Genomic DNA, 144179 nt, shown 5'->3' with positions numbered 1-144179 from the left:
TTGAAAATTTGAAGGATTAACCCTTTTGTTTCCGTTGTAATAATGAGCTTGCTGAAACATTTTCGAAAACCAACACAAAGGACAAAAAAAAAGGGGGAAATTAGCCAAATTGGTCCCTAACATTTCAAAAAGAAATTTTTTAATCCCTAACATTTAAAATCAGTCAGAATAGTCCCCAACATATAAATTATGAGCCAGTTTGGTCCTAATACTAGTATTTGCTCATTTTTTTGACTAAAAACAGCACACCTCTCTCACGTGGGCATAATTTCAAGGGTAAAATTGAAAAACATTTGTCAATCCATGGTTTTACAGGCAAAACCCCCATTGGGTTCCTATTACTTTTTTCCCTTTCCCTCGACACCATTTTGCAAACTAGCCGGAAACTATCAACAAATTTCACCTTCTCAGCAAAAGCAGCTTTTGCACTTTCCTCATTCTCATACAAAAGATAAACAAACCCTCTTGATTTCCCTGTCCCCATATCAAACCCCCAAGGCCCTTCTTGAATTTCACCATACCTCTCAAAATAACTCAACAAAGTCTCAGAACTCATCTCAGTTGTTTGGCGCATTCTCCACCAATTTTATTGCTGACAAACCCATCAATTTTATTGCTGGGGTTTTCTAGGGCAAGAAAAAAAGACTCAACATTCTTGAAAGTAACAAAACCATAGACTTTTGATAAAGATCTTGCGGTAAGATGGGATGTCATCAACGATGGAAAGAAAGGTATGGAGAATGCTGGGATGGACAATGGCAGCTTCTGAAGGATTTCAACAAGTTGGGATGTCGTGAAGGACTGCAAAATGTTGCGAATGATTTGTTTTTCTTGGTTTTCAACATTCAATGAAGCTTCAAGTTTTCTAGTTCTCTTGAGATCATCAGGCTTTGGGTTAGTGGTGATGGTGGAATGCATCTGATGGAGTAGGTGCAAGGAAGATGACTCAAGATTGACTCCAGGAGGAATGGGTGGAGTTATGGAAGAATAGCCATTAAGAGCTTGAACTTTGAAGAGAATATTCTCTTTCCTTCAGAGTCTAAAACCATGGATTAATGAATGTTTTCCGATTTTGCCCTTAAAATTATACTCACGTGAGAGAGGTGTGTCGGAAAAATGAGTAAATATGAGCATTAGGACCAAATTGGTTCATAATTTATATGTTAGGAACTATTTTGACTGATTTTAAATGTTAGGGACTAAAAAAGTTTTGTAAAAAAATATTAGGGACCAATTTGGCAAATTTTCCAAAAAAAATGATAGTAACTGGAAAAATTATGACTAGATGAGACTGGCTCAGCAATACACAGCCGCAACCCACTGAAGCAGCACCTTATTAGCATGCATAGGCTAAATAAGAGTGCAAGGATAATTTTATCAATTTGCAACCTTTGAGAGAGACATGATAAGTAAGATTTTAGAAACTTTGGTGCAAATTATCGCAATTTTCAGTGTTATTATAAGCTTCATAAATAGAATAACATAAGAGTCTTATTTGAACCAAAATATTATTTCTTGATTTTTCTCCCAGAGGGACTGACATGTTACAAAAAAATGTCAACTCAAGCAAGGACTTCGAGGTACATAAGATTTTGGTAACCTCGAACGTGCTAAGTGGCATGATGAAAAATTTTAAGAGAGGTTTCTGAAATTATCCCTAAATATTGTGGATTGTGTGATTTTTAGATGAGAAGTTTTAATGATTTCATAAATTGTAACGAGGGGCTTTTACAATTTTCTATCATTTTTACTCTTTAGTAAATTTATTTTATTTTGGTATGGCATTGTAGTTTCTTTGTTCTTCTTAGGATTTGTTTCCTCTATAACTACTTTTGTACCAAAGCAATCAAAGGAATAATATTGAGATTTATTTTGGTCTTGGTATTGCTTATCTTTTTCACGGTTTCTTCAGAGAAGGTTGTTTTGTTTTTCCTTTCATAGCTTCAATTCGGTTCAATTTTTACTTTACAAAAGATGTTTAAAACAAAAGATGCACGTAATAAAAAGTACCACCTTCAATCATGTTGCACAAGTCATGGCATGTTATTAATTTGTACCTATGTAAAAAAAGTTTTTGCATTGACAGTATAGAAAAAATTAATTTATATATATTCAATTAAATACCTTATGTTACTTGGACTTGGGTATGGGTGTTGGATTGAGTACGTGTCTAAGAGTTAATTAGGATACGGAGATACTTCTAAAGACTCGGACACGAGTACGTGGGTATGGCAAAATTTCTAGTAAATAAAAGAATTATACAATACAGCCAACATACAAGTCATACCTCACTAAGGATTGGAGAATTCTAAAGTAGCCACCGAGTCATAGCTAAAAGGATTCTAGTGCAATAAGGATACCAATGCGACAACTTTTCTACATCTAATAGTTTTCTCAGCCAGGTCTTCTCCTCTTCCTTGGACATTAGACCTCACAAAAGTCAAAATGTCCACAAATTTTTCAAAGTGTAGAACACATATCCCAATCTAGCACAAGTGTCGTGTGGACATGGGTACTATGAGTTTGGGATCAAAACCAAATGAAGAGTCCGAATAATATAGCAAACACCTATCTTGATCGCAGGTGCACGTGAAACACGCACAACCGTGAGTTTTTCTTTTCTTTTGGCTTTTGTTTATTCTTTTCTAGGGCCAATATGTTCTTTTTTTTTTTGGTAAAAAGAGGAATGCATTAATAAAGTACAGAACAAAAGCAATTTCACTCATGGTTCGCAATATCGGCCGATACCGATACGTATCGACCGGCTCGTAATCGAAACAGAGGGGACCGGCACGATACCGATTCCCGAATCACGGATATTACCATATCCTTGAGGACTCGTTCTGACTCGATCGCTATTGGCCGATTTGAATCCGTGATACATGATATCAGCCGATATACCCGAATCAATTTAGAATTGACTCGGATATTTTTTTAAATTGTGTCTTTTTTGGTATTTTCTAATTTTAGTAAATTTTTCAAAATTTTTGAAAACTTTCATGTGTTATAATGTGCGTATCACCCGATATGCCGCAACGAATATGGAACAACCGAGATCGCAACGCAACCCACAATGGCGAACCATGGTTTCACTAGCCAATACAAGCCGTAGGAATACCACAAGAAGACGGGCTCCTTTGATATTCTCATCATAAACAAAAACCAACTTCTGAGGACATCTATCAAAAGTGGTGAAGTGTCTATTCTGCTTGCTTCTCATCTTAGCTAGTTGATATGCACATCTATAAGCCTCACGATAGACATGGGAGATTCTAACTTTCCGAAGCTGCGAGAAGAAGAATCTGCAATAATGCAATCCATAATGGATAGATGTAAATAGTGATAAACATTTTCAGTAGATTTAATCATAGATATAATATCCACATAGTCTATTTCAACTTCAAGATGAGATATATTGAGTGAGCAGGCCAATTCCAACCCATCTCAAATACCCCAAAGTTCAGCGAGGATATTGGTTGCATTTCCAATGTTTCTGCAATAGCCTTTTGTGAGAGGCGGAAAATTCATTCATACATTTTACATTTTCTTCTAAAGATCGAAAGCATTGCATATACCATATCATTGATTGATTTATGTGTTTACTTGTCTCCTTTATAATTTAAAGTGCATAGGGATACTTTAAATTATTGTATGAATACCTTTATAGAAATTATACTACTCAAAACAAATTAATGGGGCAATAATGTGATTATTAGAATTACTTTGGCCATAATTGAATAATGTTTGGAGACAAATCATGCAAATGACAAACGTCTAGTTTTTTTTTTTTTTTTGCCAAATGTTCAAGAGTTTGTTAATGACCATATGGCCCTAGGAATATGCTAGAATTACCATGCAACCAACTAGCTTTTCCTTTTTCTTCTTGACTTGAAACCGAAAGGAAACCATTTGTCTTTCTTTTGTTTAAACCGAGAGAGAGGGAAAAGCATTTCTGGTTCCTCTTTGCTTCCAACTGAAACCGAGAGAAAGTGAGGTAGCGAGAGAACCATATTCTCACCCTATTCCCACGCACAAAAGAGAGTTGAAAGTGAGGAGGAAGTTGTCGCCTCTTGGTGTTTATGCTAGCCGAATTGAGGGGAGAAGGAAGAGAAGCCTAGTGCGGTTTTCTTGAGGAGCCAGGAGAGGATAGGCTGTCCGCATTTTCCAGCTTAGATTTTCACAGAAAGGGAGGTAAAACTTGTAATAAAACCCCTCAATCTTCCAATACTCTTAATTATGTATGTTGCATGTTGGTTTTTAGATAAGAAAAGTGAGTTTTACTGAAGAAAAACCTGTTTAATGACTGCTCATTTGCTGAAAAATTCTGTTATGGCCGAGGAAGTGAGAGCTAGATATGCAACTTGTTATTTGAAATTTTTGGAGAAATTTACTAGCAAATGCATGATATAAGTTTATCTCTTGTCTTACAAGATATTTGCCTTTGAATCTGGTAAATACATTGGTAATCTTGGCTGAAATTGTTGAAGAAAGCTTGCTGGAATCTGTTGAGATGGCCAAGAGAGGGAAAGAAAGAATTTTTGAGTTTTTCTCTTCAAATCTGTTGGGAAAGGGGTACCAGTATAGGCACAAAATATCAGAGTTAGCACAGGACAAATTTCTTTTTCCCTAAATACCAGTTAAAATAGGAACAAATCAAATCACCAAATAATAATACCAGCAGTGATAATAAAATGCAAGAAAAATAAAAGGCACAGGACACCAAGATTTTTACGTGGAAAACCCAATTAGGAAAAATCACGGGATCTAGTCCAGTCAAAAATCTCCACTATCACAATAATGGGAGTACACAGGTCTACCCGAAATATTCGAATGACAATAATATTGCCAGTATCAACCAAGCAAAATTGCTACAAAATCACCCCAAAAAACTACAATTGTCAAAGAAGTGGGTTTGAAAAGGTGTTACCAAACGAAAAGAAAATTCGAAATCTGAATCGGTAGATGAGTAGAGCTTGATGAGAGGATCCCGTGTGTAAAATTTTGTCTCAATCGGATTTCAAATCACCCTCCAATCAAGACCTTGAAGTTTCTCTCTCTCTAGCTATTTCTCTCTCTTCGTGTCTCTCAAAAGTGGCGGCTGGCACTTTTTCTCCCACGCAAGGACCGAAGCAATTATCTCCTTATGCGGCTGCTCTGTGTATTTAAGCATGAGAAGCCCTCAAGCTTTTGCATAAGTGGGTTGGCCCATAAATGGGCTGGCCCACACCCAACAATCTCCCCCTCCAACTCATTTGGGAGGCTCCACCAAACCTGCTTCTTGCCTGCAAAACAAGAGTTTCTCCTTAGGTAATGCCTTAGTAAACATGTCTGCCCCATTATCATTTGTATACACATTCTCAAGTGTCAACAGTTTGGAATCCAGTACTTCCCGAATCTAATGATACCTCACATCAATATGTTTGGACCGAGAGTGACATGTGGAGTTTTTACACAAATGAATAGCACTCTGACTGTCACAATAGAGACTATACTTCTCTTGTTTCATACCCAACTCTTAAAGGAATTTCTGCAACCAAAAAGTTTCCTTGCATGCTTCAGTGGTTGCAATGTACTCTGCCTCCGTACTAGAAAGGGCGATACATTTTTGTAACTTACTTTGTCATGACACTGCTCCTCCTGCAAAAATCATCAAGTACCCAGATGTAGACTTCCTGTTATCAAGATCACCTGCCATATCTGCATCAGTGTATCCATCTAGCATAGTTTTACCATTGGCGAAACATAGATACAATCTAGAAGTTCCCTTGAGATACCTGAGAATCCATTTGACAGAATTCCAATGCTCCTTACCGGGATTAGAGAGATACCGACTGACTACTCCAACTGAGTGAGCAATATCTGGCCTGGTGCAAATCATTGCATACATCAAGCTACCAACGGCCGAAGCATAAGGAACCTTTTTCATGTCTTCTTTATCTTTCTCACTTGTAGGACACTGTTTGATATTCAGTTTAAAGTGACCTGCAAGTGGAGTTGAGACTTCCTTAGCCTTACTCATGTTAAACCTGTTGAGTACTTTCTCAATGTATTTTTCTTGAGATAACCAGAGCTTCCCATTTTGCCTGTCACGTGAGATTTTCATCCCCAGTATCTGTCTAGCCGGACCCAAATCCTTCATTTCAAAGGATTTACTTAACTCCTTTTTCAACCTGTCAATTTTCACAGTATCACGACCAACAATCAACATGTCATCAACATATAGCAAGAGAATAACAAAATCACCATCTGAAAAGTTTTTCACATAAATATAGTGATCAGATGTAGTCTTGTGGTACCCATGGTCTGTCATGAATGAGTCAAACTTCTTATACCACTGTATCGGTGCTTGTTTCAACCCATACAAACTCTTCTTAAGACGGCATACAAGATTTTCCTTACCACTTTCTTTGAACCCCTCCGGTTGCTCCATGTAGATCTCCCCTTCCAAGTCACCATGCAGGAAGGCTGTTTTCACATCAAGTTGTTCGATCTCCAAATTCAAACTGGCTGCAATACCAAAAACAACTCAAATTGATGACATTTTTACCACAGGAGAGAAAATTGATGACACCTTTGATCCACATGCCTGAGGAATCTCTAATGATCCTGTGATGCATACGCAATTTCAATGTTCTTGTGATGCATGTGCAAAATTTTTCAGTTTAGCTATCTGCCAGATTGTGATTGGTCCCAACGTTGGCCATGTCCCGACAAATGATGCAGGTTTTGAAATGGCTGTGCAATAATTCAGAATTGGACATGGCCACAAGGAATCACGTTGCACATGTTAAAATCAAAGGGCCACTAGCCTGTCCATGAATAATTGGTCATATATATGAACAAGACAAAAGGCCAAATAAAGAAAGTGGCAAGTTAGAAAATGGTACCAGAATCAAATCTTCTCGTTCGTCCTCACTTGTAACAGAGTGAAAATCAATACAGAGAAAGACCGGTAAATAACAGCCTGCTCAAGATCAATACAGAAGTGAAGGTGTAGAAGAAACTAAGCGGAGGAGAAAGGAGATCCAGTAGACAGAGGGGATTAACAAAAGAAAAGAAAAGAGGACCCTGCCAGTCATCAGAAAGATTTACAAAAATAAAATGGTAATTAACAAGTTCTAAGGGTGAGTAATAGCCAGGTTAAAACTATAGAACAATATAACGAGCAAAAAGATGACAGCACAAAATCATTACTGGTAACCACAACAATAAATATAGAAAACAGGAAAACTCTTAAATTACACTAGTTTAATGCTATGGTTCACCATAGTTTTCTTGTCAAAATGTTTGAAATCCACTTGGCATTCTATGGTGAAAGAATCTTAGATTTTTATATACTTCCGCGGTAAGGAAATTGTTGTCGCATTTTGGGATTCGCAATATTTTGGGATTCGCAATTATTACCAACGGTGCAAGGCTTTTAAATGATTTCGGTTTAAGATCCAGTAATACCCGACTCCAGCGCCTGTCATCCTATATATATTCGTTTCCCACCCAAGAAACAAAGCCATAGAACCTGCTACTAAACCAACGAAAATGGAAGTCATGGGATTCAAATTAATAGCAATCTTGGGATTCGTAGGTTATGCCATTTACTGGCTTTATGCGATGCTTGATTTGTACTGGTTCAGACCAAAGAAGCTTGAGAAATGTCTTAGGGAACAAGGTTTGAAAGGGAACCCCTACAGGCTATTACGAGGAGACCTCTATGAAAGTGCAAAATTACTCAGGGAAGCTCATTCCAAGCCTATTCAGCTTGGAGACAATATCGTAAAACGCACGATGCCCGAAGTCTACAACTCTGTCCAATCTCATGGTACGTAACTTTTAATTTCTGAAGCACCACTTAATTGTGATTTTGCTCGCGTTCTCTTTTGATTTCTTCTCCTTCTTCTTTTTTTTTTTTTTTGGTTGGAATACTAACGCAAACCGTTTTGTGCTGAACTAAACTTAGGAAAAAATTCTTTCATGTGGATTGGAAGATTCCCCAAGATAACAGTGACAGATCCAGCACTAGCCAAAGACGCCTTGGTTAGACACGCGACATTTCACAAGAGTTTTCACGATCTTGATCCACTCATCCACATCCTTTTCGGTGGAATGGGCGCTGTAGAGGGTGAAGAATGGGCCAAGTATAGAAAGATCACTAACCCTGCTTTCACTTTGGAAAAGTTAAAGGTGTGATTTTCAACATTATTGTCTCGCATTTTCAACTCTGCATGCACCGGTTAGTAGTTGATATGACCCCTTTAACTGTTTCCTGTTTTATAGAGCATGTTACCACTGTTTCAATCGAGCTGCATCGATGCGGTTAACAAATGGACTAGTGTGATTCCTGAGGGGGGTGCAGCAGAGGTGGACGTGTGGCCTGGAGTTGAATCGATTTCAGCAACTTCAATTTCAACATCACTATTTGGGATTGGCGGCGAAGAAGGAAAAAAGATTGTCGGGCTTCTGAAAGAACTTGCCAATCATACGTGGGAAAAAGTAAACTCAGTTTACTTTCCAGGAAAGAGGTAAAGTTTACCCTTAACCAAAATTTTTTTTTCTTTATAAATATAACGTACACAAAATGCATGTCTTGTTCCTTGAGCCTCTTTTTTTTAATATTTTATTTTATTTTATTTTTTAAAAATTAATTATCAACTTCATGCAGGAAAAAAAATTTAATTAATATTATGTTCCTATTACCTTATGAAGAAACTCATTTGCTATAATGGAATTTTGTGTAGATATTATCAATTTGAAAAGTATAACTAGTAAACCTGCCTTTACGTATATAATCTTAAAAGCATGTCTATACAAAATGGGTGGTAAAGGAGAAACTGTCCAAGTCTGCCCCATGTTAATCCGATATTGGAATATGGCTATGCCAATATGCACATACATATATACTAACACGTGTTACGCATATATATGTATGTATAAACTAGATTTGCGAACTAATTAAGTTCATTTAATCAATGTTAAGAATAAATGACCAAATTAAGAATAAAAGTTAAGTAAATGAGTAACTTAACAAGCAGTAATCAATCAAACAATGGACTATAGTCAAGAATCAGAAAATCGATCCACATGTTGTACTGAACTATTATCTGATTTATTAGATAATTAGTTTTGTGTTTGAATTTGCTGCTGAAGGTTTCTGCCAACTAAGAGCAATCTCAGGATGAGAGCATTAGACAGAGAATTAAGAGTTAAGATTACAGATATCATCAATAGAAAGTTGAAGGCAATGCAGGCAGGAGAATCTGGTGGTGCTGACTTCGTGGGGCTATTGTTGGAATCCAATCTCAATGAGATCAAGCTGCAGGGCAACCAAAAAAGTGCAGGACTGAGCATTGAAGATATCTATGCTGTGTGCAAACTGTTCTATTGGGCAGGGCAGGACACCAGCTCAACTTTGGTCCTCTGGACACTCGTCCTCTTGAGTAAGCACACTGAGTGGCAGGACCGTGCAAGAGAAGAAGTTCTCCAAGTTTTTGGGGACAAAATGCCGGACTATGATGGTATAAACCACCTGAAAATTGTAAGTCTCCCTTCAAGTTCCTAAATCATGCAGAAGTTTTGGGCGCTAGATTGGGAAGATAATAGGCACCTATTAGAAAAACTTTATGAGATTTCTTGATTTTTATTTTCTTTCTTGATGTATAGTATTTTCTGGCCACTCAATTGTATTACTCGTACATAGGTATCTATGATCTTGAACGAGGTTCTACGGTTATATCCGCCACTAGCTGAGCTCTCCAAAGTGGCTTCCGAAGATACACAACTTGGGAAGTATTTGATTCCAGCTGGAGTACAGGTCATGATGCCACAAATTCTGCTCCATTATGACCCTGAATTATGGGGTGATGATGTCTTGGAATTCAAACCAGAGAGATTTTCTGAAGGGATTATGAAGGCAACAAAAATCCAGGGTACTTATTTTCCCTTCAGCTTCGGACCAAGGATGTGCATTGGGAATAACTTTGCACTGTACTCGATAAAAATGGCTATCGCAATAATCCTACGTACTCTTTCCTCAGAGCTCTCTCCATCTTATGTCCATGCCCCGATTAGACGTGTCACCGTGCAGCCTCAGTATGGCGCTCATTTAATCTTGCGCAGGCTCAAGAACCATAATTAAGATGGCCATGCAGTAATATTCCTATCGTAGCTTTGAACAAGCTACAGCATTAAGCTAGGCTGGATGAAAGCAAGCAAAGTGTTCTGTGCTTGTTAGAAAATAAATTTTATTTGCATTGTTGGACTTGGGTTTGTATGACAATAATATATATTTGTCTAAGTTTGAGTGAATGATTATATATTTCAGTTCTAAACTTAAATGCAGTTGTATTATTTGGCATGCTAGTTGTGAAATAATAATAATAAAAAAAAAAGATTAACTCTGCAAATGAGTTGTGAAATTGAGGACAAGGGCGTGCAAGCATCCAAATACGAAAACACGTGGTCCGATAGCTTCTGTGCCAGCGGAACTCTCCCTGGCATTGATGGGAATAAAAGAATGAAAATGTGAGGACAACAACGTTGGGCCAGTGGAGTGGAAGTGTAAACTTTGTAGGGAAATTTGTCAAATTGATCCTTAACATTTTTATAAAGAAAAAAATTTCAGTTTTTAACATTTAAAATCAATCAAAATAGTCTCTAACATATAAATTATGAGTCAGTTTGGTTCCAGTGTTCGTATTTGCTTATTTTTCCGACTAAAAATAGCACACCTCTCTCACATGGACATATTTTAAGGATAAAATCGGACCACCCACTTGTCCGTCAGAATTAGCAGCACCTCTGCTCTTCTTCCTATTAGTCAAATTAATTGAACAATCAATATCTTCAGTCACAATAATGGATTTTGAACTGGTTTTCATCAACAATTTCCTCAGCTCCGAATTGGTATGCGCCTCAGTCAACTCAAGATTGTAAATGTCATACCCCAAGAAATTAGCCATTGCAGCAGCAATCATGCTAGACGTACTCGTCCCGGGTGGTCGGTACAACAAATATCCCCTCTTCCAAGGCCGGCCAATCCTCTGATAAAATGCTTCCCCATTAGCAAAATCTTTAAGATCAGCCATGATTTCGGCCTTTTTGATCGGATCCATAGCTAGCGTGTCAAAAGTGCTAGGATCCTTAAAGGGTATGGACTCCCAAGGATGGCCTCGGGAATCAAGTGACCCTCCACGTGAATTGGTGTAAAGCAACCGATCTTGATTATTCCTACGTATTTCGCTGGCTTTTTCCATGACAAAAACTAGGTAAGATCCCAAAATAACCGACTTATCCTTCTTGTTCACGCGCAAAGTGAAGCCCCGCTTTTCTTCGGGCAACGGCCGCCAAGAAAATGTCTGGGCTTGTCTCTGCGTGACTGTGTTCCCACAGAACCGTCACGCCCCTGTAGTTGTCCATGAGGCGGTCATTGTTGGATAGCCTGAGGTGGAGTTGAGCCAGCGAGTGAGGCTCAGGCGGTTGCCGGTGATGGAAGCCGAGCTGCTGAGGTACAGCTGGACGGCATTGTAGAGTTCATTGGTGTTGACGCCGTCGATTTCTGTGATGTCATAGTAGCAGTAGACTGAGAAGTGAGAACCAATTGAAGAAGCGGAGGAAGAGTTTGAGGGATGCAAAACTATAGATTAACCAATATTTTCGATTTTGCTCTTGAAATTATGTCTATGTGAGACAGGTGTGTTATTTTTAGTAGGAAAATGAACAAATACGAGAACTAGGACCAAACTGACTCATAATTTATATGTTAAGGACTATTCTGGATTATTTTAAATATTAGGGACTAAAAAATTTTTTTGTGAAAATATTCGGGACCAATTTGACAAATTTCCCAACTTTATAAGTGGTGAGTCCAAAACCATTAAGGATCAGTTTGTAAATGGAAAAAAATGCACTTTTTATCCCTAATGTTTAAGGTGTCAACCAATTTTGTTCCTAAAGTTTCATGCAAAACACATTGTATCCTTGTAATTTTATAATTTTGACTAATTTCATTCTTAAAGTTCACTCAAACACATTTCATCTTCATATAGTTTCGTAAATTTGGCTGATTGAGGACAATTGATGGATTGTGAAACAATTTGAATGAAATGTCGTCACTTGACCATGACATACCTATTAGGAAAAAAAAACATTGGATCAACAAAAAGGTCAAAAATCTTTTCTTAATTCAATTTCTCATTTTAGTATAAAAATAAATCTAAAAAATTTTAGCCACAATTAATCTCTTCTTGATCATAATCGAACAAAAAGATCCAAAGAAAATGAAGTCATGGAAAAGAAACAACCTCACTGTTCAAATTTTGTTTTGTTGCATCATATACAAGTTTTTTAATTATTTATTTATCTTTCAATCTATTTGCTTTATCTTAAATACATCATATCACATTAAAAAAAGTGATAGTTTCCTATCCAAAAATACTTCTTGTTATTTCTGTAATTTAATCAATAGCTGAATTAAGTATTAATAATACAATTACGAACAGGACATGTGATGATATTATGTTCAAATTGTTAAACAACCATTTCATTATTCTCAATTGGTAGATCTTATAAAACTATGAGGATGAAATGTGTTCTACATAAATTTTAGGGACAAAATTGGTCAAAATTATAAAACTATGAGGATCAAATGTATTTCACATGAAACATAGGGACGAAATTAATTAACACCTTAAATATTAAAGATGAAAAGTGCATTTTCCCGTTTGTAAATTATTTGGTCCGGAGATGGGAAAAGGCAAATACAGGAGTAACTTCCCAATTAGTGCTAGTTTTCAAAAGAAAAGAAATCCCAAACAATGTCACTTGCCAAACTTCATCCCAGAGGGTGAAAAACATAATAGCAAAATGCAATGCTTCTCGAAAACTTGTATTTCGCAAATGCAATGTTTCTATTGTAGAATAAAACAAATAAAGTGGAGCAAAAAAAAAAGTCCACGAAATGTTGCATTTCCTAAATGCTGCTTTTGGAAAGTATGCATTTCACAAATGCAACTTTTTGAAAAATTCTTTATATTATGGAAAAACAAGCAAAATAAATTAATGCAAGAAAAGTAGGAGGGGAAAAAAGCAAAAAATACATTACTAGAATTTGGATTTGAGCAAATTGCACGAAATGTCACTAAACTATTGCAAAGTATTGATTCTGATCACTAAACTTTTTTATTAGCCAAAAATATTAATGAACTAGTAAATCTATAACGTTTTAGTCATTCCGTGTATTTATACCGAGAGACGGAAAGTCACTTTTTGAGGGACAATTTCATCTACATAACTATTAAAAATTTATGCCCTCGTTCTTCTTCACCCACAACCACCCATCACCTACATTGCCACCCACCACCATCACTTCCGCCTCCACTCTCCTTCCTCTCCCTTTTTCTTTCTTCTTCCTCCTCCTCCCTCTTTCTTCCCTCCCCTCCTCTCTCTTCCCCTACACCCTGCCTTCTCTTTTCTCCCCTCCTACTGGAACCCCCCCTTCCCTCCCATCTTTGATCCTGACCAAAGTCCAGCTGCGACCTTCAATCCAAGCTCATCGGAGAACAACACCAAACGGCACAATCCCGATGCCATTCGGACACAGAGGCACTAGTCCATGTCTTCTAAGTTTTAACTAGGCTAAATAGTAGTACAAATTCAGTACCCGTTCTTGGGAACGAGGCATACCCTGGCTTTTAGCGAACCATTTCCAAGTTTAAACCCAGGGCTCACCGGGAAGCCCACCACCTGAGGCACACCACCACCCATTCATCCACCACCAAGAACCCTCACCACACTGTCCATATACTACAGATGTAAATCAGCTCCCTTAGTAGCCTCAAAAATGACTAGGCGGTGGGTCCATCAAAAGTGCCAGAAAATGTAGCAGCCAAACTGCCTTAACAAGGCCCAAAAACTCCCCATAAATTGACTCTCGGGGTGGCTTCCGGCCAAAACTAGGCGGCGCTGCTCCAAGTCCCCCAATAACGACTCCTCTATTTTGGGATGAACAATTGCCAAATACTTCTTTGAAACAGAAGTTCCCGAAGCTGCAAGTTGGAAGTATCCCTAACAGTTCAATTGGGTCCATGGCTTTCATGTCGCGGTACTGAGTGAAGCAATCATGACGGTGCTGGTCGATCGGGATGGATCACATGAGTTGCAAACTTGATTTTTAGGGGCAAATTTGTCAGTTCAGCTTTTTGGTTGAAGTTTGTCTTCATAAACGACCCCTGAACAATATAGGTAGCTCCTTCTTCCTTTTAACTCATCAGACTCTTGTGATTTTGTGCCCAAATCTGAGATGGGTTTGCCAACTATTTTGGAATCTCAGATTTGTTGGATAGGTTGAAACTTCTCTGAGACGGGAGATTTTCTCATTGCCTAATCTTTGAAATCTTGAGGACAAAAAACCAACTCTTAAGCACCGCCAGATCCATACTTCTTTCCAAAGGCAAGCATTTGCAGTTTGTCATAGCCAGCAAGCACACCAACACCAATAACAGCACGTAAGATGTTTGCACCAGCTTCCTTAAAAGAGAGACCTTACCCTCATTCTTCAAGATCTGAGCAAATGCATCTAGGGAGCTTTTGTACTTCACTGCCTCACCAAATGTCATCATCGTCTTGACGGTGCTGCCATTCAGATCAGCCATTTCCTTTATGTCTTTGCCAGATACAGAACCATTGATTATGTAAAAGCTTCAAGGAAAAGATTGTGCCGATGAAATTGCCCCTCAAAAAGTGACTTTTCGTCTCTCCTAAAGGCATAAATACACGGAATGACTAAAACGGTACAGATTTACTAGTTTAATGACATTTTTGACTAAAAAAAAGTTTTGTAATCAGAACCGACACCTCGCAATAGTTTAGTGATAATTCGCACAATTTGCTCTTTGGATTTTAAATAGTTACTCATAAGTCATCGTTTGTTAGTTCAGTGCGCGTGCTAACCTTAATCACTTTGGTTATTCCTTTATGGCCTATTTTTGCGTTGTAGATGCTAAAAAAAAAAAAAAAAAATCTTTCTTTTCAAATTTTGTAAATGATAAAATAAAAAATTTGTGTAATAAAGGTGAAACAAATAAAAAGTAGCTAAAGATAGAAGAGTTGAAATGCATGTTTTAATATATATATTTTTTAATGTGTTCTCATACATGTCTGAACGAATATATTGGTAACTTATTAAATTAGTACGTGATGTTAAAAGGCACAGCTTAACAAGAGTTACAATAAATTGTTTCTTTACTAAAAATAATTTTATTGTAACCCTTGTTAAGTTATATCTTGTTGTTGCGTTTGCCTTTGTATTCTATATTGGGAATTTTATCAAAAGATCTCTTCTTTGAGTGGCTATAAATATAGTGGGTTTATTTGAGTTGAAATGTGTTAAAGGCACCAACTCGAGAGGTTTTGGAAACTTTAATTGACAAATTAAGAAAGGTTTTTAAATTAAATATCAAACTAAAAGAGTGAGTTAGTAGGCTATTTGAGCCTTTGGGTCTTTAAGTCCTTTTTTTTTTTAACTATCTTGCATTTTCAGCATTTAGTACTTTCAGGCTTAGGAACACTTTTCTAGATTTTTGTGCTCTCTTTCAGTAGTTAGTGCTTTTAGATGTAGATCGTTTGACCAAATCACTTAAATTTTGGTATGTCTCTGTTTGATTTATTTGCTTTGTTATTATCTTTACTACATACTAATTTAATAAGTTATCAATGAATTTGTTAAAGATATGCATAATAACATTTTTTTAAGCAAAAGTATTATTAGACTAGACATTTTATCTCATTTATTTTTAGCTACTTCATTTAGTAGTGAAAACAATCACTGAGGTATTAGTCTAAAAAGAAAAATGTGTGATATAGATACCGTAGCACCAGGAGAAAATGAAAAGACTACATGTAATGGGAGTGATAAAGAGATTAGAAAGCGTTTAAGGAGTCTATGGATCGTTTGTATTAGTTGTGCTGTTGTCGGAATAGAAATGAGAAGGAACATAGTGGACCCTAAAATAAATTATATTGTATTTGGATAATAGATTATTTAGGATAATTTTTTTAAAGAAATATAGTAATACTTTTTTAAATGATGTATGTGAGATAAAAATATGATTACAACGTATGTTAATGATGCAAGTAAATAATTTTTGACAAATAATTCACTATCCAAACAAATGTTTTGCTTTGATAAACAATCCCATGTTGAACTGACAAACTGAATGATTAACCCTTGATTTGGCACGATGACAAATTCCACATCGCTCTACAATACGTTCTGACATCCCTTCTCATATGTGGAGGCTAGAAATTGGTCAAAAATGTGCAACAACCATTATTACAATAAATTTCATTCCCTTATTTAATTTTCCGTCCCCTGGATCCAATGTTATATATTACGTTCCAAGTTCCTTGACGGGTATTTTACATACATGCAAGTTAAAAAATCGAATTACACCCGTTCACTGCAAGTATACAGATCAACTAGTAGTTTAGGGTATATATCGGGTCGATCCCACAGGGAAGAGTGAACAATTACCGGTATTACTAAAGCTTCTCTATTATTTAGACTATCAATGAATTATAACAAATTTAACCTACTGAAATTATACAAAATAACAAATAAAAGCTCCTTAGGTTGTGGTATCCCTAACTACTCATGCAAGTGCTATATTTGGATCATTTAGTACTACATCTAGGCTAGTTATAGTGTAATTTCCTTAAACATGTGAAACCTACTTTCGTAGTGAATCAACTATACTCATAACTAATCCATACCTATTTTCATGGTTATGAAATTAGCTACAAGTTCATTTCTTCAATGAAATTACATGAAATGAATCACTAAAAACCACATAAGTGCACCTCTACTTTCGTGAGTGTACTCCCTATGTTTAGCACTTCTTGAACCAGTGTTAAATCTCAATTTTCATTGCAGAAACAACACCTGAGATAATCACAATTAATGGTACCAGATTAATCATGATTTAAAGAAGCCAAAGTGCTAAATAACTTGCTCAAATCATAGCAGTCAAATAACCAAATAATAAACACTAACAATTATAGAAAGTTCAACCAAACCCAAGGCTTAAACTTTAGATACACATAATGAACACAAAATCCAGAACTTGTATATTAACTAAACTTGGAATCAAATACAAAAGATAAAGAGTTTGGAAGGAATACAACCCTTGTCACATGAGCTTTCTTCCTTGCCTTCTTCATCCTCCATCTTCATCCTAATCTAGATAATAAACAAGAATGGAAAAGCTACACTACTCTATACTAAGCTAAACTAACACTAGGGAGATGAAAGAGCTACATTTCTGCAGACTCCAAACTTCTCCCGTATGTCTCTCTATTTTTCTGCTATGGACTCCAATCCCCTCTTTTGCAATGAATTTGGCTCTTTTATGATGAAAGGTGGTCAAGAAATGAGGATTACATCTCCCTTTTACAGCTGGGAATGTTTCTCACATGTGTAGCATCACATGTGAGTTGGTGGAGGTGAAATTGAGTTTTACGCGTACAGAGCAGCCTTTTCTGACCAGTGATCCGAGCTGCTACAGTGCCTCGGATCCGTATGGATCCGAGCTCGGATCCACTAACCCAGAAACAACCGAGGGTTCGGATGAATAGTGGATCCGAGTGTGGATCACTTGCTCTGTTTTTGGCCCAACTTCAACCAATCTTTTCTTGATATTAGAGGCTGAACCAGCTCACGTCTAAAACACGAAAGTTGTAGCCTTTTGAGTTATCTTTCTAATGCATCAAGAATCACCTCATTTGGATCTGTGTAGGCTGAGATATGACTGAAATACCCTTGCCTGCTCCATGCCTTGTTCCAGTTTCGACCAATAGCAATTGACTCTGTACTTCGGCCTGGAAAACCTTCAAACTGGATTCAGATGTCTTCACCAAAGTTGTAGATCTATCTCTTATCTTCAAATGGGTTCAAGAATCATCCCAATCCGATCATTGTAGCTCAAGTTATAGCCGAAATACGAAAATGTGTCAAAACTGTCAAAATACACAAAATTCAAGTAAAAAGTGATAAAAACCTCATTTAATCATTTAAAAGCATTTTTCACCAATTATAGCCAAAATGATTCATTTTCTTCCAATAATATAACTAAAGTGACTAAAAATAATATAAAATATCATACAATTATTACGTAAATTAGTCACTTATCAAACTCCCCCACACTTAAATCATTGCTTGTCCTCAAGCAATTCACACATAATCAAATGCAATGATTCAAGAGGTGAAACAATATATGCACTATGTCCAATTTAATTCCTCAAGACTTGGAAAATAATCATTATACAATTATTCAATTTACACTAAATACTCATAATATCAAGTAAAGGAAAGATAATTATACCCTAAATTCAACAAGTTAAACTTAATCTCTTACCCTAACTTAATTTTACAAATAAGCAAATCAAATAGTCAATTTATAGCCTTCCTCCTCCTTATAATCATCTTTTTCTCAAAATTCTATAACTAAGAGGGATTTATTCACACAAATTCTACTTAAATAGTGAGAATGCCTTTTTACGCGAAAATCGACACTTTTAGGTGAAGATCCCCGATTACTCAACATTTCACTTATTCAAGTTGCTAATGCATACTCTTAATTCAAGTACCTTTTTACGCGAATGTCGACATTTGTAGATGCCAACCCCCAGTTACTCGGTACGAGAATCATTGGAGTAGAACAATTTTTATTTACTTTCTTTTCTTTTCTCTTTTTTTTTTCTTTTTCAGAAATAAAGGACAATAAATAGATATTCCCTCTTAGAAAATATATAAGAATAATCAAAGGAAAAATATAACCTTTATCGACTATATCAATCACTTACTTGCAAAATTAAGTAAAGAGAAGAAATCTCATTAAACATGTAAAATTATAGGCATAATTTTCCTCATTTTACCAAATATACTTTCTAAAATGTAAAAATTCTAATTGCATAATACTTATTTCCAAGTTAAATGAGGACTAAACCTTCCAAAATACATATAACATTTCAACAATTGGAAGAATAATGTTGGAACAATTAGCCCTTTTTGAATGAGAATGCAAGAATTTGAAGAACTTTTGGGCCATAGTGAAATATTGGAAAAGATTTTAGAAAAATTTTTAAAGAATTTCTCCTTATAAATGGATGAAAACTCCCTGCCAACAAACCCAATTTCAAGCAAATTATCCACATGGCAAACATTTCAAACACAATTCCAACATTTCTAAGCATTTAAATCCACAAAATATCATCACCTAGCAAGTAAATGCAAGTTCAAATATTTCCTCCCCCACACTTAAACTTCACATTGTCCTCAATGTGAGAAAAGGAAAATAAATAAAGAGTAAAAGAAAATACTGCTCAATTGAACTTGCGCAATCTGAATCCATGTCCAAGTGATGAATTTCCAACCGTATTTGAGAAAGAATGGAGAGTTCACTTGTTGCACCATTTGCAATTGAGATCATTTGCATGAACTCTTGCCATTGCCACCTACAAAACACAGAAACATTAATCGAAGAACTAAAACTTACTAAAAACAAGCCAACATGAAGAAAAGTGGAGTTGAAAAGTGATCCAAGCCTTCGTTTTTAACAGGATCCGAGGTCGTTTTTGAAAGGATCCGAGGTCGGATCATTGTGAGTGAACTCGGATCAAGAAGTTCGGAATTTTTTCTGATTGCAGAAGTGGATCCGAGCTCGGATCCATTGAATCTGCACTTATTGCAGAATTTTTGCAATTTTCAGTTTGACCTCAATTTTTTTAAAATACACCCTAGATCATTTCTATGTCAAAATAAACCATTCACGCACATGTAAAATGATCTAAACATGCATTCTAAACCTCTTTAATGCATCAAAAACCATAATTACTGAAATTGAGGTGTTGAGATCTTTGATCAAACTTCGTCTTTTCACCTCATTTGGTCACTTTTCCAAAACCTACAAATGAAAAACAACAAAATTACTCAAACTTATACTTTAAACATAAAATCACTCCAAAGTAACACCAACTTAAACAAGCATTGGGTTGCCTCCCAATAAGCGCTTCTTTAAAGTCAATAGCTTGACTATTTCACCTCATTTTTCAAGGAGGTTTAGTTAACGAATAATCCACCATTTTTGGCCTTAGTGGATCATTGTAAGGTGACTTAATAGAAAAAGCCACATGATCTAATGATGTGAGAAATGGAAGTGACTTACATATTCCAAATGTTTCATAGATCTTACCTTGAATATGCACCACTTGAGAACTTACCAAAGGAAATGCCATGAAAGTATCTTGGGTAGGAATATCTTTAAAACCTGTACTTTTTATACACTCCTCAAGAGGGGTGAAAAATGAGTCATTAAAACTCACCTCTTGAGGTTCAAAGTTAGTTCCAAAGATATTATCATGTGAAATGGACATTTGCTCATTGAAACACAATTGAGATTCATCATTTTCATCAAAATGCATCCCATTTTCACATACAACATTCCCACCATTCATGCTAGGATCATTTTGCACATTATTAGAGGAAATAACTTCACACAATGCACTCAATTGCTCATGTATATCACCAAAGTGAGAAGCTAATTCATCTAACCTTTCCTCAATCCTATCAAAACGGTCAGAGGTTGCATTTGCTAGCTTTTCTATTGCTGAATCAAATTGATTAGAATAATTTTCTACAGCTAGCTCCCAAGATGCATTAGAATCATTAGCTAATGGTTCACTTTCTAACTCCCAAGGTAGAGGTGTATTAGCTAACTTTTCTATTGCCAACTCCCAAGATGGTTTTGATTCATATTGGACACTTTCAGGTTGGTGATCATAAAAATATGAATTATCACTATAAGTACATTGATTATTCCAACCATAAGCAGGAGAATTGCTCCAATTAGCACTATATTGATCAAAACAAGGATTGTAATGCTCTAATTCATCATAATAATCCACATTTTGTACTTGCATACATGTATTAGTAACATGATAACCTCCACACAAGTCACAAATCACATGATAAGAATTAAAAGCATTAACATTCCTCCCTTGCTCAATTTCATGCATAATTGTGTCCATTTGAACTTGCAACATCATAACATCAAATTTAGCCTTTAAGCACCTTAAACCATCTTCAAAAGACATACATTCAGTAAATTCTTGGTTACCTCTATTGAAGGAGCTTTGCACTTGGTAACCATCCATTGCCAATCTTCCACTTCTCAAACTTTGTCCTCCAAATTGACCTACCCTTCTCATTACCTAAAATTGCTTTTAAACAACTTAAGAGCAAAATTAGTAAGAAGAATAGGTGATAAAACACATACACATATAAAACACAGAAAATAACATTCACAGTATAACTAATAATATGTCTAAACTAATAAAGTTACTCTTCACACCGATATTGCCAAATCTTCCCCGGCAACGGCGCCAAAAACTTGACGGGTATTTTACATACATGCAAGTTAAAAAACCGAATTACACCCGTTCACTGCAAGTATACAGATCAACTAGTAGTTTAGGGTATATATCGGGTCGATCCCACAGGGAAGAGTGAACAATTACCGGTATTACTAAAGCTTCTCTATTATTTAGACTATCAATGAATTATAACAAATTTAACCTACTGAAATTATACAAAATAACAAATAAAAGCTCCTTAGGTTGTGGTATCCCTAACTACTCATGCAAGTGCTATATTTGGATCATTTAGTACTACATCTAGGCTAGTTATAGTGTAATTTCCTTAAACATGTGAAACCTACTTTTGTAGTGAATCAACTATACTCATAACTAATCCATACCTATTTTCATGGTTATGAAATTAGCTACAAGTTCATTTCTTCAATGAAATTACATGAAATGAATCACTAAAAACCACATAAGTGCACCTCTACTTTCGTGAGTGTACTCCCTATGTTTAGCACTTCTTGAACCAGTGTTAAATCTCAATTTTCATTGCAGAAACAACACCTGAGATAATCACAATTAATGGTACCAGATTAATCATGATTTAAAGAAGCCAAAGTGCTAAATAACTTGCTCAAATCATAGCAGTCAAATAACCAAATAATAAACACTAACAATTATAGAAAGTTCAACCAAACCCAAGGCTTAAACTTTAGATACACATAATGAACACAAAATCCAGAACTTGTATATTAACTAAACTTGGAATCAAATACAAAAGATAAAGAGTTTGAAAGGAATACAACCCTTGTCACATGAACTTTCTTCCTTGCCTTCTTCATCCTCCATCTTCATCCTAATCTAGATAATAAACAAGAATGGAAAAGCTACACTACTCTATACTAAGCTAAACTAACACTAGGGAGATGAAAGAGCTCCATTTCTGCAGACTCCAAACTTCTCCCGTATGTCTCTCTATTTTTCTGCTATGGACTCCAATCCCCTCTTTTGCAATGAATTTGGCTCTTTTATGATGAAAGGTGGTCAAGAAATGAGGATTACATCTCCCTTTTACAGCTGGGAATGTTTCTCACATGTGTAGCATCACATGTGAGTTGGTGGAGGTGAAATTGAGTTTTACGCGTACAGAGCAGCCTTTTCTGACCAGTGATCCGAGCTGCTACAGTGCCTCGGATCCACTAACCCAGAAACAACCGAGGGTTCAGATGAATAGTGGATCCGAGTGTGGATCACTTGCTCTGTTTTTGGTCCAACTTCAACCAATCTTTTCTTGATATTAGAGGCTGAACCAGCTCACGTCTAAAACACGAAAGTTGTAGCCTTTTGAGTTATCTTTCTAATGCATCAAGAATCACCTCATTTGGATCTGTGTAGGCTGAGATATGACTGAAATACCCTTGCCTGCTCCATGCCTTGTTCCAGTTTCGACCAATAGCAATTGACTCTGTACTTCGGCCTGGAAAACCTTCAAACTGGATTCAGATGTCTTCACCAAAGTTGTAGATCTATCTCTTATCTTCAAATGGGTTCAAGAATCATCCCAATCCGATCATTGTAGCTCAAGTTATAGCCGAAATACGAAAATGTGTCAAAACTGTCAAAATACACAAAATTCAAGTAAAAAGTGATAAAAACCTCATTTAATCATTTAAAAGCATTTTTCACCAATTATAGCCAAAATGATTCATTTTCTTCCAATAATATAACTAAAGTGACTAAAAATAATATAAAATATCATACAATTATTACGTAAATTAGTCACTTATCATTCCTCACACCAAACAAAAGAATTACAATTCATAGGCAAAATTTTGCATAGATTCGATGTATGTTCCCACTTGTAGACCGGGTGGTGCAGAATTCTTCACATTGTAGACACCAAAATTTCAATTTTATTTAATTCAATTTTAAATTTATTTTTATTATTTATTCTTATTTTTATTTTATTTTATTTTAGTTGATTAAGTTTGCAAAATGATAGTTAGTGTTTATTTTTTTGCTTATTTTAGTAAATTAGGTTCATCATTTTTCTTTTTAAAACATTTTTACATTAAATTTCTGAAATAAAAAGAAAATTCTCACAAAAATTTGTTTTAATCTTTTTAAATTCAAGTGCTTGAAAATAAAATGAAAATTAGTGATGCATTTAACATTTTTTTTGTTACCCTAAACTTGTTTTGAAAAACAAAAAATAACAAAATAAAAAAAAAATAGGTGGAGGCCATGCAAACTAGTTAAGTGGGATGGGTAGGCATTAGACAAATGTCTTTATTTTTGACACCACAACACATGCTAAGCTAAATGGCAGGACACTTGTTGATTTGAGAGAAATTTGGAGAAAAACTAAAAAAAAAAGAGAGAAAGAAACAAGGGAAAAAGGCTACGGGAAAGAGCAAGGAAAAAACAAGGAGGGTTGGCTGGAGAGAAAAAAAAAAGGACGGAACAGACAAACAAGAAGGAAAAAAAAAAAAGAAAAGAGGGAGAGGAGCTGCAGGCAAGGCAGAGAGAAAAAGGAAAAAACTAAGGTAGAGAAAGACCGAGAGAGGGAGAGGTGGAGAGGAGGTGACGGCTGAGGATCAAGAGAGGAAGCAAGGAAAGGGAGGAAGTGAAAGAGATTGGGAGGAAAACTTCGGGCAAAGAAAGAAAAGAAAAAAGAAAGGGAGAAGCAGACCGAGAGGAGAGAAACTAGAGGCTTCGAGTAAGAGGAGGAAATCTGGGGAGGAAGAAAGGAGGAGCTTTGGGCAAGAGAAAGAGGAAGAAATAAGGGTTTCGGCTGGGAAGAAAAAGAAGGGAAAGGAGAAAAAAGAAAGGGAGACGAGAAAGAGCGAGGAGGGAAAAAGTGTTAGGAAATTGGTTTAATTTCTTTTAGGCAAAATTTCTGTTTTATGTGGAAGTAACTAGTTTCCTAATTGGATTTGGTTACTTGAAGTAGTAGTCAAGTAAATTTCTATTTAGCTAAGATGCTATTTCTTACTCTATATGAGTTTAGGAAATAGTATTGGTTTCCAATTGTTATTTGATTTTTTGGCAGTAATGTTCCCTATAAATAGGTGGGTTGGCATACTACACAAGACACACACAAAGGAGACACAAGGGGCATCATGTAGCCTTATACATGGGGTGTAAGAGAGGGTTCTTGGGAGATGAGAGATGGTATACAAGGATTGGGCTTGGATTCAAGTTGTATTCTTGTATAGGGTTTTCCTCTCATAATAAAGAATAGGTTTCTCTCCGTGGACGTAGGCTCAATGGTGGAGGCGAACCACGTTAAATATTGTGTGTCGTTTTTATCTTTCATGCTTGTGGCTTGTTTCTCATTAAATTGTTAAGCACTTGATATCTCAATAATTGTTTATTCCGCGCTTGGATCCTAACAAAAAGGAGGTTCCGGGGAGAGCAAGAAAGGGAAGAAAGAAAAAACAGCAAAAAAGAGAGAAATCTGAGAGGAAAAAGAGAGAAACGAGAGCAGAAAAATTGCTGGAAAATTTTGGTACCGGGTTGATGTAGCTGCCCTATTTGGATCCATATTCTTGCTTCGATTTTAACCATTTAAGCTAGTTTTTTATTTCTACATTATATACAGGTGTAGGATAACAGATTTTCTCTTGAATATTTCTCCAAAAAACACCGTTAACCCCTTCAAATTAGAGCTCCAAATCACGAGATCATCAACCCTGGGAAGCCTGCAACGGAACTTTTGGTGAATTGCATTTGGTTTTTCTCGCTTAGATTCGGCGTCTCAATCATTTATGGGTAACAATAACTTCTCTTATCAGTTGATTTAACACTTTTCATGTGATCTTGGGGCCATTTGCGTGAGCTTTCTCTTTCATAAATGGGTTTCTTGGATTTTGTTTCTTTTCGCATGGTTCCTAATGTTTTGGAGAAAGTGGCTTTTGATGACTTGAAATTGTCAAAGGATTAGGACGGTTTGACACTTGATAGTTCAATGGTTTGGCTGAAAGGTGTTAGCTTTTGACAAACCCATCTTGAATTCACCAGAAAACTGGTTTTGTTCTCGGTTGATTGCATGTTTTTCCATTTTTGTTCTTCGTTTGATCTACAATGACTTGTCTCCTGCATTTTGTGTTGTGTTAATCAAAGTGTTTTGAAGTGTTTTGAAGTTTAATGGGTTGGGTTAATGAGTTTGCTGGCTTGGTTTGAGATTGCATAAGATACCTCAGTTGAATAGGCTGCAAAATTGCAGAAGGAAAAAACGAGCGAAGAAGAAGAATAGCTTCTTTGAAGCTTTTGCATGAAAAGTTTCCGAAATTTCATTTTGACCCCCATATTTTGACTTAATTCTACTATGACCCAAAAAATTAGAAAATTAATCAATTTTATCCTTTTAAACTGCTATTTTTCTTTGGTATGCTCTAATGTGATTTTTGGGCAGATTATTTATGAATTTTAGGATGAAATTTGAGGTTTAATAATTTTTGATAGATTTACTGTTTTTATTTGGATTATACTCCCTCCGTCCCATTCATTTGGTTATGTTTGGAGAATCCAACTTTTTAAGAATAGTAATTTGATTGTGATGTTTGTGCTTCTCTTTCCAATTTTACCCATCAAATTCAAATTTTAAATTTGAATGTATGATTAAAAAAAAGGGTTATATTGGAAAGAGAGTGTAAAAGTTGCTTTGAATTTTCTAACATGACAATTATTTTGGGACATCTCAAAATGGAAAGTATAACTAAATAAATGAGACGAAGGGAGTAGTAAAATAATTAAAATTTGGGTAGTATTTTTGTTTTGGGGTTTGATGAGAGGATTTTGACTTATTTTTATGAATGTTAGCATTTTGTTTTGGTAAGCTTCATCTTAAGCCCTTAATTTTATTTTATTTTAATTTAGATCCTTAATATTTGAAATAATAATAATTTGACCCCTCAAACTTCTATAATTGTTTCAATTAGGTCCTTGTTTAAATTTCTTGAAACTACAAGAAATTTGGTCTTCAGTGACAAGCCATTTTTGTCACAAAAAAATAAAAAGTCGTCATTGATAACTTTTATTGACAACTTTCTAGTTGTCACAGAGTCGTCACTGAAGGCTCGTCGGTAAAAGTATATAGTGACGACAATAAAAGTCGTCAGTGAATGGAACTCTTTTGTGACAACTGATGTCGTCAATAATTATTGTAATTTTAGTGATGACATAGTATCTTGTCAATGATGTACAAATAAATGTCGTCACTAAAAGTGATATGTAATTGTCATTGGTATAGACTAATTACTGACGACTTTTGTTGTCACTAAGCACTTTTTAATTCTATGACCGTAGATTGTTATTAATGGAAAATTCTGATTCAATGATAACTCTTTATCACCATGAAAATTGAAAATTTTCCTACAACAATTATATCTATAAATGGAAAAAAATGACAATGATTTATAATTAGCAAATGAATGCATCCATTGCATTACGAAATGTAAAAATATCATATAAGCATTCAAATATCATAATGAAGTTCAACAACACCCTATAGATAGTTTGATAAGTGGTATTTGGCCTAAATTTCACATATAACTCGAGGTAGCTTTACAAAACAAATCCAAGTCCCAAATTTCAACACAGAGCCGCTTCAGCAACACTCAGCTCCTCCCCTCAACACTCCGCTCCTCCCCTCAGGTAAAAGATTTGTAAGGCAGTTTTCAGCAATGGCTCCTAAAGCTGACACCACAAAAAAGCTTGATACAAAGGCTCAGGCAGCCAAGGTTGCCAAATTTGTCAAATCTGGGACAACTTTTAAGAAGAAAGCCAAGAAGATCCGGACCAAAGTTACCTTCCATCGTCCTAAGACATTCAAAATCAAAATCAAAATCAGCCCCAAACTAATGCACCAAATTAGCTCAAGAAATAAGTACTGCTATTAAACTTCAGCCTCAAAGGAATAATATGACAAGTTGATAAGGCAACAAGCACTACTATAACAAGTACTGATATAAGTACTGCTATGAACAATATAACCAGTTGATAAGACGATAAGCACAACACTAAAGGAAAAGCAACTTCAGTTCACTTGCTTAGCTAAAACATTCAAATAAACTAAACTAAACTAAACCAAAACAATCCAAACTAATGCACCACAGAGGATACAAGGTGTCAAGTATGATAACCAAAGTAATGTCGATCATGATATAAGGTGTCAAGTAGGAGCAATGTGTACCAACATAACTAGAATGTTTCTTTGCCATTTAAAGCAAATAACAACTTTCTTGTTCTAGATCTCTGAAATTACTTTTGCTGTTTGTCATGGTGTATTAATTCCATAGAAAACCAGCACCCCTTAATACTGTATTCCAATCAAACTAGTGAGTTAGGCAAGTGGCGGGACATTGCAAAACATTCACAGTGAAATTTACTTCAAGAATGGCACCAAAAATTGGAACCATTCATGTGAAAAGAAAAGGTATTACCTCAAGGAATGCCTTCAAAACCCACATAAAAGTTAGTATTATTACTCCGTTAACAGAAAATCCAACCTACATCCAGCAAAAAGTTTGTGATTATACAGTATAAAATAATGCTATATGGAGAACAAACTACCATGTAAGACGTGAAACTATCAATAATTAGCAATTAACTGTGGCAAGATGTACACTTCTCAATTTAGCATTATTCCAAGTAGAAGAGGCAAAGCCATATTAATTTGAAAAGGGACATATAGATAGCTGGGGGAGATGGAAAACAGGTTTTATAGTGAATATTGGGCTAATAGATAATATGATAGCACTTAGCAGAGCTGTGGGGAGTACTCAAAAGGATAAAAATGGCTTGGAACTCTGGAGAAAGAAGAGTGATTCTGGACACGAATTGCAAGGCAGCTTTCGAACTAATACAAGGAGCAGGACAGGACTCACCACTATACAATCTAATATGTCAGATCAGGAATGTTTTAAGCAGGGATCGGGAATCCTGGCTACAACATGTTTGGAGAAAGAAGTAAGTGTGCAGACTAGCTAGCTAAAAGTAGTGTCAACAAAGAATCTGGGATGCAGATTATAACAGAACCGCCACAGGAACTTAGTGAATTGCGTGGTGCAAATATTTTAGGGGCTGCGACCCTATGTTTTGTTTCTGTTTAAGAGGATTGACCTCTCCCTTGTAAACTTAACAAAAGGAACATACTAGGCAGAGAAGTAAATGTGGTCAACACATTTGCAAGCAAAACATTTTGGCCAAAGCACCTTTGCCCTTAAAAAATAGTGAAACATGTGAAATTCAGCACAAGTAAGGCTCACAAGTATATTCTGGAGAATCATGGACTCTCAAAACATACCATAAGAAGCTGTCCATGCTGTTCTAATAACATTCCTAGTTCATGAATTTTTACGGAGGAAGATCTTTTTTCACATCAAAACTAATTGATGAGTTTTGGTCCTCTTACCAAGCTCTTCCAAAATGATACTAGTACAAGTCCTTAAGTAGACTTGAGATGCAGCCTTAGAACTCTATCACCAGATTTCTCAGTCACCAGATGCAACACTTTAGACTTGAGATGCAACCTTAGAGGTTTGTGTTCTAGAATGAATTTATAAGTTAGCAGAAAAAAAAAGTCTACAGTATCTTAACTTGCAGGACTACATCCATAGCTAATATACAGCTTTTAAGGCAAAGTACAAATGCAATGATTTGGAGCAACTTTTCCAGATTTCTAAAAAAATAAATAAATGGAAACAAAGGAAATGAGAGTCGATTTGTGAGTGCGCACATTTACACAAAGATAGAGCACTTCCAACAGGGGGGGATGTAATACATTTCATTCAGTTCTCCACAGAATCGAAATTAACTGCATTTCTGGTCATTAATTAACCACACATTGTACCAACTTTCTTTGCTAAACTTGTCATAATACCTGTTACAACAATGACGATAAAGACAGCCAACGCAATACTTCCACCATCATACCATCCTTCTTTTATACCCTGGAAAACAACATATTAGACTATGGCAAGACCAAATCAAAATTAACCAATCAAAACATGTCAGCATTTTCCATTTTCCACTCAGATTAGCTAGTAAATCACAAGTATATTAAAAAATACTTTAATCTATAAGAATTTGATAGGGACAGATACCATTCTTGTCAGAAAATCAAAAGACAAGATTTAAAATTCATAAACTAACAAAATCATGATCTCAAACATATAGTAGTACAACAAAATTATTAAACAGAAAAAACTTTATAGGGCTTACAATTCTCAATTCAAAATAAGTATTAAGAGTGAACTTATCCTTAAAATTAAAATAATAATAATAATAATTAGAGCAAACTCAAAAATTAAGCTTACCTCTGTCTTTATCCCAAGGGCCAAAGAAGCAGCCGCAGCTACCATCAAGATGATTAAAGTAGTGTCTCGACAAGCTTCCCACAGAAACCTCTATAACACAACTCACAAATAAGCAAGTTAACGAGGCACAGCTCATGATGCAAATGGTTCAATAACTCAACGATTTGCAGTAACATACCCAAATCTTCAAAATAAGAACATGCTGCTAATGTTCAATTAGACTAGTAACAATAAAGTTTATAAAAAAGGGGGGAGAATTTCCCCCAGTCACCGCCGGCTTGGTGCAGGTGTTCTTCTTGCGCTTCTTGGCGCCACCGTCGAGGTGGAGGGCTGACTCCTTCTGGATGTTGCAGTCAACTAGGGTGCGGCTGTCCTCGAGCTGCTTGCCAGTGAAGATGAGGTGCTGCTGGTCCCGGGGATGCCCTCCTTGTCCTGGGCAGAAATTTTTTTTTTTTTTAAATTAGGGCAATAAAATTTGGGGAGAAATTGAAACAATTGATCATCTAAGTAGGGTAGAAAAGGTGATTGCAAATGATGGTGATTGCTAATTAGGGTAAGAAACTTTGGGGAAACTAGACAAATGATAGAGAAGAAGAGAATTTACCCAAAAATTGAATGTTGGGAACACAAAATCGGGTCAATAAAAATTGGGGGAAATTGATTACTAAGCAAGAAGAGAGAAACTTGCCTTTTTACAGCACATGCTCTGAGGAAACATATCAAAATCAGTAGCCCAATAAGGAGGAATGCTCGAGCATTAGTGAGAAAGAAATTGAGAGGGGTCGAAGTGAGAGAGAGACCGAGAGAGACAGTGAGAAGGCCAGCGAGTGAAAATGTGAGAATTAGAAGTGTATCAGACTTAGCCCAAAAGTGGTAGACTTGTATTCTTTCATTTTGAAATTTGCTTTTTAAAGAATGCCTCCACCAATTTTCAATTCCCGCTGTTTCTTTTTCATTTGGAACGAAAAATTTGATCCAATTTTTAGTTTTATCTTTTTATTTAGATTCTCAAAGAAAGGTTATTTTCTTTGTATTAAATTAAACATTTTAATTAAGTATACTAAATCGGAAATCTACTTTCATATTATTTTAAGAAATAATTCATTATTTTTAAACATGAAAAAAGAAAAATCTTAATTATGTGTTAAGAACTTTCTATCAGTTTCTAGAAAATTTTGTTAGTTTTGTCTAATAGTACTATATTTTTTTAGATGTTTTATATTGAAGAATCATGAATGTAAACTTGCACGAAACTATAGTATACGTATTGATTTGTAAGAAAAATATGTATTCGTTTTGACTTTTAGCAAATCAACATTAAATTTGAAGGAATTGCAGTAATTAGTAGTCCTGATTTCATTAATTAACTTATATAACACAACTAATTCCGCTTTTCATCAAAATGAATTTGTACTTAATGAGTTTCAACATTCGACCAATTAGATGTCAAGGAGGCATTGACAGTACCCAAAATTAAGGTATTTGAATTTAGAGGCCTTGAGTTCTAATTGTAATAGTTTATATAGTTGTTCTAATTAAAAACTTTCATTAATTTTTTTCAGTTAAAAACTTATTGAGTAACTATGACTAGTTTAATAAATTATCAAATTTAAAAAAATTAAATTAATATTTAAGTAACTCTGACTAGTTTAATAAATCATCAAATTTTAAAAAAATTTAAATTAATATTGAGGCTCACAATTAAATAAAGTCATAGTTAATAAATCATCAAATTTTTAAAAAAATTAAATTAATATTGAGGCTCACAATTAAATAAATGCATTAGAGATGTTCAAGTTAGTGATGATACTTATGTTGTCACTAACTACACTATAGTTTTATTGACAAAAATTGGTCGTCAATAAACATAAACAGTGACAACAATGTAAAGTTGTCAAAGAAAGTGGTAGAATTACTGACAACTTTTATCAAGTCGTCACTATCGCAAAACTCGCGCCTTCCAAGTCCCATGGCGCGAAGTAGTTTTGTGACGACAATTAAAGATTGTCACTGAAAACTCAGTTGCTTTGAGTCAATTGTGACAACCTTCAAAGTCGTGACTAAACAACCTCATTTTGTGACGACTTTTTGTCATCACAAAGAAATGTTGTCACTAATGACCTTTTTTCTTGTAGTGATAATATGGGTTGTTTACTTTCATTTAAATGCTTTAATTGTTCAATTTCATGTTTATTTTCATCTCTTATTATTATTTGTTAATTAAAGCGGTACCTTAATCATTTTCTTTGTGATTAGAAGCTAAATAAGGGCAATTTTATTTCATTAGCTCACCAATTCAAGGGAGGTACACTTTACTCCTTTATTTTGGTTTTAGTTGATCCTAGGTGCTCCTATGTGACTTTTTGTATATAATGGCATGCTCTTTTGAATGTTTTTTTTATCTCATCTAGTTATTTATTCACTTTATTTGTTTTAATTTTGTATATTTATTTTAATTTAATTTTTGATTATTTGAAAGGCGATTAAATGCCAAATTGTAATAGTTAGATTATTATTTTATTTCATTTCATTCTCTCCCCTTTTAGATTAGATTGTAGTTAGGGCCTCCAAATATAATAGTTAGGTCTTTATTCACTTTTATTTTTTTGCACGCTTGTGTGCTTATGTGTTTACTCACTTTCTTAGAATCTTTGCATCTAGATATCATACTTATGTGCTATGTGTTATATGTGATTTATTTGTTTATTTGCTTTTATTATGTTTTATATGACTTATGGGATTATAATAAATGCATGACGTCACCACACTAGTCCAATGCCAGTTGTGGCCCTTTTTTACGATTTCTCACTAGTCCAACGCTAGTTGAGGCCTCTTTTTTTCGATTTCTCACTAGTCCAACACTAGTGAGAACTTATAGACATAGGTTAGTCCAACGCTTGATCCTTAGAAACCGTCCACACATTAGATCATGCTCGTGTGACAAATCACTACATTTCATGCATATTTTCCCACTTTTTAGGATTCTTATGATCACTTTTGCATGATATTCCCCTAATAAATGTCCCCTATCCCTATGTATAAAACATGACATTAGACTTGCATTTCATTTAAGGAAAGTTAGACATAGGTTAGTTCATTTGCTTGGCCAAAAATTAGGAGAATTAACCTTTTAAATATGGGATATGGATGAATATGGCCTCTTAAGCCTTAACACACTCGTATTCCCTCTATAAAATGGAAAATTGAGTCACGAATTTTAGCCCCCCCTCCCGCATTCGTTATGATGCATTCCTTTTGGTTATGTATATATGTATAATTATTATTTTCTTTTCTTTTCTATGAGTCTTATATTTTGCATACTCGTGACCTCTTCAAAGAGTCACTTTTGGGCATCGCAATTTAATGCGATTTGCACCAACTAAAATTTGAAGAGACATATTGACTCTTCCGATATAAATTAGGTCTAGATTTACATTCATATAGTGACATCCAATGTGATAAATTTTTAGGTTAAAATAAGAAAATTTTTTGACTAAATCATGCAACTAGCCTTGGCTAGGTTGCAAGGGTGCATTAGATTTTATCCTTGCCTTCCCTTTTTTCAACTGTGACTCCCGAGCTCTTTTCTCTTAATTTTCGTAGACTTGAAGTCGTTTAAAAAAGGTTTTTCTACTTTTTTTAAAAAATTCATTTTAGGTGACTTGGTACACCTTAATTCAATACCAAGTGGCGACTTCTATTTTCCTTAAAAAAACCCTTTTTCGACTATTATTATGGAGCCAAAACCGTTGCACTTTTAAGTCCCATTTAGGCCCATTTTTTATTTATATTTTAAAGATCAAAAACTCATTTTCACTCAAAATTAATCAAAAATTCATTTTATAAACCCGTAATTTTATTTTTTTTCAAAAATGGGGAGCGACACAAATCATTAAACTGAATTTTTTTTTACTTCAAAAATTAAAATACTCCCTCAAACACAACTCACGCTTTGTTCACTTCTCCAACAGATTAGTATGCTTCCTGAGACTTCTCAACTCCATCTCAGATCCGTTTGGGGTTGCGGTGTTTTTAATAAAAAAAAACACTTTTAGCTATTAAAAGCACTATTAATGCGTTTGGTAAACATTATCACATGAAATTATGAGTGGAGATTTTGGTGTTAAAATCACTTTTAGTAAAAACTCAAATTTGGTGCTTTTAGAGTAATTTTTATGATTTAAAAAATAAAACAATAAATTTAATCATTTCATCCTATATTATAAACTAAATAAATAGATAAATACGTTTAAAAATTTTCAAATAACATATTATCCAGTACAACAAATACTTATTGAACTATATGTTCAAATACTATATTTAAAAGCACTTAATAAGTACTTTTATTAAAAATTTTATTGAAAAAATATTTTTCAATAAATTATCTCAATCCCGAATGGCCCTCAATCCCCAGTAGAAGTGCTTGTACTTCCCACCATCCACCGCCCAGGCAACTCATCACCACCACCATTATCAACACTTGCTTACCTCCACCCATTGGCCCACCCATGATTTCGCTCATTTCCCTTCCCTTTTTGCCATCACCAGCACTACTGTTGAGAACCACCCACGGCCTTCATTTTCGTTCTCGTTCACAGTATCTTCTTCCCTTCTTTCTCAAAAAATATAAGATTTAGATTTCAATGTTTTGTTGTTAAGCTCGTAAGGTTTGCAGAAAACCCAGATCTGCACCCAAGATTGCAACCTACGTCTAAGCAAAGAGTTTATTTCATGTTCAAGAAACATACGCAGAGCAGAATGCTCAAGAGCTTCTAAAGATATTAAGAAAAAAAAAAAGTTTTGAAGACGTGGCAAATTTTTCATTGCTCGATCTACAAGTTGGCTCGTAGGCTTAGGCCGAGGTTACACAAGTCTTTATCCTTATCATATAATTCAAAACAATTGGTCATATGAAAATAAATTTAGCGGACCCCTTATACCATCACTCTTTTGTCTGGCCCAATGTTTTGAAACTCAGACCGTTAATTGAACCGATTGGGTGTTTGAGTCGAAATTTAATCGGTTGTACCGATTCAATTCTGGTTCAATAAATTTTCTAAAAAAATAATTTATATAAATATATATGCACAAAATAAAACATGTGATGGACTAATTTAAAACTTCATATGATGAAAAGTTTAATATTTTCAAAGAACTTGGATTTTAACAAATAATTTTTTTAAATTATAAGTTGAAACAAATAAATTTCATCTCAATTTCAATTGTATCTACCAAAAAAAATCTTAAATCCGACCCAAAAATACCACAATATTCTAAAATTATACAAAATTCATATCTGCGGGAATTAGATATTGTGAGTTTAAATTTTTATTTTTATTTTTTAGATTTAGAGATTACAATTTAAAAAAAAAAAAGAAGTTTGAAGTTTGGAGGAAGTCAAGAAAATAGAAAATAGAGATACAAACAGGATAAGAGGCAAAAAATAAGAAGAAAGTGAGTGAATATGACATTTAATAATTAGCCTTTAAGGTTAAGGAAACCTATTCTTTTTTAAATTTTTTTTCAATTTAATAGACAAACACAAAAAAAAAACCATCGATTCAACAATTCAATCCGGTTTGCATAGTTCACACAGTTCGAATGATTCAATCTAGTTTTTAAGTCCAATCAACCCAAAATATGAACCAAATCGGAGCTATGAATGGCTCGCGATCCAACTAGTCGAATTGGTGGGTGTAGTCCGGTTTTCAAAACAATGGTCTAGCCAAGCATTTGAATTTCCTACAGCTTGCCCCACACCCAAGTCAGCATTGTTGTGCTATCACAAACGTAATGATGCGACAGGTTTAGGGATGACGATTTCTGCCACGACCTGAAAACACGATACAAGAGTAATACAAATTTAATAAGTTTGGGTTGACATTTTGTGGATTCGAGTCAGAATCGGGTCAAACCCATTGAACCCGAAAAGAAAACATTTGAATTCAGGTCACCTAAGGGTTGACTTGATAACCCGTTTATGAATTAAAAATAATTTAATAAATATAAAAAATATTTTATCAAACTAAACTAAGTTATTTTTTTTTCTCCAAGGCATTAACTACTTAATCCTAAATGAATTTGTTTAGCTTGTGTGAAGTTAGAATTGTGATGTTTGGACAAATAATGTATTACATTATTTTCTACTTTTAAAGTGTTTTAATTTATTTCAAATCTGGTTAGGGATAAAACACTTTTACTGTGCTTTAATTTATTTCAAATCTGGTTTGGAATTGTTTTATTGAGGTTTTTATTACTTGATTATGTAATTAGTTTTGTGCAGAATTGGTTCAATTAGAAATTATAGCGGTAGGCTAGTAAATTGGAATTATATTTTGGGTCATAATAGGTGACCCGCCAACCTGAAAATTTCGTATTCGGGTCAAGCATGTTGACTCATCGCGGGTTGGTAGATTGTGTTCGAATCAGTGGGCCTACTGTTATACCCGTCTTGACTTGATCCGCCAATCCATTTTTGACCGGATTGCTACTTCTAGACAGCTGCATCAGGTTTTACCTACTGTAGAACACCTCGTACAGTTCCATAGAATCATCCATCTGAAAAAGATATGAAAGAGGATACGGCAGCTGCTTTGTTTGCAGTTCACAAGGAATAATTGCTGTATTTTCCTGCCAACTTCGGAAAAAAGGATGGATTAGTGAGAAAGGAAGAAAGAAAGGAATAGAAGTGGAACCCATAAAAAGGGCATATAAAAAAGTTCTATACATTGATAATGTATTAATTTTTTACATTAACAGTTTTAAATATATGTCACATGTGCATAATTTGAATTTTAAATTTGAATTTATTTTATGTGACATGATTCAGTTGGTGTAAAACAATCCTTACACTGAAGGTGTATAAAAAAATTGTTTAAAAAGTTTTCACTCCTGAAGGGTAATGTGGACAATAAAGCAAGAATTTTTGTGACATTAACATTAAAGTTGTGGCATTATCAACTCCCATTTTCAATATTTGTTGCCTGAATATTTAAACGTACCTACGCTTGACAATCTGAAAATTAATACTGATAGACATACAGCACCTAATGCTCTAGGTTAGAGTTTTTTTTTTCTTTTGGCAAAACTCTATAAATGAGGGATGTTGGCTCTAAATTTTATTTATAAGCAAAATTAAAAGCACGTGGAAAGGGACAAAAACCTAACCTCGAGCAAATGATACAATATTTAGAATAGAAAAATACAATAATTAAAAAAGAAGCACAACTGCAGCAGTAGTAACAATTAAAGATTTAAAAAAGGTTGTTATCACTTTACCCCCTTACCATTTGGTGCCATTATCAATTTCTCCTTTAACGTTATTTTTTAGTCACTTTTACCTCCAAGATTAACAGTCAAACTTAATCGAATTTGTTAATTAAAATAAAAAGACATGTTTAACCCTTAAAATTATTATCATTTTACCCTCATAAACTATAGACTCATTATCAATTTACCCCATAGAGTTATTTTTTAGATAATTTATCTTATCATTAAACCAACTTAGTAAATTAAAAAACTTTAGAAGAAAATACCTTCCTCTTTGCATAATAAAAATAATAAAAAATTTAGAGAGCTCTTCTCCTTTTTAGTATCAAGGCAAAAAGTCAAAATATTAATTTATTTCTTCTTGGCAATCTTATTAATATCAAAAAAGAATAGAAAGATGGAGAGGGGGAGGGGGAGAGGGAGAGAGTTCAATTCTTTTTTTAAAAATTACAAATAAGGAAGAATTAAATACTTTTATTATTTTAAAATTATTTCACTTTTCTGTTTATTACCAAATTCCAATCCTAATCCCGACAACCATAATGTAATACGATAATGTTAGACTTTTCTTTATTTTCTTTCTTTGCAAAATCTAATTTTCTTTCTTCTTCTTTTCTATCTTTTTTTCTTTTCCTAGTATTAATAAGTGTGAAAAAAAGAAATTTGAGAAAACCCTTTTATTTTTATGTTTTTCAATCTCTCAAAGTGAAAAAAAGAAGAATAACCATTCCAACTTTTTTATTTTTAATTATATATAAAAGGGTAAATATATTTAAAATTTTTGACCATACTAGTTAGATTAACGATAAGATAAAATGCCTAGAAAATAATGTTAGGAACTAAAGTAATTGTATCACTATAATCTAAACGAATAAATTGATAATAACATTGCAGTAATGCTATAAAATAAAAGGGTATTTTTGTCCAAAATTTCTTAACATGTTGAGTTGAATTACTTATGGGGGTAAAGTAATTAAAAGATAATATTAGGGGATAAACTGACAGTAGTGATATAATTTAAGGGAGTAAAGTGATAATAACCCATTTAAAAATTAAAACTACGCCATCTAGAGCAAATTGCGCACTGGACTTGTAATTGTACTTATTTGACCGGCACCTCAAGGGTAACTACAGGCATTAGTAGGCCACTAGGCGGCTGGTGAAAGTAATGCAGACATTTTTTTTTCGATTAAAAAAATTTTGAATGAGTTCGCCTTCAGTCAGCACCATGCGTCAAAGTATGCTTCCGGAATCACATGTCGTTTATAAAGGTTTTTACGGATCATCCATCAATACAGTTCTCACATCGACAACGAAATTCAAACAAATGAGCTTTTATAAGGGAATTATCGATCCTTACCAACTAAGCCAACTTGTGTTGATGGCACAATTTATGGGGTCAAACCAAGTGGACATTTAAGAATTACTGTTGGATATTTTAATAAAAAATATCACATGTTTATTTTTAATTCAAATTAAATAAATTACAAATTCTTTAAATAAATTTTCAGTTACAAATTGAAACATTTAAATGTGTAACTTATGGGATTTATGTCTTACATTTGTAACTTATGTAATGATTAGGTTTTATGAATTCATTTAGTAATTTTTTACCGTTATACAATGAATTTAGACTTTTCAATTTGTAACTGAAATATGAGATGTTAATTTCTATTAATGTTGGAATTCTAATATTCCTAATTTCTTAGTCTATATGTAAGGCATTTATCAACCAAACCAAATACATACTTTGCTATCTCTATACTACCTTCTATTTTTCCTCCACTACTATAAGAATTTATAGGGCAAAAGAATAGTGTTAGTGTGAGGTTTTTGTTTTGCTCCAATAGTGTAGATTGGAGTAGACTACGGTGTGCAAAAGGCTGGGCTGTTGTATCCTGGAGGCGACGTGTTGAGACCTACTACACCGGACGATACTCCGTAGGGGCACGAATCGTCTTAAAGAGAGCGATCTAGTCCGCGCCTCAACCCATGCCAAATCAACATTTTTATGGTACAATTATTTGCATTTTTAATGCAATATTGAGGTATGCAATATTAGAGAAATTATTGTTACTTATATGATTTATTTTGGTCTAGAACCAACACTTTTAAGATGATATTGCTCCTATTTAAAAGTTTATTACTTTAATGTGTACGATCTCATAGTTTTGAAGTATGCCTAAAAGACTTGTATATGAGTATTTTCATGGTTTTGGTTTTCAACGTGATTGCAAAAAAATAAAATAAAATTTTGCTGTACAAAAGTACAAGTCTTATGACATTATAGTTCAAACAATGGTAAACCAGCAGGCCATCAACTTGAATTCAATTGCAGTCGAGATACACTAAACACAATGCATGTATAACTTGGAGTTCAATTTCCAAGTCTGTTGACAGCCTCTTTTTAAACAACGATGATCTCAAAATATATGAATGACTTTGCAACTATTTAGCTGTTGAATGTATGTGTTTTTAAAAAAGTCAAGTTTCTTGTTGATGTTAATGTGTGATTTGTACCCAATAAGATGGCTCTTATGCTTATGTACTGCTTTGAGTGTATATCATTTTGAGTACCTAGAACACTATTTCTGCCCTATCTTAACATATGAACTCCATGAGTAGTCTTGAATGAATAATTGTTAGAAATAGTGGAGGTATGTAATTACATGATTGCATTCTTCAATCGAGTGCATGACTATGACAACGTTTGAAGAATAGTGGTATCAAGATGTATAAAAAAAAACTGCAATTATGAGGGTTCAAGTTATATTTAAATAGTGGGGGTTTAAAATTCTCTAGTTTTGTCTTGAATTCATATGATCTCAGTCAAGCTTGAGGAAAAGCAATAAACGTTGACAAGCAATAAACGGTATTGATAATACATGAAGAAAAGATTACACTGTCACCAAGGAAAAATTATATACATGGATAATAGCTTTAGTGGCTTGAAGTTGTGAAATATAAAGTTATTAGCCATATAATTCTCAACAACTCTATTCTCTTGACTTGTATTGTGTTAAAATTGTGAATATGAACTTTTGAGTTGAAAATGTGATGTTGTACATTGAAAAATATGTATTCGAGTCAAAGGCCATCAATTTGCAGGCAACCAACAACTTTTGGATTTATATTAAATTATTTCATGTTGTTTGCTATGTGGTTGTCTTTGTATTTAATGCAAACTGGAATACTTAATTTCCTTACCAAGCATGACTATAGTAAGACTATGCTTGGATGGAAACGCAGATAGTGGATGTTGACTAAGCGGGTAGCTATGAATTTTGAAACCCTTGAGATTTTTCATTATAAGGCTTGCATTACTTGCATGTTGAATTTTGAAATTAAAGCATAATAGTGCATTGACTATTATATTTTTTGAATTTTCTGAATCTCTAATTTGAGTTGTGCAGATTAAAAAGCGAGGCATGATTTGGATAGATTTGAATTACTTATGAAGTTTTCTTGCAAAAGAAAATTCATTGAGGACTATGAGAGTGGCAGGTTACTAGATTACCAGCCACTAAGAAGATTACAGAAATGATGGAAATGAATGTGGCTTTGCTTGATGTGAGCAAATATATGCCCATTCTATTTGCTCAATTTATGAGTATGACATAATTATTGTTTTTTGAATCTATTCTAACTTTATTTTGAGTTATGCAAACTAGCATTCACTGAAAAATATGACATGAGGTGAAGGTACTTGAAATATTTTTTGATATTTTTGCAAAAGCAAAAATAATTATGGAGTTTTTTGAGAATGGCTTCTAGTGCATCACTAGACTACTGGCCATAGAAAAAATTAAAAAATTACTTATGAGTAAATATATGCCTACATTATTTGGCAAAAATATATGGATGAGAAATTTTCTCATCGAAGATTGGTTCCATGTAATTGGACCACTAAGAGATTATTCGAAAAAATTCGAGAATATCATATTTTTGTTATTTTATTTGTGTCGAAAAAATAAATCTCAAGCTTAAGTCAAGGATATGATACACATCGAGGGGGATAAGACAAAAGTCTAATATATGTTAAAAATCACCTATGAGGATACAACCACCTAGGGACTGGAGATCCCAAGAACTAGGTCGGAGACAAACGAATCATAGAGTGATTTGGTTGATTAATATGCACTACTTTGATTATATTGTCTATCTCTATGATGTAAGTGCATTTGTGATCCTATGACGATAAGCGAGGTTGGGATTTTTATTCCCTTAATGAGTTCTATAGCCCTTATGGGTGGGATGTCTAAGTCATACGAGCATCCTTGATAGACTCACCTATATGAGTGTGGAAGTAGGGCCGCTTCCTATAAGAATTTGGGTTGGTTCTCTAGAGCACTCATGAAAACTGGGATAAAGCACAAGGCCATAAATTTGCTGGCTTATGAAACCTATTTTAGAACATTGAAAGGTTCATGTGTGTGATACGATTTCACGTGCTCTCAAGAAGTCATCGTTTAAAGGCTAAGTCCACTTTGACTCTAGCACGGGAATTGTTGAGCACTAAGTGAAGGTTTAAAGGCATTGCCACCTTAATTATGCATGAATTTTTAATCTTTGCCCTATTAAGTGTTAAGTTTTGAATATTATATTTTTTTATTAAAATAAGTGAGGGATTGTTGGATATTTTAATAAAAAATATCACATATTTATTTTGAATTCAAATTAAATAAATTACAAATTCTTTAAATAAATTTTTAGTTACAAATTGAAACATTTAAATGTGTAACTTATGGGATTTATGTCTTACATTTGTAACTTATGTAATGATTAGGTTTTATGAATTCATTTAGTAATTTTTTACCGTTATACAATGAATTTAGACTTTTCAATTTGTAACTGAAATATGAGGTGTTAATTTCTATTAATGTTGGAATTCTAATATTCCTAATTTCTTAGTCTATATATAAGGCATTTATCAACCAAACCAAATACATACTTTGCTATCTCTATACTACCTTCTATTTTTCCTCCACTACTATAAGAGTTTATAGGGCAAAAGAATAGTGTTAGTGTGAGGTTTCTGTTTTGCTCCAATAGTGTAGATTGGAGTAGACTACGGTGTGCAAAAGGTTGGGCTGTTGTATCCTGGAGGCGACGTGCTGAGACCTACTACACCGGAGGATACTCCGTAGGGGCACGAATCGTCTTAAAGAGAGCGATCTAGTCCGCGCCTCAACCCATGCCAAATCAACATTTTTATGGTACAATTATTTGCATTTTTAATGCAATATTGAGGTATGAATTTTTGTTAAATTTCATTAGAGAAATTATTGTTACTTATATGATTTATTTTGGTCTAGAACCAACAATTACTTCTGTCAACACAAGGTTCTAGGAAAGATCTTGAGAAGGACAGTCAGTTTGGAGCGTTGTCTAGAAATATTTAGAAAAGGAAAATGTTATTTACACTCCTATTTTTGTTAATCACATTTTCATTATCATTTTAATTATATAATTTTCATTTACTAGATTATATGATAAAAAAAAACAGTGAGAGTATAAATAATAAAAAATGGAGTGCAAATAATATTTCCCGTAGCAAATTCAAAATGGAAATTCAGGACAAGCTACAACTAATCAACTTTTGATGAAATGTTTCGTTTAGTTTTGAGCATACTGTCTTGGATGACTTTGACCAAATTCTGATAGCAAAAAAGAGAAATAAAAAAACGTTACCAAATACATTATTAGTAACTCTGTTTATGAAGACTGAGAAGAAAAGGAGCAAGTAAATTTCCGGAGCATAAAACAGCATAAATCATTGTCTAACGGTCAAGAAGATGCAATTTATAGTCTATACTTCACAAAGATTAGTGCAGTCAGATAACTAAGGGAAACATGCCTGACAAGTTGAATTCTGACTCGTTCAAACTGGTTGATGTAATTCTTATATAACTTCTGATATAAATTCCTATAACTTGAGTACAAATTTGAATTATCAACTCATATAACTATTTTGGTGTAAAGTTCACCATTATATCAAAACTGCATGTGTTTACACCGACGGATTAAGACTTGCACGAATCAATTTGAACTAGACATACCTACACAATCTAAAGCAACTTTCGCCCGAATGTCTCATGGTAAGTCCCTCAAGGATATATAAGAATAGCTGTCGTTCACTGTTGAGGATGAGATTGTAAAGAAGCCAAAACATCAGCTGACGAGTAGGTTTTCCTGAAAACTTGACTCGAGGAGCCATTTATTTGAGAAAACTATAATCTAGGCTTTTAGATCAAAGCATAATGGCCAAGTAGAATGAGAACCCAAATCCAGCAAAGAAAGTTGACTTGAGAAAATCTCAGCTCTACGTGAGAGTTGAATATCATGAATATGATCAAGTATGTAGACAATCAACAGTTGAGAGAAAAGAAATGTCACCATAACTTTGGTGATACTTTATGAGACAAAAATAAGTGCATATCAGTTTAGATAGTAAATCAACCAAACAACAATCCTTCAACAGACGCGTTTGAGCAGAACAAATAGGTCAGTATCTTTGCGAATTTCCTGATCAAAGATTAAGCAACTTTCTTCAAGTTTCTTAGCAAATAGATCGAACAGTTGATCGACAATGTCTATTTCGAAATGGTCTTTGATGAAGCCCTCAAAGACAGATCTGGTCTGCAAGCAAGTCATTTTTGCATCAAAAGGCAAGTGCTGCATTGGGTGATCCAATATCTTTATTCTTTCTGCTTTAAATTGACCATTCCCTTTTATAACCAGGTCTAATTCTTCAATTGATGGAAAGTACATTGGCAAGTTGAATGAATACACTTTTTCTAGACTCTTAAATCCCTGCAGCATACATAAACAAGCTGCCACAAATCCAGAAGAAATCATTTGAACTGATGAGTGTGACCCCAATAGTTGCATTACAGATCAAATTAAAATGAAGATGGAAATTGTCAGATCCTACCAAGTTGGCCATCTCAAAAAGACATGATCCTAACAGCTCTTGGAGGAAGCCTGCACCGGTATTAAAAGGAAGGGTGCTGCTCGGAACACCGGGTAATTAAATCACCAAAAGGCCGCCTATGACAAGTTCTTCTGCTCTAGCATTCAGAAACCTGTTGAGATCTTTCCGGAACTGAGCAAAATATGCCTCCGTGACTTCTTTGTTTGTGCCCGAACAATATGTCTTGCTTTTGTTCCATGCCAATGAATTATGATCTCCAACTTCTTCTGGAACCTTGAAACCAATGGCGTGCATAAGAAGAATTAGCCAAATGAAGGCTAGCTTTAGGGAATAAACGCTTGTAGAAGGAGCCAGGTACAGCTGCAGCAAATTATCTTCGGGGTGAAGGAAGGGCATTGAAGAGAGTATTGAAATCATTGTCTACAAGATCATTGAAGAAAACATGGAACTCGAGAGGTGGGCTCTGTTGCAGAGATTTGTTCTTTAGCTCCACTGCTTCAACAATGTTCTGTACTGCAAGGAATGCATTGGGTCCAGTGGAACATCCATAATCAGCAATCACAAATGTCTTTGGCCAGTCGTTTTCCAGCTTCTCCTTAATTGCTTGTACAATTTCACATTTTGCAGCTTCAATCACCCCTTTCTATAGGAAGTGTGACACAAAAATTCACATGCACAATGTCAATTGAGTGGTGCGTAATGGAATGGTTTTGTGAAAATGAAAAATGAAAAATGAAAAAAAAAATGTTTCAGGCTTAGCTCTTAGAACCATTTCCACCTTTTTTTTTATTAAAAAATGAAAAATATTTTGTGAGAATCTCTGATAGCTGGAGGTTTGAGCATAGCTCTTAGAATCATTTCCACTAGCCATGGGGTGTGATTCAGGCTTTCCTTTAGTTTTCTTGTAGTGATTTCCATTATTCACCATATATTTACTGCTCTCCACAAGTGTTTTGCATGCAAGACTTGCATGATTTCCGTTCTCCATGTGGAATCCAGATTCCAGACAAATTTCGTTGATGCCATAACAACTTAAATAAACCTTCGTTGATGCAAGGGTTGATTTTCCACGTGAAGGCCTCCATTTTGGTTGAAAAACGGTGACTAAACTATTTAAAATGATACTATTTGGCGATCAAACTTTTTTTAAAAATTTTTTTGGTCAAAACGAGTCATTCAACTCCTTAAAATAAAATATATTTTCTTTTGTCAAAAAGAGTCACTCAACTTCTTAAAACATGTTAAATAAGACGACATGATCTAAAAGACTTAAAGGAGTTAAAAGGAGTTTAATGACACTTTATACTAAAAAAAATTCGGATCCAACTGTAGTAGATAGTTTTTACCAAAGGTAAAAGCTGTTGATTTGTAAGAATAAAGGTATTGATAAAAGAATTATTGGACCCGTGAAAAAATGTATTTGGAAGAAAGAATTGGTGTGTGACGGCACCACAAATATATGTGGTCAACTTTGGTGCGTGGTTCTTACGGTGCATAAAATGGATTTAAAATGTCGGGAGACCAACGGCATCTTCTTTCGTGATTCTACGAATTTTTTCACTTATCAATGGGGCAAAGAGAACCGCCGAGCCAAATCACAGTACCTATCAAAAAGAGATTAAAGTCCCTCCTTGTATTATAAGTCAGATATTCAAACTCTTTCTATAATGAAAAAAATTTAACGGAGGTGTCAGAATACCTCTTTAATTTAATAAGTTCTTATATTTACTAGTCTCTTATACATAATTTCTTTAGACTCTCATCCCCTTAAATTAGAATATAGAAATGTTATCGTTGCTGAACAAAAAAAGAAAATAAAAAAAGGAACGGGGGCAAAGAGGGTACAAACAGCTCAAATACAAATTTGCTTCTACTTTGCTTAAAAAGTTAAGGCCTTGTTTGGAAATGGATTTTTTACCCAAAAAATCTATACGTTTTTCATGAAAATATTTCCCAATCACTTTTTTACTTCACATATATCAAATCGTTACAATACATTTTTTATAGGAACTCCAGAAAATTGCAATCTAAACACAACCTAAAATTTTGAATAGCGTCCCTTCCATTGGGACGGAGGAAGTACATAACAGCAATGTGTTAGGATCCTCTCCATTAAATTTTTCTCTATTGGTTTCTCTAATTGATTTATATTTAAATTTAGATAATATTATTGATTTATGCAATTGTGTCATTGCTTTTGTTTTGATTTTTAAATCAACATACTAAGAGATGATATTTTTTAAAATATTTTGAAATTTAATTTACACAAAACATTTGAATCGTAAAAATGGGTCAAAATCGTGACAAAATTTGTACTGATCAATCAAATGATAAAACTTGATAACTTTCATACAAAATTCTCTTTCTAATTAACACAAAGAATAAAATATATTATGAGCGGTGTTGATTTTTGAAAATAAGTTTTAAATTAATTTTAATGTTAAAAGCATTAAACGGTTCTAAAATTTACTCTCAATTATACTTTACTTTTCTCAATTCAATAAATAGGCACTTTGCCCCTTCCTTATATTTTAAAATAACACTGCCCCTTCGACAATAGAGAGGGGGTTAGTCCAGTTAGTCCAATAACACTGCTTTCAAATTTGAATTTGTGAAAGTAAAATTGAAAAAAGAAACACAAACATCACAATACAAATCACTATTTTTAAAATGTTAGATTCTCAAAACAGGACAAAATAATTAGGACAGAGAGAGTTGGAGAAATCATTTTGTTAATATAAGAAAGTAATTTGTTTGTGCAGGGCAGGGAGTGTGAACCTAATAACATAAAAGATGATGCGGGGACCAATTATTAAATATGCACCTATCCATTTTCTTTAGTTTATTATTATTACTTAAAGTTGATTTTTTTAGTGTAAATGGGAGGACTCAAACCCGAGACCTCTCACTTACACTCCCTCCCTTCGTACCACCCAACCCATCCCTCCCCTACTTAGAGTTGATTTACTACTATGCTACTAAATAAGAAGACATTCTATAAATAATTGATTTAGACATATATGACTTAATAATATTAAAATTAACTTTTTAATAACGTAAATTTGGAAAAGTCTAAGGAAAACTCATTCCCACTCCGAAGTACTTACACTGTAGTAAGAAACACAAAAATTGTAGGCGTCGAGTTTACTGTTCTATACATTTCTATTTTCTATATGCCTGTCAAATATTAAGCTATTTGTTAGTTAATAATATATGTTACATTTTAGGTATAAATAATTTTAGTTTTATTAACTAATAATATTTTTATTTTTACTAACAAATCATTTTTTATTTATAAAATTGGATTATGTGATCACATTCATCAACTCAAAGAAGTAAGTTTGGATAGTAGATTATTTGGAATAATTTTTTTAAAAAAAATACTATAACAATTTTGACAAATAATGTGTTAAAATATGTCCAAACAATTTTAGTTAATGATGTAAATTTTGACAAATAATTCAGTGTCCAAACAAAATACATTCACATGCACTCTAACAAAAAAGGGAAAAGAAAAGCAACCGAACCATTTGCTTGTAAGGTACCTATTTTTTTCTCAGTAAGGCGGTTGTTCATTAATTAATAGGAACTTTTCTAATAAAAAAAATAAGCCAATATTATTAATAAACTAGCTAAAAATCATCCAACACGATTTGTTTGATAAATAAAACTGCACAAATGGTAGAAAATACATAGAACATATCACAAATATATGTGATATAAAAAATCACTAAATTTATTAAAGTTATAAAATATAAAAGATTACACTGTGAATCACAAATTATCATATCTAATCAATTACAGAGCTGCTCCATAAATGTCTACACCCATCTATTCCCTTAGATCTTCTACCAAATTGGTTCAAATTCAAAACCAATGTTGAGATCGGACAAAAAGATTCAAGAAATCCATATCTAATATATAGATTTGAAAAAAATTCTTAGATCTAAGAGAAAAATAAAAAAAAAACTAAACAAAATTCCTACTAGAATAACCTGTGAGATATGAAAACTCTCAGTAGTAAAATATTAGAAGAGACAAAACTCTCATTAGAATATTTTAAGAAAGATTTTATTAAACCTAAAACAAAAATAGAGAAAGAGGAAGGAAGATCTTGACTTGAGGCCAAGATCTCCATTCTATGGAGGAATACCGGCGGAGAGAAGGTTGAAAGTAGAAAGAGCAAAGATAAGGGCTGGGTTCAGAGTGGAGGGAGCGCCTTTAATTAATAGGAACTGATCAGGCTTGAATTGCAACGATTCCCAAATAAACTGAATCAGGAGTCCGATCCAAAATTTGCACTTGATATGGATGACGTTAGCAGTAAAAAATGAACAATATCCGTGTTCCAATAGTTTGAGTTTGTGAGTTGTGAGAAGTATGTGTATAGTTTTTTCGATGTGAGTTTGTGAGTTTGGGTTCCAATGTCCGTATATTTTTTTTCGATGTAACGTATGTGATATAAAATAGTTATTTATAATTCTTGGTCGCGTATCCTATTGTATTATTTGTTAAACTTAGCTGTTTTCTTTTACGACTTCTGTACAGCTGGTTTGCTTCTCTACCTTTTATCAGAAAACAATAATCTTTTCCGGTAATGTTTCACTAGGAAGTTTCGAACATGATTGCTATTTTTGTGATTTAATTTGCTTTTTATTACTCTTTTTAATTTTGCCATAATTTTTCCATCATCCAAATTTAAGACAATTCGCTCTTACTATTGTCAAGAGGTTTAAAATACACTATTTTGTGATGTTTATATTAGGGCCTCAAACGAATTTTTGGGAGTTAATTAAGTAATGAACTGTTGAATTTGGTCTCAATACAATAGAGAGTGGAGTTAGAATCCAATTTTGGATAGATAGATGGAAAAGTTTGTTATTTGAATCTGCAAGAGGGGACCGATATATTTTTTTTTTTGTTGTTGTAGATTTTAGTTCAATGAGAAATTTTGAGTGGTTGAAACCAATGTTTTAAAACCTGGACCGTTAATTGAACCGGTGAAGTGAAAGAGTCGAGGTTCAATCGGTCGGACCGGTTCAACCTCGGTTCAATGAATGTTTTTAAAAATAATTTATATAAATATATATATGCACAAAATAAGACATGCAATGGACTAATTTAAAACTTTATATGATGAAAAGTTCACTATTTTTGAATAATTTGGATTTTCAAAAATAAATTAAGTTAAAACAAATAAATTTCATCTCAATTTCAATTATATCTACCAAAAAAATCTTAAATCCAACCCAAAAATATCACAATATTTTGAAATTATACAAATTCACGTCTATGAGAATTTGATATTGTGAATTTAAATTTTAATTTACGTCTTTGAGTTTTAAAGATTGTAATTTAAAAAAGAAAGTTTGAAGTTCGAAGAAGTTAAGAGAATTGAAAATAGAAATGCAAACTTGATAAGAAACAAAAAATGAGATAAAAGTGAGTGGTTGTGGCATTAAATAATTTGGGTTAAAGAAAAATAATTCTTTTTTAACTTTTTCCAATTTAATGGGCAAAAACAAAATTAAAAGATAGAAGAAAACATCAATAAATTAAAACTAATGAGGTTTGATTAAAAATGGTGTGACAAAAGAAAAGATGAGAGAGAAAAGAAAGAGTTGAAGATTAAAAAGAAAGAGTCATGAGAGGATGAGATTTTGTAAGAAAAATGGAAAACTAAAATATAGATGTTTGTTTTATATAAATAAGTTATCAAAAAAAACAAATACGATGTGATGGTGCAATGGTTACTACATTGGTCTTCTATTACAAAGGTTTTGAGTTTGAATCTTGATAGAAGCATTTTGCAAAAAGTTAAAAAAAAAAAAAAAAAAACTCAAAAACCGGTTCAATCCGGTTCAACGCGGTTCACCAGTTTTTCCGATTTTTATCAAGTTTGACAGGGTCTCTGGCAAAGTCAACCAGAGCATAGAACCGGACCGGTGCCATGGCCGATTCGCGGTTCAACCGGTCGAACCGACCGGTCCGATTTTCAAAACATTGATTGAAACTTGAAAGCTACCATCGCCTATTCTTTGGACTTTAGCCTTGTTTATATATGCACACAGAGAGACATGTCCACATTTAGTCATCGACAGCTAGACGGGAGCAATTATTGTTTTTGGATTTTAGTTCAATCAGGAATTTTTTAGTTCACCATGACTAAGGGTGCCTTTAATAAAACTAAAGTTTGAAAACTGAAATTTGAAATATGAAATCTAAAATCTGAATTCATTAAGTTATTAAATTATTAAGTATTAAATCTAATACATTTGAATGTATATCACATTTATGATAAGTGAATAATTTATCACTTAATTTTGGGAGCAGGTTTTGCCTAGAATATTTAGTACTATTTAATTAATTTAGATATTTAATTTTTGGTTATCAAACGGTTTGAATATATTAAGATCTGAATCCCTTAACTTTAAGTACTAAACTGGGTTATCAAACAAAGCCTAAATTACTGTACCCTAATCAGGGGCGGAGCTAAGACCTCACATTAAATGGGGTCAAATTTTAGAAAACTATTAACGTTACATACAAGTTAAAATTGTACCATACAAGTACTCATTTTTTTTAAATGCTGCAAAATCAATTCATTGGCAATTTTTTAAATGCATCTTTTTCAATGTAACTAAATGAATCTCTTGATTTTTTTAAAAATGATTTGTGAATCACCATCAACTTGATCTTCTACGAATTTTTTTTAAGAAATTTATATTTACCGTGTTATAAATAAAAATCATAATAATTTAATTTCGTATTATAAATAAAAAATTTACCATCCACTTAAAAAGTTCTTGATTTTAGAAATTTTGAAGTTTGAAAAATTGGTTTTCTCACTCCACTCAAAAAATTCCACCCCTTATTTTTGGAAACTTTGGATGAATTTATTCTTGAACTAACTTCCATAAATAACTTGAAATAAATTCAAAATTATTGTGATGATAAGAATTATGAAATTTCAATTGCTTGTGGTTAATGTAGATAGAAAAGAGAATTTGATAAAATTTAGTGGGGTCATATAAGATGCAACTTCAAAATTTTCTAAATTACCTAAACCTAAAAACTAATTTTCCAAAATTAAGTGGCGTCAATTAACCAAATTTGCTTGCATGTGGCCCCACCACTGACCCTAATTGAGGTTTTTGTTACAAAGAGGTGCTAAACCTCCTTCTCTTTTATAGAAATCAGTTTAAAAAATAAGAGTAGTGACTAGCGTAGCTTATGTGATGAAAATTTTGTAAATTTTATTAGCTTTCTTGACGAAGTTAAATGCAATCAAGTGCATTGCTTGACAATGCCACGTTAGGAACAAGATATGTAAAACGTAGCAAAAATATTCAAGCTACATAATTTTAAGAATCATGAAAATTGCCAAGATCTTACGTGGACGCAAAGGTTTAGCACCTCGATATCAACTCTTCTTAAGAAATGCCTTTTATTTAAAATATGTCTATGTATGCTAATATTATAGAGACACAAAATGACAAATTATTGGACTTCGTTACACATGATTCCATCAATATCCAGAGTTCCTTTTTTTTTTTTCTCACCGTTGTGTTCGAAACAAAAGAGATTAATGTTTAAAAATTTAAAATTCCAAACTCTGCAGAAACTGCAGGATTGTAGTCGCCATATATACACGTTCCTTGGGAACTACAGGACTGAATCAGAGAAAACAAATTTTGTCCCAAGTCAACATATCAGCCCTAAGTAAGTACAAATTTGTTTAGTTTCTCAAGTATTTGGGTTTTTTTTTTCCAGTCATGATTATTGGATGTACGCGTTGTTCTGTTGTGGTGATAAAGAATTTTGATTCCAATACCACAGGTTTGTTTGCTTTTATTGATACTATTATTGATAACCAACTAATTTCTCATGAACAAATCTTCATTAACCTTGGATTAATGACTTTTCAAATCTCAACAAGAAATTCAAGGATGATGATCACTAAACTGGAATGGTAAATTTTGTGAAAGATCATTGATTGCCAATTAACCAAATTCTTGATAATCAATTTGGTAGTTGTGCATTTACAATCCTTTAGCTGCATATGACTCCCACCATCGGCTTATTTAAGCAGTTTTTGCATCAACAGAACTTATCTGGATTCCCCATGGAGAATGGAAATCATGCAAGTCTTGCATGCAAAACATTTGCAAAGAGCAGTATGTTGGATCCTTAATCCAACGCTGGACTTATATGTGAATAATTATGAGTTGCAAACTGTCATATAAGGTTAAGTCCAATTAAAGTGATCAAATATGGTTTGGACTTAATGTATCTAATAGGGTATTGATCTTTAATGTGTAGAGACTTAAAGATATTGTCTATTTCTATGATGGACTGAAATAGGGATCCAAGGGGTAAGAGAATTGTTATCTATAAATAAGGTTATGATCCCCAAGTCACACATATTCTATTTGTCATATTTTCTAGTACCACAAAAAATAGCTTTTCCCTGGTATCCCATCGTCAGGAAAGATACCAAAGAGATACTAAAGAACTCTCTCAAGTATTGGCAAATACGTGTTGATCTGGAAGACCACCCCAATATCTTTGTGTCGCGCCCCATTTTTTATAAGAAAAAATAAATGTTTAAAAAACAGTGAATTTTTTATTTGAAAAAGAAAATGGAAAAATATGGGTCTAAATGAGACATGAAAATGCAACGATTTGACCCAAAATATAGTTTAAAAAGGGTTTATCGAATGAAAAATGGAGTCGCCACTTGGTATAGAGTTAAGGTGTACCAAGTCACCTAAAATGAGTTTTCAAAGGGAAAAGTGGAAAAACCCCTTTTAAACGACTGCTAGTCTACGTAAATCGAAAAAAAGGTTCGGGAGTCACATTTGACGAAGGGGAAGGCAAGGATGAAATCCAAGGCACCCCTTTGACCTAGCCAAGGCTAGTTGCGTGATTTAGTCAAAGATTTTCTTGTTTTAACCAAAGAATTTATTACATTTGGAATGTACTATATGAATGCGAACCCTAGACCTAGGAGGGTATCGGGGGGTCAAAATGTATCTTCAAATCTTATTTGGTACCAATCACATTAATTGTGACGTCCAATAAAGACTCTTCGAAGAAGTCACGAATAATGCAAGTCATGAGACTCGAAAGAAAAAGTAAAGAAAATAATAATATACAAATGTGTATGACCTAAAGGAATGCGTCATGTCGGGTACGGGGGACTAATGTTCGTTGGCTTTCAATGTTCCCTTTAATAGAGGGAATACGAGCGTGCTAAGGTTAGAAAAGCCAAACTCGTCCATATCCCATATCCAAGGGATTTTTCCTAATCTAATCAAGCAAATGTGCTACCCTAATTCTAATTCTTAAATGAAATACAAATCTAATGTTATGTACCATGCATAGGATTGATAAAAGAGAATATAAATAAGGGATATGTATATAAGAGGGAATACGGGATAGGGGATGTACATATATAAGAAAAGTGTCATGCAACATGGTAAAACCCTAAAAAAGTGAAAATATGCATGAGATGAAATGATAATCATACAAACATGATCTAGCGAGAGAGGTCCCTAAGGGTCTAGCGTTGGACTAGTCCATGTCTATGAATTCCTACTAGCATTGGACTAGCGAAAAATCGGAACAAAAGGGCCACAACTAGCATTGGACCAGTGTGGTGACGGAAAAAAGACCACAACTAGCGTTGGACTAGTGTGGTGACGTCACTCATTCATTACAATCAAATAAATCATGCAAAGTATGATAAAGCAAATAAACATATAAACCACATAAAACACATAACACGTAAGCATGATATCTAGATGCAAGACCCTAGGAAAGCGAGTAACACATAACACATAGGCATGCAAAAGCACACAAGGCAAATAAAGCAAATGAAGCCCTAACTATTACATTCAGGGAACCCTACTACAATCTAAAAGGGGGGAAATAAATAAATAATTAAAATAAATACCTAACTATTACAAATTTGGCATTCAAGTGCCTTTCAAATAACCAAACTTGAATTAAAATAAATATGCCAAATTAAAAAATAAATAAAGCGAATAAATAAGCAAATAAATAATTCAAAAGGCAAGCAATTAAGCATGTAAAGGCACATAAGGCACGTAGATTCAAATAAAGTAAGAAATGAGGGAAAGGGTGTACCTCCCTTGAATTGGGGCCCTAATGAAATGAAATCACTTATTTGCCCTCCAAAATACAAAGAAAAGGTCAAGGCATCGCTTTAATTAATAAGTAATCACAAAAGATAAAAATCAATCATGAATTTGAATAAATTAAATCACATAAACAACCCACATCCGAGAAATTAAAAGAATAAAAAACTTGATTGCAAACATTAACAAAGTTGTGGGGTCCAAATTAAAGAAAAATAAAATTTAGGGACCTATTTGCAATTAAACCTGAGACCCAATTGAAAGAAGTTGAAAGTTTTTAGGGCCACAGTATAATGAATGAAAAGTATAGGGACTGATCTGTAAATTCATTTTCTGGTTCTAGAACAAACAGGCCATTGGTCCATTTTTAACTTCTTCTTGGGCCAAGACCACTTGGCCCGATCGTAAGTCCAAGATACTGGAATGGGTTAACCCATTTTTACCAAATAAAACCCAACCAAATTAATCAACAACCCAATCCTAAAACCCAACCAAAAGCTTTGAATTTAAACCTTCCAAAGTCCAACAAGAAACCCAAACAAATATTGTTAAACCCACTTCTCAAACCCAATCAAATATTATTATCCAAAAGAAAAAAAACTCAAAACCATAAAACTAAACCCAATAAGATTAGCAAATCAACTAAAATAATCAAGCCACAATTATGATCTAAACCCCAGAATTAAATTATCCCAAAAAAGTCACATAAATTAGGGCGAACATAGGATTAAGCTCAAGAAAGACAAAAAGGATTTGATTTTCCCAAATTTTGAGGCCACGGTGAACACGGGGGAGACTTGAGGGATTAAAATGCAACAAAAGCAGGGACCTAATTGAAGGACTTGTGATGGTATTGGAGGCAACTATGAAGCTCAGAAAAATCAGGACCAAAACCACAAAACAAAAAGAAAATGGAGGGACTGAAATTGCAATTTTGGACAAGTGATCATCTTCTCCAAGCGGGCAAAATTTCAGTTGCGGTTCAACCCCTTTTCCCGAGCAGCAAAAACTAGAAATTTAGTTGCGATTTCAATCATTCTCAACGAACAATGAAATTCACAACATCCCTTCTCATAACATCAAATTCAGGAAGATTAATTCGGGTTCCTACAAAAAAAATGAATAAAGGAACGAAAAACAGAACAAGTGCAAGACACCGATACACTCAATTTCTGAAATGCAAAAAGAGGAACTCGCTGACTTAGCCTGTTTCTTCACACGGAAAAATGTAAAACAATTCATCTTCCAATAAGGATTTTCGGCTCAAGCATTTCGTCGAACAGGTTGGGGGCATTAAATTTCACCAACTTCTTTTGCTCAATTAAGATCATTATCAGTCCCAAAATTGTCAGAAACCCAAGAAATTTCAGTCCAGTTTACCCAGAAAACGTGTATGTATCAAAATCCATGAACAATCAGCATAAAAATTGAAATAACAACTTCAGGGAAAACATACTTTGGCCGAAAACTGAAGTGTAAAGGAAGAGGTTATCTTACATGGGCTTCTCACGGTGACAACTTACGAGCGGCAGCGGTGGCTTCCGATGATGTGGTGGCGAGCAGTGGCACGCCGGACTCCACTATGACCTGCAGATTCGCCAGACAAGAGCCGTCGTTGAGTTCCAGAAATGCGAAGGCACCTTCCCCTTGTTCTCGGCTGAACCCCTCCCTATTTTCTGGTTCCTCTCCAGCCAAACCTCCCCCGCTGTTTTCTTTTTATTTCCTTCTCCTCCCCTTCCTCTCTTTTGTCCGTTTTTAGCTCTATCCGCCGCCCCCCCATCTTGTTTTTATTTTTCTCAGCCCCCCAGCCTCAGCCGCCAGCCTCCCTCTTTCTATTTTACTTTTTTTTTTCCACAGCCCGTAGCTTCTTTTTTCTTTTTTCTTTTTTTTTTCAAAACCCCCGGTTGCCATTTCTTTTTAGCCCTTTTCATCATCCATCCTCCCTATCCTTTTCTTTTTTGATTTTTCTTTCCCCCAAAAATTCTCAAACCTCCACAAGTGTCCCTAACACCTCACCCCTTGCATGCCTCCTCCACTTGTCACTTTTTACCTTTTCTTTCCTTTTGTTTTTTTTCTGGAATTTAATTATGAAGACAAAAATAAACTAGAATAAAAATAAAATAAATAACAATAATAAAATAAAATAAAAATAAAATAAAAATAAAATAAAATAAAAATGAATAAATAAATAAAATAATAATAATAATAATAAATGAAAACCCTAAAATTGAAACAAATAAAGCTAAAATTAAATTAATTAAACAAATAAAGTTAAAAGTAAAAAATTTGGTGTCTACACTTTGGAGATTCAAATATCAGTTTGTCGATATGAATCCAGGTACGCTTCCGCTATTTCACTGTTAATTTATTTCTTAATAATCGCCATATAGATTTTGGGTTTAATAGGTGATGGTATTCACCAAAGGTTAATTTTAGATAACCACCCTAACAAGTGGTATTAGAGCCGGATATGGTTGATTATTAGGAAATAGTTTGGATTTAGTAATTCATAGTTTTATTAAAAAAAAACTATGATTAATTTAGTTTTTGATTTGCACGGCCAACAATTTTGTTCCGTGGTTGTAGTCATGTTCATGATTTGGCTTTATGTTTCAGTTTCGTGTTTTGGCTTTTATAATCCGTAAAAGAATTGCAATCACTTTTGGTTTTGCTGCATGGCCAATGAATCCGGACTACTTGTTTGCTAAAGTCATTCACGTGCTTTCTTAATGATTATCGTGTGAATCTGTGAACAACATAAATCAAGTTCCAGCGTTACTACCCAACCTTCTAAGGCTTGGTAGTGTTGGGAGGTTAAGGGTTCGATTCTTACCTCCCACCAAAATTATCACAATATGTGACGGTTTTCGTTGACCATATTCGATAGAGTTTCTACTCACATCGAATCTCCTCCCCCTCCCCCCGAGATTAGACTAGTTTAGGTTATAAGAATCCTATTGTTGCGACCAAAAAAAAAAATTCCAACGTTGCGTCTCCGTCTCTATGCTCACAACATTGATCGCTTAGATGTCAATTCGTGACATTGATTGACGTGAATTGTGTCTTTATGCCTTCGGTCAGGTCCCACGATAGTCAAACCTTGGTTGTTGGCTTTGATATTTTTACTTGGCTGATTCATTGTTTATTGCACAGATTCATTATTTTTAGTTAGCCAATTCATTGTTATGCAAATTGATTTTTAATACATTTATGTTAAGGATATTAGGGTTTCTCTAATTTAAGTTAACCTTAATAAAGATAAACAAGACATTTAAACCCAACAAAAGTCCATATGTTTGGCCCACTAAATATACAATTTTATAAGACATTATGGACTTCAAGAAATATTTTAGCCTTGCATGATAAATTTGGATCAAATTATGGATATGGACTTTTGGTCCAAATAAGTCTTGATCCAATTGACTGGTTTTACTAGATTTGATTGGTTTGACCATATTTGACCACGTTTTGACCAGAGTTAACCAAAGTTGACTTTGATCAAAATTTTTGTTTAATTTGTATAATTTTAAATTTAAATTTTGGTATGATTATATATATTTTGAAATAAATTAATTGAAACAATATGCCACCAAAGAGACTTCTATTGTAAAATTAATTTATTTTAGAATATAACTAGTTGAGCACTTGTGATTTTATGAATATTGATTGGCCCAAAGAAAGGTCAATATTTAATAAAGTTACACGTGCACTTATAGTAATAAACATGTGATAATTATTCGATTTTTACATGTGAATTATAAATTGGTCGAAAGGAAAATTTATTTTTTGACATGTTATTATTGTCAGTGTTTATTACTATGCCAAGATATCACTTGGAAGTTAATATTTTGTCCAAAGATAAAATATTAATGGAACATCGGTATCTTGAGATGGGCTACCATTATTTGAATTTATTATTATTTGGTTTAAGTGAGCATAGTTTTAATTATTTTATGTTTTTTTGTTCAGTTGTAAATGATCTTACAAATATTACTACCAATATCAATAATATTTCTATGTTGAATGACACAAACTTCAAATCTTGAAAAAAAAATCTCTTGATAATACTTGGAGTAATGGATCTCAACCTTGCATTAAGGGATAACTCTCCCCCACCTCTTACAGATCAGAGTACCTCTGATGAAAAGAGAGATAAGGAAAGGTGGGAGAGATCAAATCGCTTGTGTCTGATGATCATTAAAAAAATTGTTCCAAAAGCATTCAGAGGAACAATGTCAGAAATAACAGTAACCGCTAAAGAGTTCCTTCAAGACATTGAAAAAAGGTTTGTCAAAAACGAAAAAACTGAAATTAGTACGCTCTTGACACGCCTAGTTTCAATAAAATATAGTGGTAAAGGCAATATCAAAGAGTACATTATGGAAATGTCGCATTTTCCTTCAAAATTAAATGCACTTAAATTGACACTCTCTAAAGAATTACTAGTGCATTTGATTTTAATATCTCTTCCTACATAGTTTAGTTAGTTTAAAATGAGTTATAACTGTCAAAAGGAGACTTGGTCTCTAAATGAACTCATCTCACACTATGTAGAGGAGAGAAAAAATTAAAGCAAGATCAGACAGAAAGTGCCCATCTGCCGTCAACCACTAATAATAAAAACAAAGGACTTTAGAGAAAGAAGGAAAAAAGAGTTACAGGTATAGTGCCATAAAAGAAATCAAATGATTAGGGAAAGAACAGTTGTTTCTTCTGTAGAGCTGAAGGGCATAAAAAGAAGTATTGCACCAATTATCACGCTTGGTGTGCTAAGAAAGGTATGCTTCTTAATTTGGTTTGTTCTGAAATTAATTTAACTTCAGTACCTTGACACACATAGTGATTAGATTCTGGTGCAACAACTCACATCAGTGTGTCTATGTAGGTTGTCTGAATTGCCGAAAGCCTAATCATAATGAAAGATATATCTACGTGGACGATGGCAAAACAGTTCAAGTTGAGACAATAGGGGTTTTTAGATTATTATTAAAGACCGGATTTTATTTGGATCTTAATGAAACATTTGTTGTACTGTCTTTTTGACGAAATTTAATTTCTATTTCTGCTTTGGACAAATTTGATTATTTTTGTTCATTTGAAAATGAAAAATTTGAATTGTTTCATGATTCAAAATTGATTGATTCTGATTCTTTAATGCACTATGATAATCTATATTTAATTGATACAATTACCTCAGTTAATAAATCTCTGCATTTGAGTACTAGAGGAGTAAAGAGAAAATTAATCAATGAGAATTCAACTGCATTATGGTACAAGAGATTGGGATATATCTGTACGCGATAAAATTTCAAGTCTGCAGAAACAAGAAATATACATGACAAATATGTGATATATCAATCTAAGAAAAATATGTGAATACAATCTCTGGGGTTTTCTCGAACTTGTGGAGAGTTTTCCTCGATTCTTCTCCTCGAACGCCAATCCAAGGGTTTCGCAGCTTGTTTTTGGATCCACCACCAATTCCTTCAAATCTTGATATGAAAGATTTGGAGAACTTGAAAATATTTGGAGGCTCAAGCCTCGATATATGGAAGACTTGAAGAGCTTGAAGACCCAGACCTTCGTAGCTTGGAACTTCACCACTTGAGTGTATGAGATGCCTCCTGGTGTGTGTCTCTGTATATCTTGATTTGGTAGAGAGATCCCTATTTATAGTTGTAGCAGGAGGTAGAGGTTGAAAACATGTACACCACTCTACTTGCCTTGCAAGACGTACAGTCATATTAGGACTGTGCCAGTTAAATATTATCTGTTCATTTTATATTTATTAATAAAGAGATAAGTAATTTCCCGATTGGCCAAGCTTGTGGGGGCAAGTGACGTGGCGTCGTTTGATTGGACAAACCATTGCAGTATATAAGAGATATTTATGGATCAAACGACTCTAAATATTATCTCTTTAATAAGAAATAAATATTTAAATATCTACCCAATAGACATGTGATATGATATGATTTGGTTGGTGGAGATATCCCAGCAATTTTCATTGATTGGAATGTCTCAACTTGACACGTGGCAAAATATAATTGGCTATTTAATAACCAATCTTTCCAAGTGTACATGACATATGGCAATATTCAGTTGGACAGAAATAAGCCACAAAAATAATTTATAGACCAATGATAATTTTAAGAATTAATTAAAATTCTATTGTCTACAAATGCCCCCTCGAAACTTGTTCATGAACACTAAAAGAAATTGAAGCGGAATTTGAGTGAACGAGATTCGATATATATTCTTTCCTTGTTTCCTAGCTTAATTCGGTTGTCCTAGGATCAAGACAACATTGATCTCCCATTCAAGGTCGTTAATGTATGAAGCTTCTTGAAACTAGTCATGTCCCTTGATTGATAACGTGGAATGATAATTGCATGCACTAGCGCTTTCAATTTCGCGAGGCCGGATGACTTCATTTAGAAGCTTTAAGTCCACCATTGCAATATCGTGGCTTTACTCAAAGTTTTGCAATTCAAATATCAATTCATGAACTTTGTCCAAAGCCTTGCAATGCTGTGGCTTTTGAATTGGTCATAAGATGGCCATGTGGTGTGCCACCAATCCATGCAAATCATAGTGCTATGAATTCTCATGGTCAAGACATATCATGCCAAACCTTCAAGTCCACCGCTACGTATGCACTATTAGACAAATTTCGATGGCTTCAATTCCCAAGGTTAGCCATCCTATGCAATATCCTCAAGTCGGTGGCTCGTATAAATCTCCTTTTACTTGTAGGAATTTGAGATTTACGCACACAAGAATTCCTTCCCTTGCAAGGCTCGGACAACCTCTCAAAGCTACCATTTGCATCCTTGGTGAGCTACACAACCTTGTTGCCGAATTAAATCAGTAAACTTGAAAGGAAGTCCAATACAAATTGTGTTAAACATTTGTTGAGATCTGCTCAAAAATTTTTTATTTTTTTTTTTAGCATTCCCGAACTGGTTCCAGTTTTTTTTTCACTTGGCTTGAACGTCATAGGAGCAAGACCTTCAATTTCTAAAAAAAAAAAATCAATTCTCTTTCTTTAGCCTCATATCTACCGCCCCAGCCACATGCTCAAGCCGAACCAGTAACCAAGCAGAGTTTGAAATTCATTAGGAGTCTATGGGATATGCATAGTCCAATCCTGATTAACCAATCTGGAGAGCCCGAAGCCAAATTCACGTTGGACTTATAATCAACTTGAAACTCATCTCACGGGTTCCTTGAATTGAAGAACTTAATTCTTCCTAAGTTCCAAAGCTTTGTGGAGATAACTCTTGTAAAGTAAATCACTTAAGTAAGGAGCCGACCCCAAAAGGGTTTTAGTATCCGAATAGGAATCATATAGTGATTCAATTAGAATTCCATCCCGTAGGTGATCACTTAAGCTTTTGTCTCATGTGCACCTTGCATGTAAATCGCTTTTTGATTGGCCTAGAGGGCTTCCAACTTCAATTGTGAGACAGGCATCCTGTTCTTTGATCAATTCTGAACTCCACTGCTGCACAAGATTCAAGGCCCGAATCAATTAGCTTCTTGTCGAACTTCTAGGATTTGTATCCTTTATGAACTTAAACAATTGAGGTCCTTTTGTGACAAGGCCGAAGCTTGAAGAGCAACCCAACACAAGTTCTTCAAGGAATTAATCAGCCTATAGAAGTTGGTTGTGAAAATAATTCCCTCCAAGTCCAACGTGAATTGAAGCTTTGTCCTTTATAATCACATGGAAAGAAAAGAAAGAAAGAAAAAAAAACACAGCAAGCTCTAGACTTCTCCACATATTGACTCCAAACCATAAAGCTTGCACGGCTCCCTTTTCAATTGTACATAAAATTGCATCCTGACAACAATCCATACAAGATTAGGAGTTTACCCTTATCCAAGTTGAAACCACCTTTCATCCGAATTCTCGTCGGACCCAACACAATGCTACTAGTATAAATAATCACGACTAGAGCCGTAGGTTCACTTGTGAGAAGTTAGAAACAACAATAATTTTCTGCTATTGCCGAGTAGCTCTGTTGCTGCTACCAATGCTCTCTTGCAGCTCGTAACTCGAAAATTGCTATCAAGAATTGCTATAGCTGCTGGTACCGGCCTTTTGTCGCTACTAGTGTGGGATCTTACTACTAACATCGCGCCAGTTTAGAGGTGATCATCTCGACTCTTTGTCTACTATAAATATTCATACTTTTGGCATGGTAGTGACTTTGCATGCAAGATATAGAAGCTTTTGTACCGTTGATTTGCCTGCATGCTTTAATTTGTTTCGGCACTTTGCATATGACTACTACTTGCAATGTTACATACCAATCTGCCACGGCTTGGATCTGGAAATTTGAATCATCAATCTATTGACATGATTGTCGGGTCTCATAGCTTGAGGTCAATTAATATATGAATCCTTGCATGTTTTGATTACAAGTATCTCCACCAAATTGTATCGGACTCTCGACACTTCATGATCATCTAACAAAGCAAAGTGGCTTTTTAAAGTTGCACCATGAAACGGATTACGTTTTAGCCCCTTACAAGTGAGACCCCACCAATCTCTTTTGACGTCCAAACTTGATACTCGATTGACCTGTCGAAATTGTAACCTCTTTATTACTCATTCGTGGACATCCCATCTCACTTTTACTTGCCTTTTATTGTTAGCTTTGTTGTCCTTTGATCAATAGAAACAATTTGAAGCTGGTTACCACCGTTGCTGAGCCGCAAGCGTCAATCGTCATCCATTGGTTGCACTTCAACACTTTCTTTTCGCTTACCAGGTGCTCGAAACCCCCCCTTTTTTTACTCGCAATATTTAATTGTTACAAGAAGCTTCGGTAAATTGAGAAACTTAGAGCCTCACGGCCTTACCAAATAAATAAATTCTCAAAATATTATTTGAGAATGAAGCTTGGGTCTCGACTAGAAGATTGAAATTAACCAAATGACGATTGGCTCAAAATATTATTTGAGGTGCCTTTTGAATATTATTCGAAATCATGTATGCCCTTATATTATTTGAGAATGAAGATTGGCTCAAAATATTATTTGAGCTATTCCTTAGGGCCGGAAATTTTATCTCAACTTCCACATCAATTATTTTTTTGCATCCCAAATATTTCTATCATACATGATTTCGATCTTAACTTTATTAATCCCCTAACATTTTGCAAAATTTCAGCAAGCATGCAAATTAAGGATTACGCTACGCCATTGCCACATATTTCATTAACGGACGAATGGGGAGAACCTCAATCAAAGAGCTTGTCACTACATGTTTATAAACCAGCAATCGACACGTTCGCTGAATCTTTTATACCACTTGAATGATGCTTTCATCTTGAGGATTGGACTAGCAAGTGGACCAAGGAAGTGGTGGCACCATCGACTTTCTCCACTACGTCGAGGGAAGAAGAAGTGGTCGTATTAAACTCGTCACTTCACAATGAAAATTCAGAAATAGCCAAATTCACGCTTCCGTTCGTGGGATTCAATATTCACAAAACTACATGGAAGATCCCTTCATCCTTCTTTGGCGAGGCGTGCTTCACTTCTCATTATTAGGAATGGGTCAAGGACATCCTCGAAAGGTATAAAGAAGTGCTCACACGTGCTGGCATATTTGAAGCCGTTTACGGGTCGAGATACTCCTACGACCGCTGTGAAAATATCTTGCGAGCTTTCTTCAAATATTGGTGCCCCTCGACAAACACACTCCACACGCCCGTTGGGGAGCTATCCATCACGCTTTGGGACCTTTATCGACTTGGTGGCCTTTCGATCGATGGCTCGCTCTTTGATGAAGTTGTTCCTTCAGCACAAAAACTTCTCACTCGTGACAAAGAAAGGAAGCCACTTCTCCCTGAGAGTTGCAAGCACCTCTTTTCCGCTTACTACCACTTTTGGACGAATGACCAAGGGGCATGGATGAAAGACTAGATTCGCTTCTGGTTCAAAGGAGAAGCTAGGTATAGGGCTCCTCCGAGTAGGGCAAATAGAAGAAAGACCACATCTAAATCGAAAATGACTTAACAACTCTTCTGAAAGCGTAGAGCCATACGACCTTGCTGATACGAAGGATTTCAATATCCCTTTCGACACACTGGATATCCCAGGGTCCTTAAGAAAGGAAACCTATATTGCGGCATTCATAGCGTATTGGATTTGCAAGTTCTTTTTGTCAAGCAAAAAGGTCGATCGTATTCGCCCAAGTGTCTTCAAGGTTGCATGCTTAATGGCCACAGGAAAAAGATTTTGCCTTGCAATTCCCGTTCTTGCGAGCATATATCATGGGTTGAGGGAGATCGTCCACGCCCCTAACCTTGGAGAATGTGGGGTAACTTTTCCAATCCATTACGTCTATGCTTGAATTGGCTAATACTTCGATGTATATTATGAAAACAATCAAGTGAGTAGCCACCACGCGTGCATGATAAGATTTAGTGCTGAGAAAATGGCAATATTTTACGGCCAATCAGAAGCTGAGGAAATCTTCAAAAAAGTGAATTCTTTGATGCTTCTCAAATTGTGTTGGACTGAGAATAAAGAAAAGGTGTTGATCAATGATGGATCCTTACCATCAAGACTTACGAGCTACTTCATTAGTCAACGCTCTTGCCATTTAACTCTACATAAGGATAATTCTTTCATTATTGAAAAATATAATTCTTGCAGGTTTAGCAGACAATTCGGCTTCTGTCAGGACATTCCCAACAACTTGAAAGAGATCAGTCATACTTATACTTTGGGTGAAACTATTCAACAATGGGATTCCTCAGTTCGCACGCAGACACGATCTCGAATGATTATACCCACGCACAAGAAGCATCCATTGATCACAAAAGACTATGATGCCTGGTGGTCAACTCGATCAAATAGTGTCTCTTCAACTTTCTTTAAATTCACCATTAAGATCCCTCAGTAATCATCGAAGAAGAGCAAGGTTACCTCCGCCAACGAGTCAGTGAATCATAATGGAGCTATAGAGATTGTAACGGGTCTTACCTCATCCACCTTGCGGAAGAATAAAATTACTAGCAGTCTGTCAAAAAATATTGTCACAAAAAATAAGTCTTCCAAGGACTCTCGACAGGTCATCAAAGAGGCGCAACCAGTGATTCCAATAAAGAAAATGCCGCCCAAAGTTTCAAAATCCTTATCGGTGACTCACACAGAAGACAATGTCGAAATTGAAATGGTGGACGATCGTAATTCTATCGAGGCTATAGAAAAGGAAGGGACTCAAATTCAGGGTATCGAATCTACCCAAGGAGGAATCCATTCATTGGCGAGCGATACTAGCAGCCAAGATCGTTATTGGAACCGATCAAAGAAGAGGGCATCTTCTGATTTGGAGGAAGTTTCCTTTATACCACTATCAATTGGAGTGTCGCTGCTTAAGATAATCATCTCTCCTTTTTTTGTAACCCTTTTTTTTTTCTTTCTTTTTTTTCATCCTTTTTTTTTTCAACCTCTATTTCTTGAGTTCCGTCAAGAAAATGTTGGTAACAATTCACCACCCGAACTCGAAACTGATGATATAATTTCAAACAACAAAAGGGACGAAGTAGTTATCAGTATTCCAAAGCAATTTACCCCCAGTGGAGGTATCTCATCAATGTATAAGAAGGAGTTAACTGGTTCACACGAGACCCGAAAGAGGCCTAAACCAGCACTGGTTTCAGAATTTCATGGGTAAAGATTGATCCAAACGCATCGAAAGAGATACCTGTAGAGTTTGTGGATGGATTTTCGCGGGCAAATTCTTGACACTCCCATTGAGCAGATCTCTTTTTTAAAAGAGTGTGCGGAGGAGATCATTGCAGAAATCACAAAAACGGATCCTATCAATGGTCTCCCTTTAAAAGATTATTTGATAGAATTGTTTGTCAAGGTAGAGGCATATGATGTTTTGGCATTTTCATCATGGAAAAAGATGAGTAAAAAAACACATGCAGAACTCCTTTCCAAAGTAACTGCCCAACTCGGGAGAGCTAAGGTGAAGGAAGAAGATCTAACTTGTAATCTGCAAAGTCTTGAAGAAAAGTTGCAATCCATTGAAGACAGGAAGAAAGTGTTGCAACAGGAACTATCGATCAAAAGTATGAAACTTTTGAGGAGATCCGGACTGAAATAACCCGGGCATATGATGAGCTCTCTTCTATTGAAAGTACCGGCATCTTGACTGATGACGCAGTGAATGAACTTGAAGACATGAAGTCTGTACTGGAATCATGTAAAATAGCTGTAGTAGACAACAAATTTGACATTTAGACTTTTCACCCTGTCTTTTCCCCGAATTTTTTCCTTTTTTTTTCCTTGTAATGAATTTCTTTTTTTTGAATAATAAAATGCTTTTCATTTCTTATCTCTTATTATATATATTTTTTCCCTAAGAAAAAAGATCTTTTAAATTTAGCATTTTATTTCAAAGAAAGAGAGACAAATTTTTTTTTTTTTTGCAAAGAAAGAGGGTTTGGTTTAGGAGGTGTAACTGAACCTAGAAGTTGCCCTTTCAAGCTGCCTACATATCCCAACAAGAGAATCAAGTCACACATAGTTCCCGCATTCACATTTAAACTCATACGGGTTAGGAGTATCTATTTATTTACCACCTTAGATTTAGTGAAGTGTTTCAGCAGTTTAACCACATACTATACTATTGGTGGTCGCCATCCACAGTTTTGGCTCATGTGAGCCAGGAGTATCATGCGGTTTCGATTACGTATAGTACCTTTTTAGGTACTTGCCATTGATGGGGCCAACCCTTAATCCATTCCCAGCAACCAACTTGTATGAGTCATTTGTATACACTTCTCGAATAACATATGGACCATCTCACTTAGGAATAAACTTTTTTTGTCTGTCATGAGTGAGAATGATCGATCTCCGAACAACGAGTACTAACTCTCCAATTTGGAAAGAGCGTGACCGGACATGCTTATTGAATGCTTTTGAAAGGCGGGCTTGATAGCACTCAATTCGTTGTTGAGTTTCCAATCTCTTTTCGTCGAGTGCTTCTAACTTTTCAAGGCGAAGACGAACATTATCTTTTTCACTGAATCCTTCTTGAATCGTAATTATTAGCGAAGGTATTTGACACTCAAGTGGAAGAACTGTTTCAACACTGTAAACAAGCGTGTATGGGGTCGCTTGCGTGGGAGTTCGAAAAGTAATTCGGTATGCCCAAAGTGCTTCTCCAATTCGAAGATGCCAATCCCTTTTCGATTTATCCATGACTTTCTTCAACAGATTACATAAGGTCTTGTTGAATGTTTCAGCAAGTCCATTTGCAGCAGTGTAGTACATGGACGAATTGTACTGTTTGAAATGAAACTTTTCGCAAAGGTTGTTCATTGCTACATTGCAAAAAGGTTTACCATTATCGGTAATGATATAACGTGGGACTCCATACCGATAAATGATGTGTGAGCGAATGAAATCTGCTACATTCTCCTTTTTGACTTTTCTTAGAGGAACCGCTTTGGCTCACTTTGAGAAATAATCCGTTGCCGGCAAAATGAAAATATGTCCTCCAGAAGATTTTGGGAGTGGTCCAATTATATCAAAACCCCAAGTATCGAACGGCCAAGAAGCCACTGTTGGATGCAATGGTTCAGGAGGTTGACGGATGAAATTGTCATGGAATTGACAAACTTGACATCTTCTAGCAAAATCGATACAGTCTTTTACCATCGTTGGCCAGTAGTATCCCATTCTTTTAATGCGAAAGTATTATTTTGGCCCAGATTGGTGAGCACCACATATCCTAGAGTGAGCCTCCTCCATTGCTTGCATGACCTCATCTTTTCCAAAATATCATAAAAACACCCCATCAAATGATTTTCGGTAAAGCGTCCCTTTGTAGTAAATAAAACGTGGCAATCGACGACGTACATCAACCCTTTTCTTGGGATCTTCAGGTAACTTCCCATGATTAAGGTAATCAATGATGAGGTGACGCCAATCCTCCTTTTCGATCTCATGGACAAAAATATGATAAGCATTTTCTTCCTCGCCATCATCTTCTTCATCAAACATCGGAGGTATGACCTAATTTTGACATATTAAAATTTGATTTCGATGAGAAGGTAGAGTGATCATGGACTCCAACCTTGCCAAAGAGTCAGCTTGTTGGTTGAAATTCCTAGGGATATGTTCTATAGTGACATTATCTAAATATCCCATGAGTTGTCTTGTATACTTATAATACGGGATCAATTCAGGCTTTTTGATATCATAAATACCAAGAAATTGATTTACCACTAATTTGGAATCACCATAGACCTTAAGATGCAATTGCTTTATGTCTACGGCCGTTTCCAGACAGAGAATCAATGCTTGATATTCGACCACATTGTTTGAACACCGACGTATTAAAGTGAAAGAGTATGACAATATATCTGATTCAGGAGTATAAAAGATAACTCTTGTATCAGCTCCGTTACGATGCGCGGCTCCATCGAAATACATCAACTACAGGGGTTCGACCATAAACATTTCTTCATCGGAGAATTCATCAATCAACTCCCACTCGGCAAGTATAGGATAATCGGCTAAAAAATCTGCCAATATTTATCTTTTGACAGCCTTCGCAGGTACATAAATAATTTCAAATTGTTGAAACTGAAAGTACCATCTTGCGAGCCGATCAGACAGTACAGGTTTTAGCATGACATATTTAATGAGATTAGACTTAGATATGAGTCGAATAGTATGTGCTTGAAAATAATATTTCAACTTCTGAATAGCAAATATAAGTGCCAAACACAACTTCTCGATGGGTGAGTAATTTAACTCATTAGATGTCGTCATCCGACTCAAGTAATACAGCGCATTCTCCTTACCTTCATCATTTTCTTGAGCAAGTAAGGCCCCAACCGACCGTTCTTGAGCGGAAATATAGAGAATCAATAGTTTTTCTGGAATGGGTGCAACCAACACTGGGAGATTCATGAGGTACGTTTTGATGCTTGTAAAAGCATTCCTATACGATTCATCCCATTCGAAGGGTACCCCTTTCTTCATCAGTCGACTGAAGGATTGGCATCGTCCGACCAAATTAGAGATAAACCTCCGGATATAAGCCACCTTCCCTTGAAAGCTCTTCAATTCATGAATATTTCGCGGCTTAAGTATGTTCACAATGACATCAATTTTAGATCGATCGATCTCTATTCCCTGTTGATGAACGATGAAACCGAGAAACTTGCTAGAAGTGACTCTGAATGCGCACTTCAAAGGATTCATCTTCAGTTGGTATCTTCGAAGGCGTTGGAAAACTCTTCGAAGGTCTTGAATATGATCCTCTCGCTTCTTTGATTTCACCACAAAGTCATCAACGTAGCACTATGGAACATATCATCAAATATTCTTTGCATTGCCCTTTGATATGTCGCTCCAGCATTTTTCAAATCAAATGGCATTACTTTATAGCAATAAATTCCCTTGGGATGCGGAAGGCAGTGAGCTCCTCATCCTCAGCTGCCATGCGTATTTGATTGTAGCCAGATAATCCATCGAGAAAAAATAGTGTTTCATGCCTGATTGTAGCATCTACCGTCAATTCTGTAATGGGGAGCGGAAAATCATCTTTGGGGCAAGTCTCATTTAAGTCCCGAAAATCAACACAAATTCGGATTTGCCCATTCTTTTTCCTTACAGGGACAATGCTAGAAATGCATGTTGGATATTTTACTTCTCGTATGAATCCAGGTTCAATCAATTTATTTATCTCATTTTCTATCAGAGAAATCAATTCGGGCCGAAAGCGCCTTTGAGTTTGCTTGACGGGTTTTGTTCCTCGCTTGACAGACAAATTATGAACGGCGATCCTTGGATCCAAACCAGGCATTTCTGAGTAATTCCAGACAAAGACGTCCCTGAACTCGAGCAGCAAATCAACATACTCTTTCTCTTCTTCAGAAGTCATACAAGAGCTTATATAAATTGGGCGAGGATCGTCGCTTGTGCCAAGGTTAATTTCCTTTAGCACATCGACTGTATTTTTTACCCCTTGTTTAATTTCAGGGGGAGCGTCATCTGCATCTTCTTCTTTCTCTTCAAGGTCACTGATCGTAATATGATGGCAGGAAGCCGTACTTTCTTGATCCTGTTCTTCAAAAATAGTTTCAATTCTTACGTTATACAAATCTCCATAGCGTATGAAGAAATTGGAGACTTGCTTTCTTGATCCGTTCTTCTTTATTGGAGTAAGACTTTCTTCCTTGGCAATTTGGTACTCTTATTTTTTACTGCCTAATCTCTCACAGACGGGCGACTTCAGATTTTTCGGCTGCTGGCCAAGTCTGTCGAACACAGAAGTACGCTATGATTTATTTCCCAATCTGTCGAAAACAGACCTCTTTCGCCATGTGACCTCCATTTCTTCGTTCATATAGTTACAACTTGCCCTTTTGATCATTATACGAATAGGAGAGGGTGGTTGATAACCAAGACCCATCGATGAATTCTCAATGTTATAGCATCTTTCTTTCAATATTTTCTACGTAGGTGTCAATCTTTGAGTTTTTTCGCCAGTCACTTCAGGAGGGAGCTTGCCCAATGCATTCTTCTCATTGGAGTTATAACCTGCCTTAGCAAGAAGTCTATATACGTTTGGATCAAAATTTTCTTGAGTTCGATTAGTTGGTAGCGAGTAATGTTCTATTGCCGGTTCTTCTTTGGGACGGACAAACCCGTGCAAGCTCACTTTCTCACTTTTAACAGGCTCTATTTTGGTGAGCGGAACATTTAATGTGTTATTCTTGATAAAAAAAGACTGACCTTCTTCTCTCTTTGATCTTGGAATATAACGTAAAACGGGTACTTTGGAATCTTGACTTTCTTCCTTTATTGATTCTTTTCTTTTTGCTTCTTTCTGAAGGTAAAATTTAGCGTCGGTAAAGTGAGCATCGGCCCCAGTGAAAGGTTTATCATCGGCAACAACCTTCTTAACTATACCGTTTCGATAATATTTGAAACATTGATGCAGAGTAGATGGTATAATTTCATTCTCGTGAATCCAGAGTCGTCCCAAGAGCATATTATAAGAGATTTTGTCTTCAATGATATGAAATAACACACTTGAAGACAACTCACCAATGAACAATTCAAGTCTTATGAGACCAATTGCTCTTTGCCCCCCTCGTTTCAATCCTTGGATCATGAGGCGGCTCTGCGAGAGTTCATCGTTTGAGATTTCTAGTTCTTTCATAGCACGTACGGACATAATATTGACAGCAGATCTGCCATCAATGAGTATCCGATTCATCTTCTATTCTCGGACATACGCACTAACAAACAAAGGTCGATTGTGGGTTTTGAACTCAACAGTTAAATCGTCATCATAAAAAATGATAGTATTTGCACAATCCACTGGTGGTTTATCATCGATTTTGAGTTTTTCCTCAAATTTAGTGCCAATTTGAGTGATTTGAGGATTTTCAACTTTGACGATATTATAAGAAGTAGAATTATCAGCATCGTCACTTAAATACCCCTTGGGTATAAATTCTCTCAGTGTCACGGGCTGTCGAATCTCTTGAAGGAGCTGAAAATCTGAAAAAATTGGCGTTGTGGTCACTCCTTTTTGTTCCTTTGTTGCATTTCGTTGTTTCATTGTCACTTTAGGCTTTGTCGAACGAATGCTTTTCAAAAAGATGTACTCCCTCCGTCCCGTTTTGTTAGTCTTGATTTTTTTTCACACAAATTAAGAAAGTGTAATTAATTTGGTTGGAAACATAAATTTAGATTAATAATTTCCTAAAATACCCTTATGCTAATCACGAAGAGTGCCAATTAATATCAGTTACAGCTAATGGGTTAGTATTGGAAAAGTTCAATGTATTCAATGTAGTGGGTTAGTAGTTAATAACAATGTATTAATAACAAGATATTTAATAAGGATATTTTAGACAATTTGAAAGATTGCTACATTTCTTAATGGGAAAGTGGACTACAATTTGGGACAGACGAAAAAGAAAAACAAGACTATCAAAGTGGGACGGAGGGAGTACTTTTTTATTTTTGACTTGCAAGTTCTCTTTCGATTGACTAAAGTCCATCCTTCGTTGTCATTTTCAATAACATCTTCAATCGAAGATTTTTCAAGCTCCTTAGACAAAGCACTGTTTGATGTGGATAAAACTTCTATCGGACAACACATGAACCCAAATATTATTGTTGTTTGGTTTGCCGATACTTTATCCTCCTCAAGGAGGATTCTTCCTTGACGGACTAATTCCATAATTTTGTCCTTAAAGACAAAGCATTAGTGAGATGATGGCCAATCAGGCGATGATAACAGCAATAATTTGGATCATTGACTCAACCGGCTTCCTCTGGGCGCTTCATTTCAGAAAGTTCAAGGAGTTTTTCCTTGAAAAGATCATCAAACATCCCTTATAAATCAGATTCAAGGAATGGGTATCATTTTTCTTGCATTTCTTTTAAAGTGGGTCTTCTTACCGACTTATTTTAAGGGGAGTCTACCTTTTCGATGATCTTTCGGCTCACCTTGGTAGCAATCTTCATGGGAGCTGTGTTTATTGCCATGGATTCCTTATTACTGAATCTTGAAGGAGGCTTGCCCCCTTTTTTATTTTCTTGCCTTTCATTGCTTTGACTAGGCGGCTGCGCTCGCGGAGCTTGAATAGGAAGCCCATCAGTTGCATTGGTTATGATGCTTAACTCCATATCATGAGAACGAGTAGCTAATTCTTCAAATGTGTTTGGGCGTATACCCTGTAGAATGTAGCTTAGACTCCAATGCATTTCTCGGATGCACATTTCTATGGCAGAGGGTTCAGACAGTCTGTCCTTGCAATTGAGACTCAGACTTCTCCACCTATCGATATAGTTGACCACAGGTTCATCATTCCATTGACGAGTGTTAGTCAACTGCAGTATACTAACGGTTCTTCAAGTGCTATAGAAGCAATTCAAAAACTCTTGTTCCAACTGTTCCCAACTGTCGATGGACCCCGGAGTGAGATCAGTGTACCAATCAAACGCGTTGCCCTTCAAGGATCGGACGAACTGTTTGACTAGCAGGTCACCATAGGTTCCAGCGTTATTGTAGGTTTCGATAAAATGGGCCACATGTTGTTTTGGACTACTTTTCCTATCGAACTGTTGAAATTTAAGTTGTTGATATCTAGCAGGCATTGCTAGGTTGTCAAGTCTAGCAGTGTAAGGTTTGGAGTAGGTAAAACTTGACTTTGAACTACCCTCATTTTTGTCTTTGATCACGCCTTCAACAAGTTCCTTCAATTGTTCTATGAGAATAGTTCCATTGACAGTCATATATACTTCCTTCACCTTGTCTTTGCCTTTAGATGAGGGAATTTCACGCTCTTGGTGCTCCTTAGGGTTCGCATGGCTTCTTTCAGGAACGTGATCTTTTTGGGTGAGTAGTTGAATGATAAGAGAATCTTGATCCTTGATGTGTTTCATCATGATCTCCATCATCTTGGACATGTTCGAAACTTGTTCTTCGAGATTTAAAGTATTTGTCATCATAGCAGGCATTGCAGTAGAAGAAGTAGTAAAATCTTCAATAGAAAATCTTGATTGAAGAGTTTCATGTGAAGAGGCTGATCCAGTGCTTGATGAATCATCATCATGCTTAGAAAATTTGGATTCGAATCCAAATTCGAGTATGGCAAGAGTCTTCTCAATCAAGGCAGGAACGTCTTGGATTCCCATCGTGGAAGAATAGCTCATTGGTGATGTTGAACTGAAGACGGGAGTTGGCGCCGATGAACCCTCCATGCTACTTTGGGTGGAGGCTCTCGTCATACTCCTTGTCACAGGACCAATAGCGCGGGTATTGGTGGCAACAGGTGCAGCTTTCTGAACAGACTTAGCATCAGTAGCCTTGGAACGTGCAATCATGATTTTGTTGTTCTTTGGTGCCATTAATGATGTATGTAGTTGAATATTCGAAGAGAAGAGATGGAAGGCAGAAATGGTCCCACTGAGCGTGCCAAAAATTTGTACGCGATAAAATTTCAAGTCTGTAGAAACAAAAAATATACACGACAAATATGTGATATATAAATCTAAGAAAAATATGTGAATACAATCTCTAGGGTTTTCTCGAACTTGTGAAGAGTTTTTCTTGATTCTTCTCCTCGAATGCCAATCCAAGGGTTTCGCAGCTTGTTCTTGGATCCACCACTGATTCTTTTAAATCTTGATATGGAAGATTTGGAGGACTTGAAAATATTTGGGGGCTCAAGCTTTGATATATGGAAGACTTGAAGAGCTTGAAGACCTAGACCTTTGTAACTTGGAACTTCACCACTTGAGTGCATGAGATGCCTCCTGGTGTGTGTTTCTGTATATCTTGATTTGGTAGAGAGACCCCTATTTATAGTTGCAGCAGGAGGTAGAGGTTGAAAACATGTACACCACTCTACTTGCCTTGCAAGACGTACAATCATATTAGGATTGTGCCAGTTAAATATTATCTCTTCATTTTATATTTATTAATAAAGAGATAAGTAATTTCCCGATTGGCCAAGCTTGTGGGGACAAGTGACGTGATGCCATTTGATTGGACAAACCATTGCAGTATATAAGAGATATATATGGATCAAACGGCTCTAAATATTATCTCTTTAATAAGAAATAAATATTTAAATATCTATCCAATAGACATGTGATACGATATGATTTGGTTGGTAGAGATATTTCAGCAATTTTAATTGATTGGAACGTCTCAACTTGACACGTGGCAAAATATAATTGGCTATTTAATAACCAATCTTTTCAAGTGTACATGACATATGAAAATATTCGGTTGGATAGAAATAAGCCACAAAAATAATTTATACACCAATGATAATTTTAGAATTAATTAAAATTTCATTGTTTACAATATCTCCAAACAGAGAATGGAAAGACTTGTGTCAAATGAAATTCTCGATCGCTTAAATTTTACAGATTTTGATGAATATTTTAACTGTATAAAGGGGAAACAAACTAATAAAAGGAGATTTGAAACCAATAGGTTCTTAGACGTCTTAAAACTTGTACATACAGATATTTGTGGACCATTTTCTACATCTGCTTGGAATGGTCAACAATATTTTATAACGTTCATAAACGATTTTTCAAGATATGGCTACATATATCTCATTTCTGAAAAATCATAGTCACTAGATGTGTTCAAAAATTTTAAAGTTGAAGTTGAGAATCAACTCAACAAAAGGATTAAAAGCGTCAGATCTGACTGTAGTGGTGAGTACTGTGATAGATATGACGGTTCAGGTGAACAACGTCCAGAACCATTTGCTAAATATCTAGAGGAATGTAGTATCATCCCACAATACACTATGCCGGATTCACCCACTATGAATGGCATAGCTGAAAGACGAAATAGAACGCTTAAAGACATGGTAACGATTATGATATGTCATTCTATCTTACCAGAGTCACTCTGAGGAGAAATACTTAAGACTGCAGCACATATCCTTAACAGAGTTCCAACTAAAGCAACTATCAAAATTTCTTACGAACTTTGGACCGGAAAAAAACCCAGGTTAAAGCATTTACATATTTGGGGATGTCCAATTGAGGCAAGACTTTATAGGCCAAATGAAAGGAAACTGGACTTAAGAACGGTTAGTTGTTATTTTATTGGATACTCTGAAAGATCCAGGAATTACAAGTTTTATGATCCCGCAACTAAATCAATTTTTGAGATAAGAAATGCCCGATTCTTTGAGGATGTCAAATTTGGGAGAGAAAATATAGTAAGAGAGCTTGTCTTTAAAGAAGAATATGTCAATATTCCCACAGGTGTTATTGATCTTGTTAAGGATCTCATTCCTGATCTTGATCATGACATAACAAATCAAGACAATGTCGAAAAACAAACTCTTCCTCTCAAAAAATCAGTACCATTAAGAAGATCCACTAAAGAAAGGAGAAGTGCAATACCAGATGATTATATTATCTTTCTCCAGGAATATGAGGATGACACTGGATTGATGGAAGATGATCAATTAACTTACGTCAAGTCATGAAAAGTTTAAATTCTCAAAAGTGGATCGATGCCATGAATGAGGAGATTAAATCCATGAAAGGCAATGATAATTGGGATCTTGTCCCATTGCTAGAAAAATCTATTGGTTGTAAGTAGATATTTAAAATCAAAAGGAATTCGAAAGACAATGTGAAAAAATACAAAACTCACCTTGTCGTCAAGGGATTTACACAAAAAGAAGGTATCGATTATAAAGAAACCTTATCTCCGATCTTTTTAAAGAACTCTTTTAAAATTATCATGGTATTAGTGGCGCATTTCGATCTTGAATTACATCAGATAGATATAAAGGTAACGCTTCTCAATGGTAACATTGATGAGACAATTTATATAGTGCAACCAGAAAATTTTGTATTAGGAAATCCAAAAGAATATGATTTGTAAACTTAAAAAATTCATCTATAGGGGTCAAACAAACGTCTCGACAATGATATTTCAAATTTCATCAAGTGATCATCTCATTTAGTTTTGAGATGAATTTAGTAGATGCTTGTATATACCATAAGTTCTATAGGAGTAAGTATATTTTTTTTGGTATTATATGTTGATGACATTTTACTTGTCAGCAACAATATGGGTCTATTGCATGAAATCAAGAGATTTCTAATTAAAAATTTTGAAATGAAAGATCTTGATGATGCATCTTTTGTATTAGACATACAGATACACCGGGATCGCTCTCGAGGTAGTTTGAAATTATCACAAAAGAGTTATATCGAAAAGATTTTTAAAAGATATGGCATGCAAAATTATAAATCAAGTGACACCCCTGTAGCTAAAGGAGACAAAATTAGTCTCGATCAGTATCTTAAGAATGCTTTTGAGCAAAAAGAGATGGAAAAGATTCTTTATGCGTCAGTGGTAGGGAGTTTAATGTATGATCAAGTATGTACGCGTCCGAATATTGCGTACATTACCGGAATGTTGGGTAGATATTTAAATAATTCTGGATTAGATCATTGGAAAGCAACCAAACGGGTCTTACGGTATTTACAGAAAACAAAAGATTACATGCTCATGTATCGAAAGTTAGATGAATTAGAGATCATTGGCTGGATGCCAAGATACTATGAAGCCAACGTCAGGCTATGTTTACTTACTAGTTGGAGGTATCATATCCTGAAAGAGTGCTAAACAATCCCTTATAACATCTTCTATTATGGCTGCAGAGTTTATAACTTGTTATGAGACATCCAATCATGAAATTTAGCTGCGAAATTTCGTCACAAAATTACGTGTAGTGGATAGTATTAAAAAATCATTCAAATTATTTTGTGACAATAAGTCTGCAGTCCTATATTCCAATAATAACAGGAGCTCGACAAAATCTAAACATATAGATATCAAGTTCCTAACTGTTCAAAAAAGAGTACAGAGTGGACAGTTATCGATAGAGCATATCGGGACAAACTCTATGGGTGCGGATCTGCTTATTAAGAGATTGTCACCCAAAATGTTTCATGAGTATACTACTCGTATGGGTGTCATGATATTAAATGATGTACAGTTTTAATGGGATTTTGTTATTTTAAATGCTTTTATGATACTTTTCGGTTATTAATGATTTAAGAATATCTTATGCATAAGTAAAGTTTAGATTTATTTACACTCTGACTTTGGTATGGTTTGATCTCTAAAGTTTAAGGTGGATCAGTTGAAAATAGGTATGTTTTAATCACATTACATGAAATTTTCTTGCTACACATCCACATTATGATTCATGTCATTCAATTATATCAATATATGTGACCATTGATAGGTCAAGTTACGAAATTGTAACAAAAGCCGCTTTGATCCTATGTTAGAATGATTGATGGACCAAATTGGTTACAGATACATTGTGGTAATGACAATAAAGTTGAACTCATACGGTTAATTGCGAAACATAATTATAAGGTTACACATATAGTCCAAATGGAAGATTATTGGATCCTTAATCCTACGTTGGACTTATATGTGAATAATTATGGGTTGCAAACTGTCAAATAAGGTTAAGTCCAATTAAAGGGTATTTCTAATTTCTATGATGGGCTGAAATAGGGATCCAAAGGGTAACAGGATTGTTATCTATAAATAGAGTTATGGTCCCCAGATCACATGTATTCTATCTGTCGTATTTTCTAGTACCACAAAAAATAACTCTTCTCTGATATCCCATCGTCAGGAAAGATACCAAAGAGATATTAAAGGGCTCTCTTAAGGATTGACAAATACATGTTGACCTGGAAAGCTACCTCAATATCTTTGGAGATTCAAATATCAGTTTGTCGATATGAATTCAGGTACGCTTCCCCTATTTCACTGTTAATTTATTTTTTAATAATCGCCATATAAATTTTGGGTTTAATAGGTGATGGTATTCACCAAACCAAAGGTTAATTTTAGATAACCACCCTAACACAGTAAAGATATGGAGAATGGAAATCACTGGATGGAAGCTAAAGAAAAGCCTTAAATCACACCCCATGAATGGTGGAGCTGATTCTAAGAGCTATGCTCAAAATTCCAGCTATCAGGTACTATTAATTTCACTCATATCACCCACAAAACTTTATTTTTTTCCACTTTCTCTACCTTACTATTCCATCACGTGCCACTTAATTGGCATTGTGCATGTGAATTCCTTTTCATACTTCTTGTAGTAAGGGGTGATTGAAGCTGCAGGAGGTGAAATTTTACAAGCAATTAAGGAGAAGCTAGACTTCAAAAACGACTGGCCAAGGACATTTGTGATTGCTGATTATGGCTGTTCCAGTGGACCGAACACATTCCTTGCAATGCAGAATGTTGTTGAAGAAGTGGAGCTAAAGAACAAATCTCTGCAACAGAGCCCAGCCCTCAACTTCATGTTTTCTTCAATGATCTTGGAGACAATGATTTCAATATTCTCTTCAAATCCCTCCCTTTACACCTAAGATACTTAGCTGCAGCTGTACTTGGCTCCTTCTATGAGCTTTTATTCCCCAATGCTAGCCTTCATTTGGCATATTCTTTTTATGCACTCCATTGGGTTTCCAAGGTTCCAGAAGAAGTTAGAGATCATACTTCATTGGCATGGATCAAAAGCAAGACATATTGTTCGGGCACCAACAATTTCTGAATTGTTGTCATAAAACAAATAACGTGCAGTTCAGCATCCATTTACATATTTTCAAATTCACTAAAACAAATAATGTGCAGAACCATTGGCATATTTTGCTCAGTTCAGGAAAGATCTCAACAGGTTTCTGAATGCTAGAGCAGAAGAACTTGTCGGAGGCGGCCTTTTGGTGATTCAGTTGCCTGGTGTTCCGAGCGGTGCCCTTCCCTTTAATACTAGTGCAAGATTCCTCCAAGAGTTGTTAGGACCGTGTCTTTTTGAGATGGCCTTATCTTCAAAATGTCTCAAGAATCATCTCAATCTGATTATTGTAGCTGAAGTTATAGCCGAAATACAAAAATGTGTCAAGGCTATCAACTTTCCTTCTTCCTACGTTACTAATCTAATCAAAGTGATATGCTTAAGATAATTACAGCTTTTTTCTATGAGCAATAATCTACTCTCGATTAAGCCTTCTTCCTACATCCTCTTTATCAATTACAGTTTTGAAGTTCTACTTTTCTATCCACCAAATAGTTTGACATGTCTCTTTGGTCTGGTTTTTCCAAAATTTATCGAGAATCAATTTGAGACATCAAGGTAATGGGGTATGATATTTAGGCATTCGGAAAAGACCCTTGCTTTGGAAGAAGCCCAAGGAACTTTAGCCAGAGAGATTTCTAATGTTGGTATAGATTTTTGAGGTTTGGAAGGTGTTGCCCTGGTAAGACCTTTGCCATGGCTATAACTATATTTCTTGCCGTTGACATGGAGGACCTTTCTATATACTTCCGGATGCTTAGATGAGAATCTCACGTGCTTAACTGTCCACTAAGAAAAGAAAATGAAAATATTGAAAACTGCATCTTAATTATACACATGCATCCACTAAGAAAGAACGCACTGTGTTAGTAAGGCTTCTAAGAACACCTGATATAAGGAATAGAACCTAATTCGATCAGGGACAACTCAAAGACAAATTAAGGTTGATAGGAAGGCGCTACAATCAAATGCATTCTTTGATTGATAAACCATAAATGAACACTTAAGAACCCATCTAAAGTATTCAAAGGGGTCGGCGACAAGTCAAGAGAAAACTTTCTGAAAAAATGTCAACTTTCTTTCTTCCCTTTGAATGAAATGATACAAATATTTATGATCCTACTATACCTAAACTAATGGACTCAACTTAACTTACATAATATTAATCAATTAACTCACAACCTAATTAAGAAGTTTATTGCTGGCCGATTATTACACAAGGAAATAACTAACAAAACGACTCAATTAACCAATAGATTTGACAACAAATTTGGATCCAACTCAACATGAGATCTTGGACCGAGTTTATTTCTACCAAATTAACTAGAAATCTGGAAACTAAATTACTAAGTTACTAATAAAAATTTGAACTACTTGAACCTTGAAACATGGCTCTTAAGCAGCCCATATTTCTCATCATATATACACAAGTTGATGTATATAATGCTAGCTACTTATCTTAATTTAACACGTGTTCGTATAATATGCTTGTTCATTTATTATTTGTACCTGATTTGAGCCCATTTGAAAACGTTGTGTACTAATTCATTGCTTGAGCTCAACTCGGAACACAAATAAAAGGAGTAGAGCAATATGAAACAAATTAAGTCAAATATAGAGGCTTATTGCTAAGATAAACATAAATGTGATTAGTAAATTTTTTAAATGCTGACAAGCGAAATGAATATTTGCAAACAAGGCTTGTGTTCATTTGTTTACTAATTAAGCTTGATTTGGTGTTCGAGCTCAATTCATTTTGTCAAAGAATGATCTAAACTCAAACTTATGCCAGCCAATTGAAGCTTTGGTCTTGACCAGCTCTATTCCTTAACAAAGACTGAAAAGCAAACTGGGAGGGGGAAGGAAGTGAAGAAGAAAGGAAAACAAAGAGGAAGGCGAAAAAAAGTGAACAAGGGGGATGATAAGTATAGTCGAAGGAGGTTCTACAATTGTCTATCACAAGTTTTGAAGAAATCAAGGTAATGAGGAAAATTCTTTATTTTTTTTAAAACAAATAAAGGGCATTTTAGGATATTTGAAGAAAAGTTTAGCATGTTTGGTCTATATTGTAATGCAAACTATTTTGTAATATATGTAGTAATTGAGGGACGTATATGTAACTTTAAAAATTAGAGGGAAACTTCTTGCAATTGCTTGAAACCTCCCAAAAAGAATTGTTGTTCTGAACTCTTTTATTCATCAACCAAATTTAATTAGCATTAAGAACAATTAGAAAGATCAATTTTCCATGAAACATGAAAGAATGGAGCTAAATAAAATGATTTGTTACTGAATTTGTCTTCTGTAATTCTTAGTCCTATTCAAGTTTCAAAGAAAATGCGACCACCTATCAGAAGGAAGGTCTCCATAGTTGAGAAAACTTGGAACAACAAGGAATAGTGTACTTATTCATTTCTTAGTTTATATATTTACCTGAACTTTGGCTTATTTTATTGCTCAAAATTTCTTGAGTTGCTACCTTAAGCCTTTAAATGATAGTCATTTTGCACTCAGAGAACTCAAAAGAGATCTAGCGAAACAGAAATGGTAGTTATTTAGAAAATATCTTTATTTGCTTAACCATTTATTGAGGTTGTATAGGAAGTATTTGGGACAATATTTAAAAGAATACTCAAACATTACAAATTTCATTAAAATAGTATGTTACTCAACATAATTGGCACATAATTATCCCATGAAGATGAGAAAACGAAACTAAATCCACATTATCACTCCACATAGAAAGTGGTACACCCGTGATAGAGAAACAAACACTCGGATTGCTTTCATTAGTATGATATAAAAGAACAACACATAAAGGAACCAACTCTGGCATTTGAAGCAGAGAAACTGAGCATGACATAAGACTCGGGTTCAATGATTTATTTTGGGAAACACGATTTTATTCCAATGCCACGCTGAGTAGAAGAATCTTGCTCAGTTTTACTTCTCGAGGAAAAACTTGAACCATCCAGCTGTTAGTTTTGGAGACCTCTCCAGTTCTCTACCAAAATGTATGTAATTCAATCCAAACCGAGAATCGAAGCCTGAAGCCCATTCTAAATTGTCTGTCAGTGACCACGCATAGGATCCTTTGACGTTGGCCCCTTCTCTGCTTGGAAATTGGAACATTTAAATACATCAAAGAATGCTAAGATTCCTAACAAGTAAATGTAAGATAGTTATTCTTTTTGAAGGTTTCATTCTATATTATATGATATTAAAATGAAAGTTTGTCTAATAAAATCGACATCTTTAGTATGTAGGGAAACACGTGAGATATCTTTCAATATCAAACTGAAGCTCTTCAATTAACATCTTCAGGGATATTATTTTGAAGAATTTTTTGATGCATCCAAATCATGCCTAATGCATTATGCAAGTGAAGTTTTCTAAAGTTATTAGCTCATAAAACCAGCTAAAAAGTGCATCACAATCTGCTTTTTAAAGAAAAGGAGCACTTACGAGATAACCTGCTTAAGGGCCTCCAGATGTACCCTGTAGTAATTTACTCGATCGTGATCATAAAGGGCTTCCCACATGGACAAATTTTCATCATTCACCTCATCGATTCCTGCAATTAAATTGCGAACTAGGTTAAAGTCCTTTTCAACCAGTGTTTAATAAGCAAAAAAGGGATGGCAATAAGGTAAATGGTTGGTAATTCGTGTAACTGAATACCATTTTCTGTGATGTAAAGGATGGGATTATTGTATTTCTCTTTTACATAATGCAAGAGTTTCACCAATCCTTGGGGTAAAGAGTAAACCCAAGAAGAACCTGCCTGTAATATTATCAAGGGAGAAATATTAGTCACAGCTAAAGGGGAAAATATACATATATACTCCAAATTTTTCTCTCTAGGTTTTGCTTCTTAAGAGACGTTTTTTTACATGCCATAAATTTCATATATCCAAATTAAGATTTTTAATCTCCTTTTTGTCACAATAAATTGTAGCTCAATTCAAATTGAAGGAAGCAGTATCAGCTCAATTGCTTCAGTTGAAAAACTTGCCTCCTCACCAAGCACTGCAAAAATGCAAAATGAACAATATTATAATCACTCAATATCCACAAAACTGTGTTGATCTAAAATTAATTCTTCAAGCTATAAATAGACTTACTATGACATATAGCTTGGGACTCTGGATTGTAAAAGGTAGTTCTTGTGGGAGGGCTGTTTTCTACACTATTAGCAGTGTAATAGTTCATCCCAATAAAATCAAATGACCCAATCAAGTCTGTAGCTTGTTCAAGCGTAAACTCTGGAAGTCGATTTCCTACAAGTCTTCTCATGCTGTCGGGATATTTATCGAAAACTGCAGGATCAAATAACCTGCGAATATCCATTGGAAAATTTAAGATTCGAGTACCCTTTAAGGTATTAATTGAAAAAGAACATACAAACTTTTTTCAAACAAATTTTTGAAAGTCTTTAGTAGTACTCACCATCCAAGCATAAAGTCAATCACTCATTGTGCCGCATCTCTGTCTTCTTGCGTATCAGTTTGTGGTTCAGCCCAATTGATGACAAGTCCAAGCCCAAATTGACCATTTTGGATGTTATGCGGATTTATGATTTATGTATGTAGACACCAAATTTTTATCAATTTTCAATATTTTCTTGAATTTTTTCTATTCAATGAATTATTTATTTTCTTGCATTTTAATGTGTATTTTTCTCATTTTTTGCAGGTCTGTTAAAAACAAAAAAAAAGAAAAAAAGAAAAACAAAACACAAAAAAATAAGAGAAAACTAAAAAATAAAAAATCATCATGATCATTTTGTTTCACCAAATTAACTATTAACCCATTTCACACTCAATGACCATGGACTTTTCTTTTCATTAGTTAGTTGAGAAATCATCATTTTGACAGATCCTACACACAAGCTCCACTTTGGCTACAAGTCCCTCTCGGTTCTCTGCTCTCTGGACGGACCATCAAGACAAGACCCAAAAAGAAACAAAAAAACACTCCCTCTCTCGGCTCTCTCCCACAGGACACAGAAGAGAAGCCACAAAAGAAAAAAGAAAATTTCCATCACTCTCGGCTCTCTCCCTCAAAAGAACAAAGACAAAAAAAAAAAAGCTCTCCAATTTTTTGTCTCGGCTCTTTCTCCCTCTCGCTCTCTCGATTTCTTCTAACACATCCACACACAAAGCAATCACCAAAGGGAGCTAGGAAGATACGCTCAAGGCTTGGAAATTGTGTCAAACATCTTGGTCAAGGGACTACCACCTACATTGAGGTATTTTCCAGTTTTTTTATCATATTTACATCCATGTTTCAATGCCCAATTTCTCTTGCTTTTGCTGGTTTTATTGTTGTTGTTGTATATTAATTTCTCTTGTTTGCTGGCTTTTTATTGTAATTGTTGCGTTGCTGAAATTTGGGAAATGACATGAACTAGATTGAGGAAAAGGAAATGTGTCTTATGCATGCGCATGTTAACCGTTTGAAAAAATGCCAAAATGAAAAAAAGAGTCTTAGGGGACTGTTTTGCTTTATTTTAGCCCTTTTATGTTGTTTTCTTGTCGAAATAAAATCATATTTGTATTGTAGGAGTTGTAAGAGTGTTGTTGTATAATTTTCATGATTTTTGGTGAAAAATAGAGTGATTAGAAAAAATAAAAACTGGACTGTTTTTTTTGACATTTTGGACACTTTTGGGTCGTTTTTGGTAAAAACTAACTCCGTAAATGGAATCTACGCGAAAAATCGAGTTGAAGTATGTATTTTGATAATTTTTTGTGACCGGAAAAATTCGGCATTCCGGCGGCAGCCATGGCCGGCTTCAGCTGGCCGAAGAAGAGAAAGAAAAACGGCTGGAAGTGGAGAAAAGAAGGAGAAAGAAAAAAAAAAGAAAAAAAAAACGGTTTGGGCTAATGTGTGTTTTCTGATGGGCCAAGAGTTAGTTTTAGTTGGGTTTTGAAAATGGGTTTGTGCTATTTCTTTTGGGTTTCGGTTGGGCTAGAAGGTCAGAGCCCGTGCTTTTTTTGATTGGGCTTGAGTGATAAAAAGATGGGCTGGCTTGCTCATTTCTCTTGGACTTTCGGCTGGGTTTAGGAATATTTGGCCCAAAGAAATAAAAATGATGGCCAGTGGCCTGATTTGTTAAGGAATAAGAATACGTTTTCGCATATCAGTCCCTATGCTTTCAAGTATTTTCACTGCCGCCCAGACCATTTTAAATTTCTTGCATGTAGGTCCTTAAATTAATTTCATTTTGGTCCCTGAATTTTATCTTTTATTTAATCTTGATCCCTACATTTTGGAAAAATATAATTTTGTCCCCAAAGTTTTTTCAATTTTTGCAATTCAGTCCCTAGTGAATTTTGACTCTCTTTATTATGATTGCTTCTTTTTCTTTAATAGCCAATTATGTTACTTTTGAATATACTTAACTTGTAATTGTTAGATTTTTTTAAATTTCTTTGCGTTTGACATATTAGTGTGAATTTAGTACTTTTATTATTTTTTTAAATTAAATTGGTGCCATGATTCTTTTGTTCATTGTGAGTATAAATAGGACAATTTGACTCCATTTATTCACCGCTTCAAACGGGAGGTACTCCTATTTTTATTATTTCAATGCCAATTACGTGCTCTTATGTGCTCCTATGTGTTCCTATGTGTTTATATATTTTTATATGCTTTGTTTATTGGATTTAAATGTTCATTTAAATTTTCTTATATTATATTTGTTTAGTTAATTTTTATAATTACTCGAGAGGCATTTAAATACCTCAAAATGTAATAGATGGGATAACTAATTTTATTTTATCATATCTTTCCCATTTTAGATTGTAGTTAGATTCTTCGATGTAATAGATAGGTTGCGTGTTTATGTGGCTTATGTGTTATATGTTTTATCCGCTTTTTTTAGGATTTTGGCATCTAAATATTATGTTTACGTGTTATGTGCTACGTGCTCTTATGTGTTTATGTGTTTTAATTTATGCTTTATTTATTTCACTATGAATTGTTAATGCATGACATTATTACACTAGTCCAATGCTAGTTGTGGCTTCTCCCTCCGCTTACTTGCTAGTCCAACGCTAGTAAGGACTTTTAGAAATGGGCTAGTCCAACGCTAGACCCTTTAGGTCGTCTTGCGCTAGATTCATCTTTGTGTGCTATTCACTACATTTTCATGCATATTTTCATTTTTAGGATCTTTTCTCATTCGTATGATATTCCCTATTATATTATCCCCTACCCTCTATAGGTGCTAATCATGTCATTTAGAATTACATTTCATTTAAGCTAGTTCATTTGCTTGTTCATGTTAGGATAATTATTTTTCAAATATGGGAAATGGGTGATTATAACTTTTTAGTTTAAATAGCCTATTAATCCATATATAAAAAAATTATGTCACGAGTTTTTGTCTCCCGTACCCTTTATGCTGCATTCCCTTTTTCTTTGATCACTTATATATATGTATATAATTTAATTTCTTTTCTTTTATTTTAATTTCATCATTCGCATACTCGTGACACTTTCAAGAAATCATTTTGGCCTTCGCAATTAATGCGATTCGTTCAATTAAACCCTTGAATGAACATTTTGTCCCTTTCGATATTTTTTATAAATTTAGATTTGCATCCATGTAGGAAACATCCAAATATGATAAAATTAAGGGTTAGATTAGAAAATTTTTGACTAAACCTCGCAACTAGCTTAGACTAGGTTGAAAGGGTGCCTTAGGTTTGAGTTAATCGAACCTTTGCCTTCCCTTTCTTCAATCGTGACTCCCGAATCCATTTTCTCTGTTTTTTTCAAAGACCTGGAGTTGTCAAAAAGGATTTTGTTTTATTTTATTTTTGTCAAAAAATATTTTTTGGGGTGACTTGGTACACCAAAACTCAATACCAAATGGCGACTCCTATTTTTCTTAAAAACTCTTTTAGACTAAATTTGGATACAAATTGTCGCATTTTTTTAAGTCCCATTCTAGGTTCTTTTTCACTTGTTTTAAAATAAAATCACATCCCTTGTAAACACATTTTTTTATAAACACTTTCTTTTTCCATCGCAAAAAATGGGGCGCGACAACTTGGCGACTTCAATGGGGACACTAGAGAGTCCAAGCACTTGGCTTAGTTGTCTTTTCTTTTTCTAATCCTTTCACTTATCATATTTGGATGTTTGGGTTGCATATTCCTTTTACTTTTTCTTTTTCCTCATTTTTAGGATTATTGCATTTCACACACGCGACTGTCTCTCGATATTCATGTATACGATGATATGTTATTTACTTTCATTTATTTATGTTTGTATATATTTGTATCGCGCTTGCATCTTGGGTGGAGGGAAATACCACTTTAGAGCATTCACGCATGTTTTCATTATAATCTCTCCCCTCAAAAGGAAGCACTTCATACGTGCATGCATTATTTTTATCCTATTTTTATGTTTCTCGTGGGCGCCATCCCACATCTCCTTGTTGGATTAGGATCGATTTCCTTAGGTAGGCGGATGGTGTGCTCTGCGCCCATAACGATGCCTAAGGGATCATTCAAGCCACCGACCGAAGGTCTTGGGATTGATGACCCTTAGCCTTTTGGTCTGAAGGTTTGGGAGCCTGAAACCTTATCGAGTCTAGATGCATTAGTAAGCCATACCTCATGCATGCATATTAGAAATTACCTAGGATAGAGTCAACTCTACCCAATTAGGAACACTAGACACGAGGGAAGGGATTTCACCCCTTTTTCTTTGCTTTATTTATTTTTCATTCTTGTATCATTTATTGTCACTACGTGTTATATGCTACTTGTTGAACTAAACTCTCCTTGTTTCCCCTTTTTCTGCATACACAAACTTTAGAAATAAGAGTCCTAACATGGTACTCGTTTAGGATAAGACCGCCTTTTACATCAAGCATGTTTAAATTTTAGTTAATTGCATACATATATATATTGCACATCATTTTAGGCTTACCCTGGCATTTAAATGGGGCACTTTTAGGTCATATTTCAATTATTTCATACGCTTTAATAAATTGGTATCATGCATCAACCATAGAGGGAATGCCATTTAGGGAATCCCACGTTAGGAATAAATCACCTTTTGTCTCGGATATATAATCTAATGAGAATTGCACGTTTATATTTTTGTACCATCCAAAGGGGTAGTGCACAAGATAAGGTAGAATTCGATCCCTTCAGTGTGACGACATTGAGAATGATGGAACAGTTTTTACGCATTAGAATATGAGCCTTTAATAATCACTTTTTGGCCATTTTATCAAAATTGGTAAAAATCCCTTGCATAAAGGACATTAAGTTGAAGAAATTCACAAATTCCTCATTGTTGAGATGATAAGTATGTCAAGGCCAAATCTTGATTTTAAAAAACTCATAGACTAATGAATCACAATGAATTTTTAAAACTACCAATGGGCAGACAATTCCATCGATTTTGATAAATCATCAATTTCATTCATTCCATTTTTACATCTAAGATGATTGAGTCGATTTTTTTTATAGATGATTCGATCCATACAATTTTGCTCATTTTTAATTTCATTTTCATTCAATTTCATTTTGAATAAATCATCAATTTCATTTTGTTCATTTGGCCAGTGATCCAGTCGATTTTTGAATAAACTGTCAATTCTATCCAATCCATTTGACCAATTTATTCATTTTTAGGACAATACAATCAATTTTGAATAAATTATCAATTCCATACAATTCATTATTCATTTAGTCAACTTTATTTTTTTTGAATAAATTCTTAATTTCATCCAATCCATTGGATCAGTTTTATTCACTTTCAGGATAATCCAGTCAATTTTTGAACTAACCATCAATTTCATTCGATTCATTTAACTCATTTATTCTCTTTTAAAGTTTCGATCTATGGTTCACCGAAAAAACTAGTCGAGACATTTCAATCCTTTCAAAAATAAGTGTTTCACACTAAATTGATTTTTAATATCATTTTATGTGTCAATCAAAACAATCAATCCATTCGGACTTTGTCCTCATTTTGTTAGTTATCTATCATTTTCGAAAAAAAATCCAATTAGGCCATTTTTTTTTTCAAATGCTCTTCAATCGAATCTCAATAAGTCGATCGGATCCATCAGGTATTGTATGGTGTCTACCCCAGAGGATTGCATTTTTCATACTAGGCCAACCCTTGGTATAAAAGGGCTCCCCATAGGACATGCATATCGATTTTACAGTTTTGTTTACTAACTCTGGGTATTTTTCTTTTATTTTCTCCTTCCCCTGTATTTATAAAAGTTATTTCAGCAAGGTAAAAATATTTTTCTTATATCTGATAATATTTTTGGGTTTGATAAATTTTGAAAATTACAAGTGTTACTTGATTCTTGGGCAGATTTTACAATGTAAAAAAAATGCCAGTCTAGAGCATCTTAAAAATCTTTTGATTCATTGTTTCTAATACATTTTGTCTCAAAAGATAGAAAGAGAAAAGTGTTTATATATTTGAAATTGTATTCTTTAGAGATTTTTATTTTCTCACATGTATTATATTTGAGAAAAAAAAATTTTCAAACATTTGAATAATAAAGTTTTTATTTAAACAATTATTGTTTTGTATATATTCATTCTTTATTTGCTCATTGGGAGATTTCATGGTAGATTTTAAGAAATAAGGTTAAATTGAAATTTTTCGACCTCTTGTTCGAAAATTCATGAGTGTATGTCCAATCTCCAAAATTCTTTGCATACACTAGATTTGTGGTCTAAACTATTCAATGAGAGTAGTCGGAAACAAAAGTGGTCATTCAAATTTGATAGTTTGTCATAAAATATCAACCCCGACACTTTTCTTTTTCATTTTTTTTGTCCACTTCTATTGAACCTCCAAAGTCAGTCGCATTAATTGACTAGCTTCAAAGTGAGACAATTTTACTGTGAAAATGTCAAGTATGTCTAACCAGATTCAATCAACATCTGAGTGAAAGCAAAAATGTACATTACTTCTTATTTGTTTTGGAAATTTGGAATGATACTTTAGGTTTTCGTTTCTCTATCTATACAGATTTTATCATTTATTTTCCCATTTGAGACTTCAAAAAATAGGATTTCGTTTCAAATAAAAGCCTCAATGATCATGACCCTCAATGGAAAAATTTTCGAATGTCAAATGGAAATGGATTTTCTCAACGGGTTATTCTTTACTTTGGTTGTCATGAGAAATAAGAATGATGCTTCGGCCATCGTTTCTACCATCTAAACACTTTTATCCTTTGCTTCCTCATTTGAGCCTAAATTGGTGGTTCGTTTCAAAAGCACTTATGATTGCACCCCCACACTGGGGAAGGAGATTTTTTAAAAAAAAAAAAGAAGAAGAAGAAAGGAGAAAATGCTACAAGTTGGGGGAATTTGACTCTACCATTGATATTTGGTCTTCAATATCAAAAAGAAAGAGGGGCCATCTACACTCCAAATTAGGGAGTTTTCAATTTTATCATTGATATTGGGATATCAGTATTGGTAAAAAAAAATTTTTTTTTAAAAAGAAAAAGAGAAAAGAAAAATGTGAAAAAATGAAAAATGATGAAAGAAAAAAAAAGAAAAATGCGAAGACATCCAATGCTGCATTCCTCTTAGTGATTGTTGAAGAAGAAAGAGGATTGATAAGAAAAAGGGAGTCAAAATGGGATTCTGGATTTTAAGTCCAAAACTGTGGCAATTTTTGGGAAGGAATGCGATCTTAAGTGCATTGACCTTGGAAATTTTATTTCTTTTAGCTATCATTGTCAAGCCACATTACAAGCTTATAAAATCCATTGTTGACTTATTTTTCATGACAATTTAAAGTGAAGATTTTGCCTTTAAGGAACCTATCAATCATGTGTGATCATGAGACTATAACTTGTTTCCATATGTTTAGCTATTGTTTCTACCCATACATTACAAGCCTATAGAGCTTATATGTTGACTAAATTTTCTCAAGAAATAAGAGTGATAAACCATTTGCTTTCACTAAGATGTGATATTGAATGTGTTGGATACACAAAAAAAAAAAGACAGATTATGATATATCATCTCCCTGAGCCACCTCAAAATCCTAAATAATACCCATTTGATTGGTCCTAAAAAGTGAGCTAACAAGAAAGGGACCCTTTTCCCTCAACACCGATCCCAAAATGAGGAAGAGATCTTTTGCAATTTGATCTTGTTTTAAGATATTTATCATGAAGTCTTCTATATGAATTTGGATATGACATTTAAATTCTTCATTTTTTTTAACAAAAAAAATTGTAGTTCCTATTCACACTGCATCTGATTATTTTGCAACTAAGATAAGCTCAATCTGGGGTAAATTTTTTGTAATATATCTGTGAGATTTCACCAAATAAGTTCAAATTGTGGCAAAATTTTATAATATATTTGTAGGGTATGTCCAAGATCAAGTACATAATTTTCAAATTTTGATAATTCAACACTTTGCATGAGTCTTAATAGTTATATCATTGCAAAAAAAAAAAACAAAAAAAAAGAGAATTTTGAAAAACTCATGTGCTTTGAAAAATCCCCCTTGTGCAGGTGTTTATGGTTAAGTTCGAGGAAAAGACGCAACTCAAAACTTGCAAATTTGGAGGTCAATCATGAATAAAAAGGAGGCAATAATGTTATATTGCAAAGTGAAGGATCGGCTATTTATTCAAAGAAGTACATATTTCAGCAGCCAACTTGAAAAAAAAAGAGAGAAAAGAAAAAGGGGGAATAAAAAAAAAGAAAAAAGAAAAAAAAAAGAAAAAAAAAGGAAGAAAAAGAGAAAACAGGGGGAATAAAATAAAAAAGGAAAATGAAAAAAAAGAAAAAAAGGAAAAAAAAAAGAAGAGAAAAGAAAAAGAGGGAGTGAAAAGAAAAAAAAAAGAAAAAAGACAAGAGTCTTTCATTTAATTTTGCAAATATTGCAATTGAACTCTGGGGGCATTTCACTTGGAGATTACATTTCTAAGTTAGGGCAACACCTTACCCTCTTATGCTTCGAAATGGAAGTGGTAATACATGCCAAAACCGAGATCCCGTCCTTGCGCATTTGGACGAAGACTCTGGTAGAAGAAATTAAATGGATCAAGGAGCACAATGAGTGGCTATCTCCAATAGATGAAAAAGAGGTTGAATACTACCTGCCATGAACAATGTTATCAACAAAGGATGGTTCGTTGGTTATGACAAGAAAGACAAATCTCGCTTATTTGAAGTGAGGGATAAAGTTTTGAAGTAAATTCTTCTGATTCAAGAGGAGGTTAAAGAAAAGTTTGCTCCAACATGGCAAGGGCCATTTATTGTTCAAAGAATGCTATTCGGAGGAACATCCATTCTTACAGAACTGGATGGACAGGTCTTTCCTCTGCCAATCAATTCAGACATGTGTAATAAATTTTTTATCTGATTATGTGATTTTTCTTTTTGAAATACCATCTATGGCGGATCAAAGGCGAGCCTTTTTTCTTTTCTCTTTGAACATCTTACCCCTAGTTTTCCCCATTGAACCTCCAGAATAATTTAACCCTTCATTTGATAGCCCTCATAAAGATTGCAAACCCCATACTGGGGTAAATTTTTATCTCCTATTTGTCATGAAAAAAAGAAAAAAAAGAGTCAAAAGCCAAATTGGGGCAATTTTTTCGGTTTTAATACCCTTATACTGGGCAAATATTGATAGAACGCGGTCTTAGGGTTTTTGAAACCTCTTTGGAGATTTTGCTTTGAAGCCTTAACATTTCTTCCACACCCCACTTGACCCCATAATAAAAATCATGAAGTCCTGACCTCTGCCTTAGTAGTATCTCTACTAAAAATCACTTAATCAAATGGCAAATGATGTCAATACACCTTCACCAATTTTGCATGGGAAGGATTGTCGCACTGATGCCATCATTCCTTAAAACACATTTTTGAGTTGATAAAGGTCATTGACAAGATTTGTTCATTAGGTGAAAACCTGAAAGGGTGTCTGCTCAAAAAAAGAAAAATAAAAAAGAACAAAAAAAAGAGAAGAAAAAACAAAAAAAAAAGACAGAAAAGAAAAAAGAGAAGGAAGACAAAAATAAAGGAAAAAATAGAAAATGAAAACAAAATAAAATAAAAGGTGTGACCTTTGTGAAAATCCGAAACGTTAAGGTCATCAAGGTGAGATTTTGGAGCACAAGAGAATCATGAACGAAAAGCGAGATGCCGACACTTGAAATACTGGCCATTCATTCAAATCTGATCATTAGAAAAGTTGATTTGTGGTACAAAGTGAGGTATGGCTAACTGATGCTAGAAAATTGAGAAGATTCAAAACAAGTTGCAGCACAACTCTTGAGGAGCAGTTTTGATATCAAAAGATCATGCTTGCATGGTTCTCAGGGCCAAAAGGACCACAAGGAATCACATGGTATTGGTATTATATGATCACTCTTTCGGCCTCTCGAAGGCAAGAAAATGTGGCCTTTCCTAAACATGATTTACATTGATGCAAGTATCAAAAAGAGTGAGCTCCAATTTTGGAAATGCATTTCAAATCTGCTTTGAAAAAAAAAAAAAAAAAGAGGATGCCCTACACTGGGACAAATTTTGAAAAATTGCAATTTGAAAAATTATTTCAAAACCGTTTTATTTTGTTGGATTTGGGTTGTATCACACTAACTACGGCAGGCTTGGGTTGTATCCCACTAACCGTTTTATTTTATTGGGCTTAGGTCTTATCTCACCAATCTATTACTTCTGGCAATCAAATTTAATTTCTTGTTGGTGAGTCTCAGCGTCCACCGCGCACCCTTCTATCCCCCTTCTTAGAAAATTTAATTTCCTGTTGGTGAGTCTCAGCGTCCACTGCGCACCCTTCTATCCCCCTTCTTGACAAATTTAGTTTCCTGTTGGTGAGTCTCAGCGTTCACCGCGCACCCTTCTATCCCCCTTCTTGACAATTTAAGTTTCTGTTGGTGAGTCTCAGCGTCCACCGCGCACCCTTCTATCTCCCCTTCTTGACAATTTAATTTCCTGTTGGAGCGTAATCGCGTTCCTCCACGTATCTTTTTCTAAAAAAATCAAATTTAATTTCCTGTTGGTGAGTCTCAGCGTCCACCGCGCACCCTTCTATCTCCCCTTCTTGACAATTTAAAGTTCTGTTGGTGAGTCTCAGCGCCCGCCGCGCACACTTCTATCCCCCTTCTTGGAGCGTAATCGCGTCCCTCCGCGCATTTTTTTCTAGTTATGACAAGTTACTTTTATTGACTATTTTGATTAATAATTGTGCTTTCTCAGTTATCTTGTGCTTCATGTTTAGAAGTTCTGAGAGCTCAGACTTCTTCGACTTTGCAAAAATAACAGTTGGTCAATGCAATTGTTTCATTGTGGTTCACTTGCATTCGAACTACGTTTGACCTGATTCTCATGGTGGGATACGTAGGCAACTCTACATGGGTTCGGTCACATTTTCTGCAATGTTATTGCATCATTTTGTCCAATAATTTCAGCCAAGTGTTGGCTTGTTTATTTTAGCTTAGGTACAGCTAGAAGAGACAGGTAAGCAATTTGGTGTCTACGTTTTTGTTTTGAGTTTCTTTGAAACTCTAGACAAAGAGGGGCAAGCTGTAGACACCAAATTTTTGTCAATTTTCAATGTTTTCTTGAATTTTTTCTATTTAATGAATTATTTATTTTCTTGCATTTTAATGTGCATTTTTCTCATTTTTTGCAGGTTTGTTTAAAAAAAAAAAAGAGAAAAGAAAGAAAAAAAAACACAAAAAAAAAGAAACTAAAAAATAAAAAATCATCATGATCATTTTGTTTCACCAAATTAACTATTAACCCATTTCACACTCAATATCCATGGACTTTTCTTTTCATTAGTTGAGAAATCATCATTTTGGCAGATCCTACACACAAGCTCCACTTTGGCTACAAGTCCCTCTCGGTTCTCTGCTCTCAGGATGGACCACCAGACAAGACCGAAAAAGAAACAAAAAAACACTCCCTCTCTCGGCTCTCTCCCACAGGACACAGAAGAGAAGCCACAAAAGAAAAAAGAAAATTTCCATCCCTCTCGGCTCTCTCCCTCAAAAGAACAAAGACAAAAAAAAAAAAAAGCTCTCCATTTTTTTGTCTCGGCTCTTTCTCCCTCTCGATCTCTCGATTTCTTCTAACACATCCACACACAAAGCAATCACCAAAGGGAGCTAGGAAGATACGCTCAAGGCTTGGAAATTGTGTCAAACATCTTGGTCAAGGGATTACCACCTACATTGAGGTATTTTCCAGTTTTTTTATCATATTTACATCCATGTTTCAATGCCCAATTTCTCTTGCTTTTGCTGGTTTTATTGTTGTTGTTGTATATTAATTTCTCTTGTTTGCTGGCTTTTTATTGTAATTGTTGTGTTGCTGAAATTTGGGAAATGACATGAACTAGATTGAGGAAAAGGAAATGTGTCTTATGCATGCATGTTAACCATTTGAAAAAATGCCAAAATGAAAAAAAGAGTCTTAGGGGACTGTTTTGCTTTATTTTAGCCCTTTTATCTTGTTTTCTTGTCGAAATAAAATCATATTTGTATTGTAGGAGTTGTAAGAGTGTTGTAGTATAATTTTCATGATTTTTGGTGAAAGATAGGGTGATTGGAAAAAATAAAAATTGGACTGTTTTTTTGACATTTTGGACACTTTCGGGTCATTTTTGGTAAAAACTAACTCCGGAAATGGAATCTACGCAAAAAATCCAGTTGGGGTATGTATTTTGATAATTTTTTGTGACCAGAAAAATTCGGGGTATGTATTTTGATAATTTTTTGTGACCAGAAAAATTCGCCGACGACCGCGCTGCCGGCGGCAGCCATGGCCGGCTTCAGCTGGCCGAAGAAGAGAAAGAAATGGCTGGAAGTGGAGAAAAGAAGGAGAAAGAAAAAAAAAAAGAAAAAAAAAACGGTTTGGGCTAATGTTTGTTTTTCTGATGGGCCAAGAGTTAGTTTTGGTTGGGTTTTGGAAATGGGTTTGTTCTATTTCTTTTGGGTTTCGGTTGGGCTAGAAGGTCAGAGCCCGTGCATTTTTTGATTGGGCTTGAGTGATAAAAAGATGGGCTGGCTTGCTCGATTCTCTTGGACTTTCGGCTGGGTTTAGGAATATTTGGCCCAAAGAAATAAAAATGATGTCCAGTGGCCTGATTTGTTAAGGAATAAGAATATGTTTTCGCATATCAGTCCCTATGCTTTCAAGTATTTTCACTGCTGCCCAGACCATTTTAAATTTCTTGCATGTAGGTCCTTAAATTAATTGCATTTTGGTCCCTGAATTTTATCTTTCATTTAATCTTGATCCCTATATTTTGGAAAAATATAATTTTGTCCCCAAAAGTTTTTTCAATTTTTGCAACTCAGTCCCTAGTGAATTTTGACTCTCTTTATTATGATTGCTTCTTTTTCTTTAATAGCCAATTATGTTACTTTTGAATATACTTAACTTGTAATTTTTAGATTTTTTTAAATTTCTTTGCGTTTGACATATTAGTGTGAATTTAGTACTTTTATTATTTTTTTAAATTAAATTGGTGCCATGATTCTTTTGTTCATTGTGAGTATAAATAGGACAATTTGACTCCATTTATTCACCGCTTCAAACGGGAGGTACTCCTATTTTTATTATTTCAATGCCAATTACGTGCTCTTATGTGCTCCTATGTGTTTATATATTTTTATATGCTTTGTTTATTGGATTTAAATGTTCATTTAAATTTTCTTATATTATATTTGTTTAGTTAATTTTTATAATTACTCGAGAGGCATTTAAATACCTCAAAAATGTAATAGATAGGATAACTAATTTTATTTTATCATATCTTTCCCATTTTAGATTGTAGTTAGATTCTCCGGTGTAATAGATAGGTTGCGTGTTTATGTGACTTATGTGTTATATGTTTTATCCGCTTTTTTTTAGGATTTTGACATCTAGATATTATGTTTACGTGTTATGTGCTACGTGCTCTTATGTGTTTATGTGTTTTAATTTATGCTTTATTCATTTCACTATGAATTGTTAATGCATGACGTTACTACACTAGTCCAACGCTAGTTGTGGCTTCTCCTTCCGCTTACTTGCTAGTCCAACGCTAGTAAGGATTTTTAGAAATGGGCTAGTCCAACGCTAGACCCTTTAGGTCGTCTTGCGCTAGATTCATCTTTGTGTGCTATTCACTACATTTTCATGCATATTTTCATTTTTAGGATCTTTTCTCATTCGTATGATATTCCCTATTATATTATCCCCTACCCTCTATAGGTGCTAATCATGTCATTTAGAATTACATTTCATTTAAGCTAGTTCATTTGCTTGTTCATGTTAGGATAATTATTTTTCAAACATGGGAAATGGGTGATTATAACTTTTTAGTTTAAATAGCCTATTAATCCATGTATAAAAAAATTATGTCACGAGTTTTTGTCTCCCGTACCCTTTATGCTGCATTCCCTTTTTCTTTGATCACTTATATATATGTATATAATTTAATTTCTTTTCTTTTATTTTAATTTCATCATTCGCATACTCGTGACACTTTCAAGGAATCATTTTGGCTTTCGCAATTAATGCGATTCGTTCAATTAAACCCTTGAATGAACATTTTGTCCCTTTTGATATTTTTTATAAATTTAGATTTGCATCCATGTAGGAAACATCCAAATATGATAAAATTAAGGGTTAGATTAGAAAAATTTTGACTAAACCTCGCAACTAGCTTAGACTAGGTTGAAAGGGTGCCTTAGGTTTGAGTTAATCGAACCTTTGCCTTCCCTTTCTTCAATCGTGACTCCCGAATCCATTTTCTCTGTTTTTTTCAAAGACCTGGAGTTGTCAAAAAGGATTTTGTTTTATTTTATTTTTGTCAAAAAATATTTTTTGGGGTGACTTGGTACACCAAAACTCAATACCAAATGGCGACTCCTATTTTTCTTAAAAACTCTTTTAGACTAAATTTGGATCCAAATTGTCGCATTTTTTTAAGTCCCATTCTAGGTTCTTTTTCACTTGTTTTAAAATAAAATCACATCCCTTGTAAACACATCTTTTTATAAACACTTTCTTTTTCCATCGCGAAAAATGGGGCGCGACAATGCATAAATTGAATGAATTTGTCATTATGGAGTTCGTTAAATTTTTTTTTTACTATTTTGAAAAGGTAACTGCTGTTTCAATCAATTTCCCACATATGTTTTTTGTGTATTTCATTTTTATTCCCACAATGTAGATGTGCCACACAATTCATGCAATTCAAAAAGAGCAGTAGTGCACTTATTTGGTCTCGCGGTTCACTCTCCAACCTTCCTACAAACCTCTGCACACTCCCCCTCCCCCACAATGTAGGTTAGTATAGGCGTAAGATAGATTGTAGCCATTGCGAAAAAAAATTAGATGCCCACTCTTTGTCTTTGCTAAAGTCATGTCCAATACTGGCACTGTTAAATTTTCTAATAACATTTATATTTTGACTTTTTTAATTATGTGAAAAGACAAAATACCCCTATATTGCCTTTTAATTGCACAATTTGAGAAAAAGGCATACTATAATTAAAAATAAGGGTTAATTTCACATACCTCCAATTGCAGAAAGTTCCCCTTAAGTTCTAAAAATTACACCTACTACACTTACCTCCCCTATTTTCACTATTTAAGTAACATTCTAAACCCAACAGGCTATACTTTTTCTCCAAATTTCTATAATGCCCTTGAGTTATAATTCAACAACAAAAATGTAAAGGAAAAAAAATGGTTCACAGTCTCTTTTTCATTTATCTTTACTTGTTACCTACCCATCAATATCCAAATCACTATTAAATAAACACTTATTTTTGTTCTGATATTCCTTTTTTACCTAAAAATTTCTGATACAGACTATTGTATCAATTATAAACGCTGCATGAGATATCCAAATGTTTACCTACAATCTCATATCAATATCAGATATTACGTAATACACAACAATATTTGTCAATATCCTTAAATTTTAATTCCATGGCTGCCACCTTTTTAATACAAAATAATCTAAACCATCACTACTAATATCAATATCCAATATACTCCATTGGCATAGAGTTCAAAATCAATCAAATTCTCTGTATAGGAATAACATCAATAGTTGTAAATCAAAAATAGAAATACAATGCAGTTATAAATATATACCAAAAACACTTTTTTTCAACCATAACGGTATAACCTATATTTAGTTTCAATTCCATTTCCTATCCTTCATTTTTATTTTTTATCATTGTCACTATCTTCATCTCAATCTAGTTTGATAATGACATTAGCACTTAATTTGTCATTTGACAATTTCAATTTGCTAATACATATAAAAAATTGGAAACAAAAATGGACGCAAGGAAACTATTTAATAATAATGGAAAATCAAGAATTGGAAATAGATACCAAGATATATAAGTATTGGTAGTTTGGTGTGTGTGGTAATTTTATTAGCGGCAATAGTACACATTTGGTTGATAATAATAAATAAATAAGTTTGAAAGGAAAATAGATGTAGGAGGAAGAGTATAGATTGTTAAATGGGAAATACTGTAGTTTGAATAATTATTGGTTGTTAATAGATGAGAGAGCTTTAATATTTAATAGAGTTTTTCAATGAGTTGATAATTAATGAAGGGCATTGTTATTTTTTTATCACACCAAGGGAAGTCTCCGTAGTTATGTAAACTTCAAGGGAACTGAGTGAAATTATCGAAAATCTCAGGGGAGGTTTCTGAAATTATCCCTAAAAATAAAGTAGGAGTAATTATGTCATTTTACATGATTAAAGAAATCCATGGAGTGCCAGTAACAATTATGTTTGTATGAATAATAATCATGAACTATAAAGCCTGGCATTTATCAAGTAAACAAACATATATAATCATTGGGGTTGATCCAATGATCAAGGGAGGACTCTTAGAGTTCTCCTGTTATCGGTTCAAAATTTGAATCAAATCCTTTACTTGACAATCAATAGTGAGAAGGACATGGAAGCAGGCCCAGATGACATGGTAGACCCTTTTTTTAAGGGTGTGGGAACAAGCCTAGATGAGATAGTTGACCCTTTTTTCTAATAAGATATTGCCTTTTATGAAAAAAAAAGAATTAGAGAAAAAATCATATGAACAGAACCTAGTATTTTTCCCATATGAGGTAGTAGCCCTTTTTCTTTTTTTGTTTTTCTTTTTTTGTAATATATTGCCTTTTGAGAGGGGGAAAAAAGAGAAGTATATGAATAGAACCTGGTATTTTTTCCTATACAATTTCACTGCCGCTGCATGAGACAAGAGCTGGTTGTGTGACGATATACAGTTCCGTGGTTGGGTCTCCAGCTCTGGGTGCAAGGCAACGAGCCAACGCTTTCCTTGTACTTCCAGGGCCATATGGGAGGGTTCTGGCCATGGCTTCCCTTTGTTCTTCAGAACTAGCACCACGGCCTGGGGCAAACGAACCCACCATGTATCCAAACAAGCTATAGGTCCACGTTTCATTAAATGTCAACCATAACTTCACTCTGTCTCCAAATTCTCTAAAGCAAGGATCTGCGTAGTCTATGAAATCCTTGGTGCAGATGCATGATTTCAAGTCAATGAAAGTTAATTTTCTGATCATGGGAATTGGGAAATATATAAATGGGCAATATCCAAAAAGGATAAGTACGTAAAAGGCAATATGAATGACCAATTTATTTTCTAGTTTATATAATCATTGGTTGAGATATGTTTACCTTTTTCTAGGTAATATAACCCTTCTATTGATAGAAAACAAGAAACTAACTATAATGAGGATTCCCCGATTCATACATGCTTAGAGAAACAAACATTTCCAGAAAAATTAATGGAGTTTCAATTGTTGATAAGTAGTTGCAATTATAGGCTTGTCAAATTGCATTGACAAATGCATACAAGCTTTACAAAGAATGGACCTTCAAAAAGGGGAAAAAACACGTAGACTTCACAATTAGAGATATTGGCATCAAGGTGATTTGAGAAGGAAACGATGACTATTACTTACATTGATTTGTCACTTAAGAACCCTAGATATTCAATTTCCAACGTCTGAGGAAAATCCCTGTGAAAGAGAGTCACATTTGGCTCAATACCTAGTCACATGTGATGGCAATCTCAGTTAGAGAAGCTTCATTATGTATTTCTTTCTATTAATTTTGTATTCAATTGTTGATATAGACAAAGCTTCAAAAAGGGCAAAAAGAAAAATTGGTTGAATAAGGAAATTACCATTCTCCAAGAGCAAGTTAATGACGTTATTGTAGAAGTCTATCCCCTTCTTATTCATTCCTTGCTCTTCACCATTGGGCCCATAAGTTCTCCTTCCGTCTAACAGAGGAATTAACTGTTATTAAGACCATATAAATCTTTCTTGCACTGTTCATGGGCACACAAGGATGTGCAAACTAAAACTTTCAATTTGCATTGTTATTATATGACATGCATCCAAACCTGTTATTATACGCAAGAAAAATTAGTCCTTTTCCATAGAATTGGACTTACTTTTTCAGTTTGACGAATATATCCTGAGAGGAGAATGGAAATGAATTCTTACAAGGTAACACTCTCGGCCAAGAGATGGAGAATCTGAAAGTATTAAACCCCATCTCCTTCATGATTTTTTTGTCCTCCTGCAATACATATCAACAACACCAAAAAGGGTTAAATCAGATGCTCACTTATGTGTAGTCCCGCAAACTATTGTGTGTGACAATATCTGTAGTAGAAGCTATAACTTGTACCGGCAGTAGAATTCAACTGCATTGAGTCCATTAATAGCCACAGTATTTGTAAAATCAAATAGAACTCAAATAAGCAGTAGTACTTTTAAGATGCTGAATAGCTTGATTCATTATACCTCCTCCTTTATTTTCTTTTACCCGAAGCTATGTCGCAAAGCTATACATATCTATATTTATCTATATGCAAAATTTATGATCTCCAACAAAAAGTGTACTAGCAAATTTGTAGTTTTTTTAATTTAATTTCCAATCTAACCTTCTAATTCTAATGAAATGGGTTTTGCGGCATGTTATTGTTCTACTGTTAAAAATTCTTCTATTCTGTGCCCTTAAGAGGTGAGCCCGATATAGTTGTCCGTAAAAACTTGAAACACACCGAAGTTTACCTTTTGGGAGTATAATAATGTTCAAACTTAATGCTGGGCTCAAAATGTAGTACGAAGCCAATGAGATGATTTATGGAGATTTGTCAAGACAAAAGTGGATAAGACTTGTACGGTAATAATGATTACTATCCTGTTTCACACGACAGTTGAAAGAGAGAGGAGAAAGAGAACGAAAGAGACCAGGGTTGTTTTGTAACAGCCCCACCTTCCCCTAAGGCGAACCAAAGGGGTTAACGGACTGCCTGCCCAGCTCTCGCCAGGACTACGGAGCGGTTACACGCGTTCTAAAACGCTTCGGAAAAGCAAAAGTGCGCTCGGACAAGCCACAAGAACCAAAATAACAAAATAATAAGCAAAAGGAAAACGATGAATAGTGCCTGGAATAGGGAAAACCGAGAACCCACCAAACAGTAATGCATAGCAATTCAACATTTACAACCACACTTGGCATGTCAAAACTATACATATGGTATACACATATTCGGTTTGCCATTCAGAAGATGAACCCAATACACATTAGGGTTTCATGAGATGAGTTATTCAAAATAGACATATACATGGCTCAATTTGGCAACCAACACGTATGAGCTCCCAAAAGTGATTATTTTCCTGTAAGGAAAACAAAAGGGAACAGAAAGGGGTGAGCTTGCGCTCAATGAGGTACCAAACAGATAGCAATAAAATCATGGCATTTCATGTTTAACAAATCAGATACACATGCCAGATATAAAGCAACGGAACCACTGATTCAAATCAGAATGATACGGGTGGCTCTCAGGAGCCAAATTTCCAGCTCAGTACTTGATCCAGACCGGTTGACCCTCCGTCAACGTATATAGAACCAAAGCGTCCGTAGACCCCTCTTCACTCCAGATTCCGTCCACCAAACACCCCTTTACCGGGCCCGCTCACCGTATCAGTAACAGAAATGGTAATACTCGAGTATACCGGAACCCAAGGGTCTCAATACCCAAAGATCCCCGAACAGACTACCGTGGTTCGTTATCTAATCGTCCAGGCCCTTGCCGGCCCGACTTGAATAACTTAGCCACAGGATTTGAGCTCATAGGTCACAGAAAGGTCGTTGGACACAAGCTTCCAAACGACGTCAGAACAGATACAGTTTCAGATACAGATAACAGATTCAGTACAGTTTCAGATACAGATACAGATAACAGATTCAGATAGACGTTCAGAATTGGAATATGAACAGACCAGAGAACGAGTGTGATAAAGTACACCCTCGCCTCCACTTTATCAAAGCAGTACTTGGTTTCAATAGTCATAAGTCAAGTATTCAGATATTCAGATATTTCACATAAAGGGTAGCAGGCAGTGGTACACTCACCGATTCAACTTCAAAAGTTTCACTTCAGATTGGCCTTAATCGCCAAGAAACCCTAAAATAATCAAAATAAACCAATTGAAGGTTTCATATCTAAAATCGAATAAACGGAATGCACAAGTGAGACATACTAATGCAAGGGTGCAAAAATATGATTTTCTTGAAAACAAAAAGATAACATCAAGACCTAGGCGCAAACAACCCAAAAGCCCTTCATTTCCATCAAAAGGCAAATCCAACTTAAAGAACCAAACGGCCTAGAAAATCGGGCAGCACTTCCCCTAAATTTCTTACTTTTCCAGCCATTAAGGCTTCATTATTTCCTCAAATCAGTCCCAACACCTCACACAAAAGTCATCTCATTCCCAAAAGCCGTTCACTAGGCTCAAAGTAGTACAAGTACAAAAGTTAGCTAGAAAATGACCGGAATAAGAGTAAGCCTTAAAACCATGCCAACCAATAGGGTTTCATAAAGCCATGCCAATCACAACCCCAATAGGGTTTCATATACATATATAAGCATAATAGCAAACCAGAAATTAGAAAATGGCCTTAGTCTTGGCCCCAAATATAAAACTGTTTTACACTCATTATGCGGTAATGGCGTCAAATTCTCTACGGTTATCGAATGGGGGTGTAAGACCCACCGTTTCGAAGCTATGAAACAGGGCTACAATAATGTAGAAGACCACTCAATCCAGTTCGTAACAAAACTAGGTCAAATATGCCAAATACTAACCCAGAATTCCTAAAACAGGTTCACAAAACACAAAAAACTGTAATCAGTATATCTCAGTCCATACAAGTCCAAATGCCGAAATTCCAAAGGCATAAGTTAGCTAAGACATCCAGCTACATTTCATCAGAAGACACCAACTCCAGAATCCAAACCAATTCCAGTCAAAATGGCCAATTACTATCGCAGTTTTCGCATTCTGTCCAAAGCAGAACAGCTACAGTAATTTCGTCATAACTCACTCTACACTAATCTAAATGCCCTGAAATTTTACAGGCACCTCAAACACATCAATACCTACAACTTTCATGTTTTGAGAAAAGTCTAATTCGGCCTCTAACCCAGTGATCTAAAACCGGACAGAATTGGGGTTCAAGAACCCTAACTTTTCAAATTTCACACCAAATCCAAAATTGATTGCATTTAACCACATTTCACATCCACTAGAGCCATTTCCAACCATTACAATTCATCATACAAGCCCCCAACATCAAGATCATATTAAACCAGAAAAATTCCCAATAAAATAAAAACTTCACCAAAACAAGCCAAATCAAGAAACAAATCATATATTCCTTCTCTCATGCCCCCATTAAGCACAAAATAAGCATTATTAGATGTAGTAGGGTGTTTCAAGCATCACTTACCAAGAAATCAAGAGAGAGAGGGATGTTGGCCACCTTAGACCTTCAAACAAACTTCACTAATCAACTTACTAACACCTAATGGAAGGATAATATGGAGTAGAATCTAGTATAGGCAATTTATTTTGGTGGATTGAACCATATGGAAGCTTGAGAGTTGATGAAATTCTTCCTTCTTGAGCTTGAGAGAGGGCCGGCCATAAGAGGTAAGAAAATGGCAATTTTTGTGCATTTTTTTGATATTTAATCCTTTGGTCAAAAAAGTCAAGAAAGTGAATAGTAATTCTTAAAGTCCAACCAATGAGAATGTGACACTTGTCACCTCATTAAATGCATTCCTATCTTTCTTTTCTCTCTCACATCAATCACTTCACACCCACTACTTATCTCTTAACACCCGATAAATTTTTCACAGTATCCGAAACTTAACCTTATTGGCCGAATTTTTCCGAACTTTTCGCACTAGTGGGTCCCACGTCCACTATTTATTCTTAATTTTCTAAAAACTCACCAATGCTAGAAAAATCATCTAAAACTTATATTTACTCATAAAAATTATCTAGAAAATTTTCCGGATACAGAAAGTGCAGAAAACAAACCATTGAAAATAAGAAAACCTGGAAATATAATAAAACCTAGAAAATGGAAAGATTACGGGTTCTCACATGTTTTGCTTCAAGAATGTATCCCAAATGCTTGCTCCCCTACCATCAGCATCATGTGCCCCTTCGTACTGAAAGACAGAAATGAAGCAAAAACAGAAATAAATTGACATAGTGTTTCATCGAAACCTTGACAATACCAAATATGGCAAGGAAGGAAATCGGAAACCTTTATGGTAGGAAGCCCTTTGACCGTTCCTACCGTTGGAAGGCATGTAGAGGTGGACACGTGTATTTGGAGAATGACGACCAAACGGACCCGTTATGTTGCAGTGCTAACGCGCGTGGAGGAGAAGCAAACGAATTCAATGTATCAGTATAACTATATTAGTATAAATGTATTACTAAATTTAGTTTGACTAATTTAGAACTTTTATTAATAAGCATGTATAGTTAATAGTACAATTGACATTATCAATTATATACCTATGCTATTATACGTTATATAATACACATAGCTAACAATATCATTATTGTAAGTTGGTAACTAATCAAATTAAATATTATATGTAATTAGATAAAATTATGCAAATATTATAATATAAATATAAACAAATAATAATATAGTATATATAAATATTCATTATAATTATACATTGTATAATTATAATGTATATTATATATTAGATATTATTGTATATTATTATATTGTTACTCTTGTACTAATCTGTGGAAAAGTGAGCATGACAATCTAATGTAGCGTTTTGGAATAGGGTTTGGGAATGGAGAATTGGAATAATTATGGTAGTGATGTATATATTAATTAAAATATTTAAGGACTAATTATATTTTTATTAGAATATTAGTATAGTTATATAATATATTTATAATCATTATAATATTTTTATAATAACAAATATAGTTATATTTGTATTTATTATAATATATATACACATGTATAATATATTGTATAAATATATAGTATAATCATTTAATTAATAGAGGACAGTATATTTACATTATATATGTTATAAATTGATTAAATTTATATACTAATACATTTATATTATTTTTAAATAATATAAATAAATGTATATTAGATGTTGATGTTATTATAATATATATGTTTATGTAATAATAAAAAATATAGAGATAGCTATATTTATTGTTATGAATAATAATATTATATATAATATTATTTAATATATAATATACATTATATAATTATAATGTATTAGAATAATGAATATTTATGTATAGTATGTTAATATATAGTTATATTAATATTACAGTATTTTAATAAATTTATTCAATTATATACAAAATTTAATTTGATTAGTTACAAACTTAGAATAATGATATTATTAATTATAGTAGGAAGTTTAAACACTGACAGGCAGTTTGGTTTATGGGTATGGTACTAGTTATATTCAAGAAAAGTCGTTTGTTAGTGTTTGGATTATAGGTATGGGATTCAAGATATTTTCTTGTGAATGCTAAGAAAGTGGCGACCCTCAATTTTTTTTTTTTTTTGGTCAAAAGTCATTCATTTATATCATTAGATGGTTGACACCTACAAGTACACGTACATTTTAGCTGGCAACTGCCAGATGATCACTTTGTGCAGCCATAGAGGTCCACACAGGAAAGATACTCTTTCACCTAGTTTCGTTTAAAAGGTTAGTGGCGAATTTCGCCAAACCATGACTACAAGTGTTGCATTCTCGCTTAACAAAAAAGAAAGTACAACGCCAAAAAGACCTACTCAATGTCCTGATATCTCCCAGGATAATGTTTATATCAGATAGGTCCTCATTCCTAAGATTCAATTTGTCAACGATAACTTTGCAATCAGAAAGTACCAAGATGGACGTCCAATTTTCCTTCAATGCTTTGAGCAAGGCAGTTCTGATAGCATGAGCTTCCATGATTGCAGCCTCTCCTTTATCTGCGGTTGGGATTGACCATGTAGAGATTAGATTTCCCTCATTATCCTTAGCTGCTATACCAATGCCAAACTTATCTCTTCGCTGGTCCACTACTGCATCAACGTACATGATAGTCGAGTGCTGTTGTTGGAGTACAGCAACAATGTTGTCGTTGCTATCAAGCTCAACACTGTTTTCTTGCTTGTCACATGTGTTTAGGAGGTTTTCCTCTTTAAACTCAAGCCAATCCGCAATGGCATATTGGGAGATCCGACACCCTTCCTGGTTGCATAGGTTAAAGTTCAAATTATTTCTCACCTTCCAGATATGCCAGAGTAGATTGGCTGTCATTTCAATGTGCGCTTTACCATCTGCCCTTTCTCTAGCTTGCTGCAGGCTCTCCCACCATGACCAAAAGCTCCCTTTCAAATGCTCTAGACCACCCCATTTGATAGGGAAGGTTTTCCAAATTTGCTCAGTTGTCTTGCAAAAGAAAAGGAGGTGTTCTAATGTTTCTGCACTTTCTCCACAGCCTCTGCACCAAGGTTCTCCTTTCCCTGTTCGTCGAAATATAGTTTCATGGGTGGGAAGGATGTCATGTAGGCATTTCCACAGAAAGTGTTTAATCTTGTGCTTAATGTTGAGGTCCCAAACTTGATGCCAAATTATGGAATTCTGCTTATTTCTGCTAGTGCTATCCTGTTGCAGGGACCTATTGTTGTTCCTTTCGATCCTTTCCTTGGCTTTTACATACCCAGTTTTGGTAGTGTATTCACCATTGGCACTGCTACACCAGTGTACCTGTCCTTCCCTCCAAATAAGCTCAGTGGGATTGCTGTGATTAGTTTGGTCTCTTCAGGAGAGAAAAGGGAGTTTATGATGCCCGAATTAGTGGCAACCCTCAATTGCTGACCAAGTTGAGGGGTTTTGTGAAATCCCACGTCTGATTGCAAAGCTAATAAATACTAATATTTTAACTTGCATCTCACTCACTGGTTCACCACCTCTCTTATATTTTCATCGCATTTTCTCTCCTATTTGCTTCCTTCCCCATATCAGACCGCCCTATCCCTTCCCCCTATCCCAGTTTTTCCAATTTTTTTCCCTTTCTCCTATCCCACTTATTCCAATATTCTAAGTTCTCTCCTACCGGTGTAGCAGGCCTCTTTTCCAATCTTCCATAGCTGACGACGGCTGTTGAAATGTGAGAGTAATTTTAGTTGGCCAAAGAATATCATCTTCATTGGTTTTTCAAATTAAGACAAAATTGTTCTCTTTTCTAGTTATAATCTCCATATAACAGTTGTTGTTCGTTTTTTGTGGGGGTTGTGTGGCTGTAATGGAGGGGGTTCAGCAAAAATGAATTTTTATACCACCGATCGTTTTTGAAAATATATTAAAGGCTAATCAACAACTAATTTATGAACTTAAAGCTTTTGCATTTTAAGATTAAATAACATAACACAGATACAACCAATTGCTAAATGCTAATCAACAAAAAATTTATATGTCAAATAAATAAAATTCAATTGTACCTCTTTGTATTAGCTTGCATTAATAAAACTAATCACTTTTAAACATATAAAAATTTTTTTCGTCTATTTGAAAAATATTACTTCAATAATATTTCAAAAAATAAAAAAAATAAAAAATATACCACTAAAATTCAAAATAAAAAATATAAACTTCTCTCTAAATGAGTTAGAAGTTAGTTAAAAATATACCACTAACTCAAAATAAATGAGTTAGAACAATCACATATCTTGAAAACTTTAAACAAAAGGAAAATTGCAGAACTACTCTGAGGTTTCTGACTCTAGCACTCACCTCTTTTGTGGTTTAAGAAATAGCAGTAACCTCCCTTAAACTTATTGATTCTGTTGCATATTCAGTCCAAACTAGAAAAAGTGTCATGAAAATATTGTTTTAAGGAGTGAGATAAGAAATTTGTACCAGATTTGCCCTTTGTATTACCAAAGTAGTTTTAGCACAGGAATGACAAAGCACTACAAAACAATTAACAATTAATAAACTTCAGATGGTGTAGTTTATGGGCAAATGGGCATTACCTATTCAAAATACTTGCTTTTTGTGGACATTTTACTCTCAAACATTCAATTTATAATAAATATATAAACGTTTTTAAGTAAAATTCAAAAAGTGTTACAATAATTTCTTACAAAAAAAACTAGTAGGTTATCTATTTAAATAAATTAAATATTTTTTAAAAAAGAAATATCCCATAAAGTACCAACTCTTTATGGCTTTTCTCTATTAGATGAACCAAGTACCAGGTTTTTATGGGTATTTTATTCTGAATCATTTAATTTATGTTAAATACATAAATATTTGCAAATAAAATTCAAAAGCCATTACACAAATATTTTTACGAAAGAAAAACTAGCATGTTTTGTATTTAATATAAATGAAATATTTGAAAGTAAAAAACAAATTGTCCATAACATACCAGTTCTTTACAAGTTTCTTCCATTATATGAATAAAGTAATAGCTATTTATGAGTATTTTACTTCGAATCATTTAATTTGTATTAAATACATAAATGTTTATAAGTGAAATTCAAAAAGTGTTACACCAATATTATTACAGAAGGGAAACTAGTAGGTTTTGTATTTAATATAAATTAAATATGTGAAAGTAAAAAAAGAAATTACCCACTTTTTACTAGCTCTTTACGGGTTTCTTCTATTATATGAATAAAGTACTAGCTATTTATAGGCCTTTTACTCTGAATCATATAATTTATGTTAAATACATAAATATTTGTAAGTAAAATTTAAAAAGTGATATATTAATATTTTTACGAAAGGAAAACTAGTAGGTTTTGTATTTAACATAAACTAAATACGTGAAAGTAAAAAAAAAAAATTGTCCATAACATATCAACTCTTTATCCTCTATTACACAAACAAAGTAATAGCTATTTATGAGCATTTTATTCTAAATCATTATGAATATAATAATATACAATAATATCTAATATGTAATATACATTATAATTATACAATGTATAATTATAATGAATATTTATAGATACTATATTATTATTTGTTTATATTTATATTAGAATATTTGCATAATTTTATCTAATTACATATAATATTTAATTTGATTAGTTACAAACTTACAATAATGATATTATTAGCTATGTGTATTATATAATGTATAATAGCATATGTATATAATTGATAATATCAATTGTCCTATTAAATACATGCTTATTAATAAAAGTTCTAAATTAGTCAAACTAAATTTAGTAATACATTTATACTAATATAGTTATACTGATACATTTAATTCGTTTGCTCCTTCTCCACGCATGTTAGCACTGCAACATAACGGATCCGTTTGGTCCTCATTCTCCAAATACATGTGTCGACCTCTGCATGCCTTCCTATGGTAGGAACGGTCAAAGGGCTTCCTACCATAAAGGTTTCCGTGGGAAATCTTCCGTTCCCTAAGATTTCAATGCACATGGATCCCAATGGGAAGGAATGACTTTCTAGAAATGCACTTTAAAGAAAACCCTATAAGAAATGACTCAATAGATACCTGAAAGGCAGATGTAGCAGAGCTAAAAAGAAAACCCTCTGGGAAGTCCTTTCGGGTAACTGTACCTGCAAACTTAGGAGCAGGAGCTGCCATTGTTTTAATCTCTCGTGGAAGTTTTCCACCACACTTCAGAATAGCTAAGCTGGATTATATGCTTCAAAGTTGAAATTGTAGAAAAGCTAATTGGCTGTGCAGATCTTCACGAAATTAGGTCCTATTTATAGTAGTAGGAGAGCCTTTATTGGGTAAGAAGAAAAGGAGTGTAAGTCTCAAAGACAACCAAGAGGGGGGGTGAATTGGGTTGATTAAAATCTTAACCAAATTTATGCACTTTTTCTTTAATAAAATTTACCTTCTTTTCTAGTAATGATCAACCAAGTAGATTAGAAGACAAGAGCAATATTGATCAGAAAAACAAGTATAGATAAGCAATAAGAATTTTATTAAACAGAAAAGTAAGATAGGAAATCAAACCAAGTGTCTACCAAGCTATCCTCAAGCTTGAAGACCAAACACTAAGAAGAGCAACTTCTCTTTGATGAAAGAAGATCAACTAGATGTACAATGGAGGGAGCACTTCCTCCTTGCCCTAAGCCACACTTAGTCAAGCTAAAAAGTTTTACAAACACTCAGAAAACCCTCAACAAAGCTACACTAAAGATCCTTTCAATCACAAAAGAAATGCTCACCAGAAATTTACACCACTTTAAAACAAACCTTGCTTTGGAGACTATTTTCTAACTAAAATATCTCTTGAGATCTTGTAAACAAAGTGTGCAAAAGTCCCTTCTTGGTTCAGACCAATTTGATTTTAAAGGGAACCAGAAATGGGCTTCATCAATGCTTCCAACGGATAGAAGGCAGCTGAAGAGTCAACTAGCCGTTGGGGCTGTCGGACGTCCGACGATCGAATCATCGTCCGAACCAATCGTCCGATGATAGCCAAGTTGAAGTTCGGACGTCCGATACGTCTTAATCGTCCGACACCACAGCGTCCGATCGTAGGCAGAGAGTTGGCAAGTCATCTTGGAATTTTTCGGACGTCCGATGCGGTTGATGAGCGTCCGATGGCAAGCGTCCGATCCTTCCGGACGTCCGATGCTTCCTCACGAGCATCCGACAGAGCTTCCTTCTTGATGCTCTTTATCCTTTCGGACGTCCGACAGATTCCTTTCGGCCGTCCGACGTGAGTGTCCTGTTTTTGCTTCTTCTTTTGGTTAAATTGCATTTCATGACCTATTCATACCTGATTCTTTGATATGTGAAGACACTTATAATCGAAGAAGGTTAGATACATTTCAAAAATACCAAGAATAGCAAAATCGTCATACTTAAAGGACAGTATCTTTGATCGGAACAAAACAATAACTAAATTCATTCATATTATTCCAATCTTGTTTGCCACATCCAAAGCAACGTAGTCAGGAGATAAACGAACATATGCTTTCTTTGTTCCATCAGACCTGATCAAGGTGTTCACTTTCTTGGTCAATCAAAGTGTTCACTTTCTTGGTTAGTATAAACATTTCAAATTACTTTGTGATCATCAAAACCAAGAATAACATTCTCCCCCTTTTTGATGATGACAAAACAAAGATTTGAAATGAGATTTGATGATAGCAATGAAAACTCCCCCTGTCTTAGTGAATCATACAATTTATAGAATTTTGAAAAACTCCCCCTCACTTGGCTGCCCATCCGAGTTAAACAATTAAGCATATCAGCCAATCCAAATTTAAACAATCAATCCAACATATCCTAACCAATCATCAATCATGCCAACATCACCAATCATCACTCAATCCAATCATTATACCATCTCCCCCTTTTTGTCATCATAAAAGGGCAACCAATCACATCAACTCATCCATAAAGTCACAAATTTACACAAGTTCACAAATCAACATCCAACACAATCATACAAACCACAAATTCATTACATTCACACAAGCAGAATAGACAATCATTCATCAAAATATTTAGACATCCATCAAAACAGTACTTAAACATCCACCAGATCATACCAAAAAAAAAACTTAAAAATATCCATTACAATACATATTCATTGTTGAATACCACAAACACATAAAAGAGACAAACAGAATGCAAATGTCCTAAATGATGAATTAAGTGGATCCAGGAGTCCTCCGAGAGAGCTGATATTGAGAGAGGTCTTCCTCATCAGTTTCTTCATCATCTTCAGCAGCTTCTTCAATTGGTGCCTTGCCTTTGTCTGATGTGGAAGGACCATGAGGAGTCACAGGAGTTGATGGATTCGGATCTGGAACTGATGAACCTGGATCAGTGGTTCGAGGTTCTTTATCATGTGAGACTTCCTCAACCACAGGTGGAGGAAAAAGAAGATTTTTTTTATCAAGAAAGGCAGTTTGTTGCTCAAAAGACATAGTGAGCATTAGGCCATGTTCTAGAAGAAGAACATGCTGTTTGAATTCATGAAGCAGCTCGATTACTTCATTACTGGAAGAGGAAGATGCTTTAGTGGTAGACTTCCTAGGATGAATGGGAGTGAGTGAAATGGGTGAAGGATCATGTACAGTCTTAGACCTCTGTTCACTAGATGATGCCCCCTTATATGCCCACAGATTATCTTTAAAAATAAGATTTTTCCTTTCAAAATATGCTCTGGTAAAAGCATAAGAAGATGCTTCTTTGGGACAAACACCTAGAATTGGAACTTTGTAAAATTCAAAAATCTTTTGAAGAAACTTTCCATAGGATAGTTTTCTTCGAGAGTCAGTAGCATAGCGAAGTAAAAACTTGCACATGACAAAGCCAAAATCAATCCGAATTTTTTCTCGAAAACAATAAAAAAGATACAACTCCATTTTGTTTGCATCAGTTCTATGGCCATCAGTGGGCACAAGCAAGTTTGAAATGATAGAAAAGGCAATTAAATTCACAGGGGCCAGATCATTCAACTTAGCATCAGCAGGTGAGGAAAAACTTCTTTTGAAATAAGTTAACATTTTTGTCCCATCAAAATGATTTGCAGCAGTAGGAAGCTCTTCATAGGAAAAGAAATTAGCAACCTTATCTTTGCATAAACGTTCAATGGTAGTCTTTAAAATGGAATTCACAGTATCAGAATCAAAGATTAGGTCTACCCCATTTACCCTAGACATGATCTCAGTTTGGTCAGTTCCTTTCCTAAGGTTGGCAAAAAATTGATGCAGCATATCAGGATAGTAGACATTGGGCATGGAAATGAGATGCGACCATTTCTGGAAAGCAAATAGACTTAGAATGGATTCTAAACCTATGGAACGAAATTCAGAGGGGTTTACAGTTCTTTGAGGGATGACACCCTTCTGAGATATCCAGGCGTATTTGTCTTTCGCAGCATCATCAAAGAATGGAGGGAGAGGGACTGATTTAGGAGGCAGTTGAGAAGAGGTCCCCTGTCCAGATTCTGGTTGAGAAGTGGGTTGTGGAGTAGGCCGTGACATCTGACCCTTGATAGCTCCCCTTTTGAAGCGTTTGGATGTCCGTTTGACAGTAGGAAGATCCTCATCCTCATCCCTGAGTGGATGCTTGCGTCCGGCAGTAACTTTTCCTCCCCTTAGATTCACCATTGTTCTAAATATGTGGAATGGAGGATGCAAATGAAGCACACAGCAGTAGGGAAGTGAATCGCACAGAAATTTTGGGACAAAAACACCTTGAACGAGATTTGACAGAGCGGTTATGCAAGAGTAGGGTTGTGAGGAAAATTTGGGGATTTACGAAATGTTATTCAGTTTGGTGAAATGATCAGGAGAAATGAAACGCAAACGATGGGGAAATGTTTGGTTGAGTCAATTTGGGAATGGTAGCTGCAAAATGGTACGAATTTGAGAGTGAGGGAAGAGAGAGTTTTCGTCCGAGAGGAAATAGAATAGGAAGAGACTGAAGCAAATAAGGAAGAAAATTGTTTTAAAAAATGAGCCGTTGCACTGTCGGACGGCCGAACGAAGTTGTGCGTCCGACAGATGCGTCCGAACAGGTGCAATCTGGAAAATGGCTGAAGAACATCATCGGACGTCCGTCCATCTTCTTTCGGACGTCCGAAGACCAAAAAAAAAAATTTAAGATGATTTTTCAATTATTCCTAACTTTGATCTCAGATGAATGAACTGATCTAATGGCAAAGCTTTTGTAAAAATATCAGCAAATTGATCTTTGGAACAAACATAATTCACACATATTTCACCTTTTTGAACAAGATCACGAATAAAGTGATGCTTTATATCTATGTGCTTTGTCCTAGAATGATGAATAGGATTTTTGGTCAAATTTATAGCACTCGTATTATCACAGAATACAGGCATGCAGTCATACAACAATCCAAAATCATTCAAAGTGTGCTTCATCCATAAAAGTTGAGCACAACATGCACTAGCGGCAATATATTCCGCTTCAGTTGTAGACAAAGAGATTGCACATTGTTTCTTGCTAAACCAAGAGACTAAACAATTTTCAAGAAAATGACAAGTTCCACTAGTACTCTTTCTATCCACACGACAACCTCCAAAATCAGCATCCGAATAACCATATAGTGCAAATTTATTAGATCTAGCATACCAAAGACCATAGTCTAATGTACCTTTCAAATACCTAAAAATTCTTTTTACAGCATTCAAATGTGATTCTTTTGGACAAGATTGAAATCTAGCACACAAGCAAACAGCAAACATAATATCAGGTCTACTTGCGGTTAAATAGAGTAGGCTTCCGATCATACCTCTATAATGCTTTTCATCCACATGATTACCTTCTTCATCTTTGTCAAGCTTTGTAGAAGTGCACATTGGAGTTCCAACTTGTTTTGAGTCCTCCATGCCAAACCTTTTCAGCAATTTCTTGGTATATTTTGCTTGATTTATAAAAATACCCTCAAGAGCTTGATGTATTTGAAGTCCAAGGAAGAAATTTAATTCTCCCATCATACTCATTTCAAATTCATTTTGCATAGTGGTGGAAAAATCCTTGCATAGATACTCATTAGTAGCACCAAAAATAATATCATCAACATATATTTGCACAATAAGAAGGTCATTCAAAACTTGCTTAGTAAAAAGTGTGGTGTCTACAACACCCCTTTTGAAACCTTTTTCAATCAAAAAACCACTTAGTCTTTCATACCACGCTCTTGGAGCCTGTTTTAGACCATATAAAGCTTTAAATAGTTTAAACACATGACTTGGAAATTTTGTATTTTCAAAACCGGGGGGTTGATCCACATAAACTTCTTGATCAATAAAACCATTTAAAAAAGCACTTTTAACATCCATTTGAAACAATTTGAAGCCTTTAAAGCATGCAAAAGCAAGAAGCATTCTAATAGATTCTAATCTTGCTACGGGAGCAAATGTTTCATCAAAATCAATTCCTTCTTCTTGAGCATATCCTTTAGCAACTAATCTGGCTTTATTTCTTACAACAACACCTTTATCATCCAACTTATTTCTAAAAATCCACTTTGTGCCAATGATAGGTTGATTTTGAGGTCTATCAACAAGTGTCCAAACTTCATTTCTCTCAAATTGATTAAGTTCCTCTTGCATTGCCAAAATCCAGTTTTCATCCTTTAAAGCATCATTGACATTTTTGGGTTCAAAAAGAGAAACTAAAGCAAAATTGTCAATCAATTTTCTAGATGAGGAACGAGTGTTTACCTTCTCGGATGGATCACCAATTATAAGCTCTTTTGGATGATTTTGGCTGAATTTCCAAGCCTTGGGAAGATCTTTGAGTGGATCATCATTTTTGTCTTCATCTTCCTCTTCTTGATCATTGTGAACTTCATTTTCCATTTCAGTTGCTGCTGGTTTAGAGCTAGCTTCATTTCCAATTGATAGCTTTTCCATTCCTTCTCGAACACTTACATCATCATCCTCACACGAACTTTTGGAATTATCATCATTGGTTTCATCAAATGTTATATGTATAGCTTCTTCAATCACAAGAGTCCTTCTATTAAAAACTCTATATCCTCTTTTATTTTCACAATAACCCAAAAATATTCCTTTATCAGATTTTTTATCAAACTTGCCAAGATGTTCCTTTAGATTCAAAATAAAGCATTTACAACCAAATACTTTGAAATAACCAACCGTAGGTTTCTTATCAAAAATCAGTTCATAAGGAGTTTTCTTCAAAATAGGTCTCAAGAGAATTCTATTCATCACATAATATGCAGTGTTTACCGCTTCAGCCCAAAGATATTTAGGCAACCTACATTCATTCAACATAGTTCTAGCAGCCTCTTGGAGAGTCCTGTTTTTCCTTTCTACAACACCATTTTGCTGTGGAGTCCTTGCAATAGAAAACTCATGAGTTATACCATTATAATCACAAAAATCTGGAAAACCACAATACTTGAATTCTGTTCCATTATCACTTCTAATTCTAACAATTTTTAAACCAAGCAGATTTTGCACTTTAGCAAACAATGAAGTGAAATTCTTGAAAGTATCATCCTTATGAGCAAGAAATATTACCCAAGTGTATCTAGAATAATCATCCACAATCACAAAGCAGTATTTCTTACCTCCCAAGCTAGTGATTTGAGTAGGACCAAATAAGTCAAGATGCAAGAGTTCTAGAGGTTTGGAAGTAGATACACACTTCTTTGGTTTAAAAGAAACTTTTGTTTGCTTTCCAAATTGACATGCATCACATATTTTATCCTTTTCAAAACTGATTTTTGGCAAGTCTCTAACTAGCTCCTTTTTCGAAATTTCCTTTAGTAAATCCATGTTAAAATGACAAAGTCTTCTATGCCACAACCAAGGATCTTCATTTGAAACTTTAAGGCATTTTAAGCTAGAAGAGTCAATTTTATCAAGAACCACAATATATATGTCGTTGAACCTCTTACCTTTGAACACAACGTTGTATTTTGAATCAAGCACAATGCATTCATGCTTTTTGAACAACACATACAAGTCTTTATCACACAATTGACTAACACTAAGCAAGTTATAACCTAAGTTATCAACTAAGAGTACATTTTGAACAAAAGTTTCACCATCCTTACCAACATCACCTATTCCAATTGTCTTAGTTTTCACATCATCACCAAATGTCACTTTTCCACTTGATTTTGATTTCAGCTTTATAAACAAAGAGGGATCACCGGTCATATGTCTTGAGCAACCGCTATCAATAAACCATTTGGACTTGTTTGAGCATTTTTCCTGAAAAGAGAAGGTGTTTGGTACCCATTTTAATTTTTGGGTCCGCAATAGTTAGCATTGTATCTAACTAACCACATGCATTTCATCCCTTTGTTCAGATTTCTTTTCACATAGCAATCACCTTTCAAATGCCCTCTTTGACAACAAAAACCACACATAATAGAAGAATCCTTAACATATACAGGTTTGACATATCTCAATCCACCTTTTCTATATGTTGTGAAACCATGAGCATTTTTGTTGTGTGCAAATGTTCTTTGAAAAGTAGTAGGATGTGTAGATGACATGTTCCTTGTGATAAACTCCTGCTTTCTTGCTTTCAAGGTCTCATCCAAGTTGTCCATTCTTTTTTTTAAATCACCATGTCTTTCCTTCAGCATTTCACAAATATTTGTCTTTCTATCAAGCTCATTTTGAACATTACATCCTGCTCTTACAAGACTTTCATTGTCAGTCTTTAGTTGTTTATTTTGTTGAAAAAGATTTGCATTTTCTTGAATGAGAAAAGCCATTTTCTGTTTTAACAGCTTGTTTTTATCATAAGATTCCTTCAAGGCATTATGCAGTTTTTCAACAAAAGATTCAAGATCATCATCTTCATCATCATCACTTTCAGATTGAGAGTGTGTGGAAGTTACCTCATTATTTCCAATAGCCATGAAGGCCATTTGAGATGATTCTTCAACTTCCCCTTCGGAGTTGCATTCATTCCAAGTAATCTGAAAGTTGTTGAATCTTGGCTTCCGATCAGCCTTTCCATCTTTCATCTTCTTCATGGGGCATTCGTTTGCATAGTGTCCAGGCTGTCCACATTCGAAGCATTTGTCCAACTGTTTCTTGTTGAAATCTTGTTTTCCTTTGTACTTTGTGATAGATGGCTGATTTTGGAATTGATTGCTAGGTCCTCCCCTTCTAAACTTTCTTTTATTCAAGATTCTCTTGAAGCCTCTGGTGATGAGAGCAAGATCATTATCATCACCATCTGAGTCTTCATCATCCACGTGAGCTGTATCATCTTCACCTTGAGTAGTCTTTAGAGCAATGTTTCTCTTTGCTCTAGCATCCTCTTCCTCCTGCACTTTAGATTTCAGTTTCAACTCATAAGAGGTTAGTGAGTTGATGATAGATTCAATAGGCACAGAACTTAAATCCTTAGTCTCCTCTATTGCAGTCACTTTATTTTCCCATTCTTTGCCCAATGCATTGAGAATTTTCCTGTTCTTCTCTCCCAAGGTGTACTCTTTGCCCAACGCTTCAAGATCTTTGATCAAGTCAGTGAACCTGCAATACATTTTGTCAATATCCTCAAGAGGTTCAATTTTAAATGATTCATATTTTGTGACCAAGATAGCCTTTTTCTGTTCTTTCACGTTGTCACCACCCTCATGGATTTCTCTTAGTTTATCCCACATTTCTTTAGCCGATTTGCAGCCTTTAACTCTGATTGATTCATTTGAATCTAGGGCACTACAAAGAACATTCATGGCCTTGGCATTCAATGTGAGGTTAGTCCTATCTTGAGCATTCATTTCAGCTCTTGTTTTTGGCCCAAGCAACCCTGTATCTGCATCAAGAAAGTTAGCTTCATGCTGTCCTTCACTCACAATAAACCATAGTTCAATATCAATAGATTGCAAAAAGATAATCATCCATTCTTTCCAACTAACATAGTTGGAGCCACTGAACATGGGAGGCCTAGTAACAGATTGCCCCTCAACAAACATAGCATGACTGGTTGTCATCTTTACTCCAAGCCGTTAGAGCTTAATCTCAAGGAGACCAAGCCCTGATACCAATTGTAAGTCCCAAAGACAACCAAGAGGGGGGTGAATTGGGTTGATTAAAATCTTAACCAAATTTATGCACTTTTTCTTTAATAAAATTTACCTTCTTTTCTAGTAATGATCAACCAAGTAGATTAGAAGACAAGAGCAATATTGATCAGAAAAACAAGTATAGATAAGCAATAAGAATTTTATTAAACAGAAAAGTAAGATAGGAAATCAAACCAAGTGTCTACCAAGCTATCCTCAAGCTTGAAGACCAAACACTAAGAAGAGCAACTTCTCTTTGATGAAAGAAGATCAACTAGATGTACAATGGAGGGAGCACTTCCTCCTTGCCCTAAGCCACACTTAGTCAAGCTAAGAAGTTTTACAAACACTCAGAAAATCCTCAACAAAGCTACACTAAAAATCCTTTCAATCACAAAAGAAATGCTCACCAGAAATTCACACCACTTTAAAACAAACCTTGCTTTGGAGACTATTTTCTAGCTAAAATATCTCTTGAGATCTTATAAACAAAGTGTGCAAAAGTCCCTTCTTGGTTCAGACCAATTTGATTTTAAAGGGAACCAGAAATGGGATTCATCAATGCTTCCAACGAATAGAAGGCAGCTGAAGAGTCAACTAGCCGTTGGGGCTGTCGGACGTCCGACGATCGAATCATCGTCCGAACCAATCGTCCGATGATAGCCAAGTTGAAGTTCGGACGTCCGATACGTCTTAATCGTCCGACACCACAGCGTCCGATCGTAGGCAGAGAGTTGGCAAGTCATCTTGGAATTTTTCGGACGTCCGATGCGGTTGATGAGCGTCCGATGGCAAGCGTCCGATGGCAAGCGTCCGATCCTTCCGGACGTCCGATGCTTCCTCACGAGCGTCCGATAGAGCTTCCTTCTTGATGCTCTTTATCCTTTCGGACGTCCGACAGATTCCTTTCGGCCGTCCGACGTGAGTGTCCTGTTTTTGCTTCTTCTTTTGGTTAAATTGCATTTCATGACCTATTCATACCTGATTCTTTGATATGTGAAGACACTTATAATCGAAGAAGGTTAGATACATTTCAAAAATACCAAGAATAGCAAAATCGTCATACTTAAAGGACAGTATCTTTGATCGGAACGAAACAATGACTAAATTCATTCATATTATTCCCATCTTGTTTGCCACATCCAAAGCAACGTAGTCAGGAGATAAACGAACATATGCTTTCTTTGTTCCATCAGACCTGATCAAGGTGTTCACTTTCTTGGTCAATCAAAGTGTTCACTTTCTTGGTTAGTATAAACATTTCAAATTACTTTGTGATCATCAAAACCAAGAATAATAAGGAGAATAGTTAATGGTAAAAGGCTAACACATGCTATGCATCATCGGTCTGAAGACAAAATTTTTGGCAAATGAGTTATTTGCCTAGTTTTTCTTCTATAAGTTTTTTAACAACTCTAATTATAAAAATCTAAAAAAAAAACTTCTTAAAATTCACATATCAAAATACCCAAAAACATATAAAAGATTTTTCTCATCTTTCCTTTCTTCTTCTTCTTTTTTCCCTATCTCAACCCACCACCACCTCTGTCGCAAGCTCTTCCTCCTTTCCTTCTTTTTCTCACTCTCTCTATCTCCTCCTCCTCACCTGCCCCCTGTAGTTGAGCGACCAGATTTGGTCGTGCGACTAAAGGGGGGCAGGGAAAGGAGAGGGGGTAGAGGAGAAAGGGAGAGAGGAGAGAGAGAAAGGAAGTAGGAGAAGGGAGGGAGGTGGAGGAGGGAGGAGGATAGGATGGAGAAGGGGAAGGGAGGAGAGAGGGCACAAAAAAGGAGTTGTAAGGTGGTGGCAGATGCCGAAGGTGGTGCAGCCAACGGCCGGTAGTGGAAAGGGAGAGAAGGAGAAAGGAGGATGAAAAAGAAAGGGAAAAGAAAAAGAAAAGGAAAAGGAAAAAAGCAATTTTTCTACAATTGGTACAATAAGTTACAATAAAATTTTGAGTAAATTTTATATACACTGACGGTGTATACACTATCACGATTGGATATACAACACATATGCAAAATTTGAGTTTCAAATTTAAATTTGGATTATGTATCGTATATCTAATGGTAAAAATGTATATACTGTCAATTTATAGAAGATTAATCCTAAAATTTTATACAAACACATAAAAAAAACTCACCACCCAAAACGGCCCTAACTCCACCAATCAATTGTTTAAAACAATTGTATTGGCAATGATTATATAATTCATATTCTTCCAATTTATTCTCCATGATTGAGAATTTGAATTGTATGACAAATCTCATTGAAAAAATAACAATGGCGGATAAAAGTAAAAAAGGAGTCATGGTTGTACTTTGACCTAACATTTTGGGAGGTGGTATAGAATTATGTTTCATGCATTGTCGTTGTAAATTTTTTTTCTTCATTGGCACAATTGGAAGTATGCATATGTGCAGCAACCCAATTTTAAATTTGAATAAATATTATATATCATGCATTTAGAACTATTAATATAAGAAAAATGATTACTCTTATAGTGCTAAAAAAAGTGAATGTGATACTTTAAATGAGATTGAGAGCGTAGTTGTTTAAATATATATATTGTTAGGAAATTGGCTTAATTTCTTTTACTCAAGATCCTTATTTGGTGTGGAAAGTAACTAGTTTCCTACTTGGTTTTAGTTATTTGAAATAGTAGTCAAGTAAAGTCCTATTTAGCTAGAATTAGATGTTATTTCCAACTCTATATGAGTTTAGGAATTAGTGTTAGTTTCCAATTGTTATTTGGTTTTTTTTGGCCAAGTAACGTTCCTATAAACAGGTTGATTGGCATACTACAAAGACATACAAGAAAGGAGTGGGAGAGTTCTTAGTGGGTGAGAGAGTTATACAAGAGTTAGGGCTTGGGGATCAAGTTGTAATCTTGTGGTGTTTTTTCTTTCATAGTAAGAACAAATTTTCCTCTCCGTGGATGTAGGCTTGGTGATTAAACCGAACCACGTTAATTTTTGTGTGTTTATCGTTCATGCTAGATATTTTTTTTCTATTAAATTGTTGGTCTTTTCTTTTTCAAATAGTTGGCCCGATACCGTAACAAGTGGTATCAGAGATTCGTTGGGGTTTTGGTTAATTATTTGAATTGAGTGGATGGTAGCATACCATGGGTTTGGAACTATACAGTTCCCAATTCAAACGTTTAATGGAACTACAAGTTTCACTCTTTGGCAAAGAAGAGTGAAGGATGTTCTAGTTCAACAAGGTTTGGCAAAAACGTTGAATGGAAAGAACAAGAAGCCAGAGAGCATGAAGGATGACGAGTTTGAGGAGTTGGACGCAAGGTTTTCGAGCACGATTCGGCTCTATGTGGCGGACAACATCATAAACAATGTGATAGATGAGGAAGATTCTGCAGCAGACCTCTAAAAAAAATTGGAAAAGCTTTATCTGGCTAAAAGCTTATCCAATAAGTTACATTTAAAGCGGCAACTTTATGCATTAAAGATGGAGGAGGGTGGCAGTCTCATGGATCACATGAATACGTTCAACAAAATTTTGGATCATCTCCAAAATGTTGGCGTGGATATTGAGAAAGAAGATAAGGCCCTTTTATTTCTTACCTTAGTCTTTGATTCTTACGAAAGTGTTGTGATGACCCTGTTGTATGGGAAGGACACTTTAGAGTTCGAGAATGTGCAGTCTTCTTTGTTGGATCATGGAAAACAAAGGAAGACAAACCAGGATGTGACACAAGAAGCTGCGTTAATTGCTCGAGGTGAGAATAAAAGAGGAAAACAATTTGGCGGTGAATCTAAGGCAGGTGGTTCAAAGGTCAAAAGAAACGGTGGAATCTAGTGCTTTGGTTGTCATGAGTTTGGCCATATCAAAAGATATTGCCCTCATCAAAAGAAAAATGATGAGAATGACTATGATGGTGTTGCTGGATATGCATCGAGTGGAGATATTCTCACAATCTCCAAAGGTAATAATACTTCTTCTCGTGATTGTTGGATTTTAGATTCTGGATGTGTTTCACATGTTTGTTCCAGGTTAGACTATTTTGATACTCTCCAAAGAAAGAAGGTAGGTTTTATGTTCTTGGGTGATGGATCTACTTGTCAAGTCAAAGGTGTTGGAGTGGTGAAAATCAAAATGTTGAATGGAGAGATTCGTTCTTTGGGTGGTGTGGCTTATGTCCCAAAGCTACGAATGAATCTAATTTCTTTGAACCAGTTAGACTCCGAGGGCTACCATTTTTCCGCTGCAGGTGGAGTTTTAAAAATCACACATGGCGAGACGGTCTTATTGATGGGAAAGAATATGGTAATTTGTACCATTTGAATACCTCAATAGATTAGGAGCGGAAGGGGATCTAGGAATGCTCTCAAATTACAAATGGTGGTGAGAGAAAAAGTCCTGCTGTAGGAGAGAGTGAATTGAGGCCCCTCTCACGAGTCAAGTAAATGTTGGACTCGATTAGCTACACACGTTCATTTGCCGATTGAATCAATGGAAAACAAGACCGTCTTGATTCGGGTGTGTAGCCAGGCACCAACCTACTTGGTGGAAAAAAGGCAAATGGAGTTTTTTTTCAATGGTTTGTTATGTTTGCTAAAAGAAATATTCGCCAAGATGGAGATTTGTTAGGAAATTGGCTTAATTTCTTTTAGTCAAGATCCTTATTTGGTGTGGAAAGTAACTAGTTTCCTACTTGATTTTGGTTACTTGAAGTAGTAGTCAAGTAAAGCCCTATTTAGTTAGAATTAGATGTTATTTCCTACTCTATATGAGTTTAGGAATTAGTATTGGTTTCCAATTGTTATTTAATTTTTTGGCTAAGTAATGTTCTTTATAAATAGGTAGATTGGCATACTACAAAGACACACAAGAAAGGAGTGAGAGAGTTCTTAGTGGGTGAGAGGGTTATATAAGAGTTGGGGCTTGGGAATCAAGTTGTAATCTTGTGGCGTTTTTTCTCTTATAGTAAGAACAAGTTTCCTCTCCGTGGATGTAAGCTTGGTGATTAAACCGAACCACGTTAATTCTTGTGTGTTGCTCATCGTTCATGCTAGATATTGTTTTCTATTAAATTGTTGGTCTTTTCTTTTTCATTCTTTTTCAAATAATTGGCCTGATACCCTAACATATATATATATATATACATACATATATACATGTGTATGTGTATATCATAAGTTGTTTGTCATTAGCCAATGTAGTACGAAACCAAAAGATTATCTAATGCAGGCAATTATAGAAATCAACGCAATGCAATGTGATTGGGTTATACACACTGGCAGCGATCATTACAAATTGGGGTTCCTACAATCATAGTTTTGACTGTAAGGTATAATAAGTGAATGAGATTGATTGTAGAACATGATTTTCTAGAAGTGCTGAAATTTGTTGAATTTTTGCATGTTATAGTATTGGTGTCAACATTTATTATATTATTATCTATCTTTATTGTGTGAGTGTCTACATCGCATCGTATAATTTGGACTGATAATTGTAGAAACCCTTGATCCAATCACCATATACTTCAATCATAAAATCACTTTTAGAAGTATCATTCCTGGTTTTTCTGTTCAATTTGAAGATATTGTTCAAGACAATTGATTCACTAATAATGTTGAATACGAATTTGATCTCGTAGTCTGATTACTTTGTCTAGCATGTTTCTTTAGGACATTTCTAAAAGAAATAGTACAATAATTGAACTTCTTTTCTTTATTCATTTATTTATTCTTTATTTCTTGTTTCTTCTTTCGTAGAGATGCAACTGCTTTTGATTCATTAAAAAAAATATCGCATCACACGATCATGTCTTTTTTTTATAAATGCCTTTTAGTCGGTTCCAAGCTTCAGTGGTCCTGCATATCCTCTGTAACTGTAGCAGCTACGCTTTTTGACGGTTACTGCCTTATTGGTAATACATTATTGGCTTAATCATTTCAAGATTCTAGGCTACTTATATTTCTCTGAATGATTTCAGTCACAACATCTTTCAATGTCCTTTCCATTTGTTTTTTGGGCATATATAATTGGTCAATTGGAGCTCAATAATTGCACATTGAAGCATAGTTATTAAATCCATCTCGGCTTGGCGGTTGAACCGGTGGACCCACCATGGAACCGGATCAGTTTAGCAATTGAATCGGAGTTGCAGATGACTTACTTTGAATCGTTTGATCCAGACGGTCGAATTGGTGACCTGCTAAATCCAACGGATTTTAGAAATTTTTCTGAAATTACATTTTTACCCAATTTTTTAATTTGACCAGTCACATCAACATGGACATTGTCGTCTTTTTGACAATTGAATGAGAAATATTGAAAAGGGATTTGGGAATTAGGGTTTCTTTCTTTTTTTGACACTTAGATTTATCATTTATGTTTGTGCATACTATCAATATGAATTCATGAACTAAGGAACATGTATAGCTATGACTTGTGTGTATGAACTATGAAATATGAATAGGTTATGACTTGTCAACACTTAAGAATTTATGTACTTATATTATAAATTTATTTATTTATTTATTTATGTTATTATTTTTTATTATATAGTGTGACCTAACGATTCAACCGTGATCCATCGGTTGAACCACTGACCTGCTAATCCGGTCCTCCTGCCGAGTTGATGCTGGGTTGGTTTTAATAACTATACATTGAAGGCAAAACTCCAATGTCAAAAGGGTATCTTTTCTGATGTAAACATACTAAGTGTGATTGGATAGTTGGTTATTAGGGATAATTTTTTGAAAAAAATATTGTATCGCTTTTTTGAATGTGATATATGTAAAATAAAAATATGGTTAAAAAAGTGTTGATGATACAAACAAATAAAAAATTGCAAATAAACTACAATTCAAACAATCTTAATATTTTTTGCGCTTGAAGACATATGAAAATTATTTTCGGTGCGATAGAAAATCGTACTGAATTATTATATAAATACTTCAATGTTTACTAAAAAAAAAAAGGAATCTGCAAATTGTACATAGTGTTGTAAAACTAATAAACTACTATAGTATGAATAGAGATATTAGAGAAAGAAGTAGAGAAAGGGAGAATGATATTCTTATATTCCAACCAATGCCAAAAGTCATTTTAAAGGATGTCAATGTACCTCTATATATAGGTACTATAAGATTAAAGGTACATCAATCCTATTAAACACCTACTATTACAAGAATATGAAGAAACATATAAAACGGTTTCTCCACTACATGAATAGAATTATAGATTGTAACTTGCATACATAATGTAGTCATAAATCATGAATTAATCCTCTTGGAAATACAAAGAGACATCCACATTTTTAGTTGTTTCATAACACTCCCCCTTGGATGTCCATTACACAAAGAATATGCCTCGTTAAAACCTTACTAGGGAAAAACTCATCGGGACAAAAACCCTAGTGAAGGAAAAAGAGTACACTATTCTTGTGTATTAATTTCTCCCCCTGATGCAAACATCATTTGAGATCTTTTAATCGTCGCATTCCAATACTCTTCACCAATTTCTCAAATGTTGCAGTTGGCAATGCCTTGGTAAATAAATCCGCCAAATTATTATCTGATCGGATTTGTTGCGCATCAATTTCACCATTCTTTTGCAAATCATGAGTAAAAAAGAATTTTGGTGAAATATGCTTTGTCCCTTTAATATATCCTTCTTTTAATTGGGCTATACAAGCTGCATTATCTTTATATAATATAGTTGGAGGATTTTCTTTTTCAAAGGATAACCCACAACTCTTCTGAATATAATGGGTCATTGATCTTAACCAAACACATTCTCGACTGGCTTCATGAATTGCTATTATTTCAGCATGATTCGATGAAGTGACAGCTAATGATTGTTTTGTAGATCGCCAAGAAATGGTTGTACCTCCATATGTAAATAGATAACCAGTCTGACATCTTGGGTCAGATAAGTACCCAACATTAGCATAACCAACCAATTCAGGTTTGGATTTATTTGAATAAAATAAACCAAGATCAATTGTTCCTTGGAGATAGCGAAAAATATGTATAATACCATTCAAATGTCGTCTTGTAGGTGAAGAACTAAATCTTGCTAATAAATTCACTGCAAATGATATATCAGGTCTTGTACAATTAGCAAGATACATTAGTGCACCAATTGCACTAAGATATGGTAATTCAGGACCAAACGTCTCTTCATTTTCCACTCGTGGTCTAAAAGGATCCTTATTAGGATCTAGTGATCTGACGACCATTGGGATACTTAATGTATGTGGTTTATTCATATAAAATCGCTTTAATACCTTCCGGGTATAAGCAGTTTGGTGGACAAAAATTCCACCTTTCAAATGCTCAATTTGTAAACCAAGGCAGAATTTTGTCTTTCCAAAATCTTCGATCTCAAATTTTTTTTCAAATATTCAACACTATTTTGAATCTCTTCAGGAGTTCCAATCAAATTTAGATCATCAACGTATACAGCAATTATCACAAAATTTGATCCATTTTTCTTGATAAAAACGCATGGACATATTGGATCATTGGTATAATCTTCTTTGGTTAGACATTTATTGAGACGGTTATACCACATAGTCCAGATTGTTTGAGTCCATAAAGAGACCTTTGTAATTTAATAGAATAAATATTTTTAGGATTTGATTTGCATGCTTCAGGCATGTTGAATCTTTCGGGGATTCTCATATAGATATCATTTTCAAGATTCCCATATAAATATGCAGTAACAACGTCCATTAGACGCATATCTAATTTTTCATGTATTGCAAAACTCACAAAATATCTAAATGTGATAGCATCCACTACAGGTGAATACGTTTCATTATAATCAAATCCAAACCTTTGTGAAAATCCTTGGGCTACAAGTCTTGCTTTATGTCTCATAATTTCATTTTTCTCATTTCTTTTTTTCACAAATACTCATTTATATCCTACTGGCTTTACACCTTCAGGTGTTTGGACTACAGGTGTGAGAACCCGTAATTTTCTCATTTTTCTAGGGTTTTCTCGTTAATGGCATGTTTTCTGTATTTTCTTTATTAGAAAAATTTTTCCGATAATTTTTATGAGTAAATATAGTTTTTAGATGATTTTTCTAGTATCGGTTAGGTTTTGAGAAATTAAGAGCGTATACCGGACGTGGGACCCGCTAGTGCGGAAAGTTCGGAAAAATTCGGCCAACTAGGTTAAGTTTTGGATACTGGGTTTAAATTACTGGATGTTATGAGATAATTAGAGGTTGCTATTTGGATTGATGTGAGAGGAAACAAAGAGATAGAGATGCATTAATTATAGTGACAAGTGTCACCATATGGTTAGTGGTTACTTTTGACTACTATTCATACTTTTACCCTTTTACTAAAATAACTCAAAAATTGACCAAAATTCACTCCAATTTTGCAAGCTCATAGCCGGCCCTCTCCAAGAAAGAAAGAAAGAAAACTCTTCAAATTTTTGCTTCAATCTTGTTCAAATCTACCAAATCAACCACTTAATCTTGCTTTTGTTCCATAGAAAACCTTAAGTGAGTGATTGTGAGGTGTTTAGTGGAGTTGTTTGGAAGGTTAAGGTGATTAGTTGCTCCCTCTCTTGTGTTGCTAAGGTGAGTAGTGAAGGAACCCCTCTCCTCCATCTAATGATGTTTAATTCATGATTTGTGGTAGTTTAAGATGTAATTTTATGGATTATATCTTGATTTTGGTTGAATTGGTGAAATTTTATAATTATTGGTGATTTTTTTGTTTTCATATGATTATTATTATGTGGTCATGTATGATGATTGAAAATGATATTTAAGGAAGTTAGAAGGTGTAAATGGTGGTTAATTGCAGAAAATTTCTGTTTTGGAAGGAAATTTGAAAAGTTAGGGTTTCATTTCCTATATTCTGCTCATCATAGTTAGAGACCGAATTAACCTTGGGTTAAAACATAAAAGTTGTAGAAAATTATATTTTAGAGATGCCTGCAAAATTTCAGGCCAATCGGAGTAGCGTAGCTTATGAAAAGACTGAAATACCCCTGCTGCCCTGTTTTTACCCGAACTTGAGAATTGCTTTTGTAATTGATTAATTTGGTTGCGAATACTTCTGATTTGGTTGTTAAGGTCTTTTGAAGAAATGTATCCTGATGTCTTAGCTTTCGGATGGCTTTGGAATCACTTGATTTGGACTTAGGTAGCCTGAATTACAGTTTGTTAACCAGAATGCGGTTTGTTCACCTGTTGTTGCGGTTCTGGTTTAGTATCCTGCAGTTTTGACCTAGTTGCACTATGAACTGGACTGAGTGACCTTCTGTAACTTTGTAGCCCTTTCTCTTAGCTTCGAAACGGTGTATCTTACACCTCCATCCGATTATTGTAGTGCCAATGGTGCCAAAACCGTAAAATGACGTCAAAAACTATTTTTCTGGTTTAGAGCTTAATTCCATTTCCGGATTTCCCTGGTTTACTCTAGTGCTTATACATTCTTATGAAGCTCTATTTTGATAGTATTTGGGATTGATTTATGACTTGTAAGCGAGTCTTATTGTGCTATTTGAATATGTTAGGACGTGACGGTGGTGCAAGACACTCTTAGGCGGAAGTGCATGAAATATCATTTGCTTGATTGGTGAGTGTACTACTCACTTGTTGTTTACAATGTGGCTTTGGTATATGTGAACTTGATGCCTTGAAGGCTTATTTGCTCCGTTGAAATTGATTAAGTGAGGGTGTACTTGATCGCCCTCACCCATTTGGTATCTCATATGACTGTCTACTGTTTCACTGTAATGATTGAATGATACATGAAATACTGAATTTAATTCATGAATTGGGTGTCACTTGGACGAGTATCCAACGACCCTTACTGATACTACTGAGCTCAACCCCATTGGTAGTCGATTGAATCGAGCCAGCAAGGGCTTGGTCGTGAAGGTCGACGAGCCATGGGGACTGTTATATGGAATCTTGTAGTAGTGAGATTCTTGATTCCGGTATACTCGAGTATTACCAAATTTCTACTGTTTGGAGTTCGGGCCCGGTAGGGGTATGTTGGGTAGAAGGAATGGAAGTAAAGTGGAGCCTACGGTTGATTACTCTTGAACATTGACGGAGGGTCAATGAGGTTGGATCAAGAATGCAAGCGAGGAAAGGGGCTCTTGAGAGCCGTCCGTATCCTTTTACCATCTTGTTAATGTGTGATCTTGGTATTTCTTCCTTGACCGCTTTATGCCTATATGACTTGGTTGCTTATGTGATAGTATACCACTGGGCGTAAGCTCACTCTGTTTCTTTTGTTTTCCTTACAGGAAAATAAATACTTTTGGACTGGATTTGATAGTTGGTTGCCGAATTGAGCTAGATGTACATATCTTTTGTATAGCTCATTGATTGAAACCCTGAATGCACTTTTGGATCCGTTTTTCTCTTTTGATTTGGCAAACCGTACATGTATAAACTTATGGGATAATTTTGTATGCCATTTTGGAATGTAAATGTTGAATTTCAAGATGTGTATGTTTGCGTGATGTTTAGCCGAATTTTGACGTGGCCGGTACTATTCATGACCGGCTCCAATTTTCATTTTTTTATTTTGTGATTTTGACTTGTTTACCCGCGCTAGTATGTTCCGGAACGTATTAGATCGATGTGAGCTGAACCGTTAGTCCTGGCGAGAGTTGGGCAGGTAGTCCGCTAACCTCTTTGGTTCGCCTTAGGGGAAGGTGGGGCTGTCAGAACAGGTCCAAAAACTTTTTTTTTTTTGGCCAGTGAGTCCAATTCAGATTGGATCCCATCTTTCTATTTTGGCCAATCATTTCTACCTTGACATTCATCAACTGATCTAGGCTCATGATCCTCATCCTCTGCCATAATATCAAGTGCTACATTATATGCAAAAATACTATCAATAATTATTTCTTTTCAGTTCCAACTTTTTCTTGAAGTGACAAAATTTATTGAATTTTCTATAATTTCATTTTATTCAAGAATTGGCTCTATAAGAGTGACTTCTTCAGGAGGTTGAATTTTGTTACTAATTGTTGATTCATCTACTCCTCTTTTCTTTCGAGAATTTTTATCTTTGGAACCAAAAGGTCTCCCACGCTTCAGGCGTGTTTTAGACTCATTAGCACTTGTAATTTGTCCTTCAGGGACATCGATTTTAATCAGAGCATTTTCAGCAGAAATATGTGATTTAGTAACTCTTTTGGAGTCATTAAATGCATCCGGTAATTGATTTACAATTTTTTGCAAATATATAATCTTTTGAACTTCTAGTTCACATTTTTTAGTACGAGAATCAAGGAAATTCAACGATTTTTTTCAAGTAATTTCCTTTTTAGGTTGATTTTTATCTCCCCCTAATATCGGAAAATGTGATTCATCAAAATGACAATCAGCAAATCTGGCAGTAAATAAATCACTTGTTAATGGTTTCATATACTTAAGGATTGAAGATGATTCATATCCGACATATATCCCCAAACTTCTTTGGGGGCCCAATTTACTACGTTGGGGTGATGCAATTGGAACATACACCGCACAACCAAATATTCGTAAATGAGAAATATTGAACTCATAACCAAAAGTTAATTGTATGGGAAAATAAGTATGATGACTTGTCAGCCTAATTCTCACAAGTATTGCTGCATGTAAAATGGCATGTCCCCAAGCAGATGAAGGAAGTTTAGACCTCATCAACAATGGTCTAGCAATTAATTGTAGTCGTTTAATAAGTGATTCGGCTCGACCATTTTGTGTGTGAACATAAACTATAGGATGTTCAACAGTTATTCCAATGAACATATAATAACCGTCAAAAGCAAGTGATGAATATTCACCAGCATTATCTAGACGAATTTTCTTTATTGGATAATCTGGAAATTGTGCTTGCAATTTAATTATTTGAGCTAGCAATCTCGCAAATGCCAGGTTGAGAGTAGATAATAAACATACATGTGACCATCTAGTTGATGCAACAATTAGCAACATAAAATATCGAAATGGTCCACATGGTGGATCTACAGGCCCACATATATCACCTTGAATTCGTTCTAGAAATGTAGGGGATTCAGTCCCAACTTTGACTTGTATGGTCTAATAATTAATTTTCCTTGAGAACAAGCAACACAAGAGAATTCATTGGCTTTTAATACTTTTTTATTTTTCAATGAGTGGTCATATGAATTTTCAATTATTCGTCTCATCATTATAGACCCGGGATGTTTGAGACGATCATGCAAAACCATAAAATTATTGGGAGAAGTAGACTTTGGTCTACTAGATGATGAATTTCAATTGCACTAATTTGTGTATAATATAAGCCAGAAGAAAAAGAAGATAATCTTTCTACTACACATTTTTGCTCAGAAATGATACTTGTGATTAATAAAACTTCACCATTTATTTCAGTCATTATCTCAATATGATATCCATTTTCGTGGATATCTTCGTGGATATCTTTAAAACTTAATAAGTTTCTTCGAGACTTGGGAGAAAGTAGTGTATTATTTACGACAATTTTAGTCCCTTCAGGGAGAAATAGAGTGGCTCTTCCGGAGCTTTCAATCAATTTTGCACTACCACCAATGGTATCAACATTTCTCTCTCCCATTTTCAAACAAGAAAAATATTTTTATTTTTCAATATGGTGTGCGTAGTAGCACTATCAATGAGACAAATATCATCATCACAATTATTTAATCCCAAATATTTGGCATTCATTTTTTCTTCTGAAAGAAAATTTTAAACAAAAATAAATATTAATAAAGATGCGAAAATAAATATTAAATAGAAAGAAAATTACGTGAAAATATAAAGTATCATAAAATATCTAAATAATCATGGGGTATTTGTTGACATCTTCAGGATGCTCAAAAAAATCAGCAGCATCGAGGTGTGTCATATTAGCATCATCACCATCATTATAATCATTCTTTTGATCAATGAAATTTGTCTTAACACCTTTGTCTTTCTTTTTCAATAATGCTTGATGGAGGTCAACAAGATGCTCAGCCATACGACAGGTACGGGACCAATAACCTTCCATACCACACCGGTAGCATTTTTCTTCATAAACTTTCTTTTCTCCATTTTTCTGATCGTAGTTATTTTCCCTCTTTTGGGAAATATTTTATTATTGCTACGGTTATAATTTTCACGGGGCACAAATCTACTACGATCACGTCCACGCCCACCTCTATAGCCACGTCCACGACCTCTACTAGAATTTTGAAATTAAGTCGCATTTGTTTCAGGGAATGGACTTCCACCAGTTGGTCGGGACTCATGATTTTTCAGTAATAATTCATTGTTTTGTTCAGCCAAGAGAAAATATGCAATAAGTTCAGAATACTTTTTAAATCCCTTCTCTTGATATTGCTACTGCAGGAGCATGTTAAAAACATGAAAAGTAGAAAATGTCTTCTCTAACATATCTTCATCAGTGACTTTTTTGTCACATAATGATAATTGAGAAGTAATTCTGAACATGACTGAATTATATTCATTGATAGATTTAAAATCTTGCAGCCGTAAGTGAAGCCAATCATATCAGGTTTTTGGAAGAACGACTAACTTCAGGTGGTTGAATCTTTCTTTCAAATCTTGCCAAAGGACAAGAAGATCTTTGACAGTAAGATACTCTATTTTTAATCCTTCATCTAAATGATGATGAAGGAAAATCATAACTTTGGCACGATCTTAGTTTGAGGATTCATTTTTTTCAATAATAGTGTTACTAAGACCTATTGCCTCAAGATGAATTTCAACATTCAACACCCATGATAAATAATTTTTTCCAGAAATATCAAGAGGTACGAACTCTTGTTTTGTAAGATTAGCCATAAGAAATTGAAATAAGTTTCTGAGTTAGAAATTTGCCTCAAAAGTTACTTGAAGAAATACGGGCAGAATTTCGGCAAAATCTTGTCTTTCACTTTTGTTCTAGGTAGAGCCTCCGTTTTCACCTTTTGCTCAAAAGTAGAGACTTCGTGCTGATAACGTATTGTAAAACTAATAAACTACTATAGTATGAATAGAGATATTAGAGAAAGGAGTAGAGAAAGAGAGAATGATATTCTTATATTCCAACCAATACCAAAAGTCATTCCACAAGGAAGTTAATATACCTCTATATATAGGTACTATAAAATTAAAGATATATCAATCCTATTAAACACTCATTATTACAAAAATATGAAGAAACATATAAAACGGTTTCTCCACTACATGAATAGAATTATGGATTGTAACTTCTATACATAATATAGCCATAAATCATGAATTAATCCTCTTGAGAATACAAAGAGACATCTACACTTTTAGTTGTTTCATAACACATAGTAGTTTTTTTTAAGGGGGCAGTGTACGTAGTAGGTTTGGACTATTGATCCATGCATGTAAGAAAAGTTTAACCAATCTATTGTATTAGTAGTTGAAAATTGTCTCAGCTTTATTAGGTGTTAACAGGCATTTTAAGTTGGATTAGTCGAGGTGGAAACATGATGAGGATCCAAGTTCTAGGAGAATGGGTGTCAGTTTCGGTTCATTATTTCTGATATAAGGGTCTGTTTCTTATAATCTGTGTTCTATAGCCATTGCATTTGGTATGAGAAATGCAAAAATAAATAAATAAATTTTTTTGCCTCAATCAGCTTTAGGTTTTATTTTACTTACTGATCTTTGATTTGGGTAATTTCTTTATTGATTTTGGAGAGGAAATTATAAGGAATGGGAAGCTTTGAGAGTAGACACTCAGCCATTGACTTACTAGGAATAGAGCAAATCATATTACAATATCATTTCATATTTTTTTTAAAGATTTTTTTTAATAAGAAAGGGGTGGAATATAAGAAAGAGGAAGGGGATTAGAGAAGTAGAATTAAGAAGCTCTAATTTCTAGTGATTTTCAACTCATATGTTGAAATGTGAGGTAAAGTTGGTGTCCCATTAGACACAATAATTCTCTCTCTCTCTCTCTCTCTTGCAGGATGTCAATAATAGCTATCATTGCATCTCATCAATCATTATTACCTACCACTTTTAGTGTCAATCTTGTTTTACTGAATGCCCCAAAACACTATTATCATACACGAGATATGCATAGAAACATAGAAAAATCTTCTTTGTAAAAGACCAAGATTGTGGATGAAACTTTAATTTGGTGATGAGAGTTGAGACTAACTGAGTTAGTAGTTTTAGATTCAAATCTCAATATACCAAATTTTTTATTTCAATATTTGTGAATTTATTTGTAATATTATTGAATTTTAATTCTCACCATTCATGAGTTAACTTCTTGATTATATATATTACTCTAACTATTTTCATTATTTGTAATCTTATCAAAAACATAAACGTGATTATTTTCTTCAAACAAAACATGTCAAATTACCCAAACCTAATGTTCTCGAATTCTTGAACTTCATTATTGAGCTTTGCAGAGTTATAATTCTTGCGTTTGCTATACTAACACCAATACTTGCTCTTACTATTTGGAGTATTTCGTTTTGTCACTTGTTAATGATCAAGGAAATTAACCCGCTGGAGTTACTTTTCTTCAAACAATAAAATCATATGCTCTTCAAATTTTACTAGTTTCTGTTAATTCTGAACGGACTAATTCTATTTTGTACACTCGGACTTGTACGCCATTCTCAATTTGTATCTAAAAATTTAATTTTAGACACATTGAACCTAACCTCTCAGAATTGCTCCGCCTAAGCCCAGTCGATAATATGATTAATAAAATTGGTGAAATAGAAGGCCATGTAAGTCAATGATAGGGCATCATTTTATTCTAGTTACGCTTCTTTTGCTGTTTTTTACCATTTTTAGTGCATTGTATTGACGGATTAAAATCTCTTGTTTCAACTTCCAAGCATCTCTTCATATGCACTGGTCTTCCGTTATAAGCATCACATGGGAGGTCAAAACTCAGTACTCTGCGGCCATTTGTTGCCTACTGAAGATCGCAATTTTGGCACTGTGAGATTGAAGCACATTTTCCGCGTAGCGACATTTATTCTTTGGGAAAATATCCAATCATTCTAAAAAGTTATTCACTTATATCAAAACCTTAAATATATTCATCGTCCAATCAGGCTGCAATGTATGTTTCCACTCATTGGTTGGCGATGTTGTCCTCAAATTCCCGAGCCATTTGGCTATCAAAATCACGTCAGTACAACAAAAATGACCTTTCCTGACATGCCTATAAGGACACTTATTGGTTTGTGACACTTATTAATAAATTCAATAATATGTATTATAATTTTTTTATTTTATCATGATATACAAATAATAATGTGCCTTTAGGCAACCTATGATGACACTCTGGAAAATGTGAGATGAACCAAAAAAAAAAATTGAAAAAACACAGAAAACGACATCGTTTTATTTTGGCTCCAAAACACTTGCTGAAGTACTGTGAAGTTTCATTTTGCCGACAAAGGACTTGGTGAAAATTTTCTTCTTCTCATCTCTCTCACCTCTCAGCATACAAGCTATCTCGGCCAGTCCAAAATGTTGGTAGCAATCGAAGCTATCTCCGCAAACAACCATCTTCATCTTTTCTAACCTCAACTTTAAATCCCTCGGTTAAGACATCTGGAAGGGCAGGCAGGGAGTAAAAGCTGAAGAACGGAGCTCTACATTGGGAAAGCGGGAAGATACTTCAGGTGCGCATATCTTGTTCCAAAATTGAAGTGGTAAACACAATGAAGCTATTGCCCATAACCTGTTCGATAAAATGTCAATCCCCCCTATTTTTCATTTTTTCTGTGAATCTCTTTTAATGTTAATCTATGAAACTTAGTTGTAATTGAAGCTTTGTTTAGGCTATGAATAGAAATAGACTTGGAAGCTCTTTGATGAAGATCAAAATAGCAATGGGGTGACTGGAATGACCTTTTTGCAAGACAAGTGCAAAAGTTTAAGAAATAGGTTGATGAAAATAAATATTTAAGGACTTAATTAATGGACTTCTTGTTGAACTACACATTGGTCATGTGCTGGTTATGCATCCGTGACAGATAGGTTCAGATTGTTGTTGAGCAAGATTATTGAATAGACAAACAAATATTATGTCGTTATTGAGATGGGTGAGATCGAATGGTGTACCATTTGATTATATAGGTGTGATTGACTCGAACTTCCACCCCTCCCAGTTCAGGATGACATAGCACCCTTACGGGTTCTGTTTTTTTTCTCAATTTAGTCCTGTTTCTAGATCAATTAGCTGAATAGTCATAGCAACTTAAAAGAATCCTTGGACCAAAAAAAGATTATGAGTATAAAATAAAAAGCTAGATAGATTCTCTTCTTTTTTTTCACATTTCACTGTCTCTCTGTGGTGAATGCTTTTTCTTCATAAATATCTGCTGGCGGTCTAACCGTGTCATAAACCTATGCCTTTTCTAAGTACTAATGTGTAGTTGTTGTTTTCATGCTCTTGGAAGCTTGTTTGAGGACATTTATTTATATTAAAAGTATGGATAAAAGTTGGATGGATTTTCCAAGAACAAGTGAAAAGTATGAGGCAGGACTTCAAATGTTTCTAAACTTTACATTTTCTAGATCAAGTTGTGACGGACTGATTTTGTGTCCTTGCAAAGATTGCGGCATGGGTGTTTGTGTGACTAAAATGGAAGCATATGATCATTTGGAAGTGGTAGGCTTTATCAAGGGTTATAATAATTGGATAGCACATGGAGAACTTTCAAACTACTATGAAGCCACATCTAATTCTGAAAATACATCAATTGGGGTTTCAAATGGGACTAATGACATGCAAGACTTGGTCCATGATGTATTTGGGATACCACATGGAACAAATGAATTGAATAGAGAAGGGGACTTTCCTGTTTCAGAGGCTGAAAAATTTTACAAATTGATTGATGATTCTCAACAGGATTTGTACAGTGGTTGCAAAAATTTCTCAAAGTTGTCTTTCATTATTCGTTTGCTTCACCTAAAATGCCTTGGTAAGATGAGTAACAAGATTTTTAATATGCTTGTTGAGCTGTTGAGAGAACATTTCCGGAGGCCATGACTAATTTGCCTTCTTCTTACTATGAGGCTGAGAAATTGATGAATACATTGGGGCTGAGTTATGAAAAGATCGATGCATGTCCTAATGATTGTTCTCTTTATTGGGGTAGTGCTGAAAAAAGAACTTTATGCGAAACATGTAACGAGTTTAGGTGGGTTGCTTCAGAAAATGATTCAACTGGTGAAAAAAGAAAAATCCCTCAAAAAGTATTGTGGCATTTTCCTTTAAAAGCTAGATTACAAAGACTATTTATGTCTTCTAAAATTGCATCTCAAATGAGATGGCATGAGGAAAAACGTACAAAAGATGGTTGTATGAGACATCCAGCTGATTCTCCAGCTTGGCAAACTTTTGACCATCTACATCCAGAATTTGCTAAGGATTGTCGAAATGTTAGATTGGGGTTGGCATCTGATGGGTTTAATCCATTCAAAAACATGAGTTCCACACACAGTACTTGGCCTGTGGTTTTAATACCATATAACTTACCTCCGTGGATGTGTATGAAGCAACCGTACTTCATGTTGTCCTTGTTAATACCCGGACCATCCTCTCCTGGGAATAATATTGATGTTTATCTATAGCCTCTAGTTAAAGAATTGACCGAATTGTGGGATTTTGGCATTCAAACTTATGATGCATCCCAAAAAGAAAATTTTCAATTGCATGCAGCTCTGTTGTGGACCATTAGTGATTTTCCTGGATATGCAATGTTATCTGGGTGGAGCACTAAAGGTGAATATGCTTGCCCTGTTTGTCACAAGTTCACTCATGCTCGACGGTTGACTCATAGTTTCAAGCATTGCTATATGGGTCATCGTAGATTCTTAGATAGTAAGCATAAATTTAGAAAGCAAGCCCAATTGTTTGATGCCACCGAAGAATATGGAAAGCGACCACCTTTACAAACTGGGGATATGATTGTGAGTGAATTGGGAGACTTGCAAATTAAATTTCGAAAACTTGTGAAAGGTAATCCGAAATTGCCTTTTAATTGGAAAAAGAGGAGTATTTTCTTTGACTTGCCATATTGGAAAGATAATGTCTTGAGACATAATCTCGACTTCATGCACATTGAGAAGAATGTTTGTGAAAATATTTGGGGGACATTGCTGGATATTGAGGATAAAGCAAAGGACCATTATAATTCCCGTCGTGATTTGAGAGAAATGGGAATAAGAAAAGAGCTGCATCCCATTGAGACAGAACCTGGAAAGGTTTACTTACCTCCATCTTCCTTTGCAATGGATAAAAAACAGAAAACTATGTTTTGCAATGTGCTAAAAAAAGTGAAAGTTCCAGATGGTTATGCAGCTAACGTCTCAAGATGCGTTCGAGTGAAGCCACCAAGAATTTCGGGGCTTAAAAGTCATGATAATCATATCCTAATGCAGCAATTGATGCCTATAGCTTTGAGAAAGACTTTGCCAAAATCAGTGCGCTATCCTTTGATTCGATTGAGTAGATACTTCAGGCAGCTTTGTTCTAAAGTTATTTGTCCTCAAGATGTGGTTCGTTTGGAAAGTGAAATTGCCGTTATACTCTGCGATCTTGAGAAATGCTTTCCACCAACATTCTTCGATGTCATGGTGCATTTAACTATTCATTTGGCAACTGAAGTGAAATTAGGTGGCCCGGTGTATTATCGTTGGATATATCCTGTAGAGAGGTACTGCTTGTAATTCTAATTATGCCTTAAATGTTTATTACTTTTTTTCTTTCTTTGATTTGTGGAACTAAACAGAGAGTTTGGAATGATGGTACTTTAGGTACCTAGGAACATTAAAATCTTATGTTCGAAATAAAAGTAGGCCTGAAGGTTCGATTGCTCAAGGCTACTTGGCAGAAGAATGCATAAACTTTTTCTCGTTGTATCTTGCGGACTATGTTGAGACAAAATTCAATCGTCCAAGCAGAAATGAAGAAGTACATAAGGAAATTGAAGAGGGTTTAGATATATTCTTTGAATCAGGACATCCTTTGGGGAGGGGCAAGCCAACAGTCTTTGATGCTCATATCTTGAGTAAAGCACATCAGTATATTTTATTTAACTGTGATGCTGTCACACCTTACATAGAGTAAGTTCAACTACAACTTGATGCATTAAAATTTTATTGTAGAATTCAATGTATGATTACAATTTTGACTCATGTATTTCTAGGCAGCATCGTAGATTGATAGAAGAAGGGCATCCTCAAGTTCCACAGCATCTAAAAGAGCGCTTGCACAGCGAAAATTTTGCTTGTTGGTTTGCTGAACATGTAAGTAAAATTCTGAATATTAAGTACAATTTGAATTGTAGGACTTCAAATATAGTTTCATCATCTTTTTTTTTTTTTTTTTTTTTTTTTTACAGATTGACAAGTTAGAACTTCCTCAAAATGTTTCGGTGTTGAGAGACTTGAGGTTCCTTGCTAAAGGTCCAGATGTTGTTGGAATCCAACATGACAAGTGCGTTGTTAATGGATTTCGGTTTCACACCAACGAAGTTGAGAAGAAAAGAAAAATGCAAAATAGTGGTGTTACAGTCAATGCAACAACATCCAGTTTTGCAAGTATAAGGGATCAAAATCCAGTTTTGAGTGAACTAGTTTACTTCGGCGTCTTGAAAAATGTTGTTGAATTAATTTACGGAGGTCGTCGAGTGGTGTTATTCAAATGTGATTGGATATCAAATGGTTCGAGAATGAAACAAGATGCTGATGGGTTTACTGTAGTCAATTTTGCAAATGTGAGGCCTCATGTTGAGCCATTTATACTCGCTTCACAAGCATCACAGGTTTTTATGTGGAAGATCCAACTGATAAGGATTGGCAAGTTGTTATCTCTACCACTGCAAGAGGTGGATATAACAAGGGCACAACCATGGATGTTGAGACATATTTGCAAAGTGATGTTGGCAATCCTGTTGTTGAGAATGAAAATGAGGAAATTAGTTGGGTTCGTGAGGATGGACTTGGGATTGAAGTTGATTTGTCCCAATATAATCTGATTTAGTATCTTTTATAGTTGCTAAGCTTGTTGGCCCTATTAATTGTTATATGTTTTAATTGCTAAGGCTCTACTACTGGCTGCAATTACTTGTCTACATTTCGTTGGTCTAAAATTACTTGAAGCTTGTGAGTTTTGGTTCGTTTGATTATTGTATACAGCAACTAAATTTGAAGGGACAAATATGGTTTCAAATTTGCGGAATTGCAGATCATGGTGTTTATTCAAGCACCTGCCCGTACACCATACATGGTCTCAATTGAAATGTTCTGTGCAATCTCTAAATGCCTTTGTGTTATGGGAAATTGCTATCCATCAAATTCACTTTCAAGTTTGATTATGATTCGTTAAATGTTTTAACAAAATTGTTATTATTATTTTTGATAATTACAATAATCATTTCTTTGTTTTGTTTTTTAAACTTTTGAGTGTAAGATATAATGCAATTTTTGCAAATCAATTCAGACCAAACATAAAACAACCCATTACTAATTTTAAGAGCCCAATAGGCTGGATAAATACTGGTCATTATTTTATAAGCAATTCCATTAATTGTAAGCTGTAATATTAATGTAGTGAATCATTGTATTATGGCCAATTTTTGATTTCCAATCACCCCTCTTTAATTTTTGGTCAATAGAAATAATTTGAAACTTTAATCGATAAATTTCTTAAATAATTTTTTAATACAATGGAAAAATTATTTTTTAAAAAAATAACAATTCAAAAAGTGAAATTCTCTAAATTTCTGGTCGAACTGATGTTTGATCGAATTTAATCGGTTTAGTCGAAATTTTGGATTAACCATTAAAGTGACTGGAGACACGATCGAACCGGTCAAGCACGATCAAATCGATCAAACCGATCATACTGATCAAACGTTGTTATTGCATATTCTGTATATATACTCCATAACTAATCTTTGATTGAAGGTTGTTCGGTTTAATTGAATTTTTGGATTAACCAGTGAACAAGACTGGAGACACAATCGAACCGGTCGAATCGACCGAACCGATCATTCCGAACTTGGATTGTTATTGCATATATGTCCACTCCATAACTGATCTTTGGGAAAGTTTAATCGGTTTTGTCGAAATTTTGGATTGACCATCAAACTTTCCACTAATCTAACGTTTATTAGTGGAAAGTTCAAATTTAAGATTTTGTAAGTGTTTAATAGCTTCTAATTAACACAAAGTTGAACGGCAATTGCTTTGGAATTGAAAACATTGAATATTCTAAGTGTTTAATTGCTTCTAATTAACGCAAAGTTACACGGCAATTGCTTTGGAATTGAAAACATTGAATATTCTAAGTGTTTAATATAAAATTTATTATATAATATATAATATTATATTATATTATATAAATTATATATAATATTATATAGTATAAATTTTATATTACATGTATAAAAAATATATTTATATATTAAAAACGAATTTGAAATCAAAATCGGAATTCGAATTCCGAATTCGAATTGTGAATTCGAAATCGGAAATTCTGATTTGAAAAACTCCATTACCGAATTCGAACCAAATTCGAAATATATGAATTCGAAAAACCCGAATTCGATTTCGATTTTCGATTTACCGATTTCGAAAATTTTGAATTCGGTCGGTAAATCGGAATTTTTCGATTTTGCACACCTCTAGTTTAATTGCTTCTAATTAACACAAAGTTGAACGGCAATTGCTTTGGAATTGAAAACATTGAATATTCTAAGTGTTTAATTGCTTCTAATTAACGCAAAGTTACACGGCAATTGCAGTGAAATGTTCAATTTTAAGATCTTCTAAGTGTTTAATAGCTTATAATAAACACAAAGTTGAACGGCAATTGCTTTGGAATTGAAAATATTGAATATATATATATGTTCAATCAATTCTAATCCTAACGTTTATTAGTGGAAAGTTCATGTATTCACAAGGTCATTTTTATGTTCC

The 144179-nt window shown here is 34.6% G+C and overlaps 3 protein-coding genes, 1 long non-coding RNA gene and 3 pseudogenes across 5 annotated transcripts; 2 read left to right on the top strand and 5 right to left on the bottom strand.

Annotated features, from left to right (window-relative positions):
- Window positions 1-7441: 7441 nt before the first annotated feature.
- LOC113713735 (7-deoxyloganic acid hydroxylase-like) lies at window positions 7442-10328 on the top strand. Its single transcript, XM_027237555.2, has 5 exons — window positions 7442-7816; window positions 7955-8178; window positions 8272-8516; window positions 9142-9529; window positions 9692-10328. The coding sequence occupies exons 1-5, from the start codon at window positions 7537-7539 to the stop codon at window positions 10127-10129; spliced, it is 1575 nt and encodes a 524-aa protein (XP_027093356.2). The 5' UTR covers window positions 7442-7536; the 3' UTR covers window positions 10130-10328.
- A 378-nt stretch (window positions 10329-10706) lies between these two features.
- LOC113737854 (AAA-ATPase At5g57480-like) lies at window positions 10707-13755 on the bottom strand (annotated as a pseudogene).
- A 13107-nt stretch (window positions 13756-26862) lies between these two features.
- On the bottom strand, window positions 26863-30594 carry LOC140009972 (uncharacterized). 2 transcript variants are annotated; one of them, XR_011817265.1, is made up of 6 exons: window positions 30415-30594; window positions 29905-30158; window positions 29727-29816; window positions 29291-29360; window positions 27852-27917; window positions 26863-27228 (listed from the first exon to the last, which is right to left on the bottom strand). It is a non-coding gene; the product is annotated as an uncharacterized lncRNA (long non-coding RNA). The 2 variants fall into 2 exon arrangements; XR_011817264.1 differs by having other exon boundaries at window positions 29727-30158.
- Window positions 30595-43469: 12875 nt separating this feature from the next.
- On the bottom strand, window positions 43470-56054 carry LOC113737843 (loganic acid O-methyltransferase-like; annotated as a pseudogene).
- A 10875-nt stretch (window positions 56055-66929) lies between these two features.
- LOC140038895 (uncharacterized) lies at window positions 66930-67448 on the bottom strand. Its single transcript, XM_072084481.1, has one exon. It carries the CDS (start codon window positions 67446-67448, stop codon window positions 66930-66932), a length of 519 nt encoding a protein of 172 aa, XP_071940582.1.
- A 14667-nt stretch (window positions 67449-82115) lies between these two features.
- Window positions 82116-111321, bottom strand: LOC113737822 (beta-glucosidase 24-like; annotated as a pseudogene).
- A 27917-nt stretch (window positions 111322-139238) lies between these two features.
- On the top strand, window positions 139239-142239 carry LOC140038893 (uncharacterized). The gene is made up of 6 exons (XM_072084477.1): window positions 139239-139709; window positions 139827-140911; window positions 141012-141320; window positions 141404-141503; window positions 141599-141797; window positions 142022-142239. Exons 1-6 carry the CDS (start codon window positions 139239-139241, stop codon window positions 142237-142239), a joined length of 2382 nt encoding a protein of 793 aa, XP_071940578.1.
- The last annotated feature ends 1940 nt before the right edge of the window (window positions 142240-144179 follow it).

Source organism: Coffea arabica, chromosome 1c (genome assembly GCF_036785885.1).
Source record: "Coffea arabica cultivar ET-39 chromosome 1c, Coffea Arabica ET-39 HiFi, whole genome shotgun sequence".
NCBI classification, from domain to species: domain Eukaryota; kingdom Viridiplantae; phylum Streptophyta; class Magnoliopsida; order Gentianales; family Rubiaceae; genus Coffea; species Coffea arabica.
Note: the sequence above shows the minus strand (reverse complement) of the source record. Positions and strands in the feature narration are given on the sequence as shown.

What these genes read in the sequence shown, in the direction of transcription:
- LOC113713735 (XM_027237555.2), top strand. Translation starts at nt 7,537, where the DNA reads ATGGAAGTCATGGGATTCAAATTAATAGCAATCTTGGGATTCGTAGGT. An exon ending in GTTTACTTTCCAGGAAAGAG is followed by an intron (nt 8,517 to 9,141) that starts GTAAAGTTTACC and finishes TTGCTGCTGAAG; the next exon opens with GTTTCTGCCAACTAAGAGCA. An exon ending in GTATAAACCACCTGAAAATT is followed by an intron (nt 9,530 to 9,691) that starts GTAAGTCTCCCT and finishes ACTCGTACATAG; the next exon opens with GTATCTATGATCTTGAACGA.
- LOC140038893 (XM_072084477.1), top strand. Translation starts at nt 139,239, where the DNA reads ATGACTAATTTGCCTTCTTCTTACTATGAGGCTGAGAAATTGATGAAT. An exon ending in TGGATATATCCTGTAGAGAG is followed by an intron (nt 140,912 to 141,011) that starts GTACTGCTTGTA and finishes ATGGTACTTTAG; the next exon opens with GTACCTAGGAACATTAAAAT. An exon ending in CTTGTTGGTTTGCTGAACAT is followed by an intron (nt 141,504 to 141,598) that starts GTAAGTAAAATT and finishes TTTTTTTTACAG; the next exon opens with ATTGACAAGTTAGAACTTCC.
- LOC140038895 (XM_072084481.1), bottom strand. Translation starts at nt 67,448, where the DNA reads ATGAACAACCTTTGCGAAAAGTTTCATTTCAAACAGTACAATTCGTCC.